This window comes from Trachypithecus francoisi, unplaced genomic scaffold (genome assembly GCF_009764315.1).
Source record: "Trachypithecus francoisi isolate TF-2019V2 unplaced genomic scaffold, Tfra_2.0 Lachesis_group12, whole genome shotgun sequence".
NCBI classification, from domain to species: Eukaryota; Metazoa; Chordata; class Mammalia; order Primates; family Cercopithecidae; genus Trachypithecus; species Trachypithecus francoisi.
Genome location: NW_022681457.1, coordinates 109,542,115 through 109,644,808, shown reverse-complemented (window position 1 = coordinate 109,644,808; position 102,694 = coordinate 109,542,115). Strand labels below are relative to the sequence as shown.

Below are 102,694 nucleotides of genomic sequence, written 5' to 3'. Positions count from 1 at the left end.
CAACATCCATCTACAGATTTTTTTTAAAAGTAGACTTATTAACCTGTAAAGGTGGAGAGAATCAAAGAAATCACAAGATATCTCTGAGGGAAAAAGGAGAGCACCAGGAGTACATCACTTAAGAGTATTGAACCAGCAAGCCAAGGGTAGGAGAATGGAATGGAAACTGACAGGATGACTGCAGGGGGTGGTACTGAGGTGGATGCCAATCACTACTTACTATTAATAGGTTGAGCCAAGCACACTAATGGGGGCATCACCAAAGTACTTAATAGGGCACTCTTACCCACCATGTGTTTTACAGTATAGTTGCTAAAGGATGTATCACCCTACTGCTTCTAGAAGCTTCCAGAGCCAAGGAGCCGGAGCATGAGAGCGTAACAATCCTGTCAATTGAAGCCTTGGGCTTTACACTGCTAAGCCTGGCGCGGAGGCTGGATTACAAAGGCAGGTGCGAGTGTAATGGAATGGATGTTTGTGTCCCCTTCAAATTATATATCGAAGCCTTAACCCCCAATGTGAAGGTATTTTGGAGGTAGGGCCTTTGGGAGGTAATCAGGTTTAGATGAGGTCATGACCATGGGATCTCCATGAGGAGATCAGTGTCATTATAAGAAATAGATGAACAACCAAAGTGCTCTCTCTCTCTCTCTCTCTTTCTCTCTCTCTCTCTCTTTCTCTCTCTCTCTCTCTCTCCACTATGTGAGGACAGAAGGAGAAGGTAGCACTCTGCAAGCAAGGGAGAGAGCCCTCACCGGCGAACTGAATCGGCTGGCAGCTTGGTCTTGGACTTCTCAGCCTCTCAAACTGTGAGAAAGAAATTCCTCGTGTTTAAGCCATCCAGTCTATGGTATTTTGTTATGGAAGCCTGAGTTAAGAGAGCTGGTTCACTGGGGAATCCACTGGCGTGAACCTGTGAAAAGTTTGTGACATGTCAAGTGGTTTGCTGCTCCTGGATTTGAGTATTGGCAAGAGCTATCAGAATGATGAGCATAGAGGGAAGCAGGGTACAGATAATAAGGTATTAATCATTGTACTGAAGAAATAAAGGGACATTACATGGTTTCAGGCTGAAGTGATGTGCAGATTGAAGCTGTGGAAGGGTCACTCAGCACACAGTGTGGCAAGTGAATGGTGCATACTCCACTGGCTGTAGGGAGTCCAGGTATTTTTGTTTGTTTGTTTGTTTATTTTGAGATGGAGTCTTGCTCTTTTGTCCAAGCTGAAGTGCAATGGTGTGATCTCAGCTCACTGCAACCTCCCCCTCCTGGGTTCAAGCGATTCTCCTGCCTCAGCCTCCCGAATAGCTGGGACTACAGGCGGGTGCCACCACACTCAGCTAATTTTTTGTTGTTGTTGTTGTAGTTTTAGTAGAGATGAGGTTTCATCGTATTAGTCATGATGGTCTCAATCTCCTGACCTCGTGATCCGTCTGCCTTGGCCTCCCAAAGTGCTAGTATTACAGGCATGAGCCAGTGTGCCTGACCGGGAGTCCAGTTTTTTTGTCAGTTTTTGGACAGAAAACTCACTGGTGTGATGAGTTTTAGCATCTGTGACTCTGAGATGCATATGAGAGCTTTGTAAATGTAGAAGTTGAGAGTAGAAAGTACAGGTTTGTATTTTAGAAGGAGATTTGGGAATAAATGTAGCTCTGGTTGATATAGATAATATGTTAAGGTTTGTTGGCCAGAGCTGGTGCGTGTCTTGGGTGTTGGGCAAAGAACAGAGAACAGCCAAAGCTCGGCAAGGTCACTGTGAAGGGTGATTTCCTTGTTGGGCTCAAGTTTATGACTCAGCCTGGACCTACCTTGGCGTCTCAGCTAGAGAAGAAGGATGATTCTATGTCACAGCTCCTGTCTTTGACAAAGTCATAATGACTCCCAGACCCAACACGTGGGGAAAACTCTGGATTTTTTCTCTTCAGTTTAATGTCTCCAGGGAAAATTGAGGAAAGAAATCTGTCTACTATTTGAACTTTATCAAAAGACTAATATGTTTAATATTTGTACCGTCAATATTTCCTTAAACTAGTCTACTCCTTACACAGCTGATACATCAAAGCATACTGACTTAGGAAATTGGATTCTCCCAAACAATGAAACATTGACTGCAAGCATTATTAATCTTTTCATATCACTTTTCCTTCAAATGCTTTATATGTCTTCAAGCAGACAAATAATAGTATTATAACGATTATGGGACCGATCATGACTCTGTTGCCAAAAACACCAGCGACAAAAGACTAACTCAGTGGACCAAGCTTTGTTTCTTCATTATCTCTACCTTGATTCTGTCCTTTTATTTCGTCTTTCTTCTAATTCTGCTTCTGCTTCTTATTTCGTCCCTGGATTTGAACTTTACTTCCCTAAACTACCAGTTAGGTTACCTTCTCAGAACCTGTAAGGCAGCAGTTTGAGGTTGACAATTGAAGATTTAGGATTAGAAGAAAGAAACGTGAATGAATTTCTGATGTTTGATTGTAGGGGTTTGTGATGCAGGTAGAAAGACCTTGTTCAGAGTGAAGAGTTTGATCTGACAGATGAACTACTTTGATATTGATAACTTTGTCTGGTAAAAGTTTCCTATAAAAACATTTGGTTTGGATGTCTTTGTTAGCTTTTAGTCGACTCCAGAAGAAGCTGCTTGGAACAGTTGCTAAGTCTTTGTGGATACTCTTTTTCAGTTTTCCTCCAGTGACCAACTAAGGGGAGGCACTGGTGGTTCAGTGGTAGAATTCTCGCCTCCCACGCGGGAGACCCGGGTTCAATTCCCGGTCAGTGCAAGAATTTGTTGGACTCAAAAAGCCACTGATGCAAGTGGGGAGAGCATACAAGCTGTTTCTGGTGAGTCACTACAGTTTTGCTATTGGTACCTGTTACTTTCATCTGTTCCCTATGAAGATCCCTGCGAACACAAAGAACCATCAGGATGAACGCAAAGAACCATCAGGTTCCATCGCGTACTGGACCTGGGGCATACCACTGATCCACTAGGGACAAGCTCCTGGAAGGAGAGAAGCTGTCACCTCAGAGGTCCAAGAGGCGTCAGCGGCTCAAAGAAAGGGGAGGCGTGTGGGGAAGCATCTGCGTGGAGATGAGGGGAGCAGCGGGGACTGGTCCTTCCGCAAAGGTGAACAGTGGACCCTCAGGGCTGTACGCCAGACACCGTGAGCCGAATCTGCTAACATCGTTAGCCACTGCGGCCTCCGCGTGTTTGGTGGACCCATCAGTGTTCCGCGAGGGATTCCGTGTGTGTGTCTGTGTGGTAATGTGTGTCAACGGGTGTTGGCCTGAAATTTGGCCGGGCACGGTGGCTCAGGCCTGTAATCACAACACTTCGTGAGGCCGAGGCGAATGGATCTCATGAGGTCAAGAGTTCAAGACCAGCCTGGCTAACGTGGAGTAATCCCGTCTTTACTAAAAATACAAAAATTAGCTGAACGTGGTGGCATGCACCTACTCTTTCAGCTACTTGGCTGGTTGAAACAGGAGAATCGCTTGAACCCAGGAGGCGGAGATTCAGTGAGCCAAGATCCCGCTACTGCACTCCAGCCTGGGCGACAGGGCCAGACTCCGTCAACATGCATGCATGTTGAGTAAACATGACTGTTATATGCAACCCCTGTTCACTTTGGGGTGGAGACAACATTTAAATACATTATAATAAGGTCCTGTGCTTCCAAAGGTGAAGCAGGGACACAAAGGCAATCAAGAGCACAGCCTCTGTGCACTGTCCAGAACCAGTCCACAGCCAGTGGTCTCTCATCAAGAGAAAGTTACTGAAATCAGTGTCTTGTCCAATCGAAGCTGTAGTGATGGCTTGTGTAGGGAGGGCTCAGTCCGTTTATGGTAATGGGTGAGCTGCAAGTGCTTCAGCATTGCTTATCTGAAGGCCTGTGCTTGTTTAGGTAGAGAAAAAAAAGGAAGAAACAAAAAACCTGTGGCAATTAGAACATAGTTTATTCTTTAAATTGAGAGGTGCATGACTTAACCTTGCCTGGCATGGCCTTAGGTCTTATGTATAATGTCATATCTTACTACTGTAAGGAGTCTGTTCTGTCAGTCTTATGATCTCTATTTTAACAATAATGCTGGTCAGTTGTGTCTAAACCACAAAAGGGAGAGAGTATAAGGACAGGTGTCTGAGCTTCCAAATACAGGCCAGGAACTTAGTATTCAAGACTTCCCTGGGGTCTCCCTGGCCAAGAAGGGGTCTGTCAGTTGGTTGGGTGGCTTCGGATTTTAATTTTACTTCTCAAAGCATTTAATTTGATGAAATTTTGCCATTTTTTTCTTTATTTTTAAAGCCTCTTATGTTCTATAAGAAATCTTTCTACTCAGGATAGCGAATGTATTCTCTTAATTTTCTCTCTCTATGAGTTCCAGAGTTTTAGTTTTAATTTTTAAATTGATGACATCTAAAATTCTACTCCTAATCAAAACATTCTTGGGGGTTACCAAGGACAACTCCAAAATTCTTCCATAAATGGTCCTTAAAGAACTTACTGGGATCCTGGGCTACAGGGCTCAGTGGCTTTAGTGCACCTCTGCTCTTTTTTTTTTTTTTTTTTTGAGACGGAGTCTCGCTCTGTCGCCCAGGCTGGAGTGCAGTGGCCGGATCTCAGCTCACTGCCAGCTCCGCCTCCCGGGTTTACGCCATTCTCCTGCCTCAGCCTCCCGAGTAGCTGGGATTACAGGCGCCCACCACCTCGCCCAGCTAGTTTTTTGTATTTTTTTTTAGTAGAGACGGGGTTTCACCGTGTTCGCCAGGATGGTCTCGATCTCCTGACCTCGTGATCTGCCCGTCTCGGCCTCCCAAAGTGCTGGGATTACAGGCTTGAGCCACCGCGCCCGGCCTCCTCTGCTCTTAAGACAATTCAGACATTGTCTTTGTGAATGCATCAGGCTGTTTAAAAATCAGCAATTTAGGGGTTGCTTGTAACGTGCAATTATGCAGCAGCTGTTTTCTGGATCTTATGAATACCTGCATGCATACTTCCCCGGGAATTTTCTAAATTTGAATTCTCAAGGTATTTCAAGTGGCTTAGTTGTCTCTTTCGCCTACTGCCACACACATACCACCAAATCCTGCACTTCAAGCTTCTCCTTCTGCACCCGGGACTCCCAACCTCCAGTTAAGACAATCCACACCTTGCCACACCTGCCTCACGCTCCATCAGGCCACTGTGCCTCCAGCAGCAACCAGGCCAGGGGGAATCTGGATTCCTATTACACTTCTGAGGAAGGTGGTCAGGGGGCGTGGAGGATGTGGGTGGGAGGGGCTGAGGTTGAGGGCAGGAGTACCTGTAGTCTTCTGTCTTCTACCTCATTGACCCAGATGCTGCTCTCCCTCGGGTGGTCTGCTTTCAGCCCTGAGTGGAAAATCAGGTCTGCGCCCTGATCTTCCTGACTCTCACTTTGTGAGGAACCTGAACGGATGAGCCATCGCTCTTGTCCCACACATTCTGTCCAAAAGGTGGCCTCCTCTCTACTTGCTCGGGGGCCTGCCCCACTGAGCTCTGGCACTCAGGCTGGGATGCCGCCCAGTGCAGAGGCTCTGCAGCCCTGCAGGGGTCTGACTGTTCCACACCAGCAGGATAAAGGCCACAAAGCATGCTGTGGTGGAAAAACATTCAGAGGTGTGGGCTGAAGGCTTCTCTTTCCACAGTCCCTTTGAAGACCCCATGGAAGCAGGCACCCCTTTGAGGAACAAGGTGGCCCAAGGCCTGGCTTCACATGCAGGCTCTTGTGTCCCAGCGGGTCCTCTCTGTGTCTGGTATGGTCGACTGCTTCACACGCCTTACCCGGTTTCCTCTCCTCCACCACCCAAGCTCCCCCTCGACCCCCTTGCTCAGCTGTCCTTAGGACAGCAACATCCCCAGCCCTTGGAAAAGCCCCATCTGCAGTGCCTGGGGAGGGAGTTGGGTTCAGGTCGCCTAACACAGAACAACAAAGAACCTCAGGCAGGAGGACCTGAGGCAGGAGGACATCCCTTCCCTTGTTGGGTCTCTTGGCACATCCCATCCAGCGGTCTGGGCAGGGTCCGGGTATCCTCCACTCTCCTTGAACACCTGGGTTTTCAGGCCCCTGGGGTTGGTCAACACGGGGTCTTTCCCACTGTTCATCTGGGAACTGTAAGAATATCCCACGGGACTCTCTCTTACTCATTAGAGACATCCAGAAAATACTCCAGCAGAAACTGGGTGCAGTGTATCAGACCACTCTAATTATAAGTACAGGGTGTGGAGGTCAGATATGTTTTGTGACTCTTTTCTCTCTGTCTGTGGCTGGCTTGCTTTTTCACTTTCTTCATGGTATCTTTTAATGAGAAGGTATGGCTAATGTTGATGAAGTCCAGTTGATCATGTCTTTCTTTTATATCTATCTTTTCTGTGTCCTACTTGTTGGTAGGCTAATTTTTGCCTACCAACAAGTCACAAAGTATCTTTGAAATGCTTTATGCTTTTACCTTTGAAGTTTTGGTGTCTAATGCACCTCAAATTACTTTTGTGTGTAGTGTGAGGGAGAATAACATTGTTGGCCTCCCCCACCTCCATATGAAAGTCCACTAATTGAAATGATTTATTTTCTTCTATTGAACTGCTTTTATTGAAGACACATATATTGACCATCTAACTGTGAATCAGTTTCAGGTCTCTTAATTCAGTCTATTTATCTATTTGTCACTCCTGATGCCTTGTCTATAATAGCTTATAGGAAGCCTTAAAGTCAGATAGCACAAGTCCTTGTTCTTTTTCACACATTGCAATAAATTTTGAAATAGGTAATAACTCATAAAACCATCGCACACGTCAGGATACGCTATCACTTCACCCCTTTCCGATATGGTTTGGCTGTGCCTTCACCCAAATCTCCACTTGAATTGCATCTCCCAGAATTCCCATGTGTTGTGAGAGGGACCTAGGAGGAGGTAATTGAATCACAGGGGTGGGTCTCTCCTGTGCTATTCTCCTGGTAGTGAATAAGTCTCACTATCTGATGGGTTTATCAGGGGTTTCTGCTTTTGCTACTTCCTTGTTTTCTCCTGCTGCTGCCATGTAAGAAGTGCCTTTTGCCTCCCGCCATGATTCTGAGGCCTCCCCAGCCATGTGGAAATGTAAGTCCAATTAAAGCTCTTTTTCTTCCCAGACTCTGGTATGTTTTTGTCAGCAGCATGAAAACAGACTAATACACTCTCATTTTGGAGTCAGACACATGCTCTCACTCACATATGCTGGTTGCTGACTTGTGACGGAAGATTCTCTATTGTACCCTCTGGGGACAATACATCTCCAGTTGTCTGCTGGGAGGATGAACATACAAAAAATCCACAACACTCAGCACAGAGTGTGGATTTAATCCCATTAGTCTGAATGGGACTAATGTCCTTATAAAAGGGACCCCGGGGAGCTCTCTCACCCTCTTTCTGCCCCCTGAGGATACAATGAGAAGCTGGCAGTCTACAACCAGAAAAAAAGTCCCTCACCATAACCCTACCATGTTGGCACCTTGGTGTCGGACCAACCTCCGGAATTGTGAGAAATAAATTTCTGTTGTGAATTAGTCATCCTGTTTATGGTACACATTGTTATAGATGGCCGAACTCACACAGAGATGGAATCCCAGGAGGGTCTCTAATTTGCTAAGCTGGTCATCAAGTGGGATGTTGCAAGTTAGAAACAGGAAGAGCTGACATTTTGTACATCTAAAAGAAGATAGTGGACAGGCCCATTGTGTCGACTTTGTCCGCCTTGGCAAACTGGAGACGGAAACTCAATTCACCTTTGCCAGCCACGGGAGCACCGGGAGGACCTCCAGAGGTTAGGTCAACTTCGTGGTAACTTTAGATCCTGAAACCACACAGGATTTTTCTTGTCCTCCCTGTGAGCTCTCTTCTGCCTACCAAACCGAACAGGACAGGAAACCGCCTTTCTTTCCCGTCAGAAAAGGGAAAGAACCCAAGTGAACAGCCGGTTACCCCTACGTGTCCTTCCGGGCCTGGGCGTCTCGGGAGCTCAGGCTGACCCGAGACCTAACTCCTGGCGAGTGGGACCAGCAGGAGCCTGGAAGAGCGCGCGCACCGGGGTGGAGGTTGGGCGCCGGGGGTCGAGAACCGCAGTCAAACCCTCTTCTTCCCGGCGCACCGCGCACCTGCCCCCGGGGATGCCGAAGGAAGTGTCCCCTAAAGCTTCTCTGCAACCGAAAGAGGCCTGAAGCTCCAGGACCCGCGAGAGGAGCCTGGTTGAGCGAAACCAGCCCGCTGCCTGGCTGGCACTGGTCAACAGGCTCGGAAGAGGCCGATTTGGAGGACAGAACGGAAGATCTAAAGGTTTCCAATCTCATGATGTGGAGATGTGAAAAGCCTCCGATCCTAAGGTCCTACTGTGCCGGGGAGTCAGGGTGTCTCGAGCTGGATCGAGCCCTGAGCCTTCACCTGGAGAGTTCTCTGCACAAGTTCAGAGAGCAGGGCAACCCGCAGCAATGGTTCTCAAGAGGGGGCAACTTCGCCCTTACACGCCTCTCCCATCCTCGCTGGGACACTAGGCCACGACTGGGGGAAGCGGGGAGGGAGAATGTTAACCCCCTGGCATGTATCTAGTCAGCGGAGGGACGGATGCTGCTAAACACCTCACAATCCACAGCGGGAGGGCCCCTCCCCCGCCCCGAAGTAGCCATTCGGCAGAGGTGGAGAAACTCGCGTGTAGATCAATGCCCACGCACTTGGCCGGTGGAAAATCACGAATTGGTGACCAATTGGATCTCGGATCTGAGGATAAAACTCCAGCGTCAGAGGGAACTCTGGAAGTTTTGTCCGGAGCAAACGCAAGGGTGGCGTTGCCTTCGCCTAAGATGGGAAAATGGCAGGTGTCACAGGTTGCAGGGGAAGGTCGGAGACCAGCTGAGGGCCCCGGAGCCTTCCTGGAAAGAGTTTCCCATCCAGCCCGTCACGGTTTCCGCATCCGCCTGATTCCTTATGATGTTGAGGGTGCCGGGGTCTGGGTCCTTTATGATGCAGAGGGTGCCCCCGTCTCACCCCCGGCGCCTCCCGGCTCCCGCCGCCTCCTGGCAATCTGGTGCGTGGCTCCGGACCTGGCGACCGGCGACCGTCTGGTCACTTACTGCCGCCTCGCAAAGGCGCATCTCTAGTTCAGTGGTGAGCTGCTGCCGGGTCGCTGCAACTCGCTGCAGGACTTGGGACTCCTGGCCTTGGTGTCCCTCTCGGAGCCCTCGGTGCGTCGCCTGCAGGCTCTCTTTTTTGAAGAAAGCAGGGAGGGAAGAGCCTTGTGAGACGACTCCTGGAGCAAAGAGAGACACTCGTAAGGCCCTAGTCCTCCCAGAGCACAGGGAACCCGTGGCTTCAGAGCAAAGAAGGAAGAGCAAGCAACCCCTCCGTCTGTCCCTGGTGGTCTAGTGGCTAGGATTCGGCGCTTTCACCGCCGCGGCCCGGGTTCGATTCCCGGCCAGGGAATCGTTTTGCACTGGCCGCCCTCCCACAGGAATCTTCCTTTACTACACGGTCAGCCCCAAGGGCTGGATGCAGAGCCCTCTGCGCAACGAGGGGCAAACCCGGGCGAAGAAGCACCTCTCATGGCACACCGCTCCTATTTATCTCCGTGTCCGTCATCCGCAGAAGCGGCTTTAGAGAGCGACTGAGCGTCTCGCTCAGGTGTACACAGCCTTGCAGAGATGCCAGCCCCCGTGGAGCTGCACCCAATAAGCCCACTTTCTTGGCCGTAGCCGCCCTGGAGGCGCCTATCGGGCTGGGCTGCGAATAACTGAGAGAGAGGCCAAGCCAAGTCGTGGCGTTTGTGCAAGCCCTGGACACGGGCACCGGCCAGTCAGCGGAGCCTCCTCGCCTCCGTTCGCAGCTAACGTGCTCCTTAGGCCTTGGGAAGAGGCGACCGGAGGCGATGCCCGAGAGTTGGGAGGTGGGTGAGAGGAGGGTGAGGTCCTGGAGTGAGGTCCCGTTTGCTGATTGAGCGGTAGAGGGAGGCGATGTTCGCTGACCCAACAAAGACAGCAGGTGGAGTAGGCACAAATGGAAAACTGTTGCCGGTGCCCTAAGCAGAAGGCAGGTGTAGAAATCAGCACTAGGACGTCGAAGCAATGGTAAAACAGTCAAATCCCACAATGTCTACACTCTACCAAGAACTTGCGCACTCTCCCCCTTTTCCATTCAGTGCTCCCAAGAGGGGTTCGGAGAACCCCGCGTCCACTGTAAGCTCAGCGGGGAGCGGGAGTCAGGGAAGTGAAGTGCACAGACTGGGCAGAGGCGGCGGGCAGAACCGCGGGGGTGAGAGGGCGCGGTGGCCGCGGGCCGGGAGCCGCTGCTGAAAGGCGGCCTGGGTTGTCGTGTGGGGTGACTGTCGGTGGAATCTTTGGCGGAGAGTCGTTTGGAAGAATGGCGAGGGGCGGCAGTGGGGAGGGTGGTGACCCTGCGCGTCCGGCCCGGGCGAGGGGCCTGTGCTGCCCGGCAGGGCATGGGCTCATTCCCACTTACCTGGCAGGGGAGAGACCGTGGTCACGAAGGGGGTTCTCCCAGAGTGAAGCTTCATCGCGCTCTCGAGTTGCTGATCCTGTGATTTCCTCAATGTGGGAAACGGTGTTTGTGCTAGAAGAGGGCTGCGCTCTTTACCTAACATAACGGGATTCAAGACTGACTGCCTCACGCCCACCCTAAAACGTTTACGTGGCTTCCTTATCTTTTTCTTTTTCTTTTTTTCCTGTCCTAAAGTCGCCTCATCCTCACACCCCCTATTTTTTTCTTCCACACTCGAGTCTGTCTCTCTCATTAAAAGCTCCACCAAATATTTGAAATATCTCAACCAGAAAGACTGCAATACATTATTTTATTCGTGGAAGCTACAGACCAGCTAGGTTGAGAGTTGCTTGATATTTTCTGCTCAACGGTGAGGCATAGGGCACTTGGAAGGTTTCTCTTTGGGCAGTTGTTTGTGTACTGTTGGGTTTCCTTCTTTTCCCCAGACAGTATGGCGCTGTGGGGCCAGCGGTAAACCCTGCTTTCTGGCTGCAGATAAAGGCCGCAGCTGGTGCAGGAATTAAAAGCAAACCAAAAGACACGTGGGTTCGCCCCAGTGGGTCCAAGATAGAGTCTGACTGTAGCCGGATTCGGATTGGAACAGAGGTTGCTGCAGGTACAACGCAGAGTATTAACCACTATAGAATCCCAATGCGCCCCACACTTACTGCTCGTCGTTTCGCTTCCCCACCCCTCTTTTATTTATTTACATATTTTTTTGAGAGACAGAATTTCGCTTTGTTGCCCAGGCGGAGGGCAGTGGCGCCATCTTGGCTCCGCCTCTCAGGTTCAAGCGATTGTCCTGCCTCAGCCTCCCGAGTAACTGGCACTACAAGCATGCGCCACGACGCCCAGCTAATTCTTGTATTTTTCGTAGAGACGGGCTTTCGCCATGTTGGCCCGGCTGGTCTCGAACTCCTGACTTGAAGTGAGTGATCCACCCACTTCGGCCTCCCAAAGTGCTGGGATTACAGGCGTGAGCCACCGCGCCTGGTTCCCCGATATTTTTTTTTTTTTTTTAATGTAAAAACATTATGCGATTTTTACTTCTTTATTTTTGGGCAGCTACAGTGTCTTGTGATTTTCTCACGTGTTCTCCCCGTTTACCCCTCTCCATTCTGGTACATGTCCCATCTTCTCTGCATCCAGCCTGTGCCGTCTGCCCGGGCATCCTGGGCTGTCCCATTGTCTCGTCCTGGTCTCCCCTACTTCTGCCTCCTCCTCTTCACTTTTTCCCTTTTGACTCCCCTGCCTCTTTCTCGCTCCAGCCCCACCGACCCCATCTATTGAAGCCGAGTTGAGTGAGGGGAGAGCAAGCGGAGCAGATGATTGCCTGAAGGCGGCGCAAAAAAAACAAACCAAAACCAAAACAGAAAGAGCTATTATGAGAGCCGTCGGGGCCTTCAGCTTCCCCTGGGCCCTGCCAGGCTCAGGCTTGGGTCGCAGATCCAGGTATTTTCAGAGGCACTGGCTTCTGAAGGAGGCGAGGGTTAACTCAGGGTGAAGGCCATTCGGCCGCCCTTCTGGCTTCAGAGGGACACAATGCGCGCGTTTCTAACGTGCAGCAACACGAGTAGTCGTCTCAGCCTTTCCCGTTTTCTGAAGCTTTGTTGTCTGCACACTTTTCCTGCCTAGAGCGAACGGCAACCCTTCAAGTTCAGTGATTGCTTAATCTATGTTGAGATGAAGTCACCCAGTTGAGGTTGTCTCTGTGGCGCAATCGGTGAGCGCGTTCGGCTGTTAACCGAGAGGTTGGTGGTTCGAGCCCACCCAGGGACGTGATTTTAAATGTTGGTAATTGTGGCCAACAGGCGGTGGCTCACGCCTGTTAATCCCAACACTTTGAGAGGCCGACTTAGGGGAAGCCTCACTTGAACTCGGAAGTTCAAGACCAGTGAGAATCCCATCTCATTAAAAAATAATAAATTGCAGGTGTTTCTCCTCAGGCCCATCACCCTATTTAAAGGTGAAAGACTGTTCCATTGTGTCTTGTGCATCCCATGAGGACACAAAGCAGAAGGTTCCCCTCCGAGCCTCCTAGAAAATAAGACCCCTCCAGAACAAACTAGGTTGTATGTATTGGAACCTGAAAGTACATGAAGAGAGAAACTTCAAATATTCCGCCTTCCTTTCCACAAAAATTAACCCATCACAGTCTCCTTCAAGTGGTACCATACCTCTTCACATTACTCCTCTCCCTGCCTTTATGCTATTGTCATGCATTTTACTTTACACATGTTCTAAACCTTCCAATCCATCTTTATTCCTTTGTTTAAAGAGTCAGATGTATTTTTGGTTTTGATTTGTTTGTTTGTTTGCTTGTTGTTGTTTGTAAGATAAGTCTTGCGCTATCAGACAGGCTGGAGTGCAGTGGCACAATCTTGGCTCACTGCAACCTCTGCTTCCCGGGTTCAAACGATTCTCCTGACTCAGACTCCTGAGTAGCAGAGATTACAGGCGTGGGCCACCACACCCGACTAATTTTTATATTTTTAGTAGAGAAGGGGGTTCACCATATTGGCCAGGCTGGTCTCGAACTCCTGACCTGAAGTGATCCCCGCCCGCCTCGGCCTCCCAAAGTGGTGGGATTACAGGCATGAGCCACCACGTCCGGCTAAACAGTCAGATATTAAAATTGTATATTTGCTTATGTAGATGTCATTTCTAGTGTTTTTTTTGTTTCCATCCAGATTTTCTTGCCGTATCAGTTTCCTTCTGTCTGGAGGACTCCTTTAACTTGCTTATTAGATGTCTTAAACTTGCACTATCATTCACTGATGCCCTGTTCATTTAAAAAAAAAAAAAATTGTTTGCTGGGAGCAGTGGCTCACGCCTGTAATCCCAACACTTTGGGAGGCCGAGGAGGGTGGATCACGAGGTCAGGAGATTGAGACCATCCTAACTAACACAGTGAAACCCTGTCTCTACTAAAAATACAAAAAATTAGCTGGGCACGGTGGCTGGCGCCTGTAGTCTCAGCTACTCCGGATGCTGAGGCAGGAGAATGGCGTGAACCCTGGAGGCGGAGCTTGCAGTGAGCTGAGATGGCGCCACTGCACTCCAGCCTGGGCGACAGGGCAAGACTCCATCTCAAAAAAGAAAAAATTGTTTCCATGAGTTGATGAGTTGTATTTTAGATGTTTCAATAATTCGTGGCTTTGTGTTTCTTAATCTTTTTTTCTGCAGTGTCTAATCTGCTATTAATTGCATCCAGTCAATTTATTATCTCAGATGTTATAGTTTTTAATCTCTAAAGTTTGATTCCGGCCATTTTTATATGTTCGATACCTCTGCTTAATTCTTTGGACCCATAAAATATTGTCATAATAACTGTTTTAAAGTCCTCTGTGTTCTTTTTTTTTTTTTTAGGACAGAGTCTCGCTATTCTTGCCCAGGCTGGAGTGCAATGGTGCGATCTCAGCTCACCACCACATCTGCCTCCCCAGCTCAAGCAATTCTTGTGCCTCTGCCTCCCGAGTAGCTGGGATTACAGGCATGCACCACCATGCCTGGCTAATTTTTGTGTTTTTACTGGAGAAAGGGTTTCATCATGCTGACCAGGCTGGTCTCGAACTCCTGACCTCAGGTGATCCACCTGCCTCAGCATCCCAAAGTGCTGAGATTACAGGCGTGAGCCACCGTGCCTGGCTGTCCGCTCTGTCAATTCTAACATCATGTTAGGTCTGGTTCAATTTTGATTAACTGATTATATCCCCTCTTTATGGGTCATCGTTTCCTGGCTCTTTGCATACTTGGTATTCTTTAATTGGATACTGGACATTGTGAATTTACCTTCGTGCATACTAGCTTCTTGCATGCCACCAGGAAGTTATATTTTATAATTCCTGTAAATTGTCTTGAATTTTTTCTGGGGTGCACTTAAGTGACCTGTAAACAGTTGGATCCTTTTGGATCTTGCTTTTATGAACTTTTACGTGGTTTAGCAGTAGTGCTCAGTCCAAGGCTGATTATATCCCATTACGAAAGCATTATGAATTATGAATTCATAATTCCAGTCTGGCTGGTGTGAACAGATACTGTTTTCTGCACCGTGTGAGTACCAGACACAATTCCAGGATTTTCTTGGATATTTCTTTCCCTGGCACTAGTCAGCTACTCTTTTCACAATCATGCACTAACTAGTGCTCTGCAGAATACTCTGGTGGCAGAACCTGTACATATGTCCCGATTCTCTCTCTGCTCAGCTCTCTTCTCACTGTATCTTTGTCCTATGAACTATGTCTTGCTCTCCCCGGACACTTAGCTTCCCTTCCTCAATTCAGGGAGTCTGCCACCGATCCTTTTCTTTGTGCCTAGCCTGGAAACAATTGTGCACCAGGCTGTCATTCCCTTCCATTCCGGATTGAACTCCAGAAAAATGAGAGTGTTCAGTGTAACTGAAAACAGTTGGGCCATTGCATTCAGTTCAAACCAGTTGATTTGCATGTCTGTAACGGAGTCTGGAAAATGAACCCTAGGCCTAATGTGAATGGTGAACAAAATCAGATCTAGAAGTAGTGAATGTATCGTAAGCTAAGCAGAATTTTTTAAACTAGCAGGATTAGTGATTCAGGTGGAATTTCTTCCTCTTCCCTAGGTTCAGTTTCTGGCCAAAGCATGTAGTGTGGCTTGTTTTGTTTTGGTTTGGTTTGTTTTCTCACTGTCAGCATAACCTCATTTGTTGCATCTGCTGGAGTCTTTGTTACTACTTGGTGAGTCTTGTCTACATAGAGATTCAGCAGCCAGGAGCAGGGCCACTGTGAGCTGAGGAAATGTGGGAAAGAAAAATTCCACTGGGTATTTTTTTTTTTTTTTTTTTTTTTTTTTGAGATGGAGTCTCGGTCTGTCGCCCAGGCTGGAGTGCAGTGGCGCGATCTGGGCTCACTGCAAACTCTGCTTCCCAGGTTCACACCATTCTCCTTCTTCAGCCTCCCCAGCAGCTGGGACTACAGGCGCCCACCACCTCGACCTGCTAATTGTTTTGTATTTTTCAGTAGAGACAGGGTTTCACTGTGTTAGCCAGGATGGTCTCGATCTCCTGACCTTGTGATCTGCCCATCTCGGCCTCCCAAAGTGCTGGGATTACAGGCTTGAGCCACTGCGCCCGGCCGGCTTTTTTTTTTTTTTTTTTTTTTTTTTAGAGGGGTCTCACTCTGTCCCTCAGGCTGAAGTGCAGTGGTGTGATCTCGGCTCACTGCAACGTCAGCTCACTGCAATCCCCACCTCCCAGGTTCAAGTGATTCTCCTGCCTCAGCCTTCCCAGTAGCTGAGATTACAGGCACCCGCCACCATGCCCAGCTAATTGTTGTATTTTTAGTAGACACAGGGTTTCACCACGTTGGCCAGGCTGGTCTTGAACTCCTGACCTCAGGCGATCCACCCACCTCCGCCTCCCAAAGTTCTGGGATTACAGGCATGAGCCACCGTACCCAGCCCCAGTGGCATTTTTGGAATAAAAGATGGTAATACATTGTCTCCTCATCAACGTGTCTGCCTTGCGTGCAGGGTTGCGATACTGGAGGAATTAGTGCTTGGCCTGAAGTGAAGCAGCAACCCCTCCAGCCCACTCCACTCACCTTCCAGAGTGGGAGGTAAGTTCCAGTGTGTTTCTATGGGTTTATAACCTTTAGAACTAGTAACCTTTTCACATTAGTCTGTATTCCTGGTGGATCCATGAAGTCTTGGCAAAAAAAATCATAAAGTCACGGTTGATCCATGACATTTGTGCTGGGCCTTAGGCAGAAACTGAACCTCCAGGAAGACGTGTATATCTGAAGTGAGCTGCTAGAAAGCTGAAAGGAGAGCCCTTGGACCTTTGACCTGGGTAAAGGGAAAGTCCCTGAGGATTCAGATGCCTTGGTCTGCAGCTACAGCAGTGCTGGCCACTCAGTGGTTCCAAGCAGCATTCTGGCACCCAAGTGCCTAAGCGCTCCCTCCAGAGAATAGAAGGCAAAGCAAGCCCTGGATGCAGTGACCCCAAACCTGTCAAGGAGAATAGAAGGCAAGAGCAGGAGAAAAGGGTGAGAAAGTGGGTGAGAGCCTTCCAGGACCTGTACACCACAGGAATTGTGTCTATTACAACTGTTGGTTCCTGAAGCCTCTGGAGGGTGGTTTGGGCAATTACAGTTTTCTGAGAAAGATTATTTGGGGGTAGGGAACAGTATGCATTGTTAATATAAAAATATTTGAGACAGAGTCTGGCTGTGTCACCCAGGCCGGAGTGCAGTGGTGTGATCTCAGCTCACCACAACTTCTCTCTCCTGGGTTCAAGTGATTCTCCTGCCTCAGCCTCTGGAGTAGCTGCGATTACAGGCACACACCACCATGCCTGGCTAATTTTTGTATTTTTAGTAAAGACAGTGTTTCATCATGTTGACCAGGCTGGTCTCAAATTCTTGACCTCAAATGATCTGCCCACCTCCATCTCCCAAAATGCTGAGATTACAGGCATGAGCTGCAGAGCCCGGCCAAAAAATATTACTTTTCTGGGGCACAGTGGCTCACACTTGTAATCCCAGTTATTTGTGAGGCTGAAGTGGGTGGATCACCTGAGGTATGGAGTTCGAGACCAGCCTGAATAACATGGTGAAACTCCCATCTCTCCTAAAAATACAAAAATTAGCCGAGCATGTTGGTGCACACCTGTAATCACTGCACTCCAGCCTGGGCAACAGCGAGATACCATCTCAAAGAAAAAAAAATTCAATCTATCTATCTATCTATCTATCTATCTATCTATCCATCCATCCATCCATCCATCCATCTATCCTTAATTGGTGTGAATATGGAATATTGACTCCACACCCTTGGCTTGAGGTCCAGAGCAGCTTCAGGTTGGTTTTCTGAGGCAAATCAACCTGTTCCACAGCCCTGCTCTGAGATGGAGGGCAGCCAAGCAGGACCCCCAGGAAGTAACTCCTGAGCTTTCAGAGATGTAATCACTTGTTCACTGTCAGCCCATGGAGAAATTCAGGCGTTAGAAGAGAATGAAGAGAACATTGTGAGATTTCCTGATCTAAAACTCTACATTGCTGTGTTACCCTCAACCTCCCCTGCTGAAATGATGGCCCGCTGACAAATATGCCCTTCCCTCCTCACCACTCTGACTAGCAGGACCAAGGTGTGGTTTGCTGGGAGCAGATTTGTTGATTAGTAATGGCATTCCTTTCATGTTTCTTTAGAATCACCTACGTATTTCCAGCCTTCAGAACAGCCAAGGTGTTGCTGCCCGATTTCAAACCGGGGACCTTTGACACGTGAAGCGAACACGTACTCACTACACTACACAAACCCTCCCAGTTCCCGGCACAAGACGTATTCCTGAAAATGTTAACGTCTGCTGTTTTTAACTACTAGAGTTTCCAATATAAGAAATGCGACTGCTTGTCAAAATTTGAGTGAAAAAGACACCAGGAAACACAGGCAGACAGGCTGAACCCTCATTTATGGTTCCACGCCTAACCCAAAGCCAAGACCCTAGGGACCCCCAGTCTGGCTTCGGGATCCTGCATCTTATACAGGCTTTCCAGGAACTGAGTGCCCGTGTGTGAGATTCTCATGGCTGACTCTCTCTGGCTCCCAGAAGCTTCAGGAGCTGGTGGGTTTTGAGCGTCGGTGCCCTGAGTGCCCCGTGCTGCACAGGAGTGTTACTTTCATAACACTTTGCTACCTGAACTTACATCTTCTCTGCAGGAGGTGGGAATTTGAAAGGAAAAGTAACTGGGGTTTTGCTAGACTTAGAAAACCTGGCCGGGCGCGGTGGCTCAAGCCTGTAATCCCAGCACTTTGGGAGGCCGAGACGGGTGGATCACGAGGTCAGGAGATCGAGACCATCCTGGCTAACACGGTGAAACCCCCGTCTCTACTAAAAATACAAAAACTAGCCGGGCGAGGTGGCGGGCGCCTGTAGTCCCAGCTACTCGGGAGGCTGAGGCAGGAGAATGGCGTAAACCCGGGAGGCGGAGCTTGCAGTGAGCTGAGATCTGGCCACTGCACTCCAGTCCGGGCGACAGAGCGAGACTCCGCCTCAAAAAAAAAAAAAAAAAAAAAAAACCTTCTGGGTGTAGTAGAGATCCTTGTTAGACGTGGGGACAATGGCAAGCATCCCAAAGGATTCCCCACTAGGGTGTCTTTAAAGCAATTGGAGCAAATTCAAATTAGATGGCTCAAAGAAAAGAAAACACATTTTCTTGGGAAAACAAGAAATTTGGCCTGAAACTGGTTCTTTACATTATAGTACTATTTTACAATTGGACTTATTCAGTAAAAAGGAAGGAAAGTGCGGAGAATTTCCTTATGTACAGGCTTTTATGGACCCCTATCAGGATTCTGATGTAAGAGTCATCTGCAGGATGTGTCTGGCTCATGTTACTTCCAACTGTAGGATGTGTCTGGCTCATGTCACGCACCAAGAAACTGCGTGGGATATCCCCGATGCTCACTTCCTAGCGGCACCCCCTGGAAGACCCATGCCCTCCCCAGGGTCTTCTCAGTCCCCTAGTTCTGAGAGGGGTCCTGCCAGTTCTCCAGTGCAGGATTCCACCCCTCCACCCCAGTGTCATCAGGAACCCCTCCCTTTTATTCAGCTAGCTCCAGCTTATACCCCCCACTGCTCAAGGGAAGTAAGCCCAACCAGTACCACCAGGAGTGGAACTCTCTATCAGCCCCTGAAATCGAATCTGTGTCCATTGTGGGAGGTAGCTAGCAGAGACAGGGGAACAATCACAGTGTATGTGCCGTTTCCTATGTCCAAATTGGCTTTATTCAAGGAGAAATTTGGCTGGTTTTTGAAGGCTCCAGGGAAGTTTACAGAGGAGTTTGTTAGGTTGATCGTGTCCTTTGATTTAACTTGACACAACTTTCACATATTATTATCCACTTGCTGTACTATAGAGGAGAAGCGAAGGATTCTGGGTACTAGCCTGTGACTGTACAGAGAGAGTAGCTGCTCATATCCAAGGCCATGCCATTTATGTAGGAGGGGATGCACTTCCACATAGAGACCCTCAGTGGGATTATCAAAAGGGTTCCCAAGAACTTGAATGTAGAAATCACATGCTAACTTGTTTAATAGAAAGTATGAAAAGGTGTGTGATTAAGCCAGGTAATAATGACAAGGATAGAGAAGTAACTCAGTGGAAGGATGAAACTCCATTCTGTTTTAGGGCTGCTTGGTTGAGGCACTCAGGAAATATACTAACGTAGACCTAGACACCCCGGAAGGGCGGGCTCTTCTGGGCATGCATTTTATTACTCAATCTACCCTTGACATTAGGAGGAAGTTACAAAAGGCAGGAATAGGATCCCAAACCCCAGGAGCCAACTCTTAAACGTGGCCTTTGGAGTTTACAACAATAGGGACAGGGCAGAGGAAGAGGAAGAGGAGAAAACTCAAAGAAATAGCCAAACATTGCAATTGTTAGCAGCTGCTTTCAGCCTCCTACTGCTTCTGAGCTACCCATCCTGGGAAAGTGGTGCAAGAGTGGCTTTGGGATGCCCAGACAAAAGCCAGCTGGTAAGCCCTTGGGCCGGAATCACTGTGCCTTCTGTCAGCAAGAGGGCCACTGCAGGAAAGACTGCCTCAGGCTCCAAAGGGAGTCTGAGCTCCCTGGACCCCTGTTGGCTAAGAGAACAGAGGACTGACAGGGCCCAAGGTCCCCAAAGCTTCCACCAGACACCTTACCACATCTACAGAAGAGCCTCAGGTAACTCTTGACATGGTGGGTAAAACTATTGAGTTATTGGATATGGGAACCACCTTCTCAGTTCTGATCTAGTCCTTGTGGCCACTGTCTTCCCGCTCCTGTACTGTAACGAGGATAGATGACCAGCTGAAAGCTAGGAGATTCACCCATTCCTTTAGTTGCACTGTGGGAAACCATATGTTTTCCCACAGATTTTTGCTTCTTCTTGAGTGCCTTCTTCCTTTACTGAGAAGAGACTTACTTTCCCAATAACAGGCTCAGTTCAATTTGTAGCACCTCAAGGGAAGGCCACAGGGCTTCCACAGACATGGAATGAGATGGGAAATGAAGAATGCCGATCACTAAAGGGGTAGTCAGGGGCCTCTCATCAAGATCCCTGCCTTTCACCATTCTTTTACCAACTTCATCTCCTCATTGGGGAACATGAGGCAACTTTAAGAGTTCTTAAGGTTTCAAACAAAGCAGGGCCAAGTGCTAAGCAAACTCCACAGGGATGCCTCCCACATGAAGATATGGGAAGTATAAGGCAGGTTGACAGGAGGCGGGAAAACACTGAAGGTCTCTGAGTAGGGCTTTTCTAGCATTAGGAAAGGTGTGAGCACCTCCTTGAGCTGACTTATAGGTACTAGGGAGTATCTTCCTCTCTATGAAATATCTCTCCTGTATGTCTTTTGTTGTTGTTTGACAGAGTATCATTCTGTCACCCAGGCTGGAGTGCAGAGGCACCATCTTGGCTCACTGCAACCTCCGTCTCCCAGGTTCAAAGGATTCTCATGCCTCAGCCTCCTGAGTAGCTGAGACTACACGCATGCACCACCATGCTAGGCTAATTTTTGCATTTTTAGTAGAGATGGGGTTTCCCCATGTTGGCCAGGCTGGTCTCGAACTCCTGACCTCAAGTGATCCACCTACCTAGGCCCCAAAGTGCTGGGATTATAGGTGTGAGCCATCGTGCCTGGCCCTGAACATCCTTTACAGATGGGAAAGACCTTCTTCTGCACCTTATGGTGAAATTCGAAAGAGAAATAAGGATGAATTTGTCAGAGGATGGTATGAGTAATAAAAGCCACATACTTATACCCATCACTGACTAAATGACAAGCCTAATATGGCTTATATTACTACAAAAGCTCAGTGAGTGAATTAATATAGTCTCCTCCTATTGCCTAGAAGAGTGTGTAAGGCATATAGTCCCCTAACAATCCAAATTTTTGCCCCAAAGTCAAACATTCAAGTAAGGGAGAGGATATATAGGTCAAGGTTTTAATGTATACAAATACCAGTGAGGCTACCAACCCAAAGGCTCTTATATACCTGGAGAAGCTCCAATGGCCAGCGTGGAGTTCTTCTGGGAAAAGAGCATGCTGGTGGCATTGCTGTTAGATTCAGCCTTTTCTCCAGCAGATAGCCTTGTTGTTTGTGTAGATTGAATTACAACATTGAGACTAAACTAACAAAGATCTTAAAAATACTTTAGTGCTGCACAAAGATTGAGAACCCTGGCTATTTGCAAAAGGTTGCCAAGATCAGAGTCTTGTCTCTATAGAAATCCCCTGATATTCTCGTAGTCAGATGGAACCTTATGGGAAAGCAAGCACCTGAGGGGAGATGGAGACCGGAGCTTCAAACCCAGGAACCATTACAATTGCACCTTCAAACATACGGACAAGCCTGCCAACATTCTTGGGATGGCTAGAACAGCCTGGGAAAACTGTTCTGGAACTATAATTATCAAGAATATTTCAGGAAGGCTGGGTGCGGTGGCTCACGTCTTTAATAGTATGAAAAAGATAGCCGTTGACTAATAGCTGCTCTTATCCTGCCTAAAAAAATAAGAAAGCCAGCTTGAAAAGATGCGAATGTTTTTAAGTAACTTTATTGTATACCAAAACAAGTTAAAAGAATTTTAACACAAAATGCAAAAAACCCAGCACTCAATAAGTTACAATTCGCAATGTCTAACACCAAATCAAATAATGTTAAGAATGCAGAGAGATAGAAAACTATAATCCATGCTGAGACGGGGGAAAAAATCAATCTACTTAAACTGACGTAGAAAGGACACATCAGATGAGAATTAAAAAAAACATTAGAAAGGACACAGATGACAGAGTCTGTAGACAAGGACACTGAAACAAATATAACTATTTTCCTTGTATTAAAGAAGCTAGGCTGGGTGCAGTGGCTCATGCTTGTAATCCCAGCACTTTGGGAGTCCAAGGTGGGCGGGTCACCTGAGGCTAGGAGTTCAAGACCAGCCCGGCCAACGTGGTGAAACCCTGTCTCTATGAAAAATATGAAAATTAGCTGGCCATGGAGGCACACGCCTGTAATCCCAGCTACTCAGGAGGATCACTTGGGAGATGGGAGGGTCACTTGGGTCTAGGAGTTTGTTGCTGCAGTGAACCAAGATCATGCCACTGCACTCCATTCTGGATGACAAAGTGAGACCCTGTCTCAAAGAATAAAAACAAAATAAATAATAAAAGGATTTTGGTCAATGTCTTAATATACTTCTTGCTGTAAAGCAATGTTATACTGGTATCTTTTCCCCCACTGGGAAGGCATGTTAGTTTTTGTTTGTTTGTTTCTTTTTAGACAGGGTCTAGCTCTGCTGCTCAATCTGGAGTGCAATGGCGTGATTAGAGCTCACTGTAGCCTCAAACTCCCAGGCTCAAGGGATCCTCCTGCCTCAGCCTCCACCACACTCAGCTATTGTGTGTGTGTGTGTGTGTGTGTGTGTGTGTGTGTGTGTAGATGGAGTCTATGTTGCCCAGGCTGGTCTCAAACTCCTGGGCCCAAGTTATTCTCACACTTTGGCCTGCCAAAGTATTGGAATTACAGGTGTAAGCCACCACACCCACCCCTGGCTTTTCACTTAATTTGAGGACAAGTTTGATATTCATAACTCCTAACCCCACTCTCCTCTTCTATGTGTGGGTTGCTTTGTGTTATAATCTCTATGTAAATATTTTATCCTTGTCACTTATGATTTTCATTCTAACTCCACAGGTTTTCTTTCCAATTTGTCACAATCACTGAAATAATTTATGTGTATCTCTTTAAATACACATAGGGGCCACCTAATTTGGAATGACTGATCAAATGTTACTCTATGTTTGAAGCAGTTTTTATGGAACACTAATGATTTGCATTGAGCCAAAGCCATTGGCCTGAGGATATATTTTCAGACAGATCATAGTAAAAATCAATGTCATGAGTCTGTGGTTGTTGGTGGCGATCGACAGCATTCCTGTGCAAAGGGGTTTAGTTGGAGAGAAACTGAAGTTTTAAAGACAGGCATACATAGGCAGAAGAGAAGTGATCCCCAGATGTACCTCTTCACTTCCTATGTATCAATTCCTCTCTGGTTTTGTGAGACTGAGATAGGGAGACTCTTATGGAATATCTGTCCTTTCCCTTCAGCTGCCTGATCTTTCCTGGGCTCCTGGCTGGCCTACACATGTGTAACGATGGTCACCTCCACATTCATGACAAACAGAAGGAAGGAGACCAACAAACTGCATATTGTACATGGTAACCTGAAACTAGACTGTGTGATAGTATTAGTTTGTGAGTTATATCAGAAACTATATGATTTTAGTCCTTTTAAGTTGATTCAGGTTTATTTTAAGGGCTAGCATATGCTCTATCCTATAGAATGTCCTATGTATACTTGAAGTGTATTCTGTTTTTGTTGATATGTAATATGTAAATGAAACCTTATGGGTAGCAGCGCTCAGAGAGAATAAACCCTCAAAGTTTCTTTCAGACCTTTACAGGTGTCAGACTCTCAGTTAATCTTCCCTAGATCTGGGCAAGCAAATACTTGGCTGTGTCAATGCAAATTCCCTACAGATGCAAATCTCCCCACCAAAAGACAACTTTGCAGGGCTACTTCTGCAGCTGACTTTCTGAACAGACATCTCGAAATATGTCAAAGAAATGTATTTTGGGGGAAAATATTTTTAATTCCTTCACATCTACAGCCTGATGCACCTGCCGTTTCAACGCACCATTGTTGGTGGCAACTCCATTCTTCCCTACACTCAAGCCAGAAAAACAGATTCTCCTTGAGGTTAGTCTTTTTCTCACAGCACACATCCAATGTGTCAGAAAAATTATGTTTCCTGTTTGGTTAATTACAGACTTTGATCTGCTCAATCTTTCTCTTTCTTGGTCTCTGAATTTTGGCAAAGAAGTCTCCTGATACAGGCAGGATCGATTCGACTGAGGATTCTCAAAACCGTCAGACATTTCAGAGCCTTAATCTCGGGGTCGGGGTTTGGGCCGCCCTTGAACATTTTTTCGGGGCCTAGCCGTCAGAATCAGCCTGGCCAGGCCTGTCTTCAAGGCCCAGGGGCAGGGCCAGGTCCTCCCGACGCTTCTTGAAGCTCCTCCCGCCGGGTGGGCAGCCACCCTCCCCTTCCCTCTGACCTGCAGAGAAGCTTCAGGGGGCATTTATTCAATTTGTTAGGAGCCCACCAGGCGCAGGTGCGCGGTGACTCTGGTTCCCACCACACCCGCCGCCCTCCTTGGTTCTCTCGCTGTCTCAAGCGGGCAGTAATGTTCCGGGTGAGCTTGGGCTCCGAAGACACCCAGTCAGAGGGGGACCGGTAGGGAAGGGCACTGGCCCCTTAGGCCCTTCGCAATAGGGATCCGAAAAAGGTCTTGAAAGTGGATCAAAGGGAAAGAAGGAAATCCTAGGAGATGTCCTATCTGAAGGCACCATGAAGAGAAAGTCCGCCTCCTCTGGGCCGCGTCCTCATGACGCAGGTGAACCGAGTGCTGGTCTCCATTGGAGACCAAATCAGTGGACTTTGGCTTGACTCCTAGTGAAGAAGCCACTTTTGTCCTCCCCTGTTTAGCTCCTGATCCTGAAGCACTTGATTGTCTCTCCCGCGCTTTCGATGCATTTCAGGGATGCAACTGGGAAATTTGTTTTTAATGCACTTACTTGAAGAATATTTTAAAGTATTTTTGCAAAGAAAAACGTTTCCTTTTGCACTGAAGACATTCAGATGTGAGGAAAATCACCAGGCTGGGGAAAGCAAATGCTGTTGAGAATGTCTCACAAACACAAATTACGCGTCAGCAGGTAGGTTTGACCCTCAGGTTGGGCACATTTTAAGTGCACTGTTGGAACTTGAGATGAATCTAGGACATTCATGATTATTATTTTTAGTTTTTTAGTAAAATTTAATATTTTAAATTTAAATACACATTCTAAAAATTGTATAAGCAACACAGGCAACCGGCTTTATGCCATATTTACAAACATAGGAAAGAAAGATGATATTTTAAATGACAATGCTTCCGCTGGGCGCAGTGGCTCACGCCTGGCGGATCACGAGGTCAGATCGAGACCATCCTGGCTAACACGGTGAAACCCCGTCTCTACTAAAAATGCAAAAAAAGTAGCTGGGCGTAGTGCTGGGCGCCTGTAGTCCCAGCTACTCGGGAGGCTGAGGCAGGAGAAAGGCGTGAACCCGGGAGGCGGAGCTTGCAGTGAGCCGAGATCGCGCCATTGCACTCCAGCCTGGGCAACTGAGCGAGACTCCGTCTCAAAAAAAAAAATTTTTTTTGACATAATAAGTAAAAGTAATGATAATGAATCACAAAGCTTCTAGTGCATAAAGTAAAAATACGTAACGCTAGGATAAAGGCCAGAAAGGGAGATATAATGACACTTGAAAGCAGATTATGATAAATTAAAGATGTATCCCAGAAACCCTAAAGCAGCCTGTGAAATAAGAAAAGGGTTATACCGGCCGGGCGCGGTGGCTCAAGCCTGTAATCCCAGCACTTTGGGAGGCCGAGACGGGCGGATCACGAGGTCAGGAGATCGAGACCATCCTGGCTAATACGCTGAAACCCCGTCTCTACTAAAAATACAAAAACTAGCCGGGCGAGGTGGCTGGCGCCTGTAGTCCCAGCTACTCGGGAGGCTGAGGCAGGAGAATGGCGTAAACCCAGGAGGCAGAGCTTGCAGTGAGCTGAGATCTGGCCACTGCACTCCAGTCCGGGCGACAGAGCAAGACTCCGTCTCAAAAAAAAAAAAAAAAAAAAAAGAAAAGGGTTATACCTAATAAAGCAACAAAGGAAAGAATACGGAGTGAAAAAACTCTATGCAAACACTATGCTGGAACAAATACTCTCCAGGCCTCCACACTGCTGGCCAATGATAAGTGTACTTGTAGAATGATGACTGCAGCATTATTTGTAATCATCAAATAATAGGACCAAGGTAATTTTAAAGATACATGAAAAGGGTTTTATTTATTTAACAAACAGATAATTGAACAAACAACGGAAGCAAGTCCTTTGCCAAAAGAACACAGAGGGTCATGATGATGCTACTCCTCCAGGGACTTCAGGGTTCCCAGACGCCTAGTTTTCTGTCTAGTTCTTCTGGAAGATGTTATTCTCGGGGAGCAACAGGTCCTCGAGTTTGGGGCTCTTTCAGGCTCGCTCTCCATTTCCCGATTCTGCTACAATAAACAAACAAACAAAAGCAATTCTCACTTCCAGAAGATCCCGCCGGTGCCTCTGCACGAGCCTTTCAGGAGGTCTGGATGCCTGGTCCACCGCTCCCCGGCTTCTTTCCCAGCTTTTGCTTTTCCCTTCCCCTGCGCTCGCCCTGCCACCCCACGGCCCGACCACCGCCCAGCTGAGCCCCCGCGGTTCCACCGCGAAGAAGGTGCGCCGGAGGCCCTGCCAGTTGCCCGCCCTGCGGGGTGCAGAGAAATCAACGCTTTGTAAAAAGAACGTCCCCATGGAAAAAAATCTCTTCATTTCCACTCTCAGGGCTCTTCAAAGGACTAAAAGCTAAAGGCGACGATGAATTCATTGACAAGTCCTAGTCGTGCGCCCTGGCGAGTGCCAGACCCTGCTCCCCGCGAGGGGACCCACGAGCGACCCTCACCACCATCTCTGCCCTGGTGGAGCCCCCGTGCGGAACACAGGATCCGAAGATGGCAGCGAAAGCTCCTCAGCAGCCCGGAAAGCGACTGGGCAGGGTGGGCACAGGCTCCTTCACTGGGTGAAGGCGGCGCAAAGAACGGGAAGAACCATCCCGGGAGCCCACCGGGCGTTCATCTTCTCTTGGGCCCCCAGGCGGCTCGGGCTGGGTCGCCCACCGGGGAGTTTCCGGAAGCTCCTGAAGCAGGCGAGGGGCAGGGCGGGCGGAGGCCATTCGGCTGTTCCTCTGGCTCCAGAATCTCCTAAGGCGCAGGTGTCCAACGAGACCAGCGCGACTCACCGCTCTCATCTCTCTGGTTTTCCAAGGCCTTGCTCAGTCGTCCTGCCGGGCGGGCCCCGAGAATGGACGGAAAGCAGTAAGTTTAATGAGCGGCCATTCCTGCATCGCCCAGTAATTTTGGGAGCGGTTGTCTCTGTGGCGCAATCGGTTAGCGCGTTCGGCTGTTAACCGAAAGGTTGGTGGTTCGAGCCCACCCAGGGACGACCCCTGGAACTTTTAAAGCATTCACGCATTGGCAATCACTAGATAAATGGAGAGGATTTTATCTTCCCGGAGTCCCAAGCCACTCATTTATGACTGATCCATGTCAAGGCCCAGCCCACCTCCCCTACCAGATTCTTAACGGGGTATCTCCTGAAATGCCAGGTTTACACCGGTGTAACTAAGGAATCCTGAAACAGAGACCTAGGAACCCACTTCTGGTGTGATAAAATTCTAATTCAGTCCGTTATACGCTTAAATGAGCAATTTACATGCGTCCGTTTTTTCATATTTTAGTAGTAGGAGTCCAGTATTACCTCCAGGACGTGCCTGGATTTCCTGATGCTCTATCAATAACGTGACCAGTGGAATCATTCATCATGACAAGGATCCTCTCCATCATTTTTGAAAACAGTATTTTTCCTCAGTTTGTGCAGGATTTATTTAACCCTTTTCAAAATGTTTTTGTTAGCCAGGCATGGTGGCATGCACCTGTAGTCCCAGCTACTCGGGAGGCTGAGGCAGGAGAATCGTTTGAACTTGGGAGGTGGAGGCTGCAGTGAGCTGAGATGGCATCACTACACTCCAGCCTGGAGCGGACTCCAGAGTGAGACTCCATCTCAAAAAAAAAAAAAAAAAAAAAAAAAAAAGTGTTTTTGAGATGAGGTTGGTTTCATGGTTTTAGGATTACAAAGAATGCTGCAGTCACCATTCTTGTACACATATCTTTGGTCATTGTGGAAATGTCTACACCACACATCTTTCTATAGTGTAGAGACCTGGATGAGCCATTGCTACATTATAGTGCTTATAATTCTTCTAATTTGAGTCCATTCTGCAAATGTATCTTTCAGGGGAGCAGCACCAAATCATATCCCAATATGAATATTTATAAGAGGAACAATGCGCAGATGTGCATTTGAGCTTCCTGCCTCTCCGTGGGGCCCATGTTCATAAAATGGTGGCATTAGCAATCATCTGAGAGTGGAGTCAAAAGCTGAAGCAGAGGACATGAAAGCCCTCACTGTACATCCTCTGTAGTCTAGCCAGAATCATTCCTAGGTCGACGGTCTCTTAGGAGGGAATGCTGCTTGCTTGTTTTGTCAAAACCACGAAAGGGAGAGAAAGCATCAGGCTGTTGGTTGATAACAGTAGTGAAGCAAGTCTTTCCAAGGGCTTGGTTTGTTAACCCTTAGGAAAAACATCCTAATTCTTACCAGATGGTGCTGTGCATTTCCAGGCTCTTGGTGTCCCATAGAAAGAACTGCACGTGACACACACAAAGCAGCAAAGCAAAGCAAAAATTTACTAAGCACAGTAACACTCTCGGAGTAGGGAGAGTGGGTTGGCCTCTGGGAGATGAGATCCGTATGAGTTTGGTGTACTCTGTGTCGTTTTATATGTGGTTGTTTTTCTTCTCTTCACAGGGATGCCCAGTCGTTAGCCAGTGTTTGCCTTTTGATTGATAGGTGGGTTGCTTAGTTACTTTGGCCCTTGTGTGCTTGCACGTTGCCTCCATCCCATACTTTTAAGTACATGCATGATATGCAGTCCATATGCATGTGTTGTAATGAGCTAATTATCATATGGAGTCATGTTAAGGATACTTTTTTCTCAATGCCTAACTCTCAGGAGCTGCCCCTTTACTGGTTTGGAACTTGCTGGCCATGGGGTCCTTGCTTGCTGTTTTTTTTCTGGTTTGTTTGTTTGTTTTTTGAGACAGAGTCTTGCCCTGTTGCTCAGTCTGGAGTGCAGTGGCACAACCTCGGCTCACTGCAACCTCTGCCTCCCGGGTTCAAGCGATGCTCCTTGAACCCCAAGTAGCTGGGAGTACAGGAGTGCTCCACCATGCCCAGCTAATTTTTTGTATTTTTCGTAGAGACGGGATTTTGCCATGTTTTCCAGGCTGGTCTCAAACTCCTGACCTCAGGTGATCTGCCCTCCTTGGCCTCTCAAAGTGCTGGGATTAAAAGCGTGAGCCACCGTGCCCGGGCTTGCTTGCTTGCTTTAATCTTACTTTTTGTTTTGGCTGCTCAACTTCTGCCTTTTATCTTGCTTCTTGCTCTCCCACCCCATCACCTTGCTTCTGTTTCTGCTTTTACTCATTCTGCCTTTTATCCAACTTCCAATTCCCTCTGCTGTTCTCCTGCCTCATAATGGCAGTTAGTGAGGGAGGGGTTTTAAGGGGGCATGTGCGACCTCCTAGCCGGCCACAGCCAGAAACAGCTTTCAAGATTTCTCTGAGGTCCTGTCAGCAAAGAGGGAGTCCGTTCAGTTGGTTGTAGGGCCTAGGGCTTATTTTTATTTCTCAATCCTGACAAGGTAAGGCCAGATTAATGCAGATTCTCTGCAGGTGTAAATTTCCCCTACAAAAGACAGTTTTGCAGAGTTACTTCTGTTTGCTGGCTCTCTGACAGCCATCTTAAAATATGCCAAAGAAATACATTCTGGGGTAAAATATTTTGATTTTCTTCATTTATCTACAGCTTCACCATGCTGACAGCCTCCAGTCCAAGCATACCTGAAGCCTTTCTTTTTAAAAAGCTTTCCCACCCTTCTGACTGCCTTCAAGTCTGCGCCAAAACACAAGTCACAGTGACTGACTCCCTGCTATAGCAAGCTCGGAATAAATAGCCTTTGCTTTTTTCCATTTGGTTGGTCTTTGTTTATTTGCAGAAGCTTCAGTGTAGAGTTGACAAGGACTCCATCTTTCACCACACCTTGGTAGTTTCCTCTGAGCCTTTTTCTCTGTTAGTTCTTGGCCTGCCAAGTCCGGTTTTAGAAAAGAATACTGTTGAGTCTAGTTTAGCAAGAGTCCTCCCAACCACTTTTGATAGCTATTCAAGTTCCTCTGAGTAATTTTCCATCTACTGACTTTCTTATCTTGCCAATTGGCTATAATCTTCAACTCCTCCTGCTGTATTTGAGGTTGAGCTCAGTTCTCTGCTGGCCTCTCTTGCCTATTGTAGTACATACAATAAAATCTGTCTCATGTTTGTAACAAGTGTCCAGTACAGTCCCTCAGAAACTACCTTTGAAAAATTCTGACAATAAGAGAAACCTGACATGGCTGGCCCCATCTTGGTTCTAGCCTCACAGGCTAGCTGTCTTTGCTCATTCCTGTGCAATTTCTCCCAAGCTGTCTTTCGGGAAAATTGAGTTTATAGTTTAAATCAGGGGTCCCCAAGCCCCAGGGCCACAAGACAGCTACTGGTCCATGGCCTGTTAGGAGCCCAGCCAAACAGCAGGAGGTGAGCTGCAGGCTTTCAAGCATTACCACCTGAGCTCAGCCTCTTGTCGGATCAAGATCAGCATTAGATGCTCATCAGAGCTCAGACCCTATTGGGAACTGCGCATGTGAGGGATCCAGATTGCGCACTCCTTATGAAACTGTGACTAACGCTTGATGACCTGAGGTGGAACAGTTTCATCCGGAAACCATCCATCACCCCCTTCCATGGAAAAATTGTCTTCTGTGAAACCAGTCCCTGGTGCCAAAAAGGTTGGTGACAGTCAAAAACGTTGGTGTCAATGATAACCTTCCCCAAAAGTAAATTACCCCTGTAAAACTAATGAAAGGCCACCAAGTTAGAAGGATGAAAGAGGCCTGAATTCTACTAAGATGTATGCCTCGTTAAATAATTACCAGCCATTATTCCAGAGGTCGCAATATTTGCAGCTTCCCCAATTACTGCTGTGAAGAACATCACTATTGTAGAACCTAAGATTGGCCTCTTGAGTTGTCTTTTCAGGCTTTTGCATTTCTGACTACTGGATGGCAGCATTTGGCCCGAAAATCAACCAGTCCCTTAGCCCCCACCCAGAAGCTGACTCAATGCAGGGGTCCATTTTTCCACACCCCTGTGATTTCATCCCTGACAATCAGCACCGCCCAAGCCCTAGCCCCCTCCCCACCAAACTGTCTGAAAAACCCATTACCTCCAAGACTTCTGTGAGATTGATTTGGGTAACAACTCTGTCTCCCACATGCCTGTGTCAATGAAACTCTTTACTGCAATGCCATGGTCTCCATGAATTGATTTTGTGTGTACATTAGGCAGGAAGAACCATCAGGCGGTTACATCTGCAGGATGGTGCCAGTTCTTTCCACAAAGGCTGGTCAGATACCCAGAAAGTATTTCTCCACTACTGCCTGGACAATGTGTCTCCCTGTCAATCTCCAGGAAATGGGGCCTGGATCAAGTATTTAGTATTCAGCAGATACTACACTGTCACCTCATCCCTCATTTTCAATATTTTGCCATGCCTTCCAGTGGCCTAACTGGCCACCATGCCACAGAATCTTTACTTTGTGATCTCCAAGGAGAACTCTCCACTCGATGTTTTGTGATTTGAGCAATGGAATCGAATCTGATACTGGTGGGCTGGGAGAGGTTCCCAGACACTGGTGGGATCTCGACCCCAGCTGTGGTGTCCAGGCTCTTGACACCACCTCAAGAACGAAGTCAAGGATGAGTCAGCAAATAGTGAAAGAAGAGATTTATTGCAAAGCAAAAAGTACACACTCAAGAAAAGGGAGTTTGGGCATATCCAAGACAGAACAATGGGTTCTGGGGTTTCATCTTGATGGGTTTCTTCAACCAAGGAGTGGAATATTCATGAAAATTCCCAGGTAAAGGTGGAGATTTCTCGGAACTGTGGTGCCATCCATTTTTACATCAAATAATGATCTCAGAACCGTCATGCCACTGGTGGGCGTGTGATTTAGTATATTAATGAGCATCTAATGAGGGCCTAGGTAAAACCTACATCTAATCCAGCACCACATTGGGTCCAGTCTTAGCCAGCTTGGTCCACACCCTGGGTTTTCAGCGTCTTATCAGCCCATAGCCTCAAGTCATGTAAACCTACTGCCTAAAATGTGTTATCCTGTGACCACCCTATATTATTCCTGTCTCAAATCTACTTCTAAATATTCCAATGGTCTTTGACTTGAGCAGCCCAACTTTGCTTACTGCACAGTGTTTCCCGCGTAATACATAAGAAAAGATGATCCAGACATTTGTTAAACATCTCAAATAAGATGTATCCCGGGTATTTGTGTCAAATTTGGATGATTTTGGTTTTGTCTTTGCAGAATATAAAAAACTAACATAAGGTAAGGACTAAGGTCTGGACATGCCTGTGCAAGAGATGACAAAGTCCAACACCACGCTTGAGAGTGTCCAGTCATCTCTTCTGGGGCAGCATATTTTTCTACAATACTGAATTTGGAAAACAACAACAACATCAAAAAGCAAAAAACAAAACAAAACAACCCTACAAGATTCATGAAACTGGACAACTGTCTTTATAACATTACCAGTGACAAAACCCGTAAGGAAGGCTGGTTTGCAGTCATCCGACCTGCCTCTTTACTTTCATAAATACGGCTTCTCTCTGATATTAAACGTCTTCCAATTACAAGCGGAATGCTACATCACAAGGATAAGGATGTGAAGAGAATCGGTTTCTTTTGTAATCCTAAACGTTCCGCACAGGAGTTTTTGCAAATTAAAAAAGCCATTATTTGAAGAAGGGTGACCAGGATCCATCTGTCCGCGGAGAAGTCTCGGCAACACAGGCTACGGACCTGCTTCTTTGGGAGAGTACAGATGCCGGGGCGGGAGGGAAAAGGGAGAGTCAGACGTCACTTCCCCTTGCCGGCTCCTGCAGCGGATTGGTCGGCTGAGTGACAGAAAGGCAGACGAGGACTGGGAAAGGCACTGTCGGTGACATCACGGGAACGGCGACATCTATGTAGATGAGGCAGCGCAGGGGCTGCTGCTTCGCCACCTGCTGCTTCGGCCACGAAGGAGTTTCCATGGCGCGGAGCGGGCTCAGGACCGCTGGTCGGACCTGAGAATCCCAGCTGTGTGTCAGGGCTAGAAGGGCTCGGGAGTGCGCGTGGCAAGTGACCGTGAGTGAAAGGGTGAGGCGTATGAGGCTGTAGCGGGGCGGAGGTACAGGAACTCATACTTACCTGGCAGGGGAGATACCATGATCACGAAGGTGGTTTTCCCAGGGCGAGGCTTATCCATTGCACTCCGGATGTGCTGACCCCTGCGATTTCCCCAAATGTGGGAAACTCGACTGCATAATTTGTGGTAGTGGGGGACTGCGTTCGCGCTTTCCCCTGGCTTTTTGTGGTTTAAAGAATAGGCTGTATGCTAGAAGCTATTTGCTTTTTGGGTCTGTGTTTTGCTTCGAGACATTCAAAGTGTAGTTTCAGTAGACAGCTTGGGAGTCGGAAGTAGCATGTCACCAGAGGTGAAATAAGTATCGGCGATTGTGACACAAGCTATCTTGAGCGAGGGCTGCACAGCTCTTTCTTTTTTTTTTTTTTTTTTTTTTTTTTTGAGACGGAGTCTCGCTCTGCCGCCCAGGCTGGAGTGCAGTGGCCGGGTCTCAGCTCACTGCAAGCTCCGCCTCCTGGGTTTACACCATTCTCCTGCCTCAGCCTCCCAAGCAGCTGGGACTACAGGCGCCCGCCATGTCGCCCGGCTAGTTTTTTTTGTATTTTTTAGTAGAGACGGGGTTTCACCATGTTAGCCAGGATGGTCTCGATCTCCTGACCTCGTGATCCGCCCGTCTCGGCCTCCCAAAGTGCTGGGATTACAGGCTTGAGCCACCGCGCTCGGCCTGCACAGCTCTTTCTAAGACTGGCCGCTTTTTGTAGAAGTTGGTGCAAGGTCTCCCGTCTCTTGGCTTCCCATGCTCTGTGAAAATTGTCTTGTTTTTTTTAACCCCCAGTCACCTTTTACACAGCTTCTGCTTCTAACTGCAACCCCCGGTTTATAGGATTTCTGTGCCCTAGCGCACATTCATCCAGGCCCGCAGGTCAGAACCTCAGTATCCCCTGTCTTGACCGAAAGGCGCTGCGATTCTCCCTGAAGTATAAGGCGGGAAGTTTTATGAGGAGCCGGGTCCAGTTTCCTACTTCATCTCCTGCCGTTTACATATCTTGTCTTTCTTCAGACTTTGTTTAAGCGACAGCTTCTTGTTTGAGGTCTCGCTTACACGTCCTACATCCATTGTCAGGCAACTTTCTAGATAGCACTCCGACCCATCCTTCCCACCTCCAAGCAGCTCTTTCCTATTCTTGGTGCCAGTGTCCTCCCCTGTCCTTCTTTCTTCAGGCCCTCGCTTATCACCTTCATGGACAGAAAATACTTAGCCCTCTCTCAACCTGCGGTTTACACCTGACACGCGTCAGTACCCTGGCAAATTCCTTAGTACCCCTTCTCAAATTGCACTGTAAATGCATCTCTTTTTAACTCCCAGAAGTATCTCATTGGTTTTGTCCCTGCCCTACATGAATTCCACTACAGAAGAAAACCCCAGGGCTAGAGATGGCCGTTCTGAGCATTGTGCCAGCCTCTCCCGGGGTATGTTTTCTGACCTCACCTACTTCTGATCAGCTGAGGTCAGGAGTTTGAGACCAACCTGACCAACATGGTGAAACTCCGTCTCTACTAAAAATACATTAAAAAAAAAAAGAAAAAAAAAGAATAGCCGGGCGTGATGGTGTGTGTCTGTAATCCCAACTACTCAGGAGGCTGAGGCAGGAGAATCACTTGAACCTGGGAGGTGGAGGTTGCAGTGAGCCAAGTCGTGCCACTGCACTCCAGCCTGGGCGACAGAGCGAGACTCCGTCTTAAAAAAAAAAAAAAGAAAAGAAAAGAAAAAGAAAGACAATTAAGAATTTGTTGAAAATTGTTTTAGTACAATGCTAGGCTGCACGTCTTGCATCTGTACTCCCAGCAACTCAACAGGCTGAGGTGGAAGGATTGCTTTAGGCCAGCAGTTGGAGACCAGCCTCAGCAACAGGGCAACACCTGATTTCTTAAAAAATACAAGGGAAGCTGAGCCAGGAGGATTGCCTGAGCCCAGAAGTTCCAATTTGGTCAGCTGTGATTGCCCTGCTTCACTCTAGCCTGGATAACAGAGCAAGACCCTGTGCCTTAATTTTTATTTTATGTATATTTTTTATTACTTACGCTTTATTTATTTATTTACTTTTGAGACAGTGTCTTCCTCTGTAGCCCAGGCTAGAGTGCAGTGGTGCGATCTGAGCTCACTGCAAGCTCCGCCTCCCAGGTTGAAGCTATTTGCCTGCCTCAGCCTCCAGAGTAGCTGGGATTACAGGCACACGCCACCACGCCCAGCTAAGTTTTATATTTTTAGTAGAGACGGGGTTTCACCATGTTAGCCAGGCTGGTCTCAAACTCCTAACCTCAACTGATGCACCTGTCTCGGCCTCCCAAAGTGCTGAGATTACAGGTGTGAGCCACCTCGCCCAGCCTACTTATGCTTGAAATGGGAGGTTTCATTAGGGAAACATTTTCTTGTTGAATTTCTAACATGAAAAAATAATAGATTTAGCTGTAGATTAAATTAATGGTCTTGATAGTTTGGTACAATGAATGAAATGAAGTCGATAGCAAAGAGGAATCTTTGATTCTCTTGAACAATTTAAATAATGTAAATATTTAATATATAAAGATATGAAAAAGTTCATTAGTAATTAATTATTTATTTATTTTTATTTTTATTTTTATTTATTTATTTATTTTTTTGAGGCGGAGTCTCGCTCTGTCGCCCGGACTGGAGTGCAGTGGCCGGATCTCAGCTCACTGCAAGCTCCGCCTCCCGGGTTTACGCCATTCTCCTGCCTCAGCCTCCCGAGTAGCTGGGACTACAGGCGCCCGCCACCTCGCCCGGCTAGTTTTTGTATTTTTAGTAGAGACGGGGTTTCACTGTGTTAGCCAGGATGGTCTCGATCTCCTGACCTCGTGATCCGCCCGTCTCGGCCTCCCAAAGTGCTGGGATTACAGGCTTGAGCCACCGCGCCCGGCCTATTTATTTTTATTTATTTTGAGACGGAGTCTTACTCTGTCGCCTAGGCTGGAGTGCAGTGGTGCAATCTCGGCCCACTGCAACCTCTGGCTCCTGGGTTCAAGCGATTCTCCTGCCTCAGCCTCCTGAGTAGCTGGGATTACAGGCACACACCACCACGCCTGGCTAACTTTTGTATTTTTAGTAGGCATGGGGTTTCACCATGTTGGTCAGGCTGGTCTCGAACTCCTGACCTCGTGATCCTCCTGCTACGGCTTCCCAAAGTGCTGGGACTACAGGCTTGAGCCACCACACCTGGCCCATTACATTATTTTGTAAAAAGTCAGTGTGACTCTTTGCACAAATTAAAATGGCTTAACAATCTTGGTTAGGCAGGGTGCGGTGGCACACTTGGTTAGGCAGGGTGCGGTGGTAATCCCAGCACTTTGGGAGCCCAAGGTCAGGAGTTCGAGACCAGCCTGGTCAAAATGGTGAAACCCTGTCTCTACTAAAAATATAAAAATTAGCCACGCGTGTTGGCAGACTCCTGTAATCCCAGCTACTTAGAAGGCTGAGGCAGGAGAATCGCTTGAACCGGGAGGCAGAAGTTGCAGTGAGCCAAGATCGTGCCACTGCTCTCCGGCCTGGGGGTTGACAGAGTAAGACTCTGTCTCAAAAAAAAAAAAGCATAAAAAATTAAAATTATGTGTTCAAGTAGATTAAATATATAGCAATGAAAAGGAGGCCTAGCATGACTAACTGCATTTTGCTCCTAACCCTTCTACCCTGTGGTGATGTCTCTCAGGCTAACGGCTTTTTCTTATTTCTGCACACAGGCCAAGCTATCTATGGGAGGGGTTTATCTTACTGTTTAACTTTAAAGCACAGATGATAATAATCCCTTCCCCAGACTAACTGCTGAGAAGGCAGAGAGGTGATATACACAAGTAACAGTGTTATGTTGAAGATTTCTAAGAGCAGTGTGACCTGACAAAGGCCAAAGAATTTTCACCATCCCCTTGGGCTCTCACTGCAGCCCATAAGTCTGTTACTGTCAGACCTCTTCACCTCAACCACCTCCTTCTTCCTCCCTTCCCTAACGTATAAGGAGCCTGAAAATCGTATTAATTTAAGATAGTTTTTTTTTTTTGAGACGGAGTCTCGCTCTGTCACCCAGGCTGGAGTGCAGTGGCCGGATCTCAGCTCACTGCAAGCTCCGCCTCCCGGGTTCACCCCATTCTCCTGCCTCAGCCTCCCGAGTAGCTGGGACTACAGGTGCCGCCACCTCGCCCGGCTAGTTTTTTGTATTTCTAGTAGAGACGGGGTTTCACCGTGTTAGCCAGGATGGTCTCGATCTCCTGACCTCGTGATCTGCCCGTCTCGGCCTCCCAAAGTGCTGGGATTACAGGCTTGAGCCACCGCGCCCGGCCAAGATGGTTCTTTAGGATATTAATTCACCATCTGTTCAGTTTGGTGGCTCTCTGGAATAAAGTCACCTCCCCTGGCCCTACACCTCGTCCCTCAAGTTATTGGCTGTCATGCAGCAAACGGTGAGTGCAGTGAGCCGAGATCACACCACTGCACTCCAGTCTGGGTGACATAGTGAGACCCTCTCTCAAAAAAAAAAAAGAGATAAATTTGGTTTTAGAACCAGACAAATTAAATGGGAGACTTACATCCAATGAGACCTAGAAATTTCTAAATTTTAAAATTTCTAAAAGAACTGAGAAAATTGTCTCCATTGAGGAAGCAAGCTGAAGGATGTAAACTGACATGTTTTCTGAATTGAGAAATACTGAGGAGGCTTTGTCTCTTTCGCTCCTTTTCCTCCTGCCCCTGCACCTGCATAGTCTTTCTTACCTGAGCCTTCCTGTCCTGCCGCGCCTCTTCTTCCATCACCATCACTTGAGGAAAGTCCCCAGGGCTCTGGCCCCTTGTCTGAAACTTCTGTTCTGACAGCCCCTTTCAAGGTAAAACCCAAACCCACAGGAAGAGGGGAGCCTTCCATTGTGCATACCGCTTCACCGAAACGTGAATTAAGAATATTACAAAGGACTTCCCTGATCTAAATTTAAATACATTTCACTCTTCTGTTTCTAAAGCAGGCTCCAGGATCCTATAGACTTTGGCAGAAAATTTGACTTAACTGTTGAAACCTTTGAGCCCAAATATTCTGACCTTATCAATTAATTCCCATGCTGGTGAAGAAGGCAAGGCCACTAACTGGTTGCAAAAGGCAAATTGGAAGGATTTTCAAAAAGACTGAAGCAGGGCCGGGCGCGATGGCTCGCGCCTGTAATCCCAGCACTTAGGAAGGCTGAGGCGGGCGGATCACGAGGTCAGGAGATCAAGACGACCATCTGGCTAACACAGTGAAACCCGTCTCTACTAAAAATACAAAAAATTAGCCGGGCATGGTGACGGGCACCTGTAGTTCCATACTGGGGAGGCTGAGGCAGGAGAATGGCGTGAACCTGGCAGGCAGAGCTTGCAGTGAGCCGGGATCACGCTACTGCACTCCAGCCTGGTTGACAAGCGAGACTCCATCTCAAAAAAAACAAAACAAAACAAACAAACAAAAAACAGAGACTGAAGCAGAACATGAAAGGTTCACATTTTAGCCAAATATCTCCATGTTGCCATTCCCCAGGTCCTTCCTAAAAATACAGATTGGAGGATAATTCAGCAATGTACTAAAAAGCCAGACAAACCTGTCTTTGCTTACTTAAAATGGTTTGAGAGCCAGGCATGGTAGCTCATGCCTGTAATCCCAGCACTTTGGGAGGCTGAGTTGAGTAGAACACTTGAGGTCATGAGTTCGAGACCAGCCTGCCAACATGGTGAAACCCTGTCTTGACTAAAAATACAAAAATTAGGCCGGGCGCGGTGACTCAAGCCTGTAATCCCAGCACTTTGGGAGGCCGAGATGGGCGGATCACGAGGTCAGGAGATCGAGACCATCCTGGCTAATACGGTGAAACCCTGTCTCTACTAAAAAAATATACAAAAAACTAGCCGGGCGACGAGGCGGGCGCCTGCAGTCCCAGCTACTCGGGAGGCTGAGGCAGGAGAATGGCGTAAACCCGGGAGGCGGAGCTTGCAGTGAGCTGAGATCCGGCCACTGCACTGCAGCCTGGGTGGCAGAGCAAACAAACAAACAAACAAACAAAAAAGAAATCTACTTGTAAATATTCAAATGGTCTTTGACTTGGGCATTCCAACTTTGCTTACTTCACAGTGTTTCCCGCGTAATACACAAGAAAAGATGATCCAGACATTTGTTAAACATCTCAAATGAGATGTAGCCCAGGTATTTGTGTCAAATTTGGATGATTTTGGTTTTGTCTTTGCAGAATATAAAAAACTAACGTAAGGTAAGGACGAAGGTCTGGAGATGGCTGCGCAAGAGATGACAAAGTCCAACACCACGCTTGAGAGTGTCCAATCATCTCTTCTGGGGCAGCGTATTTTTCTACAGTACTGAATTGGGAAAACAAGCAACAAGATTCATGAAACTGGACAACTGTCTTTATAACATTACCAGTGATAAAACCAGTAAGGAAGGCTGGTTTGCAGTCATCCAACCTGCCTCTTTACTTTCATAAATATGGTTTCTCTCTGATATTAAAGGGCTTCCAATTTCAAGCGGAATGCTACATCACAAGGATAAGGATGTGAAGAGAACCGGTTTCTTTTGTAATCCTAAACATTCCGCACGGCAGTTTTTGCGAATTAAAAGCCATTATTTGAAGAAGGGTGCCCAGGATCCATGTGGCGGCGGCGAAGTCTCCGCAACACAGGCTAAGGACGTGCTTCTTTGAGAGAGTACAGATGCCCGGGCGGGAGGAAAAAAGGGAGAAGCAGACCTCACTTCCCCTTGCCGGCTGCTGCAGCGGATTGGTCGGCTGAGTGACAGAAAAACAGACGAGGACTGGGAAAGGCACTGTCGGTGACATCACGAGAAGGGCGACTTCTATGTAGATGAGGCAGCGCAGTGGCTGCTGCTTCGCCACCTGCTGCTTCGGCCACGAAGGAGTTTCCATGGCGCGGAGCGGGCTCAGGACCGCTGGTCGGACCTGAGAATCCCAGCTGTGTGTCAGGGCTAGAAGGGCTCGGGAGTGCGCGTGGCAAGTGACCGTGAGTGAAAGGGTGAGGCGTGTGAGGCTGTGGCGGGGCGGAGGTACAGGAACTCATACTTACCTGGCAGGGGAGATACCATGATCACGAAGGTGGTTTTCCCAGGGCGAGGCTTATCCATTGCACTCCGGATGTGCTGACCCCTGCGATTTCCCCAAATGTGGGAAACTCGACTGCATAATTTGTGGTAGTGGGGGACTGCGTTCGCGCTTTCCCCTGGCTTTTTGTGGTTTAAAGAATAGGCTGTATACTAGAAGCTATTGGGAATCGGAAGTAGCATGTCGTTTGTCCACCAGAGGTGAAATAAGTATCGGCGATTGTGACACAAGCTATCTTGAGCGAGGGCTGCACAGCTCTTTCTAAGACTGGCCGCTTTTTGTAGAAGTTGGTGCAAGATCTCCCGTCTCTTGGCTTCCCATGCTCTGTGAAAATTGTCTTGTTTTTTTTAACCCCCAGTCACCTTTTACACAGCTTCTGCTTCTAACTGCAACCCCAGTTTATAGGATTTCTGTGCCCTAGCGCACATTCATCCAGGCCCGCAGGTCAGAACTCAGTATCCCCTGTCTTGACCGAAATGCGCTGCGATTCTCCCTGAAGTATAAGGCGGGAAGTTTTATGAGGAGCCGGGTCCAGTTTCCTACTTCATCTCCTGCCGTTTACATATCTTGTCTTTCTTCAGACTTTGTTTAAGCGACAGCTTCTTGTTTGAGGTCTCGCTTACACGTCCTACATCCATTGTCAGGCAACTTTCTAGATAGCACTCCGACCATCCTTCCCACCTCCAAGCAGCCCTTTCCTATTCTTGGTGCCAGTGTCCTCCCCTGTCCTTCTTTCTTTTTTTTTTTTTTTTTTTGAGACGGGTCTCGCTCTGTCGCCCAGGCTGGAGTGCAGTGGCCGGATCTCAGCTCACTGCAAGCTCCGCCTCCCGGGTTCACGCCATTCTCCTGCCTCAGCCTCCCGACTAGCTGGGACTACAGGCGTCCGCCACCTCGCCCGGCTAGTTTTTTTGTATTTTTTAGTAGAGACGGGGTTTCACCGTGTTAGTCAGGCTGGTCTCGATCTCCTGACCTCGTGCCCTGTCCTTCTTTCTTCAGGCCCTCGCTTATCACCTTCATGGACAGAAAATACTTAGCCCTCTCTCAACCTGCGGTTTACACCTGACACGCGTCAGTACCCTGGCAAATTCCTTAGTACCCCTTCTCAAATTGCACTGTAAATGCATCTCTTTTTAACTCCCAGAAGTATCTCATTGGTTTTGTCCCTGCCCTACATGAATTCCACTACAGAAAAAACCCCGGGCTAGAGATGGCCGTTCTGAGCATTGTGCCAGCCTCTCCCAGGGTATGTTTTCTGACCTCACCTACTTCTGATCAGCTGAGGTCAGGAGTTTGAGACCAACCTGACCAACATGGTGAAACTCCGTCTCTACTAAAAATACATTAAAAAAAAAACAAAAGAAAAAAAAAGAATAGCCGGGCGTGATGGTGTGTGTCTGTAATCCCAACTACTCAGGAGGCTGAGGCAGGAGAATCACTTGAACCTGGGAGGTGGAGGTTGCAGTGAGCCAAGTCGTGCCACTGCACTCCAGCCTGGGCGACAGAGCGAGACTCCGTCTCAAAAAAAAAATAAATAAATAAGAAAGACAATTAAGAATTTGTTGAAAATTGTTTTAGTACAATGCTAGGTTGCATGTCTTGCATCTGTACTCCCAGCAACTCAACAGGCTGAGGCGGAAGGATTGCTTTAGGCCAGCAGTTGGAGACCAGCCTCAGCAACAGGGCAATACCTCATTTCTTAAAAAATACAAGGGAAGCTGAGCCAGGAGGATTGCCTGAGCCCAGAAGTTCCAATTTGGTCAGCTGTGATTGCCCTGCTTCACTCTAGCCTGGATAACAGAGCAAGACCCTGTGCCTTAATTTTTATTTTATGTATATTTTTTATTACTTACGCTTTTTATTTATTTATTTATTTATTTTGAGACAGCGTCTTGCTCTGTAGCCCAGGCTAGAGTGCAGTGGTGCGATCTGAGCTCACTGCAAGCTCCGCCTCCCAGGTTGAAGCTATTTGCCTGCCTCAGCCTCCAGAGTAGCTGGGATTACAGGCACACGCCACCACGCCCAGCTAAGTTTTATGTTTTTAGTAGAGACGGGGTTTCACCATGTTAGCCAGGCTGGTCTCAAACTCCTAACCTCAACTGATGCGCCTGTCTCGGCCTCCCAAAGTGCTGAGATTACAGGTATGAGCCACCTCGCCCAGCCTACTTATGCTTGAAATGTGAGGTTTCATTAGGGAAACATTTTCTTGTTGAATTTCTAACATGAAAAAATAATAGATTTAGCTGAGATTAAATTAATGGTCTTGATAGTTTGGTACAATGAATGAAATGAAGTCGATAGCAAAGAGGAATCTTTGATTCTCTTGAACAATTTAAATAATGTAAATATTTAATATATAAAGATATGAAAAAGTTCATTACGTTATTATTTATTTATTTATTTATATTTATTTTGAGACGGAGTCTTACTCTGTCGCCTAGGCTGGAGTGCAGCGGTGCAATCTCGGCTCACCATATTCCTCACTGCAACCTCTGGTTCCCGGGTTAAAGCGATTCTCCTGCCTCAGCCTCCTGAGTAGCTGGGGTTATAGGCACACACCACCACGCCTGGCTAATTTTTGTATTTTTAGTAGGCATGGGGTTTCACCATGTTGGTCAGGCTGGTCTCGAACTCCTGACCTTGTGATCGTCCTGCTACGGCTTCCCAAAGTGCTGGGACTACAGGCGTGAGCCACCGCACCTGGCCCATTACGTTATTTTTTAAAAAGTCAGTGTGACTCTTTTGACAAATTAGAATGGTTTAATAATCTTGGTTAGGCTGGGTGCGGTGGCACATGCCTGTAATCTCAGCACTTTGGGAGCTCGAGGTCAGGAGTTTGAGACCAGCCTGGACAACATGGTGAAACCCTGTCTCTACTAAAAATACAAAAATTAGCCGGGCATGGTGGCGGGCTCCTGTAATCCCAGCTACTTAGAAGGCTGAAGCAGGAGAATCGCTTGAACCGGGAGGCAGAGGTTGCAGTGAGGAATATGGTGCCACTGCACTCTAGCCTGGGGGGTGACAGAGTAAGACTCTGTCTCAAAACAAAACAAAAAAAAGTACAAATATCAAAATTATGTGTTCAAGTAGATTAAATATATAGCAATGAAAAGGAGGCCTAGCATGACTAACTGCATTTTGCTCCTAACCCTTCCTACCCTGTGGTGATGTCTTTCAGGCTAACGGCTTTTTCTTATTTCTGCACACAGGCCAAGCTATCTATGGGAGGGGTTTATCTTACAGTTTAACTTTAAAGCACAGATGATAATAATCCCTTCCCCAGACTAACTGCTGAGAAGGCAGAGAGGTGGTATACACAAGTAACAGTGTTACGTTGAAGATTTCTAAGAGCAGTGTGACCTGACAAAGGCCAAAGAATTTTCACCATCCCCTTGGGCTCTCACTGCAGCCCATAAGTCTGTCACTGTCAGACCTCTTCACCTCAACCACCTCCTTCTTCCTCCCTTCCCTAATGTATAAGGAGCCTGAAAATCGTATTAATTTAAGATGGTTCTTTAGGATATTAGTTCACCATCTGTTCAGTTTGGTGGCTCTCTGGAATAAAGTCACCTCCCCTGGCCCTACACCTCGTCCCTCAAGTTATTGGCTGTCATGCAGCAAGCGGTGAGTGCAGTGAGCCGAGATCACACCACTGCACTCCAGTCTGGGTGACATAGTGAGACGCTGTCTCAAAAAAAAAAAAAAAAAGATAAATTTGGTTTTAGAACCAGACAAATTAAATGGGAGACTTACTTCCAATGAGACCTAGACATTTCTAAATTTCTAAAATTTCTAAAAGAACTGAGAAAATTGTCTCCATTGAGGAAGCAAGCTGAAGGATGTAAACTGACATGTTTTCTGAATTGAGAAATACTGAGGAGGCTTTGTCTCCTTCGCCTCCAATTGCTCCTTTTCCTCCTGCCCCTGCACCTGCATAGTCTTTCTTACCTGAGCCTTCCTGTCCTGCCGCGCCTCTTCTTCCATCACCATCATCTGAGGAAAGTCCCCAGGGCACTGGCCCTTCCCTGAAACTTCTGTTCTGACAGCCCATTTCAAGGTAAAACCCAAACCCACAGGAAGAGGGGAGCCTACCACTGTGCATACCGCTTCACCGAAACGTGAATTAAGAATATTATAAAGGAATTCCCTGATGTAAATTGAAATGCATTTCGCTCTCATGTTAGCTGCAGCGCTGTCGGCAGGAGGAGCTCAGGGATGGAGGCTTCCCTGTTGTGTGGATTGCTCAGTGATCCCCAAGGCCTATTGGCTTTTAACACCACTTGAAAACCTTAGTGTTTTTCCGCTGTCCCCAGAGACACCTGGTACACACCCTCTTTTTGTTTGTTTGTTTGTTTGTCTTTTTCCCTGAGACAGAGTCTCACTGTATCTGGTGGCGTCTTCCTTCAAGCGATCCTCCCACCTCAGCCTCTGGAGTAGCAGAGGCACGAGTCACCACAGCCAGCTCATTTCTGTTCTTGTTTCTGTTGTTGTGGTGGTGGGTTTTTATTTTCTTTTATTATTTTTTTTTGAGACGGAGTCTCGCTCTGTCGCCTGGACTGGAGTGCAGTGGCCGGATCTCAGCTCACTGCAAGCTCTGCCTACCGGGTTTACGCCATTCTCCTGCCTCAGCCTCCCGAGTAGCTGGGACTACAGGCGCCCGCCACCTCACCCAGCTAGTTTTTTTGTATTTTTTAGTAGAGACGGGGTTTCACCGTGTTAGCCAGGATGGTCTCGATCTCCTGACCTCGTGATCCGCCCGTCTCAGCCTCCCAAAGTGCTGTGATTACAGGTTTGAGCTACCGCGCCCGGCCGGTTTTGTTTTTTTAAGAGTTGAAGTTTCGCCATGTTGCCCAGGTTGGTCTCCAACTCCTGGACTCGAATGATCTGCCCTGCCTCGGCCTTCTAAAGTGCTGGGATTACAGGTGTTATCCATCACACCTGGCCAGCCCCTGCTTTTCAGTATAGCATCCGTGGGAGTTTGTAGAATTTCTGTGCTGGGGTGAACGTGTACTCAGCTCACAGAGCCAAGTAGAAATTGTACTTGGAACTGGTGCCCTTGGGTTGTAGACATAACACGCTTGCTCTTTGTATGGGAAGGGCTTTGCCGGTGCTCTGGTGCCCCTGTGCAGGGCATCGAGGCCTGCAGGTCAGAACAGCAGTCTCACCTATGTTCCTGTAATACACAGCAATTCTCCCTGGAATATAAGATGGGAGGTCTTATGAGTTCCTACAAGCAAGAAGACAAACTTCCCTTCAGTTTCTTGACAAAGTTCAAATTAATAACGGCCTAACCTCTGGATGACAAATGTCCTTTATATTGACAGACGGGAACTGCCCTGCTTGCCTCAGCTCCTCCATGCAGGTGCAGCCCTCCATTCCCTCCACACAGGTCATTTCCTCCCTGCTTTCCCCAAAAGAGGGAGACAGCGGTTCTGCAGGACCACAGGGCCCCAAGCCTTCTAGGGCTAAAAATCTCAGACCAAGTTGCCTCGTCCTGTCTGTACCTCACAACTGACCTAGAAATGGCCTTTGCTAGGAACAAAGTAGGGGGAAATGGTCGCTGGAGCTGGGGCCTGGGTACTGGGCCAGGTTGCCCTGCCGGGGGTGGGGGGTACTCAGGGTTAGAGGGGGCCAAGCACCAAGACTTCAGCATCCCCAAGCTCCGAAAGGACTCAGAGAGATGCAGAAACCAAGACAGGGTTCCTCTTTCAAGGAAAGAGACTTTTGAGGAAGACCTCAGGACTCTGAACCAAAATCCAGATTTTTCCCCATCTGTAGCTTAATTCCATCTTAATTGGTGCAACTTCATCCTTCCCCTATGCTCAAGACAAAAAACAGCTCTTTTATAGTCTGGTCGTTCTCTGGCCCCATACATCCTATTGGTCAGAAAAGTATGTTTTTTCTTTGGTTAATGTCAGACTTTGGTCTGCATAATCTTTTTCTTTCTTGGTCTGAAAACCACCCAATAGTCCCATATGTCACTTTTTTGGATAAACCTAGAAATGGATCTTTCTGGTCTTAAAGCTTGAAACTTAATATTTGTTTTATCTGAGTTCCTTCCTCAGGAAACAGCCTCTCAAGAAAGCTGTCAAAGAACTGAAATTCATGCCGACAGTGAGATGCTGGGACCTCTCCTTCATCATGATTGCTTCCTTGCTCCTCCCTAGTTCCTGTTTTCTTACACATTGTTACATTTCTTCCCTGCCATCTAAACCTCTGGCTCTGGTCAGCCAGGGAGATGGATTTGAGACTGAGTTCTCATCTCCCCCACTGCAGCACCCTATTAAAGCGCCTTCCTTGGCAAGAATCATCTCGGTGACTGGCTTTCTGTGCGGTGATTGGTCCTTGCGACGGCCGCTGTCCCCCGCAGATGCCCTCTGCAGCTCCTGCGTGCGGCCCCGCCCTGCACTGCCCTCCTCGTGTGGGAGGCGGTTTCGTTTTCATTGCAGCCCTGCCGAGTAGGAAGCATCTCCATGGTGCAGATGGGGAAACCGAGGCCCAGAGTGCGCAGTTGGGCTGGCCACGAAGGCAGGGCCGCCGGATGCTGTGCGGGGATGGGGCCCTGCACCGCTTGCGCCTCTCACCATGCGGCCTCAGGCCCCTGGGCCCGGCAGCGAGTGGGCATTTTGAATGAGCGCCCTCCTGGTTTTCACACAAACCTAAGTCTGAAGACCGTGCTGGGGCGGATGTCTGCCCCTCTGGTGACCAGCTCACCACTCCCTCGGGAAGACGATTGACTGGGGAATGGGGACCCTGGGGAGGGGCCTTCGCTGTGCCATCTGTCTGTGTATGCCAGAAAACAGAAATTTCTGGTTTTTTTTTTCCGCTGGGCTCGCAGCAGGTGCTTAGTAAACAGATCTTGTGGCGGGAGCAGAGGCCAGCGGGATTCAGGCAAGACTCCAGGAGTCAACCCCTGGATCTCAGAGGCTCCCCACCGGCGCACATTTCCCTGACTTAACCCTCCCCTCCCCAGTCTTTCTCTCAGCCCTTGGAGGGGAGGCCCCCTTTCCACCCAGGTGGCCCCTGTGGGGGTCACGGCCTGGTTTTCACCCTGAACTTCTGGGATGCGGCAGATGCTGGATGTGTTGGCTGGTGTCCTTCTGTGATCCCCGTGTGTGGCTGACACCATCTGTGGCCCAACATGACCCCAGCCAGAGCCAAGGGGAATCATTTCTTTTTCCATTTAACATCCTACATTATCACTTGGCTCTTAGCATTCATTAATTCATTCAGCAGGTCTTCGTGGAGCTTTGTCCTTAGCCCATGCACTGTGGAAATGGCAGTGAACTAAGCCAAACTGGCACATTGGGAGGCTGAGGTGGGAGGACCGCTTGAGCCAAAGAGTTGGAGACTAGCCTGGGCAACATCTCATCTCTACAACAAGTAAAAATTTAGCCAGGCATGGTGGCCCCAGCTACTCAGGAGGCTGAGGTGGGAGGATCCCTTAAGCACAGGAGGTCGAGGCTGCAGTGAGCCATAATTTTGCCACTGCACTCCAGCCTGGATGACAGAGCAAGACGCTGTCTCAAAGGAAAAAAAAAAAAAGGAGACAGACAGCATACATGTTGGAGAAAACGGAACAGCCACTGGAGGGATCTCTTTAGCTGGGAGTCAGGGGAGAAAACGGAACAGCCACTGGAGGGATCTCTTTAGCTGGGAGTCAGGGGTAGCTCCCTCAGAAGGTGATATTTTTGAGCCAAAATCTGGTTGGGAGTCCGCTGTGCAGAGGAAGGGGGAAGAGTGTACCAGGGAGAGAAAATGGCAGTGCAAAGGCCCAGAGGTGGAAGCATGCCTGGTGTTTGAGGAATCAAGAAGGCCATGAGCAGCCGGGTGTGGTGGCTCACGCCTGTAATCCCAGCACTTTCGGAGGCCAAGGTGGGTGGGTCACTTGAGGTCAGGAGTTTAAGGCCAGTCTGGCCAATATGGTGAAACCTCATCTCTACTAAAAATAGAAAAATTAGCTGGGCGCGGTGGCTCACGCCTGTAATCCCAGCACTTTGGGAGGCCGAGGTGGGTGGATCACAAGGTCAGGAGATCGAGACCATCCTGGAGAACACGGTGAAACCCCGTTTCTACTAAAAATACAAAAAATTAGCCAGCCGTGGTGGCGGGCGCCTGTAGTCCCAGCTACTTGGGAGGCTGAGGCAGGAGCATGGTGTGAACCCGGGAGGCGGAGGTTGCAGTGAGCGGAGATCGTGCCACTGCACTCCAGCCTGGGCGACAAAGCCAGACTTTGTCTCAAAAAAAAAAAAGAAAGTTACAAAAATTAGCTGGGCGTGGTGGTGCTTGCCTGTAATCCCAGCTACTCAGGAGACTGAGGTAGGAGAATCGCTTGAACCCAAGAGGTGGAGGTTGTAGTGAGCCGTGATCATACACCACTGCACTCCAGCCTGGGTAACAGAGCAAGACTCTGCCCCCACCAAAAAAAAAAAAAAAAAAAAGAAGGCCAAAAGAAGGCCCTGAGCCAGGGGGAGAGAGAAGGAGATGAGGTGGGAGAAGTGGGGTGGGGCCAGATCTGGGGGGCCCTGTGAGCCATGGAAGGACTTTGAACTTCATTTTAGGTGCGGTAAGAGCTAGTAGAGGGCTTTGGGCAGGGGAGGGGTATGACCTGTACTGTGTGAAATTGAGTGGGGTGAGGGGATGAGCAGCGAAGCAGAGAGACCCTTGGGGAGCCACTGAACAGTCCAGGCAGTGGCTTATGTAATACACATCGGAGTCCTGGGGTGGTGCCAGGCACACAGCAGGCGCTGCAGGATGGCAGTCATTGCTGTTACTGTTTTTGTTTATCTGAGACAGGGTCTTGCTCTTTCACCCAGGCTAGAGTGCAGTGACACAACCGCAGCTCGTTGCAGCCTCAACCTTTCAGGCTCAAGCAATCCTCCTGCCTCAGCCTCTCAAGGAACTGGAACTACAGGAGGTGCATGCCACCATGCCAGGCCAATTTTTTTGTGTTTTTTTTTGTAGAGATGGAGTCTCACTATGTTGCCAGGGCTGTTCTCAAACTCCTGGGCTCAAGCAGCCCTCCTACCTCGGCCTCCCAAAATGTTGGGATCACCCAGCTTGCTGTTATTATTTAAAACTCTGGGCTGGGCGTGGTGGCTCACGCCTATAATCCCAGCACTTTGGGAGGCTGAGGCAGGCAGATCACTTGAGGTCAGGAGTTTGAGACCAGCCTGGCAAACATGGTGAAACCCTGTCTCTACTAAAAATATAAAAATTAGCTAGGCGTGGTGGCGCATACCTGTAATCCCAGCTACTCAGGAGGCTGAGGCAGGAGAATTGCTTGAACCCAGGAGGCAGAGGTTGCAGTGAGCCGAGATCGTGCCACTGCACTCTAGACTGGGTGACATCTCCAAAACAAAACAAAACAAAACAAACAAACAAAAAAACCAAAAACCCTTTGGAATCAGGCACACCTAGGTCGCAGCTGTGACTTGAGCTCTTTGTGGCTGGGTGCATTGGAGCCAATTATTTAACTTCGCTGAGACTTCATGCTGTCATCTGTAAAGTGAGTAGAGTGGTGCCAGGAATGTTAAAGCAGGTAAGGGACAGATGTAACGTTTTGGGCACAGGGCCTGGCTCGTGGTTGGTTCAATATTTTTGTCATAATTTCCAGTCAGCAACAGGAGGGTAAAGAAGGGGTAATCGGATAAAAGCTGCTGCTATGTTTGAAATGAGTAATCTCTGAGGAGCTTTTTGGCTAGTTCCTGCCACTAACCCTGGCAAAGGCAGGTTTGGAGGGTGGTAGTGGGGAGGGAAGAGTACAAAGGGTGTCTCTTCTGCATTTGGGGTTTCATCTTGATGGGTTTCTTTAACCAAGGAGTGGAATACTCATGAAAATTCCCAGGTAAAGGTGGAGATTTCTCGGAACTGTGGTGCCATCCATTTTTACATCAAATAATGATCTCACAACCGTCATGCCACTGGTGGGTGTGTGATTTAGTATGTTAATGAGCATATAATGAGGGCCTAGGTAAAACCTACATCTAATCCAGCACCACATTGGGTCCAGTCTTAACCAGCTTGGTCCACACCCTGGGTTTTCAGGGTCTTATCAGCCCATAGCCTCAAGTCATGTAAATCTACTGCCTAAAATGTGTTATCTTGTGACCACCCTACATTATTCCTGTCTCAAATCTACTTCTAAATATTCCAGTGCTCTTTGACTTGAGCAGCCCAACTTTGCTTACTTCAGTGTTTCCCGCGTAATACATAAGAAAAGATGATCCAGACATTTGTTAAACATCTCAAATAAGATGTATCCCGGGTATTTGTGTCAAATTTGGATGATTTTGGTTTTGTCTTTGCAGAATATAAAAAAACTAACGTATGCTAAGGACGAAGGTCTGGACATGCCTGTGCAAGAGATGACAAAGTCCAACACCACGCTTGAGAGTGTCCAGTCATCTCTTCTGGGGCAGCATATTTTTCTACAATACTGAATTTGGAAAACAACAACAACATCAAAAAACAAAAAACAAAACAAAACAACCCTACAAGGTTCATGAAATTGGACAACTGTCTTTATAACATTACCAGTGACAAAACCCGTAAGGAAGGCTGGTTTGCAGTCATCCGACCTGCCTCTTTCATAAATACGGTTTCTCTCTGATATTAAACGTCTTCCAATTTCAAGCGGAATGCTACATCACAAGGATAAGGATGTGAAGAGAACCGGTTTCTTTTGTAATCCTAAACGTTCCGCACAGGAGTTTTTGCGAATTAAAAGCCATTATTTTAAGAAGGGTGCCCAGGATCCATGTGGCGGTGGAGAAGTCTCGGCAACACAGGGTACGGACCTGCTTCTTTGGGAGAGAACAGACGCCAGGGCGGGAGGGAAAAGGGAGAGGCAGACGTCACTTCCCCTTTCCGGCTCCTGCAGCGGATTGGTCGGCTGAGTGACAGAAAGGCAGACGAGGACTGGGAAAGGCACTGTCGGTGACATCACGAGAAGGGCGACTTCTATGTAGATGAGGCAGCGCAGGGACTGCTGCTTGGCCACCTGCTGCTTCGCCACGAAGGAGTTTCCATGCCGTGGAGCGGGTTCAGGACCGCTGGTCGGACCTGAGAATCCCAGCTGTGTGTCAGGGCTAGAAGGGCTCGGGAGTGCGCGTGGCAAGTGACCGTGAGTGAAAGGGTGAGGCGTATGAGGCTGTGGCGGGACGGAAGTATAGAAACTCATACTTACCTGGCAGGGGAGATACCATGATCACGAAGGTGGTTTTCCCAGGGCGAGGCTTATCCATTGCACTCCGGATGTGCTGACCCCTGCGATTTCCCCAAATGTGGGAAACTCGACTGCATAATTTGTGGTAGTGGGGGACTGCGTTCGCGCTTTCCCCTGGTCTTTTTTTGTTTTAAAGAATAGATTGTATACCAGAAGCTATTTCTGTTTTGGGTGTGTGTGTTTTGTCTCAAGGCATTGTAAGTGTAGTTTCAGTAGACAGCTTGGGAATAGGAAGTAGCATGTCGCCTGTCTACCAGAGGTGGAATAAGTATCAGCGATTGTAACACAAGCTATCTTGAGCGAGGGCTGCACAGCTCTAAGACTGGCCGCTTTCTGTAGAAGTTGGTGCAAGGTTTCCCGTCTCTTTGCTTCCCATGCTCTGTGAAAATCTTCGTGTTTTTTTACCCCCAGTCACCTTTTACACAGCCTCTGCTTCTAACTGCAGCCCCCGGTTTATAGGATTTCTGTGCCCTAGCGCACATTCATCCAGGCCCGCAGGTCAGAACCTCAGTATCCCCTGTCTTGACCGAAATGCGCTGCGATCCTCCCTGAAGTATAAGGCGGGAAGTTTTATGAGGAGCCGGGTCCAGTTTCCTACTTCATCTCCTGCCGTTTACATATCTTGTCTTTTTTTTTTTTTTATTTTTTTGAGACGGAGTCTTGCTCTGTCGTCCAGGCTGGAGTGCAGTGGCCGGATCTCAGCTCACTGCAAGCTCCGCCTCCTGGGTTCATGCCATTCTCCTGCCTCAGCCTCCTGAGTAGCTGGGACTACAGGTGCCCGCCACCACGCCCGGCTAGTTTTTTGTATTTTTTAGTAGAGACGGGATTTCACCGTGTTAGCCAGGATGGTCTTGATCTCCTGACCTCGTGATCCGCCCGTCTCGGCCTCCCAAAGTGCTGGGATTACAGGCTTGAGCCACCGCGCCCGGCCCAATCTGTATTCTAGAATAGTAAGGGAACCTATTCCATTAGGGAACCAACTGAAAACATCAAATCCCAGTTCACACCCCAGGGTGTGAGGTCACGTGCCTGTCGTCCCAGCTACTCGGGAGGATTAGTAAGGAGGTTTGCTTGAATTCATGAGGTCAAGGCAGAAGTAAACCCTGATCATGCCACTGCAGTCCAGCCTGGGTGACAGTGAGACCTTGTCTCAAAAACAAACAAATGAAAAAATCCACAAAACCAAACAACAACAAATTTTCCCCTCACTCTGAAATGATAGTGGCAAACATCACTTTGCTATTGGAAAATTAAAACACCCCCTCTTGCTAAAACACTCCCTCTTGCTAAAACACTCCCTCTTGCTATCAACCTGCCCTCTTACTCTAACATGTCTGACCCATGGTTTAAAATGCCCAAAAACTGATGTACTCAAATTGTAGTACACTTACGTGTTCTGCAACAGCATTTATTTTTGTCTGGAGGAAATCACCATCCATAGCCCTATAAATGTCTAACAGCATAGGATGATGAAGGGCAGTGTCCTTTAGGATATATATATATATATAGCTCTGAAGAAACCCAACATTGGGCGACTTCCCTCAAACTTTTCACTAGGCATGACCACTGTGCTATTTTAGATAGAGAGTCTGTGGGGCAAAACCTGAGAATTATCTGCCTGGCTATCAAGAAGATAGCTCCTTGTATTTTTTGGGAGTGAACACCTTTGCTTCAAGGCAGTGTTTCCTCCCAGGATTACAAATCTTTCTGTAACCTCAGGAAACATTGCTGATGAAAACCAAGCATGGTGGCTCTGGCCTGTAATCCCAGTGACTCAGGGGCTGAGGCAAGAGGATCACTTAAGTCCAGGAGTTCGAGGCTGCAGTGAGCTATGATGGCGCCACTGCTCTCCAGCCTGGGCCACAGAGCCAGACACTGTCTCTGAAAGAAAAAGAAAGAAATACATTGCTGATGAAACTGTGGCCTCTTTTGCAGCTCAATAAAAAGCTATTTATTCACTGGCTAAGGTTGTACTAGACAATCACATGACTTTAGATGATATGTTTAGCTGAGCAGGGAGATGTATCTCTGGTGGCAAATACCTTTTGTTGCATATACATAAATATTCCCCATGCAGTAGAACTTTCTCTAGAAAAAGTCTGTTCAGTTGGTTGTAGGGCCTAGGCCTTATTTTTATTTCTCAATCCTGACAAGGTAAGGCCGGATTAATGAAGATTCTCCGCAGGTGTAAATTTCCCCTATAAAAGACAGTTTTGCAGAGTTACTTCTGTTTGCTGGCTCTCTGACAGCCATCTTAAATATGCCAAAAAATACATTTCTGGGTAAAATATTTTGATTTTCTTCATCTATCTACAGCTTCACCACGCTGACAGCCTCCAGTCCAAGCATACTGAAGCCTTTCTTTTTAAAAAGCTTTCCACCCTTCTGACTGCCTTCAAGTCTGCGCCAAAACACAAGTCACAGTGACTGACTCCCTGCTATAGCAAGCTCGGAATAAATAGCCTTTGCTTTTTTCCATTGGTTGGTCTTGTTTATTTGCAGAAGCTTCAGTGTAGAGTTGACAAGGACTCCATCTTTCACCACACCTTGGTAGTTTCCTCTGAGCCCTTTTCTCTGTTAGTTCTTGGCCTGCCAAGTCCGGTTTTAGAAAGAATACTGTTGAGTCTAGTTTAGTAAGAGTCCTCCCAACCACTTTTGATAGCTAAGGAAGTTCCTCTGAGTAATTTTCCATCCACTGACTTTCTTATCTTGCCAATTGGCTATAATCTTCAACTTCTCCTGCTGTATTTGAGGTTGAGCTCAGTTCTCTGCTGGCCTCTCTTGCCTATTGTAGTACATACAATAAAATCTGTCTCATGTTTTTAACAAGTGTCCAGCGCAGTCCCTCAGAAACTACCTTTGAAAAATTCTGACAATAAGAGAAAGCTGACATGGCTGGCCCCATCTTGGTTCTAGCCTCACAGGCTAGCTGTCTTTGCTCTTTCCTGTGCAATTTCTCCCAAGCTGTCTTTGGGAGTTAATAGTTTAAATCAGGGGTCCTCATGCCCCAGGGCCACAAGACAGCTACTGGTCCATGGTTTGTTAGGAACCCAGCCGAACAGCAGGAGGTGAGCTGCAGACCTTCAAGCATTACCACCTGAGCTCTTGTCAGATCTGCATCAGCATTAGATGCTCATCGGAGCTCGGACCCTATTGGGAACTGTGTATGTGAGGGATCCAGATTGTGCACTGCTTATGAGACTGTAATTAATGCCTGATATCCTCAGGTGGAACGGTTTCATCTGGAAACCATCCACCACCCCCTTCCATGGAACAATTGTCTTCTGTGAAACCAGTCCCTGGTGCCAAAAAGGTTGGTGACAGTCAAAAACATTGGTTTCAATGATAACCTTCCCCAAAAGTAAATTACCCCTGTAAAACTAATGAAAGGCCACCAAGTTAGAAGGATGAAAGAGGCTTCAATTCTACTAAGATGTATGCCTCGTTAAATGATTACCAGTCATTATTCCAGAGGTCGCAAGATTTGCAGCTTCCCCAATAACTGCTGTGAAGAACATCACTATTGTAGAACCTAAGATTGGCCTCTTGAGTTGTCTTTTCAGGCTTTAGCATTTCTGACTACTGGATGGCAGCATTTGGCCCGAAAATCAGCCAGTCCCTTAGCCCCCACCCAGAAGCTGACTCAGTGCAGGAGGGCCATTTTCCACACCCCTGTGATTTCATCCCCAACAATCAGCACCGCCCAAGGCCTACCCCCTCCCCACCAAACTGTCTGAAAAACCCATTACCTCCAAGCCTTCAGTGAGATTGATTTGAGTAACAACTCTGTCTCCCACATGTCGTGGCTGGCCTGTGTCAATGAAACTCTTTACTGCAATGCCATGGTCTCCATGAATTGATTTTGTGTGTACATAAGGCAGGAAGAACCATCAGGCGGTTACATCTGCAGGATGGTGCCAGTTCTTTCCACAAAGGCTGGTCAGATACCCAGAAAGTATTTCTCCACTACTGCCTGGACAATGTGTCTCCCTGTCAATCTCCAGGAAATGGGGCCTGGATCAAGTATTTAGTATTCAGCAGATACTACACTGTCACCTCATCCCTCATTTTCAATATTTTGCCATGCCTTCCAGTGGCCTAACTGGCCCCATGCCACAGAATCTTTACTTTATGATCTCCAAGGAGAACTCTCCACTCGATGTTTGTGATTTGAGCAATGGAATCGAATCTGGTACTGGTGGGCTGGGAGAGGTTTTCCGGACACTGGTGGGATCTCGACCCCAGCTGTGGTGTCCAGGCTCTTGACACCCTCAAGAATGAAGTCAAGGATGAGTCAGCAAATAGTGAAAGAAGAGATTTATCGCAAAGCAAAAAGTACACACTCAAGAAAGGGAGTTGGGCATATCCAAGACAGAACAATGGGTTCTGCGGTTTCATCTTGATGGGTTCTTCAACCAAGGAGTGGAATATTCATGAAAATCCCAGGTAAAGGTGGAGATTTCTTGGAACTGTGGCGCCTTCCATTTTTACATCAAATAATGGTCTCAGAACTGTCATGGCACTGGTGGGTGTGTGATTTAGTATGTTAATGAGCATATAATGACAGTCTAGGTAAAACCTCTGTCCAATCCAGCACCACATTGGGTCCAGTCAGTCTCAACCAGCTTGGTCCACACCCTGGTTTTCCAGCCTCTTATCAGCCCATAGCCTCAAGTCATGTAAATCTACTGCCTAGAATTTGTTATCCTGTGACCACCCTGTATTATTCCTGTTTGAAATCTACTTGTAAATATTCAAATGGTCCTTGACTTAGGCATTCCAACTTTGCTTACTTCACAGTGTTTCCCGCGTAATACATAAGAAAAGATGATCCAGACATTTGCTAAACATCTCAAATAAGATGTAGCTCAGGTATTTGTGTCAAATTTGGATGATTTTGGTTTTGTCTTTGCAGAATATAAAAAACTAACGTAAGGTAAGGACGAAGGTCTGGAGATGGCTGCGCAAGAGATGACAAAGTCCAACACCACGCTTGAGAGTGTCCAATCATCTCTTCTGGGGCAGCGTATTTTTCTACAGTACTGAATTGGGAAAACAAGCAGCAAGATTCATGAAACTGGACAACTGTCTTTATAACATTACCAGTGATAAAACCAGTAAGGAAGGCTGGTTTGCAGTCATGCAACCTGCCTCTTTACTTTCATAAATATGGTTTCTCTGTGATATTAAAGGGCTTCCAATTTCAAGCGGAATGCTACATCACAAAGATAAGGATGTGAAGAGAACCGGTTTCTTTTGTAATCCTAAACGTTCCGCACGGCAGTTTTTGCGAATTAAAAGCCATTATTTGAAGAAGGGTGCCCAGGATCCATGTGGCGGCGGCGAAGTCTCCGCAACACAGGCTAAGGACGTGCTTCTTTGAGAGAGTACAGATGCCCGGGCGGGAGGGAAAAAGGGAGAGGCAAACGTCACTTCCCCTTGCCGGCTCCTGCAGCGGATTGGTCGGCTGAGTGACAGAAAGGCAGACGAGGACTGGGAAAGGCACTGTCGGTGACATCATGGGTAGGGCGACCTTCTATGTAGATGAGGTAGCGTAGGGACTGCTGCTTGGCCACCTGCTGCTTCGCCACGAAGGAGTTTCCATGCCGTGGAGCGGGTTCAGGACCGCTGATCGGACCTGAGAATCCCAGCTGTGTGTCAGGGCTAGAAGGGCTCGGGAGTGCGCGTGGCAAGTGACCGTGAGTGAAAGAGTGACGCGTATGAGGCTGTGGCGAGGCGGAGGTGTAGCAACTCATACTTACCTGGCAGGGGAGATACCATGATCACGAAGGTGGTTTTCCCAGGGCGAGGCTTATCCATTGCACTCCGGATGTGCTGACTCCTGCGATTTCCTCAAATGTGGGAAACTCGACTGCATAATTTGTGGTAGTGGGGGACTGCGTTCGCGCTTTCCCCTGTCTTTCTGTAGTTTAAAGAAAAGGTTGTATAGGAAGGGTTATGTCTTTCTTATTTCAGTTTGTAGTTTGGGTGGCTTTGCAGGTGTTATCTTCACAATGGACGACATGGGAATAGAAAGTAACATGTAGATTCTTCTATCTGCCAGAGGTGGATTTGAAATAAGTGTCAGCGCTTGTAACACAAGCTAACTTGAGCGAGAGACGCACAGCTCTTTCCTTTCTTTTTTTTTTTTTTTTTTTTGAGACGGAGTCTCGCTCTGTCGCCCAGGCTAGAGTGCAGTGGCCGGATCTCAGCTCACTGCAAGCTCCGCCTCCCGGGTTCACGCCATTCTCCTGCCTCAGCCTCCCGAGTAGCTGGGACTACAGGCGCCCGCCACCTCGCCCGGCTAGTTTTTTGTATTTTTTTAGTAGAGACGGGGTTTCACCGTGTTAGCCAGGATGGTCTCGATCTCCTGACCTCGTGATCCACCCGTCTCGGCCTCCCAAAGTGCTGGGATTACAGGCTTGAGCCACCGCGCCCGGCCAGCTCTTTCCTTTCTAAGGACCAGCTTTTTGCAGAGATTAGTCCAAAGTCTTCAGTCTCTTAGGTTCTCATGCTCTGTGTTTTTCTAGCCCTCAGTCACTTTTTACACAGCCTCTGTTTCTAACCGCAACCTCCACACGCGTTTATAGGATTTCTGTGCTATGGGGGAATGTGTTCTCACCTCCTAGAGCCAGGTAGAAACTACGCAGAGGGGCGCTGTTCTTTGGGAAGAAAGCAGGGCCTTTGGGGCTCTTCCTATCCCCGTTGGGTTGTAGACATAGCTTACTTTGCGTAGGGGAAGGGCTCTGCCGGCGCCCAGGTACCCTAGCGCATATTCATCCAGGTCCGCAGGTCAGAACCGCAGTCTCACCTGTCTTGGCCGAAATTCGCTGCGATCCTCCCTGAAGTATAAGGCGGGAAGTTTTATGAGGAGCCGTGTCCAGTTTCCTACTATCTCCTGCCGTTTACATATCTTGTCTTTCTTCAGACTTTATTTAAGCGACAGCTTCTTCTTTGATGTCTCGCTTACACATCCTACATCCAGGCAACTTTCTAGATAGCACCCCAACCCATCCTTCCCACCTCCAAGCAGCCCTTTCCTATTTTTGGTGCCAGTGTCCTCCCTGTCCTTCTTTCTTCAGGCCCTCGCTTATCACCTTCATGGACAGAAAATACTTAGCCCTCTCTCAACCTGCGGTTTACACCTGACACGCGTCAGTACCCTGGCAAATTCCTTAGTACCCCTTCTCAAATTGCACTGTAAATGCATCTCTTTTTAACTCCCAGAAGTATCTCATTGGTTTTGTCCCTGCCCTGCATGAATTCCACTACAGAAGAAAACCCCAGGGCTAGAGATGGCCGTTCTGAGCATTGTGCCAGCCTCTCCCAGGGTATGTTTTCTGACCTCACCTCTTCTGATCAACTGAGGTCAGGAATTGGAGACTAACCTGACCAACATGGTGAAACTCCGTCTCTACTAAAAATACATTAAAAAAAAAAAAAAAAGAATAGCCGGGCGTGATGGTGTGTGTCTGTAATCCCAACTACTCAGGAGGCTGAGGCAGGAGAATCACTTGAACCTGGGAGGTGGAGGTTGCAGTGAGCCGAGATCGTGCCATTGCACCCCAGCCTGGGTGACAGAGCAAGACTCTGTCTAAAAAAAAAAAATTAGTCCATCTGAGACACATTATTGGAGACAGTACAATCCTACATCCAACAGGCACTTGGTGCAGATCTGAACTCACTGAGCTATTGGCTCATGTTCCCCATGTTCTATTAAGTACCATGAGCAGAAATTGAGCTCTTTGGCTTTTACCCACTAAGTATGGCTATAGGACAGGACTCTCTCTCTCACATACATTATTGCGTATTATTTTTTGCCATCAGTGTGGGTTTTTAGTTTAGACGTTATGAAGTGAATTTCTGGGGACAGTCTCTGTTGGGTCATGTTGACCCTTGTCCCTGTTGACCATGACAGCTAATCTGGTCTGTGAGTCTTTTTTATTGTCTGTTTATTGTCCTGAGAATAATGGTATTTCCTGATACTTGAGACTGCAGCAATGATAAGTTGTTCAGATCTTGTCTTTCCAATGTTTGGTAAAAATATTATGGGTCTAATAGTTGTCAATATCTGCAAGAGTGGCATCTCTATTACAAGAGTGATCGTACTACTCAATGTCCCCCCTCCCACCCAACTTTGTTGCAAAGGAGCTCTTGGCTTGAACAAATTTACTATATCTAAAAGACATAGTACAGGAAGAAAACTAAATCTGTAGCATGTAAGGAGCAGTTTTCTTGATTGGTGTATTCAGGTTTCTAACCAGCTGAAAAATTCAAATACATGTCCTTTAAGGATTAAGTTTCAACCACACTACAGAAAGGAGAGAAAAGATTTATATGATCACATATAAGCAATGGAATCAGCACTTTTCACAACTATACAAATCAAATTTAATAATCTCCAGAACATTAAGGAAGTTCAGTCCTTAATGAAAATGAATGAAAAGAAATTAGTCACCCACTGTTACATGCCCTAGAAAGAGAATGTCCTGCCCGACTCAAAAGGGTATCACAATATTACTCAGATTTTCAGCAATGAAGGCCCTCCAAGGATCTAATGAGGTTCATGTTTTCCGTTTATTTCCTTCACTGATAAACATTGTTAACAGATACCATTGCCTCTCTTTTCACCTGAAGTGATAAGTTACTTAGCACAATTGGTTTCTTGAGAATGCCCCCTAGTTTGGTGGAAGGAATTTTCCTGCTTTATAAATACAGGATATTTTCTCATGAAACAAATTGCCATACTCTTTCGGTGAAGTGAATAGACAGATTAGGTCTCCAAAATGTTAAAGGAGTCACTGCCCCAATTATCTTAGGAACAATAATAATCACTTATATAAAATTAAAATAAGAAAATTAAGCCAGGTATGGTGGCTCCTATCTGCAATCCCAGCAGTTTAGGAGGCTGAGGAGGGAGGATCAATTGAGGTTAGGAGTTGGAGACCAGCCTGGGCAACAGAGTGAAACCTCTGTCTCTACAAATGTTTAAGTATTAGCTAAATTTTTAAAGTTGGCAGGGCATGATAATGCATAACTCTAATCTCAGCTATTAGGGAGCCCGAGGCAGGCTGCAGGGAACTATGCTTGTGCCACTGCCCTCCAGCCTGGGTGACAGAGTGAGACTCCTGGCTCAAGCTGGGCATGGTGGCTCATGCCTGTAATCCCAGGACTTTGAGAGGCTGAGTCAGGCGGATCATGAGGTCGGGAGTTCGAGACCAGCCTGGCCTATATGGTGTAACCCCGTCTCTACTAAAAATACAAAATTAGCTGAGTGTGGTCGCACATGTCTGTAGTCTCAGGTACTTGGGACGCTGAGGCAGGAGAATTGCTTGAACCTGGGAGGCAGAGGTTGCAGGCAGCCAAGTTGTGCCACTGCACTCCAGCCTGGGTGACAGAGCGAGACCCCGTCTCAAAAAAAAAAAAAAAAAAAAAAAAAAAGAGAGAGAGAGAAAAAAGAAAAGGAAAGAAAATTAAGAATTTGTTGAAAATTGTTTTAGTACAATGCTAGGCTGCATGTCTTGGACCTGTACTCCCACCAACTCAACAGGCTGAGGTGGAAGGATTGCTTTAGGCCAGCAGTTGAAGACCAACCTGGGCAACAGGTGAAGACCTCATCTCTAAAAAATACAAGGCAAGCTGAGCCAGGAGTGTTGCCTGAGCCCAGAAGTTCCAAGTTCCTCAGCTATAATTGCCCTGCTGCACTCTAGCCCAGATAACAGAGCAAGACCCTGTGTCTTATTTTTTATTTTTATTTTTTACTACTTATGCTTATTTATTTATTTGTTTATTTTTGACACAGAGTCTTGCTCTGTAGCCCAGGCTGGAGTGCAGTGGTGTGATCTCAGCTTACTGCAAGCTCCACTTGAAATGGGAGGTTTCACTGGGGAAACACATTTTCTTGTTGAATTTCTAACATGAAAAAATAATAGATTTAGCTGTAGATTAAATTAATGGTCTTGATAGTTTGGTACAATAAAATAAATGACATGAAGTTGATAACAGAGAGCAATCTTTGATGCTTTTGAACAATTTAAATAATATAAATATTTAATATAAAAAGATATGAAAAAGTTCATTACTTTATTTATTTTATTATTATTATTATTTTTTGAGACAGAGTCTCACTCTTTTGCCTAGGCTGGAGTGCAGTGTTGCAATCTCGGCTCACTGCAAACTCTGCCTCCTGGGTTCAAGCGATTCTCCTGCCTCAATCTCCTGAGTAGCGGGGATTACAGGCACACACCACCACGCCCGGCTAAGTTTTGTATTTTTAGTAGACACAGGGTTTCACCATGTTGGTCAGGCTGGTCTCAAACTCCTGACCTCGTGACCCGCACGCTACGGCTTCCCAAAGTGCTGGGATTACAGGCATGAGCCACCACACCTGGCCCATTATGTTATTTTTTAAAAAATCAGTGTGACTCTTTTGACGAATTAGAATGGTTTAATAATCTTGGTTAAACTGGGTGTGGTGGCACACGCCTGTAATCCCAGCACTTTGGGAGCCTGAGGTCAGGAGTTTGAGACCAGCCTGGACAACATGGTGAAACCCTGTCTCTACTAAAAATACAAAAATTAGCCGGGTATGGTGGCGGGCTCCTGTAATCCCAGCTACTCAGAAGGCTGAGGCAGGATAATTGCTTGAACCCAGGAGACAGAAGTTGCAATGAGCCAAGATCGTGCCACTGCACTCCAGCCTGGGGGGTAACAGAGTAAGACTCTGTCTCAAAAAAAAAAAAAAAGTACAAAAAATTAAAATTATGTGTTCAAGTAGATTAAATATATAACAATGAAAAGGAGGCCTAGCATGACTAACTGCATTTTGCTCCTAACCCTTCCTACCCTGTGGTGATATCTTCTTTCAGGCTAACGGCTTTTTCTTATTTCTGCACACAGGCCAAGCTATCTATGGGAGGGGTTTATCTTACAGTTTAACTTTAAAGCACAGATGATAATAATTCCTTCCCCAAACTAACTGCTGAGAAGGTAGAGAGGTGGTATACACAAGTAACAGTGTTATGTTGAAGATTTCTAAGAGCAGTGTGACTTGGCAAAGGACAAAGAATTTTCACCATCCCCTTGGGCTCTCACTGCAGCCCATAAGTCTGTCACTGTCAGACCTCTTCACCTCAACCACCTCCTTCTTCCTCCCTTCCCTAACGTATAAGGAGCCTGAAAATCATATTAATTTAAGATGGTTATTTAGGATATTAGTTCACCATCTATTCAGTTTGGTGGCTCTCCGGAATAAAGTCACCTTCCCTGCCCCTACACTTCATCCCTTGACTTACTGGCTGTCATGCAGCAAGCGATGAGTGCAGTGAGCCGAGATCACACCACTGCACTCCAGTCTGGGTGACATAGTGAGACCCTGTCTCAAAAAGAAAAAAAAAAAGAGATAAATTTGGTTTTAGAACCAGACAAATTAAATGGGAGACTTACCTCCAATGAGACCTAGAAATTTCTAAATTTCTAAAATTTCTAAAAGAACTGAGAAAATTGTCTCCATTGAGGAAGCAAGCTGAAGGATGTAAACTGACATGTTTTCTGAATTGAGAAATACTGAGGAGGCTTTGTCTCCTTCGCCTCCAATTGCTCCTTTTCCTCCTGCCCCTGCACCTGCATAGTCTTTCTTATCTGAGCCTTCCTGTCCTGCCGCGCCTCTTCTTCCGTCACCATCACCTGAGGAAAGTCCCCAGGGCTCTGGCCCCTTGCCTGAAACTTCTGTTCTGACAGCCCCTTTCAAGGTAAAACCCAAACCCACAGGAAGAGGGGAGCCTACTGATTTGTTTTTCTAAGACCACCAGAGCGGGCACAAAAGAACCAGCGAGTAGGCAAGTGTAGGAGCAAAACTGCAAGTTTATTTTGGTCACCTAAGGTGTAGGGAAGAGGTCTGTCGGCCTCCGACAAAGGAGGCCGGCAGAGTCCCCCGGTGGGGCTCTCAGAGGGAGTTCCTGCAGTCCCGACATCGGGACAGGAGTGGAGGACTGAGGAAGGCCGCGCGTGGCGACCCTCCGGAGCGGCTTTTCTAGGAGTGGGAGGGCAATAGGCTGAGCACGGGCGTGTGGGGGGGCGTTCCACAGGTGCGACCAGGTAAATCTTGCTCTCTTCGGATTGACGTCACCTGGCGCATGCCCGGTTGGTCTGCACCTTCCCTGGGCGCTGGCTGCATTTTCGCGCCGGAGGGAAAAGTTGGTGAAGAAGAACCCGGAAGTGCGCCATCCTGCCTCCGTTCGTCCAAACACCTACCATTGTGCATACCGCTTCACCGAAACGTGAATTAAGAGTATTATAGCCGGGCGCGGTAGCTCAAGCCTGTAATCCCAGCACTTTGGGAGGCTGAGACGGGTGGATCACGAGGTCAGGAGATCGAGACCATCCTGGCTAACACGGTGAAACCCCGTTTCTACTAAAAATACAAAAAACTAGCCGGGCAAGGTGGCGGGCGCCTGTAGTCCCAGCTACTCGGGAGGCTGAGGCAGGACAATGGCGTGAACCCGGGAGGCGGAGCTGCAGTGAGCTGAGATCCGGCCATTGCACTCCAGCCTGGGCGACAGAGCGAGACTCCGTCTCAAAAAAAAAAAAAAAAAAAAAAAAAGAGTATTATAAAGGACTTCCCTGATCTAAATTTAAATACATTTCACTCTTCTGTTTCTAAAGCAGGCTCCAAAGATCCTATAGACTTTGGCAGAAAATTTGACTTAACTGTTTAAACCTTTGAGCCCAAATATTCTGACCTTTATCAATTAATTCCCATGCTGGTGAAGAAGGCAAGGCCACTAACTGGTTGCAAAAGGCAAATTGGAAGGATTTTCAAAAAGAGACTGAAGCAGGGCCGGGCGCGGTGGCTCAGGCCTGTAATCCCAGCACTTAGGGAGGCTGAGGCGGGCGGATCATGAGGTCAAGAAATCGAGACCATTCCGGCTGACACGGTGAAACCCATCTCTACTAAAAATACAAAAAATTAGCCGGGCATGGTGACGGGCGCCTGTAGTTCCATACTGAGGCAGGAGAACGGCGTGAACCCGGCAGGCAGAGCTTGCAGTGAGCCGAGATCGCGCTACTGTACTCCAGCCTGGGCGACAAGGGAGACTCCATCTCAAAAAAAAAAAAGAGAGAGACTGAAGCAGAACATGAAAGGTTCACATTTTAGCCAAATATCTCCTCCATGTTGCCATTCCCCAGGTGCTTCCTAAAAATACAGATTGGAGGAAAATTCAGCAATGTACTAAAAAGCCAGACAAATCTGTCTTTGCTTACTTAAAATGGTTTGAGAGCCAGGCATGGTAGCTCATGCCTGTAATCCCAGCACTTTGGGAGGCCTAGGCGAGTGGAATACTTGAGGTCATGAGTTCGAGACCAGCCTGCCAATATGGTGAAACCCTGTCTCGACTAAAAATACAAAAATTAGCCAGGTGGCTACTCAGGAGGCTGAAGCAAAAGAATCTCCTGAATCTGGGAGGCAGAGGTTGTAATGAGCTGAGATCCTGCCACTGCAATACAGCCTATGCAACAGAGCGAGACTCCGTCTCAAAAAGAGAAAAAAATTAGCAGGGTAGGCCGGGCGCAGTGGCTCAAGCCTGTAATCCCAGCACTTTGGGAGGCCGAGACGGGCGGATCACGAGGTCAGGAGATCGAGACCATCCTGGCTAACACGGTGAAACCCCGTCTCTACTAAAAAATACAAAAAAAAAAACTAGCCGGGCGAGGTGGCAGGCGCCTGTAGTCCCAGCTACTCGGGAGGCTGAGGCAGGACAATGGCGTAAACCCGGGAGGCGGAGCTTGCAGTGAGCTGAGATCCGGCCACTGCACTCCAGCCTGGGCGGCAGAGTGAGACTCCGTCTCAAAAAAAAAAAAAAAAAAAAAATTAGCAGGGTAGTAGAAATATAATGTACGCGAGAATGATAATCATGAAGATAATCTGTATTCTAGAATAGTAAGGGAAATTATTCCATTAGGGAGCCAACTGAAAACATCAAATCCCAGTTCACACCCCAGGGTGTGAGGTCACATGCCTGTAGTCCCAGCTACTCGGGAGGATTAGTAAGGAGGTTTGCTTGAATTCATGAGGTCAAGGCAGAAGTAAACCCTGATCATGCCACTGCAGTCCAGCCTGGGTGACAGTGAGACCTTGTCTCAAAAACAAACCCCCAAAACCAAACAACGAAATATCCCCTCACTCTGAAATGACAGTGGCAAACATCACTTTACTATTGGAAAATTAAAAGAAAAACACTCACCCTTGCTAAAACACTCCCTCTTGCTATCAACCTGCCCTCTTGCTCTAACATGTCTGACCCATGGTTAAAATGCCCCAAAGCTGATGAACTCAAATTGTAGTACACTTACCTGTTCTGCAACAGCATTTATTTTTGTATGGAGGAGATCACCATCCATGGTCCTATAAATGTCTAACGGCATGGAATGAAGAAGAGCAGTGTATTTTAGGATGTATATATATATGACTCTGAAGAAACCCAACATTGGGCGACTTCCCTCGAACTTTTCACTAGGCATGACCGCTGCTCTATTTTAGATAGAGAGTCTGTGGGGCAAAACCTGAGAATTATCTGCCTGGCTATCAAGAAGATAGCTCCTTGCATTTTTGGGGGGTGAACACCTTTGCTTCAAGGGAGTGTTTCCTCCCAGGATTACAAATCTTTCTCAGGAAACATTGCTGATGAAAACCAGGCATGGTGGCTCTGGCCTGTAATCCCAGTGACTCAGGGGCTGAGGCAAGAGGATCACTTAAGTCCAGGAGTTCGAGGCTGCAGTGAGCTATGATGGCGCCACTGCTCTCCAGCCTGGGCCACAGAGCCAGACACTGTCTCTGAAAGAAAAAGAAAGAAATACATTGCTGATGAAACTGTGGCCTCTTTTGCAGCTCAATAAAAAGCTATTTATTCACTGGCTAAGGTTGTACTAGACAATCACATGACTTTAGATGCTATGTTTAGCTGAGCAGGGAGATGTATGTGTGGTGGCAAATGCCTTTTGTTGCATATACATAAATATTCCCCATGCAGTAGAATCTTCTCTAGAAAAAATCAGAAAAGGAGCCACTTGCCAAAAGAAATCACTAAAGAAGAAATGGGATTTGATGTTTTTCCTGATGTTTTCAGTTGGCTGTCTAACGGAATAGGTTCCCTTACTGTTCCAGGATACAGATTCTCTTTGTGATTATCATTCTTGTGTGCATTATATTTCTACTACTCAAATTACTAATGTCATGTATTTCTCATTGTTTTACTTCTTTTGAGAAACTAAATTCATGGTATTCTGAAGACTAGAGATGATTTAACAAGTGACAGCAACTATAGAATTGGCCTAGATCTCTCTCTCTCTCTTCCCCCCGCCCCCCCATTCTGTGATGCCACACCAATTTGGCTTTTGTGCGCTGTTAAAAATTCCTCAGTGAGAGGGCTCCTTTCCTCCCCTGCCCCCAGTTTGGGACAGGACTATGTGGGAATGAGCCTTTCTGGCAAGGAGGGACACAGCTTTTGATCAACAATGCTTTCAAGAAAGACTTTTTATCTAAACGGAGAATGAGAAAGGAAGAGAACTTTTTTTTTTTTTTTTTTTTGAGACAGAGTCTGGCTCTGCTGCCCAGGCTGGAGTGCAGTGGCATGATCTCGCTCACTGCAAGCTCCGCCTCCCGGGTTCATGCCATCCTCCTGCCTCAGCCTCCTGAGTAGCTGGGGCTACAGGCGCCCGCCACCGCGCCCGGCTAATTTTTTCTATTTTAATAGAGACAGGGTTTCACCGTGTTAGCCAGGATGGTCTCCATCTCCTGACCTTGTGATCTGCCCGCCTCGGCCTCCCAAAGTGCTGGGATTGCAGCCGTGAGCCACAGCGCCTGGCCTAGAAGAGAACTTTTATGAGAAGTGTGAGCCTTTTCAAATTCTCAGGCCCAGAGAGGCATTACATTGAGACAGCACTACATTCTGCTTCCTTTTTGTACAATACTGTATTTGAAAAACAGAAAAGCCTGTAATCCCAGCACTTTGGGAGGCTGAGACGGGCGGATCACGAGGTCAGGAGATCGAGACCATCCTGGCGAACACGGTGAAACCCCGTCTCTACTAAAAATACAAAAACTAGCGGGCGAGGCGGCGGGCACCTGTAGTCCCAGCTACTCGGGAGGCTGAGGCAGGAGAATGGCGTAAACCGGGAGGCGGAGCTTGCAGTGAGCTGAGATCCGGCCACTGCACTCCAGTCCGGGCGACAAAGCGAGACTCCGCCTCAAAAAAAAAAAAAAAAAAAAAAAAAAAAAGAAGAAAGAAAAACAGAAAAACAAACCTACAATACTCATAAAACTGGAAAACTTTCTTTATAACACTACTGCTCGTAAAACCAGTAAGGATGGCTGGTTTGCAGTCACCTGAGCAGCCTCTCTAGTTTCATAGATATGATTTCTCTCTAAAATTGAAGGGCTTCCAGTTTTAATCTGAATGCTACTTCACAAAGATAACCAGGTTTGAAAGGAACTGGTTTTCTTTGTAATCCTAAACGTTTTAGTCTGCGAATTAAAAGCCATTATTTGAAGACGGGTGCACAGGCTTCCAGCTGGCCGCCAGAAGGGTCCTCCGGACACAGGTTAAGTAGTCGCTTCTTTGGGGGAGACTAGATGCGGGGTCTCGGCGCACCTCCCCAAAAGACAAGGGCGGGAGGGAAAGGAGGGACAGGCAGACGTCACTTCCCCCGCCAGCTCCGGCAGCGGGTTGGTGGGCTGAGTGGAGGAGGGGAGGGCGGAAAGACAAGGGGACTGGGAAAGGCACTGTTGGTGACATCACCGATAGGGCGTTTCTATGTAGATGAGGCAGCGCAGGGGCTGATGCTTCACCACGAAGGGTTTCCCGTGCTGTAGGAGCAAGTCCAGAACTGCTGGCTGGACGTTAGAGTCCTAGCTGTGTATTATGGCTCGCAGGGCTCGGGGTGGTTAGGGATTGGCTGGGGTGGTGCTCCGGACAAGTGACCGTGCATGTAAAGGGTGAGGCGTATGAAGCTGTGGCGGGGTGGCCTTTTTTTTTTTTTTTTTAAATAAGTAAGGAAATGCTGTTGTTACTAATCGTGATTTGTGTTTTGAAGCTGTGAAGTCTGTCCGCTGCTCTCCCGATGTGCTGATATCTGTCATTTTTATTTAACGTGGGATCTTTCGGTTGTGTAACTTATGAAAAACTAGAAGCTAAAGGGAAAGGACGGGTTTTCCTTTTCTTGGCTGACTGCAAAGCTTGCAGTAGAGCCCTAGCCGATCATTGGTAATACTATCTGAAAACTAGGACCCCTGAGGAAGTTAGTGCCCGAGACTCGACACAGTCCGCCCCTAGCAAAAATAAGAGAAAAAAAAGTGCCTTTACTATGTATTTCTCCCTTACCATTTCTCATTATTCAAGTTTTGTTAAGTTCCTGATTTCCCTTCAGTGGAGCTGTAAGATCGCCAGGTATGCTTGCCTTGCAAGACCCGTCACAGTTTGATTAGCTTCCTTGTTCTGCTTCCCTAAGCCCTCTTGCCTACCCCGCGAGTTTGGCCCCATTAAATTCCCGCCGCGCCATTCAAACTAGCCAAACCCCTTTCGGAAGCGTGTATAAAAGTCAAGCCCTGCCTTTGTGGGGCTCGGCCTTTGGATTTTAATCTGCTGGGCCTGAGCGCACTCAATAAAATCCTCCTGTTCACCCACTGGCCTCTCCGTTCTCCTGTTCCCCCAACAGTCATGGGGACTGCTTTCGCATTTTCCCCCTGCTCTTTCATGGTATGAATAATAGACAGCATTTTTTTTTTCGCCTACAGTCACAGGCTCGGTCTCAGTGATTGTATGGTGTGGTCAGCTGTTTTTGTGTTTGTGAGACCTTCTTTTCTTTTTTACTGTCCTGGGACAGATGTCTGTAATCACTTATTTCCTAAGGAGGCAAATTTCAGTCTCTGTGGGGGAGACCTCTCATGTTAGCTGCAGTGCTGTCCGCAGGCGGAGCTCAGGGACGGAGGCTTCCCTGTTGTGTAGATTGCTCAATGGTCCCCAAGGCCTACTGGCTTTTAACACCACTTGAAAACCTTAGTGTTTTTCCACTGTCCCCAGAGTCACCTCTTACACAGCCTCTTTTTTTCTTTTTCCCTGAGACAGTCTCATTGTATCTGGTGGCATCTTCCTTCAAGCGATCCTCCCACCTCAGCCTCTGGAGTAGCAGAGGCACGAGTCACCACAGCCAGCTCATTTCTGTTCTTGTTTCTGTTGTTGTGGTGGTGGTTTTGTTTTTTTAAGAGTTGAAGTTTCGCCATGTTGTCCAGGTTGGTCTCCAAGTCCTGGACTCAAATGGTCTGTCCTGCCTCGGCCTTCTAAAGTGCTGGGATTACAGGTGTTATCCATCACACCTGGCCAGCCCCTGCTTTTCAGTATAGCATTCGTGGGAGTTTGTAGAATTTCTGTGCTGGGGTGAACGTGTACTCAGCTCCAGAGCCAAGTAGAAATTGTACTTGGAACTGGTGCCCTTGGGTTGTAGACATAACACGCTTGCTCTTTGTATGGGAAGGACTTTGCCAGTGCTCTGGTGCCCCTGTGCAGGGCATCGAGGCCTGCAGGTCAGAATGGCAGTCTCACCTATGTGTTCCTGTAATACACAGCAGTTCTCCCTGGAATATAAGATAGGAGGTCTTGTGAGGTTCCTACAAGTAAGCAGAAAAATTTCCCTTCAGTTTGTATTGACAAAATTAAAAATTAATAATAACAGCCCAACCTCTTGGATGACAAATGTCCTTTATATTGACAGACAGGAACTGCCCTGCTTGCCTCAGCTCCTCCATGCAGGTGCAGCCCTCGATTCCCTCCACACAGGTCATTTCCTCCCTTTCTCCAAAAGAGGGAGACAGCAGTTCTGCAGGAACACAGGGCTCAAGGCCTTTCAGGGCCAAAAATCTCAGAACAAGTTGCCCTGTCCTGCCTGTACCTCACAACTGACCTAGAAATGGCCTTTGCTAGGAACAAAGTAGGGGGAAATGGTCGCCGGAGCTGGGGCCTGGGTACTGGGCCAGGTCGCCCCGCAGGAGAGGGGTACTCAGGGTTAGAGGGGGCCAAGCACCAAGACCTCAGCATCCCCACCCTCTGAAAGGACTCGGAGAGATGCAGAAACCAAGACAGGGTTCCTCTTTCAAGGAAAGAGACTTTTGAGGAAGACCTCAGGACTCTGAACCAAAATCCAGATTTTTCCCCATCTGCAGCTTAATTCCACCTTAGTTGGTGCAACTTTATCCTTCCCCTATGCTCAGGACAAAAAACAGCTCTTTTATAGCGTGGTCGTTCTCTGGCCCCATACATCCTATTGGTCAGAAAAGTATGTTTTATCTTTGGTTAACGTCAGACTTTGGTCTGCATAATCTTTTTCTTTCTTGGTCTGAAAACCACCCAATAGTCCCATATGTAGCTTTTTTGGATAAACCTGGAAATGGATCATTCTGGTCTTAAAGCTTGAAACTTAGTATTTATCTGAGTTCCTTCCTCAGGAAACAGCCTCTCAAGAAAGCTGTCAAAGAACAGAAATTCATCCAGACAGTGAGATGCTGGGACCCCTCCTTCATCATGATTGCTTCCTTGCTCCTCCCTAGTTCCGTTTTCTTACACATTGTTACATTTCTTCCCTGCCATCTAAACCTCTGGTTTTGGTTGGTCAGGGAGATGGATTTGAGACTGAGTTCTCATCTCCCCCGCTGCAGCACCCTATTAAAGCGCCTTCCTTGGCAAGAATCATCTCGGTGATTGGCTTTCTGTGCGGCAACCAGCAGGAATCCCAGATCTCTGAATTTTAGCAAAGGAGTCTCCTGATAAAGGCGGGATGGATTCTATGGACCAACATCAAAATGATCAGACATTTGAAAGCCTTAATCTCAGGGTTGGGGTTTGGGCTGCCCTTGAACCTTTTCTTTGGCCTACCAATTAAAATCAGCCTAGCCAGGCCTGTCTTCAAGGCTCAGGGGCAGGGCCAGATCCTCCCAGTGCTTCTTGACGCTTCTCCCACCAGGTTGGCAGCCACCCTCCCCTTCCCTCTGACCTGCAGAGAAGCTTCAGGGGACATTTATTCAATTTGCTAGGAGCCCATGAGGCACAGGTACACGGTGACTCTGTAGTTCCCACTGCACCTGCCACCCTCCTTGGTCCTCTCGCTGTCTCTGGCAGGCAGTAACGTTCTGGGTGAGCTTGGGTGCTGAAGACACCCAGACAGAGAAGGTAGGGAAGGGCACCAGCCCCTTAGGTCCTGCGCATTAGGGATCCAAAAAAGGTCTTGGAGAAACAGAAAGGGAGCATTGGGAGTAGATCAAAGGGAAAGAAAGAAATCCTAGATTTCCTATCTGAAGGCATCATGAAGAGAAAGTCTGCCTCCTCTGGACCACATCGTCCCGTCACAGGTGAACCGAGTTCCGGTCTCAATTGGAAACCAAAGCAGATAACTTTGCCTTGACTCCCAGTTAGGAAGCCACCTTTGTCCTCCCCTGTTTAGCTCTTGATCCTGTAGCACTTGATTGTCTCTCCCAGGCTTTCTATGGATTCCAGGGATGCAACTGATAAGTTTGTTTTTAATGCACTTTTACTTGAAGTAAGACTATTTTAGGCCAGGCGCGGTGGCTCACGCCTGTAATCCCAACACTTTGGGAGGCCGAGGTGGGCAGATTACTTGAGGTCAGGAGTTCGAGACCAGCCTGGCCAACATGGTGAGACTCCGTCTCTACTAAAATACAAAAGTTACCCAGGTATGTTGGTGCAGGCCTGTAGTCCCAGCTACTCACGAGGCTGAGGCAGGAGAATCCTGTGAACGTGGGAAGTGGAAGTTGCAGTGAGCTGATCTCAAAAAAAAAAAAATGTATTTTAGAATCTTTTGGCAAAGGAAATGATTTCTGACAGGTTTTGCACTTCAGACATTCAGGTGTGAGGAAAACATGAAAACTGCTATGCTCGGGAAAGCAAATGCTGTTGAGAATGTTTTACAAACACAACTTACACGTCAGCAGGTAGGTTTAACCCAAAGGTCGGGCACATTTTACTTCAAGTGCACTGTTGGTGGAACTTAAGAAGAATGTAGGACATTCACGATGTATGTGTGTGTGTGTGTGTGTGTGTGTGTATGTATGTGTGTATATATATGTATATATGTGTGTGTATATATGTGTGTGTATATATATACACATTATATATAAATATATAAGAGACTGACAGGGTCTTCTTGCTATCTTGCCCACACTGGTCTCCAACTCTGGGCCTCAAGCGATCCTCCTGTCTCCCCCTCCCAAAGTGCTGGGACCACAGGCGTGCACCACCTTGTCCAGCCCATTTTAATGTTTTTAATTTAAATATACATTCCAAAAATTATATAACAAGTACAGGAAGTCCACTTTATACCAGTTTTACAAAAACAAAGTGGCAACACCCTAAAGTACTGAAAGAAATAAAGTTTTCCTATAATTCTATGTCAAAATTAAAAATCTTTCAAGAATGTGACTGAAATAAGGACCTTTAAAAACACACAAAAAATGAAAGAATTCAGCAATCCACACTACAAGAAATGCAAAAGGAGTCCTCCAGGCGTAAGGATAAGGATACCAGACAGAAATATGGATCTACACAAAGAAATGGAGACTACTGGAAATCGGTATGTACATAGTTAAATATATATGTTTTTATTATTTAAATCTTTTAAAATAATTTGACCAATTAAAAGCAATAATAATGGATTCTGGGGTTTATAACATGTCTAAAATCAAATTACATGACAACACTAGCGTAACAGCCAGAAGGGGAAGTATAATGTCACTAGATGGCACCGATAAAGATGTATTCTGGAAACCCTAAAGCCATCACTGAAAAAGCAACAGCACGAAAAGAAGTCGGGGAGCAGTGGACCAGAAGAAAGAAAGAGTTATAGCTAATAAGCCAACAAAGGAAAGAAAATGGAATGATGTAAAAATCATGTAATCGGCCGGGCGCGGTGGCTCAAGCCTGTAATCCCAGCACTTTGGGAGGCCGAGATGGGCGGATCACGAGGTCAGGAGATCGAGACCATACTGGCTAACACGGTGAAACCCCGTCTCTACTAAAAAATACAAAAAGCTAGCCGGGCGAGGTGGCGGGCGTCTGTAGTCCCAGCTACTCGGGAGGCTGAGGCAGGAGAATGGCGTAAACCTAGGAGGCGGAGCTTGCAGTGAGCTGAGATCTGGCCACTGCACTCCAGCCCGGGTGACAGAGCTAGACTCCGTCTCAAAAAAAAAAAAAAAAAAAAATCATGTAATCACCATGCTGAACAACTGCTCTCCATGCACTCCAGCCCGGGCGACAGTGAAACCCTATCTTAAAAAAAAAAAAGCCCACCCTTAGGGCCGGGCACGGTGGCTCACACCTGTAATCCTAGCACCTGGGGAGGCTGAGGCGGGTTGATCACCTGAGGTCAGGAGTTGAAGACCAGCCTGGCCAACATGGTGAAACCCCGTCTCTACTAAAAACACAAAAAAATGAACCAGGCATGCTGGCAGGTGCCTGTAACCCAGCTACTCGGAAGGCTGAGGTAGGAGAATCGCTAGAACCCTAGGAGGGGAGGTTGCAGTGAGCTGACGTCACGCTACTGAACACGCCTGGGCAACAGAGCGCGACTCCGTTTCAAAAAAAAAAAAAAAGGAAAAAAAAAATCCTAGACTTAAAAGGTCACCGAGGTGAGCAAAAACCACCTGGTGGCTGTAAAGCAGACGATCTAGAGGCAAAACTCATCTGAGGAATTTAGAGGCAATTAGACTTCCTTATTATCTAATGTAAGAATCTAGTTCTAGGCTTCTTTCCCAAAAATTTGTGAGTTACTAGAATTTATTTATTTATTTATTATTATTATTTTTGAGTTGGAGTCTCACTCTGTTGCCCAGGCTGGAGTGCAGTGGTGCAATCTCGGCTCACTGCTACCTCCATCTCCCGGGTTCAAGCAATTCTCTGCCTCAGCCTCCTGAGTAGCTGGAATTACAGGCGCCCGCCACCACACTCGGCTAGTTTTCGTATTTTTAGTAGAGATGGGGTTTCACCATCTTGGCTAGGCTGGTCCTGAACTCCTGACCTCGTGATCCACCCGCCTGGGCCTTCTAAAGTGCTAGGATTACAGGAGTGAGCCACTGTGCCCAGCCAGTAACTAGAATTTCTATACATCTCTGGAATACATGCCTATCAAAACTTGTGCAACCCTTACTGACATTAAGGCACCAAAATGTCTACAAATTCAGTATTTTGTGAGCTACTGCACCCAGCCTACAAAAATGTTTTTAAAAAAATTATTGGGTTGGGAGTGAATTATTGGGCTGGTGGCTCATGTCTTTAATCCCAGCACTTTGGGAGGCTGAGGTGGGTGGATCACTTGAAGTCAGAAGTTCGAGACCAGCCTGGCCAACATGGTGAAACCCTATCTCTACTAAAAATACAAAAATTAGTTGGGCGTGGTGGCCGGCGCCTGTAATCCCAGCTACTCAGGAGGCTGAGGCAGGAGAATTGCTTGAACCCTGGAGGCAGAGGTTGCAGTGAGCCGAGATTGTGCCATTGTACTCCAGCCTGGGTGACAAGAGCGAAAGTCTGCCTCAAAAAAAAAAAAAAAAAGGAAATCATAGTTTTGTTTGTTTGTTTTTTTACAATATGGGCTTATTCTGTATTACTCTTATGAACCTTTCACTTAATATATCGTAACCATCTCTCCAGTCATTGAATGTTCTTTTTTTTTTTTTTGAGACAGAGTCTCGCTCTGTCGCCCAGGCTGGAGTGCAGTGGCCGGATCTCAGCTCACTGCAAGCTCCGCCTCCCGGGTTTACGCCATTCTCCTGCCTCAGCCTCCCGAGTAGCTGGGACTACAGGCGCCCGCCACCTCGCCCGGCTAGTTTTTTGTATTTTTTTAGTAGAGACGGGGTTTCACCGTGTTAGCCAGGATGGTCTCGATCTCCTGACCTCGTGATCCGCCCGTCTCGGCCTCCCAAAGTGCTGGGATTACAGGCTTGAGCCACCGCGCCCGGCCTGAATGTTCTTCTATAACATTTGGAATGACATCATAGTATCCCATTATATGAATAACCCATGGTTTATTATACAAGTCCCATACTGCTGAACGTTTAGGTCTTTCTACCTTTTTGGTATTAAAGTTTGGCATGATAGAAAGACTCTGCAAGTTAGCCTTCAGATGCCCAGCAAATCCAGTTAACCAGAGCACTGTCCTCTACACCTCCCGGTGAATGTGGTTCTGCTGATGGCGGGCAGAGTCCTCCCCAGCCTAGCCACTGGATTTGGCAGGCACTTGGCCTTAGCAACCTGAGGGTGGTAACTCCAATCAGTTACTTGTTTCCCTGTTACCTGAGTTGCGGATTTAGAACCCTCTGCAGTGAGCAGGTGAGCACCTGGCATGATTCTTTTCTGGTGGGTGGTCCTGGGGGTCACTGGGCCAGTCACCACCTGGTGACAGGACAGGGTGACCGGTGGGCGGCAGCACTGGGGATTCAAAGGACCATAGCCCAGTCAGGCTGAGCTGAGCAGAGCCAAGGAGTCAGCACAGCAGGGAACCTAAGCTCCTCACAGACAGGGGAGCTGGAGGTCCCCCCAAGGAGGTAAGTATGTGCCTCCCTGCGGCAGGGTCCTGGTCCAGGCCACAGCCTTGCTTGCACTAGGCTAGGTTTCAGAGCCCAAAGGACACACTGGCAGCCTTTAGTGCAGTTTTTCAGATGTTACAAACAGATTCCTCTTTGACAAAGATGAAACTTCCACAGCTTCCCTCCTACCACGCAGGAAACACGGAACCAACCATCAGCGACGGGCCTGCTGGCCGTTCTTTCTGGGTACTGTGTTTGGAAAAAACACAAAATCATTAAATTAAACCTGCCTTTTCAAACCAAACACATCCCTCTTTTAGCCCTGGAGATTCAGAGCTGCCTCTCCCTTTGAAAATGAATGATCTTGGCCAGGTGCGGTGGCTCATGCCTGTAATTCCAGTACTTTGAGAAGCAGAGGCGGCTGGATCGCGAGGACAGGAGTTCGAGACCAGCCTGGCCAATATAGTGAAACACTCTACTAGAAATACAAAAAGTAGCCGGGCATGGCGGCGGGCGCCTGTAGTCCCAACTACTCAGGAGGCTGAGGCAGGAGAATTTCTCGAACCCCGAAGGCAGAGGTTGCAGTGAGCCGAGGTCACACCACTGCACTCCAGCCTGGGCAATAGAGCGAGACTCCCTAAAAAAAAAAAAAATGATTTCATCCAATGCCCTCAGTAACAGAGGAGGTCCAAGTCCAGTGAGGGGGTGGAACGAACATACAGCGGAAAGGACACGAGACAGGCGCGCTGCCGGGTTGAGTCTAGCGAACAAACTGAGGCCACAGTGCCTTCCTGAGGGCTGTACCTCAGTTAGCAAAACAAAGGCATTCTCTCCGACGGGTCAAATCACCGAAGCCTCGGGATCGTCGCTGGGGTCTGTGACGGGGCTGGCATGAAATGTCCCCTCTGTCTGGCTGGGCGAAGGGTCAGTGCTCAGGAGTTTCAGGCCTTTAAGGCCAGGCCAGACTGCAGGGGGACTCTGCAGCCGGGTGGGTTTTCGATCCTGCACTGTGGCTTGCAACTGCGAGGCCTTGGGGGTCGTGCTTCGTTCGCCTGAAATCCTAGTTCGTGCGTGCAGGAGGGGCCTGGCTTGTCCGGCGGTGCGAAGCAGCAAGCCGCAGGGCGCACTAGGCGTGTCCACCCAGGGCGGCCTCTGTAAGCCCGGCAGGCGCGCGGCTCCCGGCTCCCGGCCCCGCCTCCGCCCCGCCCCCGCCTCCGCCCCACTCCCGCGCGGCGCAGGCTCCGCCCCCGGATCCCCCTGCCGGGTTCGGCCCGCTTGGCCTCGGCGGCAGCGGCTGCGGCTGCGGTGAAGGCGCGCGAAGGTAGGAGGCCGGGGGCGCGCGCGTGCGCGGGGGCGGGACGGACGCGCTCCCGGCGGAGGAGGCCGCGCGCCCGGGGACGGGCTGGAGCCACGTCCCGGGTTTGGGGGCGCTGTGGGCGCCTCACCCGCCGCTGCTCGGCACCGGAGGCCAAGTGAGCGTTCCCGATGGGATCCGCGGATGCCCCGCCGCGTCTTGCCGCCCATCCTGCCCGGATTGTCGCGGGCCGGGGGCACGACAGGAGGCCGGGGCCTGCTCGGGCGCGGCGGCCTGTAGGGCGCAGCGGTCCCTCCGCCTGCCGGGGTCCCCTTGCTCCGCGGGCGGCCGTGGGAGGCCTTCGCGACAGCCGCTGCCCCCCGCAGATGCCCTCTGCAGCTCCTGAGTGCGGGCCCCGCTCTGCACTGCCCTCCTCGTGTGGGACCCGGTTTCGTCTTCATTGCAGCCCTGCCGAGTCGGAAGCATCTCCATGGTGCAGATGGGGAAACCGAGGCCCAGAGTGCGCAGTTGGGCTGGCCACGAAGGCAGGGCCGCCGGATGCTGTGCGGGATGGGGCCCTGCACCGCTTGCGCCTCTCAACCATGCGGCCTCAGGCCCCTGGGCCCGGCAGCCTCTCTGGAGTGGGCATTTTGAACAAGCGCCCTCCTGATTTTCACACAAACCTAAGTCTGAAGACCGTGCTGGGGCGGATGTCTGCCCCTCTGGTGACCAGCTCACAGCTCCCTCGGGAAGACGATTGACTGGGGAATGGGGACCCTGGGGAAGGGGCCTTTACGGTGCCATCTGTCTGTTTACGCCAGAAAACAGAGATTTCTGTTTTCTTCAGCTGGGCTCACAGCAGGTGCTTAATAAACAGATCTTGTGGCGGGAGCAGAGGCCAGTGGGATTCAGGCAAGACTCCAGGAGTCAACCCCTGGATCTCAGAGGCTCCCCACCCGCGCACATTTCCCTGACTTAACCCTCCCCTCCCCAGTCTTTCTCTCAGCCCTTGGAGGGGAGGCCCCCTTTCCACCCAGGTGGCCCCTGTGGGGGTCACGGCCTGGTTTTCATCCTGAACTTCTGGGATGCGGCAGATGCTGGATGTGTTGGCTGTGTCCTTCCGTGATCCCCGTCTGTGGCTGACACCATCTGTGGCCCAACATGACCCCACCCAGAGCCAAGGGGAATCATTTCTTTTTCCATTTAACATCCTACATTATTACTTGGCTCTTAGCATTCATTAATTCATTCAGCAGCTCTTCGTGGAGCTTTGTCCTTCGCCCATGCACTGTGGAAGTGGTAGTGAACTAAGCCAACCTGGCACTTTGGGAGGCTGAGGTGGGAGGACCGCTTGAGCTAAAGAGTTGGAGACTAGCCTGGGCAACATCTCATCTCTACAACAAGTAAAAAATTAGCCAGGCATGGTGGCCCCAGCTACTCAGGAGGCTGAGGTGGGAGGATCCCTTAAGCACAGGAGGTCAAGGCTGCAGTGAGCCATGATTTTGCCACTGCACTCCAGCCTGGACAGCAGAGCAAGACCCTGTCTCAAAGGGAAAAAAAGGAGGAGATAGACAACATACATGTTGTAGAAAATGGAACAGCCACTGGAGGGACCTCTTTAGCTGGGAGTCAGGGGTAGCTCCCTCAGAAGGTGATATTTTTGAGCCAAAATCTGGTTGGGAGTCCGCTGTGCAGAGGAAGGGGGAAGAGTGTACCAGGGAGAGAAAATGGCAGTGCAAAGGCCCAGAGGTGGAAGCATGCCTGGTGTTTGAGGAATCAAGAAGGCCATGAGCAGCCGGGTGTGGTGGCTCACGCCTGTAATCCCAGCACTTTCGGAGGCCAAGGTGGGTGGGTCACTTGAGGTCAGGAGTTTAAGGCCAGTCTGGCCAATATGGTGAAACCTCATCTCTACTAAAAATACAAAAATTAGCCGGGCGCGGTGGCTCACGCCTGTAATCCCAGCACTTTGGGAGGCCGAGGTGGGTGGATCACAAGGTCAGGAGATCGAGACCATCCTGGCTAACACGGTGAAACCCCGTTTCTACTAAAAATACAAAAAATTAGCCAGCCGTGGTGGCGGGCGCCTGTAGTCCCAGCTACTTGGGAGGCTGAGGCAGGAGCATGGTGTGAACCCGGGAGGCGGAGGTTGCAGTGAGCGGAGATCGTGCCACTGCACTCCAGCCTGGGCGACAAAGCCAGACTTTGTCTCAAAAAAAAAAAAAAAAAGTTACAAAAATTAGCTGGGCGTGGTGGTGCTTGCCTGTAATCCCAGCTACTCAGGAGACTGAGGTAGGAGAATCGCTTGAACCCAAGAGGCGGAGGTTGCAGTGAGCCGTGATCGTGCACCACTGCACTCCAGCCTGGGTAACAGAGCAACACTCTGCCTCAAAAAAAAAGAAAAAAAAAAGAAGGCCATGAGCCAGGGGGAGAGAGAAGGAGATGAGGTGGGAGAAGTGGGGCGGGGCCAGATCTGGGGGCCCTGTGAGCCATGGAAGGACTTTGAACTTCATTTTAGGTGCGGTAAGAGCTAGTAGAGGGCTTTGGGCAGGGGAGGGGTATGACCTGTACTGTGTGAAATTGAGTGGGGTGAGGGGATGAGCAGCGAAGCAGAGAGACCCTTGGGGAGCCACTGAACAGTCCAGGCAGTGGCTTATGTAATACACATCGGAGTCCTGGGGTGGTGCCAGGCACACAACAGGCGCTGCAGGATGGCAGTCGTTGCTGTTACTGTTTTTGTTTATTTGAGACAGGGTCTTGCTCTTTCACCCAGGCTAGAGTGCGGTGACACAACCGCAGCTCGTTGCAGCCTCAACCTTCCAGGCTCAAGCAATCCTCTGCCTCAGCCTCTCAAGGAACTGGGACTACAGGAGGTATATGCCACCATGCCAGGCCAGTTTTTTTGTATTTTTTGGTAGAGATGGAGTCTCACTATGTTGCCAGGGCTGTTCTCAAACTCCTGGCTCAAGCAGCCCTCCTACCTCGGCCTCCCAAGTGTTGGGATCACCCACTTGCTGTTATTATTAAAACTCTGGGCTGGGCGTGGTGGCTCACGCCTATAATCCCAGCACTTTGGAGGCCGAGGCAGGCAGATCACTTGAGGTCAGGAGTTTGAGACCAGCCTGGCAAACATGGTGAAACCCTGTCTCTACTAAAAATATAAAAATTAGCTGGGCTCAGTGGCGCATACCTGTAATCCCAGCTACTCAGGAGGCTAAGGCAGGAGAATTGCTTGAACCCAGGAGGCAGAGGTTGCAGTGAGCCGAGATCGGGCCACTGCACTCCAGACTGGGTGACAGAGCGAGACTCCATCTCCAAGACAAAACAAAACAAACAAAACCAAAAACCCTTTGGAATCAGGCACACCTAGGTCGCAGCTGTGACTTGAGCTCTCTGTGGCTGGGTGCATTGGAGTCAATTATTTAACTTCGCTGAGACTTCATGCTGTCATCTGTAAAGGGAGTAGAGTGGTGCCGGGAATGTTAAAGCAGGTAAGGGACAGATGAAACATTTTGGGCACAGGGCCTGGCTCGTGGTTGGTTCAATATTTTTGTCATAATTTCTAGTCAGCAGCAGGAGGATAAAAAGGGGTAAGCGGATAAGAGCTGCTGCTATGTTTGAAATGAGTAATCTCTGAGAAGCTTTTTGGCTAGTTCCTGCCACTAACCCTGGCAAAGGCAGGTTTGGAGGGTGGTAGTGGGGAGGGAAGGGTACAAAGGGTGTCTCTTCTGCATTTGGTCACCAAATAATGGCTCAGCATCTAGAACAAGGCACAGGGTTCTAGCTTGGGTACTAGAAAGAGTCAATAATACTCATGATAGTAATGATAACAGTAATAATAGCCAACACTTAGCCGCTGTTTAACTGCTGGTAGTAATTAAGGTAACACTAGCTAATGTGATAGTGAAACCCTGAATCCTCAGAGGCTTAGCACAATAGAAGTTTATTTCTCATTCATGAAAAGTCCTGTTGGGTGTTTGGCCGGTGGCTTTCTATGTGGTGACCCAGGGACCCAGATCCCTTCTTCTTGTGGTTCCAGCATCCCCTAGGACCTTGGAGTTATTTCCTTCTAGATGATCGACCAGGAAGGAGAGAAATAATTTTATGGGCCAAGCCTAAAGTGACACGCTTTCTTTCTGTCTGAATTCTGTGGACCAGAAGTTGACCACAAGGCCGTATCTGACTGGAAGGGAGTCTGGGAAATGACTTTTAGCCATATTCCTAAGAGGAATCGGAAATGCTTTGTGGTGAGCACATTGCAGTTTCTGCCACAGCATATCCAGGCATATAGCTTAGCACAGGGTATTTTGTTTAATGCTCATGCTAGAAACAGGCACCATTATTATCCCATTTTGCAGATGAGGAAACTGAGGCTCAGGGAAGTGAAGACTGGTGAGGGGCTGGTGAGCCAAGATTGGAGTCCAGGTGGCCAGATGCTGAAGCTGTTAGCATCCAGATTTCTTTTTTTTTTTTTTTTTGAGATGGAGTCTCGCTCTGTCACCCAGGCTGGAGTGCAGTGGCCGGATCTCAGCTCACTGCAAGCTCCGCCTCCCGGGTTTACGCCATTCTCCTGCCTCAGCCTCCCAAGTAGCTGGGACTACAGGCGCCCGCCACCTCGCCCTGCTAATTTTTTTCATTTTTTAGTAGAGACGGGGTTTCACCGTGTTAGCCAGGATGGTCTCGATCTCCTGACCTCGTGATCTGCCCGTCTCGGCCTCCCAGAGTGCTGGGATTACAGGCTTGAGCCACCGTGCCCGGCCAGCATCCAGATTTCTAAGAGGAATTCCGTCTTTTTTTTTTTTTTTTTTTGGAGAATTGGGTGGAAGTAGTGGACACATACAACATACACAGGTTCAGATGTGACTTCCTGGGGCCCACAGAACTCAGCAGGAGTCTGCAGGAGAACTTTGGGGATGGAGCCAAGGGTGGGTGTCACCTGGTGCCAGGGGCTGATATCCTGTCCCCTTCCCCCAACCCTTAGGGCCGTGGTCAGAAGGCACAGAACAATTCAGTTCAGTCCCCCAAGGACATCTGGGGCCCCCTCTGTTGAGCTGGGTGTGCAGGGCTGGACATGCTGGTCCAGTGGTATTTGTGGCTTCCCCCCTGCTCTGGTGGGCAGGTGTGCAGCCTGTAGAGGGGATTTTTGGAGGCTGCCTAGAGGTAGAAGAGTGGGCATCCCTGTGGTTTGTAGTGGGAGCTCTCTGCTGCTGGCTGGTTTTTTTTTTTTGAGACAGAGTCTCGCTCTGTCACCCAGGCTGGAGTGCAGTGGTGCAATCTGTGCCTCTTTCAAGTGATTCTTGTGCCTCAGCCTCCCGAGTAGCTGGGACTACAGGCACCCACCACCATGCCCAGCTAATTTCTGTATTTTTAGTAGAGACGAGGTTTCACCACGTTGGCCAGGCTGGTCTAGAATTCCTGATCTCAAGCGATCTACCCGCCTCAGCCTCCCAAAGTGTTGGGATTACAGGCGTGAGCCACCGCACCCGGCCAGTGGCTGGTCTTGTTTTGCCCAAATCTGGCTTGCTTGCCATTGCAACTTGGCAACATTTATCTTTTCTGCCCTGTTTCTTGGTTTTCCATCTGCAGGGCAGGTTCCTTTGGGCATGAGCGGTCCAGCCTGGACTGATGAGCATTTGGACAGCACCGTGGCGTTCTGGGTCTGACCTCAATACAGTAGTAGAGCCTCAAAGCACAAATGCCTCGGGCTTGCCCTTCAGTCACTTATTGGGAGGCTGCTGGTCAAAGTGGAATGAGCTCTGGGCTCACCACTCCCCTGAAGCATGTCACCTTGAATAGGTGAGAGTCCAATCTCTCTGAGCCTCAGTTTTCTCATCTGGAAATGGGTTGAAGTAAGGATTTAATGAGATAATGTGAATGTGCCCCCTTTGGGGCACAGCATGGAGCAGAGGGCACCCAGAGGCCGAGGGCTGAGGCATAGCAGTGAAGCAGGACGAGCCACAGGCAAAACTCCTCAGACACCGGGTTAAAGAAGGAAGGAGCTTTATTTGGCTGGGAACTTCAGCAGACTTGTGTCTTAAAAGCCGAGCTGCTCAAGTGAGCAATTCCTGTCCTTTTTCAGGGCTTACAACTCTAAGGACAGGAGCCCAGACACATGATGCTAATGACGAAAGGAACAGCAGCCACCATTGGCTAATAGCTCACCACCTGCCAGGTGTGGCAGGTACTATCAGTCTCATTTTTTTGTTGTTTTTGGTAGGACAGAGTCTCGCTATGTTGCCCAGGCTGGTCTCAAACTCCTGGGCTCAAGTGATTCTCCCATCTTGGCCTCCCAAAGTGCTGGGATTACAGACCTGAACTACCACGCCCGGTCTGGTCTCATTTTATTTTATTTTATTTTATTTTATTTTTTTGAGACAGAGTCTTGCCCTGTCACCCTGGCTGGAGTGCTGTGGCACAATCTTGGCTCACTGCCACCTCCTCCTCCCGGGTTCAAGTGGTTCCCCTGCCTCAGCCTCCTGACTAGCTGGGATTACATGCACATGCCACCATGCCCCAGCTAATTTTTTTATTTTTATTTATTTATTTGTTTATTTATTTTCTTGAGACAGAGTCTTACTCTGTCGCCAGGCTGGAGTGCAGTGGCATGATCTCGGCTCACTGCAACCTCTGCCTCCCAGGTTCAAGCGATTCTCCTGACTCAGCTTCCCAGGTAGCTGGGATTACAGGCACGCGGCACCACGCCCGGCTAATTTTTTGTAATTTTGGTAGAGATGGGGTTGCACCATATTGGTCAGGCTGGTCTCAAACTCCTGACCTCAGCTGATCTGTCTGCCTTGGCCTCCCAAAATGCTGAGATTACAGACCTGAGCGCCCATGCCCGGCCGGGACTGTGCTTTTTGGATTTTCAAATGAATGACATGAGTATTTCTTGAGTGTTGACCCTGTGACCCCCCCAGCACCGTGTCATGTGCTGGTTATGCACACACGATATTGTTTCATCCCCAGACAGCTCCATGAGGTGAGTGCCAATATTATCACATCTTACGTAAGAGGACACTGAGGCTCAGAGAGGCAAAGTCACTGTCGCTGGTGCACCCAGCAAGTGGGGGCTGGGGTGGGTGTGGAGGGGCCAGAAGCTTCCCAATAAGTGCCCGCAGGGCAAGGCTGGGGCATTTGTAGGTCGGGGCTGTGCCACTGTGTCTAGGTCACACCTAGGAATGCCGCAGGTGTTGCATAAATGCTCATCAGTCCAGGCTGGACCGCTCATGCCCAACTAAGTGCCTAGCCTGGTCTGGGTGACCTCACAGCCTGCATTCTTTGCCCTACACCTGTTGTGGGAAAGCTTACTCCCAGCATGCTATAAATCCTTGCATTCTTAGCTAACCATGTGACCCCAGTTCTGGCCCAGCAAAGATGGTCCTGAAGACTTAGGACTCTGCCCTTTCCTGTCTCATGGCTACTGACCCCATCCCCTGGGCTTGGAGGGCTCTAGGACCCAGCAACCTGCGGAGGGTGGAGAGTGTGTGAGGTCCTGACCTCCAGGTACCTCCCCTCCTTTTCAACTCCCATTCCCTCTTCTCTCTCCTCCCTTCCTTTCTCTCCCTTCTCCTCCCCTCTTTTTATCCTTCCTCTTCCTTCAGCTCCCCGCCTCTGCTTCCCTCCTCTCCTGTCCTTTCCCATCCCCTCCCCCTTCAGCCCCCATCCTGCTCCTCCCACCCCGGTGGTCACATGGGGGCGCCGCCGGATTTAAGCTTAATCTGCCTGGTGCTCAGCACAGCAGCCTGGCTGTGGCGCCTGCTGACTGAGCTAGTCTTGGGGTCCTGGAGAAGGGGACTGGAGGGGTGCCCACAGCCTTCCCTCCATGAGCTTGGGGCTGGCGGGGGCACAGGAGGTGGAGCTGACACTAAAGACGGTTATCCAGGTGGGTCCTGGGGGCTATGCCCACCCTGTCTGGGGCAGAGTAGCGTGGACTTAGCAGGAGTGGTGAGAGGTGGGTACGACTTGGGGGTCAAGGGGTGGGAGAGGTGTGGTGGTGGTGGGGCATAAGGGGCCCCCGCTTGCAGTTCCTGGCAAGACGGGGGGCAGAGGTACACACAGGGTGCACCTGCTGTGGCTCCCTCATCCCAGTGCCCTGCATTGGGAGAAGGGGGGTCCCTACTTCCAGATTTTGGGGTTCAGGGGACCTCTGGCATAGCCGGATCCTCATCCATCTAGGGTCGGAGCCGGATTTGAGCCCCCAACACTGGACTGCCTCAGTGGGGTTTGGGAGTTGCCTGTGGGGTTTGGTTCGCATCTCTGGCCCTGGGTGGCCTTCTTCCAGGGGCGGGGAGCGCACAAGAGGCTCCTCCCACGGGGATTTTTTGGATTCTAATCCCAGGCTTCACTCCAGCTTGAGGGGGCTCCTGGGGACCCACATCTTGGGCAGTAGGACTTTGCGGCTCTCCTCCCTGAGGCCAGGGAGTCCTGGGTCCCAGGTCCCCTGAAGACCCTCTCGCTTTTCCCACAGACACTGGAGAGCAGCGTCTTGTGCCAGGAGAAGGGCTTGGGCACGTGGGAACTGGCCCAGGACGCTCAGACCACCAGCCTGCCTGCCCGCATCAGGGAAATTGTCACCCGCAACCTCTCCCGGCCTGAGAGCCCAGGTGCCACCCCCATCCGCTCCCCTCCACAGACACCACCCACATTTTACGTCTTTGCATGTTCCTTTCCTGAGCAGTCACCATGATGATCATGACTGTAACTCGCTGTGGGGCAGGCACAACCTTATGATGGAAGAACCCATTTTACAGATGAGGAAACAGAGGCTCAGGGATGTAATTTGTCCAGATTTATTCCGCATGTGGTGCAACTAGAAGGAAGGGCTGAGCATCCCCTCCGTGCTTGCCTGTAGCCTGCTGCAAAGATGTGAACCCCAAATCCCATATTCCCAGCCGGGGAAGGTGTGAGCTGGTTGAACCCAAGATATAGGGAGAGGGCAGCTCAGCTCAGACCAGGGTTTTGCAGAAGTCTGAGTGGATGGCTCTGTCCATGCATTTCCCACTGGGCAGGAAGGCGGATGGTCCCTGCTTCTCTCAGCGGGTGGCACACATGGTGTCGTTATGTGGCTTGAGGGTCTGGGAAGGGCACAGTCAGTTGCAGCTGGTGTGCTGGAAGCTCTCCGTGATGGCGTTTTGGTGTTCTAACCATTGTCTCTGTTCAACTGACAAGCTACAGACGGGCCCCCTCCTTGGGAGCACCAGGGATGTTGGTGCCCTGGAGCCCCAGACAGAGAGAGACTCCGGGGACCCTCACCCTGGCACCTGGGGCCTATGTCCAGTTCTCCCAGGGTAGAAGGGAAACCCACAGGAGGTGGACAACCCGCTTCTCCCGCTGGCCTTTCTTTCCCTCTTCTCTCTTTCTCCTCCTCCTCACAACCTGACCTACGCTATCCTGAGTCCTAGCCTTTAAAGTTCCATGAAGCTCTTCCCTTGAGCGTGGCTTTGATGCTTTTCTGGGAGGATCTGGTTACTAATTCTACCTTTTTTTTTTTTTTTTGAGACAGAGTCTCGCTGTGTTGCCCAGGCTGGAGTGCAGTGGTGCAATCTCGGCTCACTGCAACCTCCGCCTCCCGGGTTCGAGTGATTCTCCTGTCTCAGCCTCCCAAGTAGCTGGGACTACAGGCATATACCACCATGCCCAACTAATTTTTGTATTTTCAGTAGAGACAGGACTTCACCATGTTGGCCAGGCTAGTCTCAAACTCATGACCTCAGGTGATCCTCCCATCTCGCCTCCCAAAGTGCTAGGATTACAGGCGTGAGTCCGCGCCCGCCCCACCCATTTTACAGATAAGTAAAACAGGCCCCAGAGAAGAATAGTAATTGGAAAAGGAGGGAGCAAGAACTCAGGGGTCTCCTGGCTCCTAGACTGAGCCTCTCTCCTGCATCTCCAAAACCTGCTGGGCCACACTTTAGCTGGAGCTGTGTTCACTTTATGTCCAGCTTTGTATCCCCTCCTTGCCTTCCTCCCTGTTCTCAGCTCTGTTTGCAGGCCTAATGCTGCAGCCATTCCCACCTGGGCTCATCCCAGGAGCCTGGATGGTTTTCTTGCCCTCCCCATGGTGGGAGGATGTCCCACTGGACCCAGAAGCCAACCATGTGCCCACTGTCCCTTGCCAGTCCCGCTGCCAGCCACGGAGATGGCATCGCTGCTGTCACTGCAGGAGGAGAACCAGCTGCTGCAGCAGGAGCTGTCCCGCGTGGAGGACCTGCTGGCCCAGAGCGGTGCCGAGCGCGATGAACTCGCCATTAAGTACAACGCGGTCAGCGAGAGGGTGGGTGCTGCCCAGGTGGTGGGCTAGGCCAGGGCTCCCCTGGTTTGAGGGCATGGAGGCATCTAGACCAGGCCCACACACGGGGCAAAAGATGGGCCCCGATGTCAGGTTGGCCTGGGCTTGGATTGAGGCTCTGCCACCTTGAGTGGCGTTGAACAAATCACTACATTCTTCAAGCCTGTTTTCTGTAGTGGGGATTGTAATGGGACGTGGAGTTGTGTGAATAATAGGAAATAATAGAATAAAGTGCCTGGCATAGGGGCATTTTGTTCCCATCTGTCCCAGGCCTGTTAGGAGTGCGGGACACAGAACGAGATCCCTAGAGATTCCTGCCCCTTGAGTTTCTGGGCATCTCCCTGTGCTACCATTGCCACGGGCCTTGGGGCTGAGGCGGTGGCTGGATGCTGGCTCGAGGCTGGTGTGGGCATCTGCGGTGTTCTGCAGGCCATCTGGGGCAGCCACAAGACCTGCTGCCACTGCCTATTGGAATGGGTTCCAGGCAGGGAAGGAAGGAGAAGCAGGCCTGTCTTCATGTCCAGGCAGGTTTCACATCACCCGTGCTGCAGGCTTGTGGGGGTCCCACGGCCTGGGGCGGGAGCTGGGTGTGAGCCGGTGCCAGGGGTGCGGGATGCTCTTGATGCACTGTCTGCTTTGGGCCTCCAGGTGGCCGGGAGGTGACCCTGGGAAGTTGGTGGTGGCTGAAGATTGTAAGGGAGTTGCAAGTGGGACCGAGTGTATGTGTGCAGATGGGAGGCATGCAGGTGGCAGTAGCGTATTAATAGTAGCTACTGTTTATTGAGTGCCTACTGTGTGCCAGGTTCGTGCTGAGTGTTTCACATTTAATACACCAAGTTCGGGACCATTATGATCCCATTTAACAAAGGAGAAAACAGAAGCTCAGGGAGGGGAAGCACCGTGCTGGGGCACACAGCCGGTTAAGGCTAGACACCAGGTCTTCCAGCTCGCAGCCCTGGGGCTCTGGTTTCTAGACTAACCCAGTCTAGAACCAAAGTTCTGAAGTTTTGTTTCCTACGTACGGGAAGAGACACTGGACTAGGGATTTCAGGGCACAGCTGGCAAAGTTGGAAGGGACCCAGAGAGGCAGGGGCTGGCCCAGGGTCCCCTGGTGTGGTAGTGGCAGAGCTAGGGTTGGCGTGGGACCCCTGAGCTGGGCTTGTCCAGGCTGGAGCCCGCCCTGGGAGGAGGGTGTGTGTTCCTGTGTGTGACTGTGGGGCGTGTCCGTGTCTTGGGACACGGGGGCTGGACAAACCCCCGACGAGTTGGGACTTGTAGAGGAGCCGGGTAGGCGGCCCGCAGTGGCCCCTAGCATCAGGACAGTGGAGAGCTAGTTTTCCCAGGGTCTGCAGCGGGTGTGTAGGGCATGCTGGCCCCAGTCTTGCATTGTCAGTGGTGATGGGGCTCTGAGCCAGCCCTCCCTTTTCTTTTGGCCCATGCATGGCACAGTGCCACACCCCCAGGGCCTGCCTCTTAAATGCCACCTTCTGAAGCTGGCCCTGCCCCCAGTTGGCAAGGAAGGGAAGAGGTGGGAGTTGACAGGTTCCTCCTCTGCTGGGACACAGCAGCTGGGGCTGGGACTGCAGCACAGGGGGTCTGGGTTAGTGTGGAAAGCTCCCTCCTGTGGCTAAGGGGGCCCCAAATGGCACGCAGAGGGTGCCCACTGCTTCAGTTGTCCTCTATCCACCATGGTTTGAATGAGGCCCCACCTGGAGGGAGGGGCGGAACAGGAATGACTGCAAAGGCCCTTCCTGGAGGGCGGGTCCCCAGAGAACTTCAGAGCCTGGAGATCACCTTATCACAGATAGGAAAAGTCCGTCCTGGAGAGGGGGCATGATAGGCCCAAGGTCAGTGGTGGTGCTGGGATGAGACCGTTGGTCCAGGGCTCTGCAGTTGGGCAACATTCTTTCCCTGCCACCCCCTTGTCCCCATGGCCACAGGTGGCAAGTGCCTGCCCCTGCGGCCCTCACTGGCATGGTGGGCTGGGTTGGGGGGCAGTCAGCGAGATTGTTGTGATCTTTCCAAACCTGCAGCACCCCTGGCGTGGGGAGTGGAGGGAGGGTCAGGTCTGTGTCTTATTGACTGCATGTCCTGCAGGGAAACTGAGGAACTCCCAGAGGCCACCTCCCGGCCAAGAAAGGACCTCAGGCCCCCTATGGGGGTCCCCCCTTCTTGCTGTCCCTGAGAAGCAGGTGTAGGCGCAGCCGAGAATGGAAAGGAGGGAGTGGCCACGCCTCCCTTGGCTCCAGAGGACAGACCCCCGGGCTCCCTCGTGTCCATAGCAACCTGGAAAGAGTAAATTGAATGGCGGTCCGAGGGCAGCGGTTGCTAGGGGAAACAGTCAACTTCTTTCATCTCTGGCTTAGTGGCAGCCTCCTTCCCTTTTGAATTGCAAGTAAAATTGAAAGGCTGTTTTGTGCAGGGTGAAGTTTGTGGAAAGGGGTGAGGTGTGGCCGAGAGGGTCCTGGCTCTGGTTCTGAGCATTGGAGAAAGGGGAGGAGAACCCGGCAACGGCCTGAACCCCTCTGTGTCCCAGAGGCAAACAGTACCTGCTTCACACAGATGTGCAGTGTGGACACGACACGGGCCACGCCGGGCCCCACACAGAGACACACAGATGCACAAAACATGCCACAAACAACATAGCAAGACCCTAAAACCAGGCCACACAAAAGCACTCCAATTCACAGAATGTGCAGTGTAACCCGCACCCACAGATGGTGAGTGCGGGGCTAGTGTCAGAGTCAGCTGGGCTGGGGTGTTGTCCCTGCTGGGTGCCCCCGAGCCACTGTGCGCTCTCACACTGCCCTGCTCCTCCTTCACCTCTCTTTCCCCCAACAAATGGGGAAGATCAGGGGCCAGCAGGTACCTTAAGGGAGTTGAGAGGGTTCCATGGCTGGTAGGGGCAGCCAGAGCCCACAGGGGTCTGAGGATGCAGGGGATGGGAGCTGCCTGGGGGTGGAGGAAGGGCGGCAGCAGCAGAGGCTTTCCTGAGGTGAGGACGAAGGGGGCCTTTTTTATTTTTTATTTTTTAAGACGGAGTCTTGGGCTGGACATTGTGGCTCATGCCTGTAATCCCAGCACTTTGGCAGGCTGAGGAGGGCAGATCACGAGGTCAGGAGTTCGAGATCAGCCTGGCCAACATAGTGAAACCCCATCTCTACTAAAAATACAAAAAATTAGCCAGGCGTGGTGGCACGCACCTGTAGTTCTAGCTATTTGGGAGCCTGAGGCAGGAGAATTCCTTGAATCTGGGAGACAGAGGTTGCAGTGAGCCAAGATTGCGCCATTGCATTCCAGCCCAGGAGACAGCGCGAGACTGTCTCAGTAAAATAAAATAAAAATAAATAAAGATGGAGTCTTGCTCTGTTGCCCAGGCTGGAGTGCAGTGGCGTGATCTTGGCTCATTGCAACCTCCGCCTCCCAGCTTCAAGCGATTCTCTTGCCTCAACCGCCTGAGTAACTGGGATTACAGGTGCATGTCACCACGCCCGGCTAATGTTTGTATTTTTAGTAGAGACGGGGTTTCATCATGTTGTCCAGGCTGGTCTCGAACCCCTGACTTCAAGTGATCCACCCACCTTGGCCTCCCAAAGTGCTGGGATTACAGGCGTGAGCCACTGCACCCAGCCAGAAGGTGGCATTAATATACAGGCACTGTATAGGGCAACATCTGTGCGCATCTCTTACAAATCTTAATGCTGTATATTTGAGGGGGTTCATTCCTGTCCCCCTGGGGATGTTTGAGGTTGCCTGTATGTGTTATTGTGTGCATATCTTTAAGCTCACATATGCATAGGTGGATTCACACCTCTGTTTTGAATATATTCCCATGAGCTCATGCTATTAATTCACCATCACAACAAATATTTTACTGAGCGTGAGGCATGCATACCACAGCCACCATTCTAGTACTAAGACACACTGAGAAGCAAAAAATCCAGGCTTTCCTGAGCTCACATTGGGGTGGGGGCGTGGTGGGGAGACACAGGCATCAATGTAATAAACAGAAACCACGACAGGGCTGAGTGTTCTGGAGGACAGGCACCTGGTGTACTGAGGCCCCTGAGGTTGATCCCAGGTGCACCTTTGAGCTTTGCCTACATGGTTTGGGTTTGTGGGCTCACCTGCATGTGTCCATGCATGCCCCATCTGCATGTCTGTGCATGGCTGCATCACCCCCTGCACATGTGCACTGCCCCTGGGCTTGCCCACATGTGCCTGCTCCCCAGGGTGCCAGACTATCAGCCTACAAGGCATTGTGGGTCTGGGCCCAGCCTGGTGTCCCCTACAGAGGCCTGAGCCTGCCTTCCCAGGAGGCCCAGGACTCTCACCCACGGCCCTTCCCTGCAGCTGGAGCAGACTATGCGGCTGGAGTCTGGGGAGCTGGTGACACAGGAGCCCAGGGGGCTGGTTCGGCAGAGCGTGGAGTTGCGGAGGCAGCTGCAGGAGGAGCAGGCCTCCTACCGACGCAAGCTGCAGGCCTACCAGGAGGGCCAGCAGCGGCAGGCCCAGCTTGTGCAGCGGCTGCAGGGCAAGGTCAGGGCCACCCACTCCTGCTCCTGCCCTCCCACGTGTTCACTTTGCCCTGCCCCAACCCCTGGGGCTCACCATCAGCTCCCTATCCCCAGATTCTCCAGTACAAGAAGAGGTGCTTGGAACTGGAGCAGCAGCTCCTGGAGAGATCTAGAGAGTTGGAGCAGCAGCGACTGAGGGTGGGTGCCAGGGTGGGGCAGGGGCAGGCCCTGCCCTCTACCTGCCCAGCCTGATGCTTTAGCCTTTCTCCCACCCAGGACAAAGAACACAGCCAAGACCTGGAGAGCGCCCTCATTCGGCTGGAGGAGGAGCAGCAGAGGTGAGGGCGCAGCAGGGAGGGCCAGGGCTGGCAGGATGGCCCCCTAGGCGAGTGCCTGCTGATCCCCTGTGCCCCATTCAGGAGTGCCAGTCTGGCCCAGGTGAATGCCATGCTCCAAGAACAGCTTGACCAGGCAGGCTTGGCCAACCAGGCTCTGAGTGAGGACATACGAAAGGTGACCAGCGACTGGGCACGCAGCCGCAAGGAGCTGGAGCAGCGGGAGGCAGCATGGAGGCGTGAGGAGGAGGTGGGCATAGCGGTACAGGGAGGCCAGCTTGACCCAAGGGGAAGGTGCACTGCAAAGGAGGGAGGATTCAGAAGCCTGGAGAGGGAGAGGGAGCACTGTCCAAGGGAGCATGTTAGCAGAAGTAAATGGCCATCATCACAATAGCTGGTCTTTATGGATGCGTAGCATGTACCATGTGCATGGTGTGCATTGACCTTTATTCCTTGTGATAACAGCATGTGGTAGGTGCTGTCATTCTCCTGATTATAAAGAGAGGTTAAAGCTGGTTGCTGTGGCTCACGCCTGTAATCCCAGCACTTTGGGAGGCTGAGGCAGGTGGATCACCTGAGGTCAGGAGTTCGAGACCAGTCTGGCCAACATGGTGAAACCCCATCTCTACTAAAAATATAAAAAATAGCCGGGCATGGTGGCACGCACCTGTAATCCTAGCTATTCAGGAGGCTAAGAGATCGTGCCACTGCACTGCATCCTGGGCAACAGAGCAAGACTCTGTCTCAAAATAAATAAAGACAGGTTGAGTAACCTGCCCACAGTCATGCAACTGGCAGCTGAGAGGCAAAGCTAGGTCCCTTGCATTTTTTCCCTTCCTTGCTGCCTCTTGCAGCCAAAAGAGGACTTGAAAGCCAGGTCCCTGTGCAGGAGGGAGTCATGAGGCTTGGGAGGCTGAGCGTGGCTGCTGGGACACAACTCTGTGCACAGGCCCACAGGAAGACCCGCTCCCTTGAACGGTGGTGCCTCCTGGAATGGTCGGAGATGGGGGAAGCTGGGGGAGGTGGTAAACCTGCTCTCACCCCAACCCTTCCCTCGGCATGTCTTCCCTCCAGTCTTTCAACGCCTACTTCAGCAACGAGCACAGTCGCCTGCTCCTCCTCTGGAGGCAGGTAGTGGGGTTCCGGCGGCTGGTCAGCGAGGTGAAGATGTTCACTGAGAGGTGAGGCCTGGCCGGGGACGGGGCAGCAGCTGAGAGCCAGCCCTGCTCTTTACATCCAACTCAACTCAGTTGAATGTCAGTTCAACTCAGTGCACCTACTGTGCACAAGGGCGTGTGAGGACACAGAGGCAACTTGTAATAACCATTACCACGGTCATGGCAGTCAGCATTTATTAGATGTTTACTCTGAGCTAGACTCTTTGTATATTTTATTTCAACTAATATTCATAGCTTCCCTGTGAAGTAGGAACTGTGTTCATTCCCATTTTACACATGAGGACATTGAAGCACAGAGAGGTTGAGTGATCTTCCTGAGGTCACACAGTAGTACCTAAGTGGCTGAGTCAGAGTTTGAAGTTCCTGATTTTTCTTTTCTTGAGACGGAATCTCGCTCTGTCACCAGGCTGGAGTGCAGTGGCACGATCTTGGATCACTGCAACCTCTTACCTCCTGGGTTCAAGGAATTCTCCTGCCTCAGCCTCCTGAGTTGCTGGGATAACGGGCATGCCGCCACGCCTGGCTAATTTTTTTTTTGTCTTTTAGTAGAGACGGGGTTTCACCATGTTGCCCAGGCTGGTCTCGAACTCCTGAGCTCAGGCAATCCGCCAGCCTCAGCCTCCCAAAGTGGTGGGATTATAGGCATGAGCCACCGCACCAGGCCGAAGTTCCTGATTTAAACCCACTAGAATATTCAGCTTTGCAACCAAGGACCTCACAGCCTCTAGGGATGAAGAGACGTAGATCCCCAAAATTGTAGACTAAGGAAGCGAGTGGTCAGTGATATGTACATGGGACAGAGGGAATGTCCTGGAGGCTCAGAAGGATGGGAGGGGTTGGGAGGTCAGAAAAACCGTTTTGTGGAGATGGAATTTGCTCAGAGCCTCAAGGAATGGGTAGGGTTGAAGCAGAGCAGCAGGCACTCCAAGCAGAAGCAAGGCATGAGCAAAGGCAGGGAGGTGGGAGCCCATGGCAGCCAGGGGGGTTGCAACGAAGCACTGGTACAGGGAAAGGAGAGCCTGCCTCAGCGGGGAGCTTGGCCCTGCCTGATGTTTGAACAGGGGCGTCTGATCGGTGTGAGCAGTCAGCTCAACAGTAGTGTCGGGGAGGCTGTGGAGAGAGCCCCAAGGCAGGGGACCAAGGTGTTTCATTTAGTGCATTAAAAACATTTTAGTTAGTAATCTTTTCTTTTCTTTATGCCTCCTGGTCTCAAGCAATCCTCCTACCTCAGATCCTGTGCAGTTGGGACCACAGGTGCATGCCACCAGGCTTGCTGATTTTTTATTTCTTGTAGAGTTGAGGTCTCACTTTGTTGCCCAGGCTGGTCTTGAACTCCTGAGCCCAAGTGATCCTCCTGCCTTGACCTCCTTTGGTGCTGGGATTACACACACCTGGTTTAATAATCTTTTCTTAATATCATCAAATAGCCAGTGTCTAGATTTTCCATATGTCTCATAAATGTCACAGATAGGCCAGGTACAGTGGCTCACGCCTATAATCTCAGTACTTCGGGAGGCCGAGGCAGGCGGATCACCTGAAGTCAGGAATTCGAGACCAGCCTGGCCAACATGGTGAAACCCCCATCTCTACTAAAAATACAAAAATTATCCAGGCGTGGTGACACAAGCCTGTAATCCTAGCTACTGGGGAGGCTGAGGCACCAGACTCGCTTGAACCCAGGAGGCAGAGGTTTCAGTGAGCCAAGATGACACCACTGCACTCCAGCCTGGGTGACAAAGTGAAACTCTGTCTCAAAAAAAAAAAAAAAAAAAATTCACAGATAGTCTTGCTTTAGTGTTTTCTTTACAATTTGTTTGAATCCAGATCCATAGACATTCACAAAATGTGAATGGTTGCTTTGTCTTTTTTTTGTTTTGAGATGGAGTCTCGCTTTGTTGCCCACGCTGCAGTGCAGTGGCGCCATCTTAAGTCACTACAACCTCCGCCTCCTGGGTTCGGCAATTCTTTTTTTTTTTTTTTTTTTTTGTTGAGACGGAGTTTCGCTCTGTTGCCCAGGCTGGAGTGCAGTGGCCGGATCTCAGCTCACTGCAAGCTCCGCCTCCCGGGTTTACGCCATTCTCCTGCCTCAGCCTCCGAGTAGCTGGGACTACAGGCGCCCGCCACCTCGCCCGGCTAGTTTTCTGTATTTTTTTTTAGTAGAGACGGGGTTTCACCGTGTTAGCCAGGGTGGTCTCGATCTCCTGACCTCGTGATCCGCCCGTCTCGGCCTCCCAAAGTGCTGGGATTACAGGCTTGAGCCACCGCGCCCGCCCGGGTTCGGCAATTCTATGGCTGCAGCCTCCTGAGTAGCTGGGATTACAGGCGTGTGCCACCACACCCAACTAACTTTTGTATTTTTAGTAGAGATGGGGGCTTCACCATTTTGGCCAGGCTGGTCTTGACCTCAGGTGATTCACCTACCTTGGTCTGCCAAAGAGCTGGGATTACAAGACCGAGCCACTGTGCCGGCCCCTGCTTTGTCTTTTAAGTTCCTTTTAACTTACTTGTTCAGGACACTGGGCCAATTGTCCTTGGAGATTCTCATGGTCTGGATTTTGCTGGTTGCATCCTTATGGTGTCAATTAACATGGTTCTTTATCCCATGTATTTCCTGTAAATTGGATGTTGGATCTAAAGCTAGGTCAGATTCAGGTTCTTCTGCTTGCTTTTCTTTCTTTTTTTTTTTTTTAATCAAGACTCCATAAGTAGAATGTATTCTTCCATCGGAATGTCCCTACGCCTGGTGTCTCTCTTTTCGAGATCCAACCCACTCATCAGAGGCTGCAAAACTATGAGCTTCTCATTTAGTCACTCCTTTGTATATTAATTAGAATTCTGGAATGAGGCACTTTCCCTGCTTACTATCGGATAACCAGTGGTACAGTTCATTCAGGGAAGGAAAGGAAAGGATTTAACCTGTATTACCGACTTAAAATACATTTTTTTTTTTTTTTGAGACAGTGTCTGTCTGTCGCCCAGGCTGAAGTGCAGTGGCACAATCACAACTCACGTTAGGCTTGACCTCCCAGGGTCAAGTGATCCTCCCATCTCAGCCTCCCAAGTAGCTGGGACAATAAGTGTGCACCACTATGCCCAGCTAATTTTTTTTTTTTTTTTTTTTAGAGATAGGGTCTTGCTATATTGCCCAGGCTGGTCTCAAATTCCTGGACTCAAGCAATCCACCTGCCTCGGCCTCCTAAAGTGCTGGAATTACAGAAATGGGCCACCATGCCTGGCCTTAAAATACATTTTTAAGGGCAGGCGTGGTGGCTCATGCCTGTAAATCCTAGCACTTTGGGAGGCTGAGGCAGGTGGATCACCTGAGGTCAGGAGTTCAAGACCAACCTGGCCAACATGGTGAAACCCTGTCTCTACTAAAAATACAAAAATTAGCTGGATGTGGTGACGTATGTCTGTAATTCCAGCAACTTGGGAGGCTGAAGCAGGAGAATCACTTAAACCGGGGAGGAAGAGGTTGCAGTGAGCCAGGATCACACCACTATACTTCAGCCTAGGCGACAGAAGAGACTCCATCTCAAAAAAAACAAAAACAAGGCCGGGCGCGGTGGCTCAAGCCTGTAATCCCAGCACTTTGGGAGGCCGAGACGGGCGGATCACGAGGTCAGGAGATCGAGACCATCCTGGCTAACACTGTGAAACCCCGTCTCTACTAAAAATACAAAAAACTAGCCGGGCGAGGTGGCGGGCGCCTGTAGTCCCAGCTACTCGGGAGGCTGAGGCAGGAGAATGGCGTGAACCCGGGAGGCGGAGCTTGCAGTGAGCTGAGACCCGGCCACTGCACTCCAGCCTGGGCGGCAGAGCGAGACTCCGTCTCAAAAAAAAAAAAAAAAAAAAAAAAAAAAAAAAAAAAAAAAAAAAAAAAAAACAAAAACAAAATTTTTTTTTTTTTTGAGACGGAGTCTCGCTCTGTCGCCAGGGCTGGAGTGCAGTGGCCGGATCTCAGCTCACTGCAAGCTCCGCCTCCCGGGTTCACGCCATTCTCCTGCCTCAGCCTCCCGAGTAGCTGGGACTACAGGCGCCCGCCACCTCGCCCGGCTAGTTTTTTGTATTTTTTTAGTAGAGACGGGGTTTCACAGTGTTAGCCAGGATGGTCTCGATCTCCTGACCTCGTGATCCGCCCGTCTCGGCCTCCCAAAGTGCTGGATTACAGGCTTGAGCCACCGCGCCCGGCCAAAAACAAAATTTTTAAGTAGCCTTTTAATATTTTTATATTTTACTTTTGATTAAGTCACGTGTTCACAAGGTTCACATTTCAAAACGGTACACAGTAAAACGGCTCCCTCTCCCCGCTGACCCCAGATGTTCCCCTTCCCTCCTTGGAGGTAAGCAGCATTATCAGCTTGTTTTTCTTTTTATATACACAATTTTTTTCTTTTTTCTTTTTTCTTTTGGCCACCAAGTTACTATGAGACGCATTATCAGTTTCTTTTTTTTTTTTTTTTTCGAGATAGAGTCTCCCTCTGTCTCCCAGGCTGGAGTGCAGTGGCACGATCTTGGCTCACTGCAACCTCCATCTCTCAGGTTCAAGCGATTCTCCCACCTCCACCTCCCAAGTAGCTGGGATTACAGGCATGAGCCACCACACCCAACTAATTTTTGTATTTTTAGTAGAGGCGGCGTTTCGCCATGTTGGCCAGACTGGTCTCGAACTCCTGACCTCAGGTGATCCTCCCACCTCGGCCTCCCAAAGTGCTGGGATTATAGGCGTGAGCCACCGCGCCTGGCCTATCAGTTTCTTAAGTGACCTTCCAGGGTTATCTTATATAATCAAATAAAGCAGATCACACACACACACACACACACACACACACACAGACACATGCACACTTTTTTGTATATACGCCTGGTAAAATTTCTTTTTTTTTTTTTTTTTTGAGACGGAGTCTTGCTCTGTCGCCCGGGCTGGAGTGCAGTGGCCGGATCTCAGCTCACTGCAAGCTCCGCCTCCCGGGTTTACGCCATTCTCCTGCCTCAGCCTCCCGAGTAGCTGGGACTACAGGCGCCAGCCACCTTGCCCGGCTAGCTTTTTTTGTATTTTTTTGGTAGAGACAGGGTTTCACCGTGTTAGCCAGGATGGTCTCGAACTCCTGACCTCGTGATCCGCCCGTCTCGGCCTTCCAAAGTGCTGGGATTACAGGCTTGAGCCACCGCGCCCGGCCTACGCCTGGTAAAATTTCATCTTCATAGTTCTTGAAGACGCTTTCCTCACCTACCAGTTTTAACTGGGAAGTGACTCTGTGTCAGACCAGGAGGAACTTTTTCACGGGTTTTCTTTGACCACAGAGTGTTCCACTGAATAGATGCACCATCATGTACTTAGTAGCAGTCCCCTTTTGATAGACATTCAGGTTGTCACCAGGATTTTTTACACGAGCAATGCTGCAGTGACCCTCCTTGTCCACAAGCCATGTCCTCTGTGCTGGGGTATATCTTTGGATACGTTCTTAGAGGAGGAGCTGGTGGGAAGGTCCTATGCATACATAGTTTTCGGAACTCTTCCCCAGTGCCCTCCCTTGTGGTTGTACTCACCCTCATACCAGCTGTGTAGGGGAGCTCCTGTTACCCCAAAACCCCTCCCTGTGTATTATGTGACCCTTTTTTTTTTTTTTCCCCAATCTGATAGTGGACAAATGGCATCCCAGTGTAGGGTTTGTTGTTGTTTTTTTTTTTCTTCCTCTTTTGTTTTTGAGATGGAGTCTCACTGTGTTTGTCATGCTGGCCTCAAACTCCTGGGCTCAAGCAGTCCTGCCTCAGCTTCCCACATAGCTGAAACTGCAGGTGCATGCCACCGCACCCAGCCTAATATATTTTTATTTTTATTTTATTTATTTTTTTGAGACGCAGTCTTGCTGTGTTGTCCAAGCTGGAGTGCAGTGGCATGATCTCGGCTTACTGCAGTCTCCATGTCCTGGGTTCAAGCAATTCTGCCTCAGCCTCCCAAGTAGCTGGGATTACAGGCGGGTGCCACCATGCCCCACCAATTTTTGTATTTTTAGTAGAGATGGGGTTTTACTATGTTGGCCAGGCTGGTTCAAACTCCTGACCTCAGGTGATCTGCCTGCCTCGGCCTCCCAAGAAAGTGCTGGGATTACAGGTGTGAGCCACCACGCCTGGCCCCAGCATAGTTTTAATTTGTAGTTGGGAGCGAGCCCCATCCCATCGCCAGCCTGTGCTCTCTCCCCAAGGGACCTGCTGCAGCTGGGAGGGGAGCTGGCCCGGACATCATGAGCTGTCCAGGAGGCAAGCCTGGGAGTGAGCACGGGCCTGCGGCTGGCAGAGAGCCAGACCGAGGCAGCCCTGGAGAAGCAGGCCCTGCTGCAGGCCCAGCTGGAGGAGCAGCTGCAGGACAAGGTGCTCCGCGAGAAGGACCTGGCCCAGCAGCAGATGCAAAGCGACCTGGACAAGGCTGACCTCAGTGCCAGGTGGGTACCTGGTGGGTGCCGCACAAGGCAGGCATCCCTGCAGAAGGTAAAACTGGAGGGTTGGGGAGAAGGGAGTTTCTGTTCACTAGGCACAGGGCCTTCCTCTGTGAGCTCAGCCAGTCTTCCCAGGCACCCCACTGAGGTTCCGAAGGCACTTGCCCAGTGTGTATCACAAACAGCTTAGCTTCTGATGACAGAACTTGTGGCCGGGTGTGGTGGCTCACACCTGTAATCCCAGCACTTTGGGAGGCCAAGGTGGGGGGATTACCTGAGGTCAGGAGCTCAAGACCAGCCTGCCCAACAGGCAAAACCTGTCTCTACTAAAATACAAAAACTAGCCAGGTGTGGTGGCACATGCCTGTAATCCCAGCTATGAGGGAGGCTGAGGCAGGAGAATCGCTTGAACCCAGAATGTGAAGGTTGCAGTGAGCCAAGATCACATCACTGTATTCCAGCCTGGATGACAGAGGGAAACTCCGTCTCAAAAAAAACAAAACAAAAAAAGAACTTGTGCCCCTTACTCCTGCCCCCTGGACAAGTCCTCAAGTGCTTTCCCATGAGATAAAGCTGGTGGGAAGCTCATTCCTCTTTCACAGATGAGAAGTGTGAGGTCTAGAGAGGAGCCGGGACTTGCCTAAGGTCACACAGCCAGGGAGGTGGATGTTAGGGTCCCTGCCTCGGGTTTGGAGAAGCGTGGTGGACACAGAGCTAGTGGATTTGAGAGGCAGGGGTGGTCCCCTATTCACCTCTGTTGCTCCCCCAACTCCAGAGTGACAGAGCTGGGCCTGGCAGTGGAGCGTCTTCAGAAGCAGAATCTGGAGAAGGATCAGGTCAACAAGGACATCACCGAGAAGCTTGAGGCCCTGGTGAGACGCAGCCGCCCCTGAGATGTGGCAGGGTGGGATGGGGTACTGGCCAGATCCATGGACGCAGGCTTAGGGCTGGGCTGCCTGGGCCACCCCCAGCATCCCACTCACACTCAGGTTCAGGTCTCACAGGTGTGCAGTCTTCGTGGTAAGCACACTCACCTCCCCCATCCCATTTCTTCCCCCCAGCAGCCCTGTAGCGTAATCCTCATGACACAGATGGAGAAACTGAGGCCCAAGAGGGGAAATGCTTGTCCAGTCTCAGAGCCAGTAAGCAGGAGAGTCGGGACTTGAACTCTCATCCGCGCTCTCCAGGTCCAGATGCTGCCTCTGGCAACCCAGCTACTCCCCCTCCCCCACCAGTGGGACACTCACTACCCCAGGGTACAGCCTGGTTTGGTCACCCCTCTGTGTGGGGCCTGGCCTGGGTTCTAGGTCCAGCTGTCCTCCAGTTGACTGTGTGACATGGGGCAGGACACAGCTCTTCTCTGGGCCTGGTCTGTTCAGTGAGGGCCTCGGGCCTGCTGCCCCTCGGGCCAGGTGGCTGGCCTATGGACATGGCTTCAGAGGCCACCTGGTCAGTGGTGAGCCAGGGAGGGAAGGGAAAGGGAGGTTTCAGATAAGACAGAACCTGGACCACCCTTTGTCTCCCTGACCGCACTCCAGGAATCCATGGGGGCTACAGGAGCAGGCGGCCCTGGAGACAGAGGACGGAGAGGGGCTACAGCAGATCCTAAGGGACCTGGCACAGCTGTGAGCCCAGAGAGGCAGGAAGACAGGGCCCTGCCAGGCAGTCCTGGGCTCCCCCATCACGCCTTTCGTTGACCTGGGACTGAACTGCAAATGGGTGGGGGCCTGGAGCCCAGGCTGTAGCTGCTCAGCACCCCTGCTAGCTCACCCGCCCCTGCCCTGGGGAACCCCCAGTGTCAGAGGGGAGGCACGGCCCTTGTGGAGCCCACCTGTGAGCAACGCCAATGATGTCTTCGCAATAAATCGGAGGCCTCAGCGGCAAGCTGAGAACTGAGCTAGTGGAGGAGGTGAAATCAGGGAGGCTTCTTGTAGGAGGCAGCATTTGGAATGAGGCGGCCCCCAGCCTCGCCTGGGCATCTTTACCAGCTCACCCCGCGGTTCCTAACTCTGCGGCCTCCTTCTGCCTCCCTCCCCTCCCCTCAGGCCATCCTGTGCTTTGTTGAG

At 49.3% G+C, this 102,694-nt stretch overlaps 2 protein-coding genes, 3 long non-coding RNA genes, 8 other non-coding genes and 2 pseudogenes across 14 annotated transcripts; 13 read left to right on the top strand and 2 right to left on the bottom strand.

Moving 5' to 3' along the window:
* The first annotated feature begins 2,711 nt into the window (after positions 1–2,711).
* Positions 2,712–2,782, top strand: TRNAG-CCC. The gene has a single exon. It is a non-coding gene; the product is annotated as a tRNA-Gly (tRNA).
* Positions 2,783–4,777: 1,995 nt separating this feature from the next.
* Positions 4,778–5,932, bottom strand: LOC117093270 (FAM231A/C-like protein). The gene is given in 3 exon segments (XM_033228259.1): positions 4,778–5,303; positions 5,306–5,507; positions 5,509–5,932. Coding segments are annotated over 3 exon segments (507 nt in total). The 5' UTR covers positions 5,686–5,932; the 3' UTR covers positions 4,778–5,175.
* Positions 5,933–8,546: 2,614 nt separating this feature from the next.
* On the top strand, positions 8,547–18,121 carry LOC117093265 (annotated as a pseudogene). The gene is made up of 3 exons (XR_004441080.1): positions 8,547–9,928; positions 16,045–16,130; positions 17,721–18,121. The product of XR_004441080.1 is annotated as an uncharacterized LOC117093265 (transcript).
* On the top strand, positions 9,397–9,468 carry TRNAE-UUC. The gene has a single exon. It is a non-coding gene; the product is annotated as a tRNA-Glu (tRNA).
* LOC117094107 lies at positions 10,493–10,633 on the top strand (annotated as a pseudogene).
* TRNAN-GUU lies at positions 12,245–12,318 on the top strand. Its single transcript has one exon. It is a non-coding gene; the product is annotated as a tRNA-Asn (tRNA).
* An 8,370-nt stretch (positions 18,122–26,491) lies between the features above and the next one.
* Positions 26,492–27,747, bottom strand: LOC117093277. The gene is made up of 2 exons (XR_004441081.1): positions 27,169–27,747; positions 26,492–26,734 (listed from the first exon to the last, which is right to left on the bottom strand). It is a non-coding gene; the product is annotated as an uncharacterized LOC117093277 (long non-coding RNA).
* TRNAN-GUU lies at positions 27,634–27,707 on the top strand. Its single transcript has one exon. It is a non-coding gene; the product is annotated as a tRNA-Asn (tRNA).
* A 2,724-nt stretch (positions 27,748–30,471) lies between the features above and the next one.
* Positions 30,472–58,136, top strand: LOC117093278. The gene is made up of 4 exons (XR_004441082.1): positions 30,472–33,625; positions 39,897–40,680; positions 51,086–51,900; positions 56,918–58,136. It is a non-coding gene; the product is annotated as an uncharacterized LOC117093278 (long non-coding RNA).
* On the top strand, positions 33,681–33,844 carry LOC117094041. The gene has a single exon (XR_004441371.1). It is a non-coding gene; the product is annotated as a U1 spliceosomal RNA (small nuclear RNA).
* Positions 40,736–40,899, top strand: LOC117094028. The gene has a single exon (XR_004441361.1). It is a non-coding gene; the product is annotated as a U1 spliceosomal RNA (small nuclear RNA).
* LOC117094016 lies at positions 51,956–52,119 on the top strand. Its single transcript, XR_004441351.1, has one exon. It is a non-coding gene; the product is annotated as a U1 spliceosomal RNA (small nuclear RNA).
* On the top strand, positions 57,757–57,920 carry LOC117094063. The gene has a single exon (XR_004441390.1). It is a non-coding gene; the product is annotated as a U1 spliceosomal RNA (small nuclear RNA).
* A 19,690-nt stretch (positions 58,137–77,826) lies between the features above and the next one.
* LOC117093280 lies at positions 77,827–93,095 on the top strand. The gene is made up of 4 exons (XR_004441085.1): positions 77,827–77,903; positions 86,341–86,476; positions 87,992–88,146; positions 92,955–93,095. It is a non-coding gene; the product is annotated as an uncharacterized LOC117093280 (long non-coding RNA).
* Positions 93,096–93,125: 30 nt separating this feature from the next.
* LOC117093585 (rootletin-like) lies at positions 93,126–102,251 on the top strand. Its single transcript, XM_033228891.1, has 5 exons — positions 93,126–93,263; positions 94,088–94,194; positions 100,398–100,634; positions 101,404–101,500; positions 102,167–102,251. Exons 1-3 carry the CDS (start codon positions 93,126–93,128, stop codon positions 100,438–100,440), a joined length of 288 nt encoding a protein of 95 aa, XP_033084782.1. The 3' UTR covers positions 100,441–100,634; positions 101,404–101,500; positions 102,167–102,251.
* Positions 102,252–102,694: the final 443 nt, after the last annotated feature.

Bases quoted from the DNA above. Each gene is read 5' to 3' on its own strand.
- LOC117093585 (XM_033228891.1), top strand. From the start codon at position 93,126: ATGCTCCAAGAACAGCTTGACCAGGCAGGCTTGGCCAACCAGGCTCTG. The intron at 93,264-94,087 runs GTGGGCATAGCG...TCTTCCCTCCAG, and splicing joins CATGGAGGCGTGAGGAGGAG to TCTTTCAACGCCTACTTCAG. The intron at 94,195-100,397 runs GTGAGGCCTGGC...TCTCTCCCCAAG, and splicing joins GTGAAGATGTTCACTGAGAG to GGACCTGCTGCAGCTGGGAG.